The sequence below is a fragment of the Sceloporus occidentalis genome, unplaced genomic scaffold, assembly GCF_023333645.1.
Source record: "Sceloporus occidentalis isolate IW3139 unplaced genomic scaffold, rSceOcc1.0.p SCAF_129, whole genome shotgun sequence".
NCBI classification, from domain to species: Eukaryota; Metazoa; Chordata; class Lepidosauria; order Squamata; family Phrynosomatidae; genus Sceloporus; species Sceloporus occidentalis.
The window spans coordinates 1,999,829-2,144,007 of record NW_028317109.1 but is presented as its reverse complement, the minus strand read 5'-3'; positions in this window follow the sequence as shown (position 1 = coordinate 2,144,007).

The following is a 144,179-nucleotide window of genomic DNA, read 5'->3' as shown; positions in this document are numbered from 1 at the left end:
GTCTTAGAAAATATCATACATTTGCTACCCATGTACTTTTCACTTTCGCTATAATTATGCATTCCTGAGCAATGGGTTCCTGACAACAAAAGCCTAATTCGTCTAACCTTAAACATCACGTATGTCAAGCCGCATGTCTAATCTCTGCTTGTATGTCATGCGTTAATGATAACTTCGGCTAATCTCAAACCCTGCACTTCTTCTACATGTCAGCTTAATATGGGCTTGTAAATCAAAGTGCGACCCATGCACAATGTCGCAACTTAAATGGAATTGGCCATTGAAATTATTTGTGTGTGCGTGTGTGTGTATGTACAGTACATGTTCTGCATGTTTAAATAAAATTGCGTCGTGTTTCAAGAAACAAAGCCACGTTTTGATATCAGATGGTTGAAACGGACTTCTGCCCACTACTGAAGTTGTCTTTGCTTCTTTAGGAGGTATCTGCTAATATGTTTATGCATAGGGTAGTATTTTGGTACCTTTCAGCCAACTATTGCACCAGTGCCACTGCGGAATTCAATGCTGACCCCAGAATAGATATCCAGCTACCCAAACTAAATGGCCTCATCCACTGAACCATTGCCAGATGGGAAAATAACCACATCGAAGCATCGTACAAATTTACCCTACACAATGAATCATACAGTGCTTCTGAAGAATATTGCCATGAGTGCCCCTTTGAGATCACCCTTGAAGGCTACTATGCCGAAACGTTGGGGTTCTCATGCGAATAATCCGCTCCTCTGCCACCATGTTTTTGTGGCTGAGCGTACTTGAAAGTGCTTCTTTATGTTTTTTATACTATGCCAATATACACCGATCAGCCATAACATTATGACCACTGACAGGTGAAGTGAATAAGAAGGATAATCTTGTTATTAGGGCACCTGTCAGTGTGGGGGATATATCTCTTTTGGCAGGGCCGGCCCGACAATGGAGCCGAGTGGGGCAGCCGCTCCAGGCGGCACTTTTGAAGGGGCGGCACTTCGCCGCCCCAAGCCCTTTTTTTTTTCTTTCTTTCTAAAGCGAAAGAGAGAGAAAGGGCCCCCTCTCTCTCTCCTCTGCGGCGAGTCTTCCTGTTCAGTCTCGGTGCCGGCTTGTAATGCGGAAGATTTCCGGCGCTCAGCATTACAAGCCGGCACCGAGACTGAACAGGGAGATTAGCCGCAGGACTGCTGAAAGGTAAGTACAAGGTGGGGGGAGGAAGGGTAGATAATATGGGGGGGGGCAGGGCCGGACTGGCCCACCGGGATACCGGGAAATTTCCCGGTGGGCCGGAAGGTCCGTGGGCTGGGCGGCCGGCAGACTTACCATGAAGACAGCCGCTGAGCGGCTGCAAATGGCAATGAACGCCTCCCTCGGTGCCAGGGGCGGGCTGGGCAGGGGGGCAATTGCCCCCCAGGCTTCCCGAAATCTAATCAAAGCGGCCGCTGGGTGCTGATGCGGCCGGCCGGCATCAGCACCCAGCAGCCGTGCGCGATGGCCGTCTAGTGATGGGAGCAGTGTGAGGGGTGAAAGCTCCGCCCCCTCGCACTGACCTTTCACCCCTCACGCTGCTCCCATCACTATGCGGCCATCAGACTGCTGGGAATGTAATCTGAACGGCCGATGCGTGCTGATGCCACCGGCCGGCTCTGCTTTAATACTTTTTTTTACTTTATATGGCAAGCCGATCCAGCTTACCATATAAATAAAAAAAAAAGTGTTAAAGTAGCTCTGGCCGGCGGCATCAGCACGCACCAGCCGTTTAGATTACATTCCCAGCAGTCTGATGGCTGCATAGTGATGGGAGCAGCGTGAGGTGGAAGCTCCGCCCCCTCGCACTCAGACTGCTGCAGCACCGGATGTCAGGTCAGTGGCATCCTGTCAGCATAGAGGAGAACAGTGTGCAGCTACCAGGAAGTCAAGAGAAGTAGAAGGTGAGTAAAATAATGTATTTTTTGTACTGTATAATGTTTTTTGTATTTGTTAAAAACAAAAAAAATCGGCATGTGTGTGTATGTAAGTGTGTCCCCCTATATGCCACTCTGCCTCCAGAAATGCCTTATACCCCCCTATATGCCACTCTGTCCCATGATATGCCTTTTAACCCCCTATATGCCAGAGTTGCATATAGGGGTATAAGGCATTTCTGGATGCAGAGTGACATATAGGGGGTCAAAAGGCATATCTGGAGGCAGAGTGGCATAAAGGGGGTTAAAAGGTATATCATGGGGCAGAGGAGCATATAGGAGGGTATAAAGCATATCGGGGAGGCAGAGTGGCATATAGGGGGCATAAGGCTTTTCTGGAGGCAGAGTGCCCCATGATATGCCTTTTAACCCCCTTCATGCCACTCTGCCTCCAGAAATGCCTTATACCCCCTATATGCCACTCTGTCCCATGATATGCCTTTTAACCCCCTATATGGCAGAGTGGCATATAGGGGGTTAGAAGGCATATCATGGGACAGAGTGGCATATAGGAGGGTTGAGGCATATCAGGGAGGCAGAGTGGCATATAGGGGGGTATAAGGCTTTTCTGGAGGCAGAGTGCCCCATGATATGCCTTTTAACCCCCTTTATGCCACTCTGCCTCCAGAAATGCCTTATACCCCCCTATATGCCACTCTGTCCCATGATATGCCTTTTAACCCCCTATATGCCAGAGTGGCATATAGGGGTATAAGGCATTTTTGGATGCAGAGTGACATATAGGGGGTCAACGGCATATCTGGAGGCAGAGTGGCATAAAGGGAGTTAAAAGGGATGTCATGGGGTAGAGGGGCATATAGGAGGGTATAAAGCATATTGGGGAGGCAGAGTGGCATATAGGGGGCATAAGGCTTTTCTGTAGGCAGAGTGCCCCATGATATGCCTTTTAACCCCCTATATGGCAGAGTGGCATATAGGGGGTTAGAAGGCATATCATGGGACAGAGTGGCATATAGGGGGTATAAGGCATTTCTGGAGGCAGAGTGGCATATAGGGGGTTAGAAGGCATATCAGGGGGGCAGAGTGGCATATAGGGGTATAAGGCATTTCTGGATGCAGAGTGAGGGTATAAAGAGAGGGTATAAAGCATATCAGGGAGGCAGAGTGGCATATAGTGGGGCATAAGGCTTTTCTGGAGGCAGAGTGCCCCATGATATGCCTTTTAACCCCCTATATGGCAGAGTGGCATATAGGGGGTTAGAAGGCATATCATGGGACAGAGTGGCATATAGGGGGTATAAGGCATTTCTGGAGGCAGAGTGGCATATAGGGGGTTAGAAGGCATATCAGGGGGGCAGAGTGGCAAGCCTGGGGGCAGAGGTGCATAACTCGGGGGTAGGTTGTCAAATGAAAGGAAATAAAAACCAAACATGTCTCAATCATAGCTTTTATTAAATATGGAAAAAATAGTCTACATGAATTAATAAAGAAATAAAAGTTTCTTACCAGAATATCATGAAGAATAATGTGATCAGTGCTTTGTTCCACTAAATAAAATGGAACTCTTTCATCTAAAAATGTTCGCAGTAGTAAATGTTTTGATCCTATTATGTGTAATGTATTTAATTTATTAGGGCCTTTTAACACTTTTGCTTTCTGGCATTTTAATACAAATAATGAGATAAAAAGAATGGCACATAGTGTGACTCGGGTGTGAATAAATGGTGCGTGTGGGTATAAGAGCTTCACCGTGAGATAAACTATATGGGGCTGGTCTCCAAATTTTTCCAGGGCTGCTTTTCAGTCCCAGTCCGGCCCTGGGGGGGGGGTTAGATAATGGGGGGGGCGGCAGGGACGGAGGGAGAGGAAGGGTAAAAAAGGGGGGGGCGGCATTTTAAAATTCGCCCCAGGCGGCATTTTGCCTTGGGCTGGCCCTGTCTTTTGGCTTACAATTTGTGTATTTGTGCTTTTTTTGCATGCACCTCTTACACATTGATTATTCTTTGTGTGTTACCGGTTGGAGCGTTTGCACATATTTCAGTAAATTTGCAACATTTATTCTGTGTCCCCTCTTTCATATTTTTTACATATATAAAATGTACTTCAGAGTCTGGCAACGGCTCAGTAAGGAGTTAACTGAATCTTTTCTGAAATAAGGTTTACAGATCAATTCTGCACGAGTGTTCTACCTGTTTGGCAAAAAATCCCCCAATGACATGAATCATTTCTTTCATCGATAAAGACTTCCGCTCTCCAATTGTACTTTCCAAACTTTAAGGCGCTTAACACTTTGTAAAGGTTGGTTAGTCTACAAAAGACTATCACAGTTTACAGCAGGTACTAACTATAATTTACAATAATGTGGTTTTTTCTATGCACTAGACTGGTAATAATAACTCGAAAAACTTACTTCTAGCCCTTACTTATTTGATTTTTTTTTTTTCCTTCCATAAATGTCTTTCTGATTATTATCTAGCTGAGGCATGGTCCTTTCAAACTTTTATTTTCCTTTTCAATCCCAATACATTTCTCCACTTTAGGTCTCTTTTATACCTTTAGTGAAATTCAACTTTACAAAAATATAGAAAAAGGTAGCCCATGGGCTAAAGTTTACAAACGGGCTCATCGCTTCTAAAAATCCTTTACGGTAAAGATACAATGTCTGCTAGCATTTTTTTTGGGGAGGTGTTGATTCATTAACACTCGTTGGCATCCGCTGGTGGTAGAGATGTCACCGCCCGCGTACACTTTGTCAAACTCAATACGAGCTGAGTGAAAAGTGACCATTCGAATAGGAAGTACAGAAAAATCATGGAAAATGCAAAAAAAAATTTTTTTTATTTCAGATGAAAAAAAAAAGAACATTCCTTATCTGTCTGAAAACAGATCAGTAACAAGTAAATAAAAAAAATAATAATTTAATATTAAATATATAAAATACTTCAGTACTAAAGCGGAATAAAACAATTCAAGTGTTTGTTGAATCTGTAACTTTTTTGAAATGATTTATATTTGTGGTACCTAAACATGCCCGTGTGTTATATAATCCAGCACGGCTCTCTGTTTCCATAGCAACATTTGAGGGATGACAGCGTGATCATACTTGCAGGAAATCCCTATTACGTTTGCCACTGAAGATGTGATAGAATACGTAGTTCTGATCCTGCAGAAATCATCTCTTTTTTCCCCATATTTCACATTTTTCTCTCTATACGATCATCATCAGTAAAAATAAAAAAAAATCTGAAATATTGGAAGTACGTTAATAATAAATATCTACTGCCCTCGATTATTTCGAGGACAGCTTGTCTAATGCCTACGAGACACCCTGGGACAGGAAGCTCTCGCCGCTAACAATCCAGACAGGAAGTGCCCATGGAACAAACCACTTGAGGAGGGGGTGGTTTCCATTTCCTGTTTTATCTAACTTTCCCTGCGTTTTCCCTGCCTTGAATTTCCCGGTCCCCGTACCTACCTAGTGTCCCGATTTTGGGCACCGGCTCTCTGTTTCACGTAGCTGTGGGCCTTTGTGGCCACTGTTGATCATCTGATATCTACCTGACCCGGCTAAGGAGCAATACAATCAATTACAAAGCGGTGATGGTGACATTTGCCCTTTAACCCTATATATGCACTTTAACGCATGTAATAGTCAACAGGTCCCTTTAAATTTGAGTTGTGTTCCCCTTGCTTCATGCCATACTTACAGGGCCGGCGCCACCTATAGGAAAAGTAGTCGCCCGCCTAGGGCGCCTACCTGGAGGGGGCACCGCGGTCATTCATTAGAAGCGTGGCCGTGGTCACTATGGGGAGGAGTGGGGTATAAATGGGCGTGGAAAAAGGGGAAGGCTGGTGGGGGTGGAGCCAGGGGGCGGCAAAATTATGTTTTGCCTAGGGTGGCAAAAATCCTTGCACTAGCCCTGCATACTTACCACCAGTCGGAACCAGCGAAGGCTTCGCAAGTGTATGGGGGGGGGTCTAACACTGGACTTCAAGCAGCCAATCAGTGGCACAAAACTTCGGAGCACAGAGGAGGAGCTATTCTGCAGCTTTGTAGCTGCAGCTTCTACTGGCTTATCATTTAAAAAAAAAATGCAGTTCCCTTTAAGACTGGAAACTGCTCTGAAACTTCACGAAAACAATTCTGGAAGCGCTTTGAGAAGAAAAAAAAATGAATAGCACAAATAAACCAGTTTGTTATATCCGCATTATGTTACTTTTAGCAGATTATCTGTTAAGCACAGCAGTGCAATAATCGTTTACTTTATGTCTTTTGTTTGTGATGTTTTCGGTGTAAAAGACGACTGGATTAAAAAAAGTAAAAAAAAACACAAAAAAAAATAGATTCTTCCTGGGAAGAAAAGCAATATATGTTAATTTAAATACATGCACAACATTTTCACAATCATCTTATCTTGTTCTGCATAAATGTATCATGATTGAGTATTCTTATTTCCAGTACAGTATGCGTAACCTGAAAAGTACTCGACTAATTAATATTTTTTTGGACATATTTTACATGCAGAGTTATGTAAGACAAAACAGAAAGAGAGACTGATGGTTCAAAAAAATGAATTTCGAACAGATGATAAGGAAGAGGAAGAAATTATATTTTAATTTGCACCCAATCGTGAATGAATGGTTTCATCAGACGCTGCTTCGGAAATCCTGATGGTAGGTGAGCTCTGTACATATATATATATATATATATGTATATATATATATACCGTATTTGCTCGATTATAAGGCGAGGTTTTTTCCAGAGCAAATGCTCTGAAAAATACCCCTTGTCTTATAATCAGGGTCATCTTATAATCAGACCTCAAATAGTTCTAATTATGAGACTAAGATCCAGATCCCCCGCAGCGATGCAGGGGACCTGGATCCTCCTGTGTTATGCTCCCCCCAATTTACCGGTGCTTCTGAGTCCCCGGTGCTTAGTCCGGGCAGCGTGTAGAGCTCTACGCGATTCGCGTACACAACTTCCGCTTGAGCGCGTTGAGCTCTATACGCTGCCCGGACTAAGCACCGGCGACTCAGAAGCACCGGTAAGTTTGGAGGAGGGAGGGAGTGTTAAACGGGGGGCATAAGGCATTTCTGGAGGCAGGGTGCTCTGTGAAATGCCTTTTAACCCCTTTAATGCAACTCTGCCTCCAGAAATGCCTTTTAACCCTCTATACGCCACTCTGCCTCCTGAAATGCCTTTTACCTCCCTATATGCCACTCTGCCCCATAATATGCCTTTTAACCCCCTAAATGCCAGAGTGGCATATAGGGAGGTAAAAGGCATTTCAGGCAATTCTGGAGGCAGAGTGGCACATAGGGGGTCAAAAGGCATATCATGGAGCACAGTGGCATATAGAGGGTTAAAAGGCATATCATGGGGCACAGTGACATATATGGGGTATAAGGCATTTCTGGGGCAGAGTGGCAAGCCTGGGGGCAGATGTGCATAACTGGGGGGGCAGGTTGAAAAAAAAGGAAATAAAAACAAAATATTTTTCTCAATCATAGCTTTTATTAACAAACAATTGTTCACATAGTTTACATGAACTAACATTTACTGGTAAAACCTTTTTCCTATAGGGTCGTCTTATATTCCGGCTTTTTCTTTTTTTCATAAATTAATATTCAGATTTTGGGGGGTCGTCTTATAATCGAGCAAATATGGCACGCAGGGGACTCCCACGTAAGGAAAAAAATACAATCTTTATGACATTGCCATAATGATCTTGATAAAGAGTGTCGGTTAGAGCCACAAACGTCGATGTCATAAAGATTGGATTTTTGGATTTATATATATAAATTTATACACATTTATACACGTAACACTTTCCTGGTTGGACGAGTTGCCCTTACCACCAATCTCCAGGGTTTAAACCCGAATCTCAGGGTTTTTGCCCCAATCTCTGGGTGAACGGACAAAATCTTAGGGTCATATAGTCTGGAGCTGACTCCTTGCTATTCTATACAGCCAGGATCATATCCCAGTTGGTGCTATTGCTTCTGGTATTTTATGGTTGATATCCCTGCTTGAATGCAGGTTATTCAATTAAGTATATCTTTCCATGAGGACCGATATTGTGATTTCAGAAATGGGTGGGCCAAGCAAAGCAGAGCCCACCCATTGGTCAAACTGCAGATTTAAGAGTTCTCGGAGGAAATTATTTGCACACAAACTGCAGCACCGTTAAGATAAAGTAGAGTGAGTCAGTGTGACCACATGGGCAGGTATTCCATAAAATATACGTATGTTCAATTACGGGATAAGTATGGGGGGCAACATCACAGGTTTGCCCATTAGCCCCATTAAAATTAAAGTTCCCCTCCCCCGCACACATGTTTTTAATTGCTGCCGTAAGAGAATTGTGATAATAGCTGGAAACCATCTCTAGCGCTAGCGGCTCATGTATGATCCCCCACTATGTAAACCTTTATATACTTAGTTATGCTGTGGACGTATATATTCTGCACCGGGTCGCAGTGTGGCTTGTATTTAACCCCTTGAGGACAACGGGCCGTCCCTAAATCCATTGAAAACAATGCATTTTGAGCCCTTACATCTACGGGCTTTGTCATTAAGGGGTTAATTTGTACCAATAAGTGGTTTACAACATGTGGCTCGGGCCGGCCGTACGATTCTAGCAGACTAGACGGGCCAAACCGTTCTTCTTCAAATACAACGTTTCTATGATTCCAATGGAACCCCCGCTATGCGATCATGGGAAATTGAGGGAAAATGTATAATAAAATATAAAATAAAATACAACTCATAATATCATGCAGGATTCAATTATGTGACAATTAAGTGTTATATTTTCTCTTTATGGAGAAAACTTCCAACAATACAGTGTTGGACTTGCCTTCACATCCGCGAGGTCCCACAACGCACTGCTGGATCCGGCCCCCGACTGGCGAGAAGGCTTATATGATAGAGGGATCTCACGTAGTTCTGACGGATCCAGTTCTGACCCAGCCGGTCCTTGACTTTGATTTGGTTCCGACGTCCTGGTTGCTATGGTTCCTCCGCTTCTCAGGTTTCTATTATTCTACATACCCGTTACGTGTACATTTTTCAGTCATATTGAAATTATTGTATTTTCCTTTTTCTTTACTTTTTTTTCCTATTTTTTTTATGGAATCCAAAATAAAATTTGCGCATCAAGAACAGATAGATTTTTATCTGTTTTAATGACTTAATAATAGTGAATTTAAATGTTTTGTTACAAATCATACTTGATTTGTCAGAAACAAGACTTTCATTTAATAATCATCAAGATCCTTGACTTGAACCATTTTCCATTCTATTCGCCGAACTGAATTTTAAGTACACACGACGGAAACATGATACCATCTTCTAGTAAGCATGTGAAAATGTTTGCTTTACAGGAAAAAAATGTAATAAACACAAAATAAGAACACGTTTCTCAGCCATAAATATTTATATGAAAGAAACGGCTTAAGCCGGACTTCCTACAGACAAAGGCTTGAGGGCAGAAAGCGAGTAAAAGGATGAGTGCGTAGTTGAGAGGCTTCAGCTCAGTGGGAATATCTTGACCTTATAATAATATGAGTTTTGTAAAAGGAAATACATTTATAGATGCATAAAATGAAATTCGACGGAGTGAGACTGAAAAGATGTAAACACATACCATGTTATATCTTGCTTTGTTCAGCCAAGGCTGATATAGGTGGAAATGATTGTATTCCATCATCACCTGTAACGCCCAAGGACTTTGTATGGTGGTCGCCACGAGATATAGAAACATAGAAGTTGACAGCAGATAAGAAACACCCGGCCCCCGTCTAGCCTGCCTGTTGTAGAGACTCAGACCTTAATCAGTCGTTGGTCTCGTCTTAGATTCAGGAGCCGTATGTCTATCCCATCCATGTTTAATACCCTCACTGCATTAGCCTCACCTTTTCTGATGGGAAGCTGCTCAAGTTATCTGTCACCCTCTAGAAACAGCAGTCACTTTTGTGTAACATTTAACATTATCTATTTCTTCAGATGGAATCTTCATTCTTCATTCATTTTTCCTTGCAACATGTTCCTTAACTTTGCTGTCTAGCCACTATCTGACTTTCAGAAGTTCCTACGCAGCCATTACTAGTGATACTTCTTCAGGACCACAAGAGGTCTTTTCATGGAATCCCTTCTTGGAGGAGATGCAGCTAATCTTGGTCCGAACTTACAGCGGCTGAGTTTGGTGGCAAGTTGCTACAAATGCGGAAAGTCAATAGGAGTTCAATTCATCGGAATGTTATCATTGGAACAGTAACTTTACTGTTATACCTACTGAATTCTACCTAAACCCACCCACATTTCTTTTAACTCAACAGTCAGAAAATAACATTGAGTTTGACAAAATGACTCCTACGGTGCCCTGAGCACTAAATTGACTTTGTTGACATTTTGTATTAACAGTATACCACCTCCCTGTAACTAACGTTCTCTAACACCTTATGCTCACACACACATGCTAACACTGCATAGTAGCACACATCTTAACACAACACACAGACACTCTCACACTAACACACATGCTAACACCATATACTCACAAATACTAACACCATATACTCACACACACTAACACCATATTCTCACACACAAACATCCCAACCCCATATATTAACATATACACTCACGCTAACACCACAGACTAACACACCAAACAGTAATACATTCACTCACGCGTACTCATTCTTACACCATACATTTACAAACACACTTTTAGAAAATGAATATTTAGCTTATTTTTATACTTCTGGACAGAAGAAAATAGTGAGTTTCACAATCTTAATATTTTCTGTGCTTTCACTCCTGGTCGTTTGATTCTCTGTATATTTTCTATTTAGCTAAAAAGCAGAGAGCATTGTAGGATCATTCACTATGTTTCTGTTTTGCAAGCACTTTAATTTGCATAACATATTGTTATGTTTTGGGGTTTTTTTTTTTATATTTCCGGCAATTTGTTAGGAGCTGATTTACAGGAGCAAATTACATGCTAGCAGCAAGCTCCATAAAATGCGATGACTTGTCTCAAACAGGAATGAAGAATCACACTCTAAAGACCCAAGTGAATGCTAATTAGATTCATTAGCAAATGAAATCTGTTTTCTTATTTAGCCCTTGCAAAATTATATGGATTTCGGGGCAGGGCAGATACAATGTAACCTTCTTGTTGTCATACAAACATGTTTCACTTAAGCAATTAATTGAGGTCATAGTAATGAGAATATCAGAATCTACCATCATACAACTTTGCACAAATAAAAAAAAAAATTAAAGAGGAAGAAACATAGAATTTGATAGCAGATAACAACTCTTAAACCTTAATCAGTCGTTGGTCTCATCATAATTAAGGAGCCGTATGCCTATCCCATGCATGTTTAAATATCCTCACTGTATTAATCTCTACCTCATCTGATGGGAAGCTGTTCTGTTTATCTACTACCCACCCATCTCAAGACATTAATTCAATGTTCCTTTCCTCCTTCTTCAATTTCCTCCTTCTCCCTCTGTTTCTCCTTTTCTGATGGACGGATCAAACCCAGGAAGGGAATTATCATAGACAGGAACCAAGAAATTTCAATATACTATATTTAGGCTTACAGTACATATCCATACCTCCTAACTGTCCTGCTTGTCATGGGGCAGTCTCAATTTCATAGTCCAGTTGTTGAACTGGCTAGTAGATACCAAAAAAAACAACAAAGCTGAACTTGCCTGTTAAAGGTCCTTCATCAAAATGTTATCGTATTAACAGTTAATAAAATTGTTACATGTTTGGCTAGGCTCAACATTTCTTATTTTAAATTAAAGACGCAGTCACTCATTTCTGGGTGGGGGGGTCATTGAAGGAAACCTTATTGCCTCATGGTCCACATCTAAGCAATAACTGAGTTGGGCTTGAAGCCAGGGGGTGGGTTACCCACCATAAACCCCATATTCTTGGTTAGGGTTAACCAACACTCAATGTTCAGCATTTCAGAAGAAAGGTTAGGAAGGCCAGTAAAGGGTAGGGGTTAATACTTCCCTACAGTATTTCCACTAGAAACACTAGGCGGATTATTATTATTTATTGTTTTATATAGCACCATCATATTCTGTAGCGTTGTACAACGGGTAGACATAACATATATATAACATAACGATTTGACTTACAGACACAACAGGTGAGGAGGGTTCTGCTCAAAGGAGCTTACAATCTAGAGGAATAGGAGACCTTGGGGAAGGCTTACATTTTTCATAAGAATAATAAAAAAATCACCATGTTCGTATCTTGACCAAATCATTGTAAACTTCCTGTTATTTTTAATAGTTTCCCCCTTATTAAAATCCCCTCACAGCTAGTATTCATACAGACAGGGTAGCTTATGATCAAAAACATAAAGTGGCCTTGATTGGTCTTTGGCTTCTTAAATCCACGAAAACCTACTTAAAGTTGATTATACTTTTTTTGAAGAGGGGATAATAGATCTTAAGAAGGTTCTTTCAACAATATGTGGTCAAGTCAATCATAACTCAAAAAGATCAACCTTACCCAAGCAATTACAAAGTTTGCAAAGACAGCGTCTTCTGTTCTAATCTCAAGAATATGAAGAAGACCTCGTATGTCAAGCATCTCTTTTATTCTACGTTTCCATCCATGGACACAAACATAGGACTTTGGGCTGGTATAGTAGGTGACTTAACATTTAAGAAGACCCAGCCTTGTTAAGACAAGAAAACATACTTAGGAATACTCACCAACCATAAAATCTTACAGAAGAGCAGAACTTGACTGCTTCCTGATATACTTGGCATTATGAGGAGCCATCTCAGATCTTCTTCTAGGAGGTGGACCCTTTCTAATGAATAATAATACAAGAAAGATTCCTGCAAACTATAAGGTTAATGAATACAGTTTGTTGGCATCTTCTGCATATTAGTGACACATCAATGTCACTAATTATTGTAGCTTCTTATATTGTTTAACACACATATTCCAGAATTTTCAGTGACCAAAGACGACCTCTTTTGTTTTAGGGGTTGGGGGTAGAGGTCTGTCTGGAGGGGGGGGGGGGTTCCGAGGCATTTCTGTAACTTTGTAACCTATTGATAGTTATTTGTGTAACTGAGTCGGGCATTTAGAAGAAGAATAATGTATTCTATTTACATGGTTTAATTTATAATGCCATTTCCTGCTGTTCCTAGATACATTATTAATAAGAAACATGGATATAGCAGTAGTAGACTTCGAAGTAGACTTGATATTTTATACAGCAATATGTAATGTTTAAGATAAGCTCCTGGGACCTCACAGGTCTCTTTTTCATACATAATGAGGAATATACACATTATGGGGGCTTTTAGGGCTGTAGAACCATGCGATACCCTCATACCCAGCAAACATTCTGACCTCCTAGAAAGAGGGGCATCAGGGGGGGGGAGAGGGGCACCAGGGGAGGAAAGAGGGACATCAGGGGAGGAAAGAGGGGCGCAAGGGGAGGAAAGAGGGGCACAAGGGGAGGAAAGGGGAGATCAAGTGAGGAAAAGGAGGGCATCAAGGATTTTGATTCATAAAGTGGGACTGTCTCTTATTGAGGTAAAAATGCCCATTAGTGGTGTTTTGGACCAGATGTGATCTCCAAAGTTTTGTCACCCAATGTCTACCTAAATACCCAAAAGGTTTACTTTGTTTACTCTGATTTAATGGAGCCATAAAAAGATTTTCCAGGCAACATATATGAGCCGATAACATTGCAGTAAGCACTCTGGGAGAGTTATGTATGTATATTTATTATCATCCGCACATTTGTAATTTGGCTGCCGGTGAAGACTCGTCTAACCAAGTACCCTGCTGGCATTTCCCACTGTTTTCATATATTCATTGCCTACTTTTAAGATACCTGAAAAAATGACTCCAAATTCCCTTTAAACCCTCGTTCCTCTGCATTTTTCTTTTCTAAACGATACCACATACGGCAGTATATGGCACTAAAAATGTCTGGATTGACTTTCTGAGGCTGTTTAGAAATATCTTCATATCTAAAAAAAAAAAATAAAATAAAAAAAAAATAATAATAAATTTTTTTTTCGAAGAAAGTTGTTTTCACGGTTCACAGCATTTCCTGGAAAAACCATAAAAATGCTAATTGATATTTCATTCACACAGTGACATCATCATTTATTAGATCCGCAGATAATTATTTCACCGGCAAAAAAAAAAAAGGATGTCGGGGCTTTCAATGTTATTTGTTAGCTGTGCGTAGTTTATTTATTTATTTATTTTTGTTCGTTACAAATTCGCTCAAATCCTTTTTTCTAATAAAAGAGGTTAGTGTTTTCTTTGCCCTGACATTTCCACATATATCTTATTACAATCCTCAGATACTGAACCGCCGAGACGGTAAATTGTTATTCTCGCTTCCGAAATAAAATACTGTAGTCACAATCTCTAAAACTGAATTTAAATTATTGATTTCGTTTTTCTTTATCTTAATGTATCAAATCCATTAGTATTCATAAAATCCTAGATTATAATGATATTTACAGGTTTTTTTAGAGCCAGGCTTCTGTTAGTGGAAATTCTTTACTGTCAATACTGTCTATAGTTTATAATCTCTCATTAATAATAATTTTGTAATGTAATGTATTTTTCAGACAGATAAGAACCATTTGACCCATTTCTTTGGTCCATTTTCTTTGTTCTACAAGCATAGGAGGGCCAGCAGCTTTGGACCCAGGGGGGCAAGCAAAGCCTAGTAGCCCCCGGCCCTTTATCCTTCTCCCTATACACACTCACAAACTCTGTCTCACTCACATTCTCTCTTATGTGACCCCCCACTGTGCGCCTGCCATGCTGGCCCTGTTTGATGAATTTGGACAGACACAATGGGCAATTGCCCCCTGTTCCTTGGGTCAGACCACCCCTGGCATCAAACCTTACTTAGTTATTGACTTTGTCTTATGTTCAGAGGAGCCTTACGCAAGCTATCAGTTTATAATCTCCAAAACACTCTAATTGAGCTGATAAGTAATAACTTGCTAAAGACCTCTATCCAGGAAACTGGAATAAGCATTGGAGAAAGCGTGGCAGGGTGCTGGGGTGTATGGCTGGTGGCATGAATAGCAGGAAGAGGGAGAAGGTTCTGCCACTTTACAGATCTCTGGTCAGACCTCACCTAGAGTATTGGGGACAGTTCTGGAGACCCAAAAGGATATTGACACATAGGCGAAAGACTAACGGAGATCAATATGTCCGGCTTTTGGGAGAGAAAAGAGAGATGGGATGGAAACATTTAAACACATAAAGGAAGGTAACAAAGGACCGGGACGATTATTTCAAAGAAGGAGCACAAGAGGCCATTCTGAAACTAGAGCGCGAGAGGTTTAGTGGAATGTAAGGAAGATTTACTGGTAGATAAATGGAACGGCTTAATAATCAATAAATTTGAATACAGGATAAATGAGCAAACTACTCATAAAGAAGCATTTGGATAAATTAGCAGAATAAACCAGGACTTCTGTCCTTCTGATAATAAGTTTATAATTAATGTGGTCCCGGATACGACTTTTATCTATTCCGATTAGACGGCAACATTTGGCTTCTTAATACAAAACCGAGTTATGTTTCGAGCAACTTAATTAGCTTCAGAAACATAAGAAGTTGTTGTTTCCGTGGGAGGGGAACTAGTTTCGGGTTTTGAAAAATCATTACTAGTTTGCTAATGGATTCATAATTACCAACGAGAGACATTAAATGGGACATTTGAGGGTCAGTGTTCACTTTACTGCAGTATTGGCATAAAAGGGGTTTATGCATAAAAAGTGATTCTCGTACAACTTTTTGAAAAGGTTTTTATCACCATAGCAACCATTAGGATTCTTTAGTTCCTTGCAGCCTTTTAATGTTTGCTATGGTAATAAGACCACTTTTTCAATTTTGTTCCATCAGTCTTTGTACCAAGTCTGCCTGTTTTTTAAGACTCAAACCTTAATCAGTCGTTGGTCTCGTCTTAGATTCAGGAGCCGTATGTCTATCCCGCGCATGTTTAATACCCTCACTGCAGTGGCGGATCTACCGGGGTCGCAGGGGTCGCGACTGCGACCGGGCCCCGGCGGCAGGGGGGCCCAAGCCAAGGGGCCGCCCGAAATCTTTTTTAAGTTTTTTTTTTTTTTTAAATAAGGCAGGGGCGTCCAACATGCGGCCCGCGGGCCAAATGCGGCCCGCGAGACCTCGAGGTGCGGCCCGCGTAAGATCGGCAGCCAGGGCCACTTACTTGTGGGAGGGTCTTCTGGACAGCACAGAGGAAGCGGAGTTCACGTGACATCCTACTTCCTCTGTGCTTTAGCAGAGAAGGCAGAGGGAGGCCGCGCCCCCTGCTGAAGTCTGTGAGCGGCATCGAAGGGAGATGCAGTGCAGGTAAGGGGGTGGGGAGGGTGTTTGAATGAGTGTGTGTGATTGAGGGAATGAATCTGTGAATTAATGATTATATGAATAAATGAGTGTGTGTGTGTGTGTGTGTGTGTGTGATAGCATGGATGTGTAAGTGCTGGAACCTAGGCATGATGGGACTGTGATTGCTGTTAGCAATCACACTCCTATCATGCCAAGTCAGCCAGTACATGCTGAAACCTGGCCAGCTGCCCCCCTTGTGTAGTGATGCTGCCAGCAGTATGGGGTCTGCACTTACAGCCACCCTGTACCAGCATGTACTGGCTGACTTGGCATGATAGGAGTGTGATTGCTAACAGCAATCACAGTCCCATAATGCCTAGGTTCCAGCATTTACTGGATGGATGTGTAAGTGCTGGAACCTAGGCATGATGGGACTGTGATTGCTGTTAGCAATCACACTCCTATCATGCCAAGTCAGCCAGTACATGCTGAAACCTAGCTAGCTGCCCCCCTTGTGTAGTGATACTGCCAGCAGTATGGGGTCTGCACATCACTTACAGCCACCCTGTACCAGCATGTACTGGCTGACTTGGCATGATAGGAGTGTGATTGCTAACAGCAATCACAGCGAGCACAGTCCCATCATGCCTAGATACCAGCATTTACTGGTTGCCTGGGTATGATAGGAGTGTGATTGCTGTTAGCAATCACACTCCTATCATGCCAAGTCATATTGCTAATTTTGTCCAATTGTGTGTTACCTACTTTTATTAAACATGTGAGTTTTTATTATTATTTTTAAAGGTGGGGGTCATTTTCAGTTTTGGCTAAGTGAACCCTGACTGTTTTGGTCCAGAATTTTCATTTTAGTTCATCCCTAGAATAAATCTAGGGAATCCTGAATTTGTAGTCGCAAAACTTTCAAGGCCCAGAAATCAGTGAGAGGTTTTGTGTCATTTTACTTTATTTTAATCTGCATATTTTATTAAAGGCCATATTTTTTGTCACAGTGAAAAATGAGTGCGGCCCGCGCACGTATACAATTCTGATGAAGTGGCCCACTGCAGAAAAAACTTGGACACCCCTGGATTATGCCCTTTGTACATGCGCCCCTTTTTCTTTGATTTTTTTACAGATATGATTCAATATGTAAATTGAATTTGTTGAATTAGTTGAAAAAATCATGTTTTTTGGGGGGGGTGAGGGGGTGGGGGGGCCCTTAACAGATTCTCGCACCCGGGCCCTGAGGCGTCTAGTTACGCCCCTGCCTCACTGTGTTACCCTCTACCACTTCTGCTGGGAGGCTGTTCTGCTTATCTACCAATCTCTCAGCGATTCAATGTATTCTTAATGCAATTCCTACACTTTGTCTTGACACTTTTTGTTCTTTTTACTGAAATCTTCTAAGAAGACATTATATCATTTCACCTTCTACAAATTGCAGCATTTGGGTGCCAGAGTCCACCTGGGTGGGAAAGTGTCTGGGAAGCCAAGAACGAGCAGTTGTGGGAGAATGATATAGATGTTCCGTTTCTGTCCATACTTGAAATTAAGGATGTGTAAATATGGGATGTATTTTGCTGCATGTTTATTAAGAGCTTGTACTATTTTTTATTGTGATGGCGACAAGTGTAGGGGGGCAACTTTCACAGTCCACTTGGAACATGCTATTAGGCACTTTAGATTGTTTAAACATACATGGGATAGACATACGGCTCCTGACGAGACCGACGACTGATTAAGGTTTGAGTCTTTACAGCAGGAGAAACGGGCAACTAGACGGGGGCCGAATGGGGCCGGCAGATTCTAGGTTTCTAGGCCAACTCATTTTTCAGTTTCAACTATACTCAAAATGCCAATAATTCTAAAAGAATGTATCTCAACCCATTCAGCCATAACTGTAGCCTATATACTTTACTATATACCGTATTGGCTCGAATATAGGCCGCACTTTTCCCCCCCACTTTAAGTCTTTAAAGTGGGGGTGCGGCCTATATTCGGGGTCTAGCGCCCGACGCCCGGGACATGCAGTCCCGGGCAGGCAGCAGGGTTAGCATACAGATCCCCCGCAGCGGTGCAGGGGACCTGCATCCTACTCTCCGATACGCTCAGACAGCCTCCCCTGCCAGCACTTCCCACGGGGGGAGTGCCGGTACGGGAGGTTGTCTAAGCGCATCGTGCAGACGTTCACCGGCTGTAGCGATGCCCGTGTAAACAGCCCCCGCTGCTGGCACATCTGCACGATGTGCTTTAACAATCTCCCTTGCCGGGAATTCCCACGGTGGGAGTCCCGGCACGGGAGATTGTTAAAGCACATCGTGCAGACGTGCCAGCAGCGAGAGGTTGTTAACGCTTGCATCGCCGCAGCCGGTGAACATCTGCGCGATGTACGCTAACAATCTTCCTTGCCGGCACTTCCCACGGCGGAAGTGCCAGCACCGGAATTTAAATACGCGTACTGCATGGCTGTCCCCCGCCGGCCCTGCAAGACCCCGGGGAGTGTGCACCGGTAAGTCTAGGGGGGGGGCCTCTTGGGGGCAGAGTGGCAGCATATCTCAGGGGGGATAGAGTGGCAGCATATCTCGGGGGGGCACATCTCGGGGGCAGAGTGCATATCTCAGGGGGGGATAGAGTGGCAACATATCTCGGGGGGGCAGAGTGGCAGCATATCTGGGGAGGGCAGAGTGGCAGCATATCTTAGGGTGGGATAGAGTGGCAGCATATCTCGGGGGGGCACATCTCGGGGGCAGAGTGCATATCTCAGGGGGGGATAGAGTGGCAACATATCTCGGGGGGCAGAGTGGCAGCATATCTGGGGAGGGCAGAGTGGCAGCATATCTTAGGGGGGGATAGAGTGGCAGCATATCTCGGGGGGGCACATCTCGGGGGCAGAGTGCATATCTCAGGGGGGGATAGAGTGGCAACATATCTCGGGGGGGCAGAGTGGCAGCATATCTGGGGAGGGCAGAGTGGCAGCATATCTTAGGGTGGGATAGAGTGGCAGCATATCTCGGGGGGGCACATCTCGGGGGCAGAGTGCATATCTCAGGGGGGGATAGAGTGGCAACATATCTCGGGGGGGCAGAGTGGCAGCATATCTGGGGAGGGCAGAGTGGCAGCATATCTTAGGGGGGGATAGAGTGGCAGCATATCTCGGGGGGGCACATCTCGGGGGCAGAGTGCATATCTCAGGGGGGGATAGAGTGGCAACATATCTCGCGGGGCAGAGTGGCAGCATATCTGTGTGTTTTGGGGTTTTTTTTACTAAAAAAAAAATTTCTTTGAAAAAGCACCTAACTTTTAGGGTGCGGCCTATATCCGAGCCAATACGGTATATACTTTATACTGAGCAACATCATATAACCTTTCAGGAGGAGGCTATCAGTGCCGTTAAAACATGTGGTTTCAATACAACTTTGTACTTTTTTTTTATTAAAACAAAATTGGTGAGTATGTATTTAGATTCCACTATCCCCAGTGAAAAAATATTTAATAAATTCACTTAATAAAGTGATAGAAAGAGAATTCTAGTCTATCCTTACTAAACTTTAATTTCTGATATTTATTGGCTAAACATTTCTTGAGATTGAAGTAATAACCAAACATTGTGTGATAATAACGTCAGCACACTTAGAAAACTCTTCAGGTTTGACCTGGAGTCTCCGTGGTTAAGTCCTGCTTCCCAGAGTCTCCGAGTCAACTCCCCCTTTCTCTGGTCAGTGGGAGCGACGTTTAGCCATACCCACTCCCTGCCCACTTTCCCTCTTACATAATACTATCTGGGACTAGCCCCGCCCATATGCATGGCTAATTGGCTATGCCCATTCCTATCCCACCAGCTAGCCTCACCCCCTTATAAAGCCACTCCCCTAGAAAAAACAAAAGCTGCGGAAGCCTGACCTGGGAAGATCGCAGGCATGGACATCAGAGACTATCAATGTTACAGTTACAACGTTACCATTTCATACCAATACGATGCGATCGGTTTAAAGCTGCTAGGAATTATCCTACATACTCATAATCAATGTGGAAGAAAGAGATTGAGAGATCAATACTCCAGTATAAGTATGACCTCATGTTGTTTAAAATTCTAAACAATTCACACCGCCAGAAACTATCATTAGAATGTCGATCGACCAATTATTCCTTTTATGTTCAAAATCTCTTTTTTTTCCCTTTTTATTTGAGACAATGAGACAGCCCCAAACATTATCGGCACCATGACGATGTGTACCAAGGTGTTATTTTGTTAAGGTTTAACAACGCCGGCTATTAAGATCCAAGTATAAAAAAAAAGTAGGAAGTCTTTAAAATGTTAAACTCCTTTCCAATTCTCTACAGATTGACTTTTTTGGAAGTTAAAAGGTTTATAAAATATTAACAACAGGAACAGAAAACAAGAAGAAGAACGGACATTTTCAAATGTTCAACTTCTAAAAAATACTAATGAGTGAACAAAATAAACCTGTTTAACCAAAATGCTAATCTATATATATTGATACATTCTTAGTGATGTCATAGATGATTATAGACAATGTGTACTTACTACAGAACCAGAAACCAAGTTTTACCAGGGGCAGGCTGGCCCGGGGGGCAGGGAGACAACTTCATCCAAGGCTGGTCCAAAGTTCTTCTAAAAGGGCCACTACAACTTGGACCACCCATACTCGTGGAGGCCATGTAACTATGTTATGTGACCTCATGGTAAAAGTGCATGCGAGTGACATAAGGTAAGGGAGGAAGGAAATAAGAGAGTGAGCGGGTAAGGGAGTAAGTGATTGAATGTGTATGTGTGTGTGTGAGTGTATGTTAGCATGAGCATGTCAGTGTGTGTGTTAGCGTTAGTGTGTAAGTGTGCAAATATGCTTCTCAGTGCATATGTTAGTTACTGGGGGCCGATGGGGTCATTTGACTTTTACCTGACCCCTTAGCCAGAAGGTGCCAGACCTTCCTTGAACTCAACATACAGAAGAGATATTAATCGAACTGCCAAGACAGTCTGAAACCTTAGAGGAAATTTTATTCACGTCTTGCTCCCCCACATGATGGGGCGACAAGATTACATACAGCACAACGGTAAATAAGTCATTTTATATGACGGTTTATGCCAGTGGAAAGGAAAATAAGGCAAGTGTCAGAGTGACAGATACCCTGTAACAGCGACGAGGAATACTCCATTTATCATTCAAACCAATGGCAAAAAAATAAAATAATAATAATTCCAAACTGAAATTCCTCTGGTATTTTTATATACCCATATTTTTTTATTTCCCATACTGAGTAGAAAAATTAGAAATTGTCGTAAAGCCGTCACGTGAAATCTTATCAACGAAATGTGCAGAAGGAGTATCTCACCCAACTAGAACAATTTTACATTTGGAAAATTAGACATTAAGTCTTAACATAGGCTAACCCATAATTGCTTCCGACTGCCAGAAAATTAGGATTATTCTGTTATATATATATTTTTTTCTACGTTGTCTTTATTTTGGCTTCACGTTGGAGTCAATTCTGGAAGCTTTTCATCTTCATTTCAAAAATTCACGTCCAAAATAAAATATATAAAAAAAACACATTAGCCAGAAATATCGGAATTCTAATAATTAAAATTCAGTTTTTTGTTTTTTTTTTACATATTCTAGATTGCCTTCATGACAACTTTAGGATACATGTTGCTTAAGTATAATATGTTTGTAAAAAGCCAACATAAGGGCTTTTCAGTCCACCCCATCGCATGCCACAAGAAAGCATAAATATATTTATCAAACTCATCCCGTTGCAAGAAAAAGATGGTGGTAAAGGGGGTATGAGTAGACTCCATGCTACCCAAAGTGCTTATTTACATGACTTATAGAATTTGAGGTGTAATAAGTGAAGGCCATGGGTAGCGTAATGCCCCTTAAGAGGCTTATTACTAAGACCCTACACCAAACCTTGTTTAATAAGTGGTCAAAAGTGGGGTTTTTTCAAATAAAACTATTTTTATATATATCGTATAAAATGGGGCTAGGTTTGTGTTGATTTGCCAATCACTTCATCGTCTCCCCATACCCTTCAGAATCAAATTTACCTCCCTCTTTGTTCCTCCCCTGACCTTCGCCTTTCTTCTACCGTCATTACCGCTTGTAAGTGAATACATACATGAACCCATGTCTCCTTTTTCTTCTGTCACTCTCGGAACGCTCTCTTTATATACAGAATTCTTTTTCTCTCTTTCCCAACTAGTATCTACTGCAACAAATAAAATAAGTGAGCGTCAATCACATAATCCTCTAATAACATGTATAGCTTTTATTAATCCGTCACAAACTGTATGAGCTGCGAGCTTTTCATTGTTTTTTTATACGCCGCTTGGTCAGAAATGGTCAGTCCTGCCTGGAGCTCACCTGTTTTCTGACAATTCATAGCGGCAAATGTAAAGCCCTTTGATTTTTACAGCCAGTTTTTCTCGTTGCGCTCTCGGGTCTCAATAATTCTCCCTTTATAATGATTATTTTTTTCATTATTTGTTTTTATCATTATTTTTATTGATTTATATTGTGCGATCATGTTCCACAATGCTGTTATACACTGGCGTAACTACAGGGATCGAAGCAGCTGCGACGGGGCACGACCCCGGCGACTCTTTGTTCCTGTCTCCCTATACCGGTTCAAAATAGTAAGCGAGGACGCATGGTCTGTATGCATATGTGTTTGTATTTATGTATGTATGTATGTGAGCATGCATGTGTAATTGTGTGTGAGCATGAATGTGTACGTGTGTGTGAGCATGATGAGTACTTGCGTGTGTGTGTGTGTGTGTGTGTATGAGCATGGATGTGTACTTGTCTGTGTGTAAGCATAGATGTGTACTTGTGTGTGTCTGTGTGAGCATGGATGTGTACTTGTGTGTGTATGTGTGAGCATGGATGTGTACATGTGTGTGTAAGACTGGATGAGTAATTGTGAGTATGAGTAAGTGTGTGTAATTTGTGTAAGTGTGTTTACAAATGTTGTATGTTTGAAGGGGGGGCAAGGGGCAAAGAAGGCACAGACAAGTTGTTTGGGGGGCAATGATGGCACAGACCAGCTGTTGAAGTTCGAGGGCCTTGGGGCAATTTTGGCACCAGGGCTCCATGGTTTCTATTTACGCTCCTGCTGTTATACATATAATAAAAAAAAGAATACTTTTGTAATTGAAATGTAGACCAAAGAATAAAAAATAAAATTAAATGAAAACCTTTTAGGCTTACATAATATGATTCACGATAGAGTGTTTTTTAAACTTCAGAAATCCTTTAAAAAGAGCTGAGTGATTTACACAGTGTTTTCCCAGATGCTCTTTTCACTCTGCCTGGCGTAATGGCAAGGTCAATACATTTATATTAGCATATTTATATGCCTAAATGGGATCATACATATTAATACGGAGAAACACGCTTTATTTCCCGGATATGGTTTAGAGGACACTGTAGAATTCTCGTACTGTGAAGCAGAAACTGGCTTTAAAAGGGGAAAGGTCTAAATGTTTTGGGACAATCACATCTACCTAAATAAATGTTATTTTTATTCTTGAAATGGTCAAGAACCAAGCTTCAAAGGACCATCATTAGTCAGTCTTCATTCAATACGTCTCTACAGTTCATACACACCTTCCATTGGGAAGAACGGTGCGAGTTATTGGAACTTTTCTATATATTTGTTGGGGAAGGGGGAGAGCTGCGTGATAACGAAAGTCCCTTCAGCCCTTGCGGTGCATGGGACCCCTAGGTCTTACTGGCTCCAAGGCTACTTAGTGCCCTTTAAAACTGGCTTCAATCTCCTACTAATGATGTCTGTGTTATATTTTTACTACTGATCATACCTATGATGTTTGTTAACCTACCATTGGCCAATATTTGGGTTTATTTTCCCCATAATCCATAAATCCAAAAAAGGGTACATATATGAATAGGCGCCCCTGAATATATCTTGCATGGGAGGGATGGGATTTTGTGTTAAGGCCCCTGGGAATCAGCGTAGCTAAATGGACAGGGAGCATGTATGTGTGTGGGTGAGTGCATGCTTGGGGCATGGGTGTTTTTGATTGGGGTATGTAAATTGAGGGGCGGGAGACCCTAGGGGATAAAAGGTGCCCTCTGGGTGACCCCGGTCACTGTCACTTTTTATTTGAGACGGCTAACAGTTTTACCTGCTTGAGCTTTGGTTTCCTACGGCCTGGAGCATGGATGTTGATGCTATTCTCGCTGCTCTCAGGGCTGGTGCGGACAAGGACGGTGGCAGGGCGCTTCGTGAGCAATTTGCTCACCTGTTGCCTCAGGCTGCGGTGCCTGAGCAGCCTTCTGGGTCTGGTGGGGCCGCGGAGGTTTCGGTTAGCAGGCGCGCCTCGGTTCGCCGGCGCGCCCGCCCTCCTGCTCGGTTGAGCCCCGCGGCGAATGCGGGGGCTCGTTACCGGAGCAGGAGCCCTGCCAGCGGTTCCGGGTCCTTCTGGGGCCCAAGGGCAATTTTGCTCACCTCTCCTTTCCCTGCAGGCTGGTGCTGGAGTTCTGCCGGAGGTTCCTTCCCGGCTGTCTGGACCTGCGCGACAAGATGCTGCTAGCAACATGGCTGCGTGTACGGCACCGCAGGAGGTCTGCCGGTCGCTTGGTGGTGAGTTGACTTCTCAGCTTTCTGGTCTATCTGGGTCTGTTGTGGGGGGTCGCCCGGGCGCTAGCGTGGGGGATTTTTTGTCGGGTCTTCGGGGTTTTCTGGACGCGTGGGAGCGTGGAGGTAGCTCCGGGTCGGGTGGGTCTGGCTTAGATGGGCAGGTTAGGTCTGTCTGGGAGCAGTCTGGGAGTGTTGTAGGGTCTGCTGGTCAGGTTCCCATCCCAGCGCCGTCTGTGGCGTGTCCTGGTGGGGCTGCGGTTGCGGTTTCGTCGGGTTCGGAGGTTGCGGGGTTGGTGTCTCCGTCGGCCGGCGGGGCAACTGCTGAGTCTGCCCCTGCGGCCGTAATTGATGCGGCGCTGGGGGTGCCAGATGTTGCCCGTGGGGCTGCGTATATGTGTTGGTCAGGCCCTTTGGGTCTGCACTTAAAGCAGGAGACGAAAGAAAGGATCTGGAAAGGCGAGTTTCTGGAGATTTTCTCTCTCCTGCCGCTGGAGGAGGTACCTCCTCCTGAGAAAGAGGGGAAGGATAAGGAAAAGGAGAAGGAGAAATATCGGTACAGGCGGATTCCAAAAACCTTCGGTAATTGGATTCGCGCCTTTTCCATCCTGGCCAGTGTGATAGGCGAAAAGTGCCCTGAAAAATGTACGGCACTTTTTGCGTATCAGGATCTCATCTGGAACGCTTGCAGGACGTATGGGGGTTTGGGCTGGTGGAGGTATGATGAGCAGTTCCGCCAGCGTTTGGCGGTTCGGCCGTCTATCGGTTGGGACCAGATGGATATTGGTCTGTGGCTGGCCATTATGACTCGGCCTGCCACTCATCAAGGGGGGTTTTCGTCGTTTCTCGGGGGGGCCGGGGGGGGTCGGGTAACGCTCCCTCCCCGGCCGGTCAGCGGCGGCCAGGTTGCTGCTATCAGTACAATGATGGGCAGTGTAAGTGGGGTTCGTCATGCCGTTTCAAGCACGAGTGCTCCGGTTGTGGCGGAGCCCACCCCTATTCCCGCAGTTTCAAGCGGGCAAAAGGGGTTGAGCGTCCCGATATGGGATCGAAGGGCGAGGACGCCGGTGGACGTCGGCGTGATGCGCCCGTGGCTAAACAGGTATAGGGACCGTCGGGCCGCTGAGTTGCTCTTCCGGGGGTTCACTGAGGGCTTTTGGATTCCCTTCGCGGATGCCCCAGGAACGATGGTTTTTCGTAATTTGAGGTCCGTTGCCGAGTTTCCTGATGTTGTGCGGGACAAGTTGCGGAAGGAGGTAGTGTTGGGGCGCATGGCGGGTCCTTTCGCCGTGCAGCCTTTCCCGAATCTGAGGGTGTCGCCTCTTGGGGTGGTTCCCAAAAAGGAGCCTGGTAAATTCCGTTTAATACATCACTTGTCGTACCCGCGGGGTTGTTCGGTTAATGATGGGATCTCGGCTGAGTTGGTTAAAGTTGTTTATGCTTCTTTTGATAAGGCTGTTGATATGGTGCAGGCGGCAGGGCGGGGCGCCCTGTTGGCGAAGACGGATATTGAGGCGGCGTTTCGCCTCCTTCCGGTTCACCCGGCCTGTCATCATTTGCTAGGTTGTCGGTTTGATGAGCGTTTTTATGTGGATATGTGTCTTCCCATGGGTTGTTCCATATCATGTTCCTATTTTGAGTGTTTTAGTACGTTCTTGGAATGGGTTGTGCAGGACGTGGCGGGGTTGACATCAGTTTTGCATTACCTGGACGATTTTTTGTGTATCGGTCCTGGGCATTCTGGTGATTGCCTTCACCTGCTGCGCACCGTACAGGTGGTTATGCAGCGGTTTGGTGTTCCGCTGGCGGCTGACAAGACTGAGGGTCCGTCTACCTGCCTCAGTTTTTTGGGGATCGAGATCGATTCCTTGGCGATGGAGTGCCGTTTACCGGCTGACAAGCTTGCCGATCTGAAGGGCTTGGTGGCGCGGGCATGCGTAAGATTCAGTTGTGTCAGCTTCAATCGCTATTGGGAAAATTGAATTTCGCTTGTCGCATTTTGCCGATGGGTCGAGTGTTTAGCCGACGGCTAGCTGGGGCGACTGCGGGGGTTGTCCGGCCTCGCCATTTTATTCGGCTCACGCGTCCGCTGCGAGACGATCTGGCTGTTTGGGGGTCCTTTTTGGACGCGTATAACGGTCGATCCTATTGGCGGGCGCCTGAAGTCTCCAATGCGCAGCTTCACCTGTATACGGATGCAGCGGGCTCGGCTGGTTTTGGGGCCATCCTAGGTTCTCGTTGGTGCGCGGAGCGTTGGCCTGCCTCCTGGGTGGCAGCTGGGCTCACTAGGAACCTGGCGTTCTTGGAGCTTTTTCCCATCCTTGTGTCGGTGGTGGTCTGGGGGGAGGTACTTAAAGATCGTCGGGTCTTGTTCCACTGTGACAATCTGGGGGTCGTGCAGGCTATCAACTCCTTGACGGCTTCTTCTCCCCCTGTGGTTCGCCTCTTGCGTCGGCTGGTATTGCAGTGTTTGGGTCTGAATATGACCTGTAAAGCGGTGCATATTCCGGGTGTACAGAACGTGACGTCTGATGCTCTTTCTCGCTTTCAGTGGGCGGAGTTTCGAGCCACGGCGCCGTATGCAGACGAGGAAGGGGTTCCGTGTCCGGTGGAGCTTTGGTCCCTTGGGTTGGACGCGTGACGCAGTGGATCCGCAGTTCGGTTTCCAAGGCCACTTGGGGGAGGTATGGTAAGGTGTGGGACGAGTGGGCAGTGTTTGAGGAAGCCTGTGGTGGTTTTCCTTCTCATGCTGCTCGGGTTCGGGGTTTGCTCTCCCTCCTGTGTCAGTGGGATGTGGCTGGGGTTTCCCCGTCGGCGGCGTCCGCTCGCTTATCGGGACTGAGTTTCCTCTGCAAGTTGATGGGAATGGCGGATTTTACGAAGGATTTCCTGGTTCGTCAGGCGCTTAAGGGTTGAAGGAGGGGATCTATGTCCCGGGATGCGAGGAGGCCGGTGTCGGCTGAGTTGCTGGTCCGTTTGTGCTCCGCTCTGGAGGCGGTTTGCCTTTCGGAATTTGAGGTGCTGTTGTTTCGGGCCGCGTTTGGTTTGGCATTTTTCGGGGCCCTGCTTTTGGGGGAACTGGTCAGTCCTAGTAGGCGTGCTCCTGGTGGTATTTGGTTTGAGGACGTGGAGTTTGGGTCCTCGGGCCTGCGTTTCTGCATTCGGCGGTCCAAGACTGATGTTTTGGGCAGGGGGGCTTGGGTTCAATTGGGTGCTATTGCTGGCTCCCCGATTTGCCCGGTGGCGGCAGTTCGGGGCTTTGTGTCAGTCCGCCCGGTGTCTGGGGGCCCGCTTCTGGTCCATCAGGATGGGTCTTACCTGTCCCGTTTTCAGTTCATAGGAGTTTTTCGCAAGGCGTTGGTTGCGCTGGGGCTCCCGGCTGGTTCTTTTGGGGGGCATTCTTTTAGGATTGGGGCTGCTACGGAGGCTACCCGGGTGGGGTTTTCTGAGGCCTCGGTTCAGAGAATTGGGCGTTGGCGCTCGGGTCGTTTTCGGTCCTATGTCCGGCTGGACATGTCTGCTTAACGTTTCTGTTTTTTCGTCCAGGTTTGGTTCTTCCGCAAGTCTGGCTCGTTGGGCATTCATACATCTTCTGGGCCAGGAAGCGGGCTGCGGTCCGCCCGGGCGGGGAACAGTTGGGGTACTCCCCCTTGAGTATGGAGGTTCGCTGGTTTGGTCGGAGGGGTATGCGGTGGATGCAGCTTCTTCCGGAGTTGGTCCGATTGTCCAGACTTCTGGGGTCGCCTTCTGTTTTAGTTGTTCACCTGGGGGGTAATGATTTGGGGGTGGTCCCGGTTAGGGCTCTGGGGGATATGATTCTGCGGGATTTGGCTACGGTCCGTATCCTCTTTCCGGAGGTGCAATTGGTCTGGTCGGAGGTGGTGGCGAGGAATTATTGGCGCTATGCGTCTAGCCAGCGGGCGCTGGAACGGTCTCGGGTTAAACTGAACCGTTGGGTGTCAAGGTTCGTGTCAGGTGATGGGGGTGTGGCGGTTCGGCACAGGTCTTTTGAGCGGGATGCTGCTAATCTCTTTCGGTCTGATGGCGTCCACCTTAATGATATTGGTCTGGACATCTTTAATCTGACGCTGCAGGATGCGATAGGTCAGGCCATGGCTTCGGTTGGTGGGGGTCCCCGCTGATTTAAGGGGTTAAACAGCGGGGTTTGTGGCGGTTTATGTGTCCTTGCCGGTCTGGTTTGTTAAATTTTGGAGTTGGATGATGGTGTGAAGGAAGGCTCAATCCTCCCCTAACCTCTGGTGTATTGGACGTGCCCACCGAGCCGATGGACGGCTGGTGGTTAGCATTGGTTTTGGGACAGCGGAAGGTAGCTGTCAGTGTTATTTGGACGAGGGGGGAGGCGAGCATCTGTGTTGGAGTGTACAGTGGTGAGCGGCCGGCAAGGACGGGGTTAATAGTTTCCTGTGTTGGTAATGGAGGAAGATATGTTAATCATGTATATTTGTATATTTGTATTTAAATTTATTTGTGGATTCTTTTACAAAGTTATCTTTATGGGTATATTGTGTTTAGGCCAACACAGTGTGGTTTATGGTTATTGTTAAATAAAATGTGCTGTGGCCTGATTTACCCAAATAATGTCTCTGTCGTTACTTGGTGGGTTTGGTGGCGGTTGGTTGGCGGTGCACGGTACACACTACCTACATACATGCCACTGGGATTTCAGGAAAGTCGACCATTTCCACTGCCTGTTGACCCTTCACAATACATCACTGTTTAGTAACACAATCTGATTTCAACAAATTATTTACCATTGAGAACCTCCGCAATAGATCCAGAAAGTGAATGATTGGATGTGTTACATGCATCGGTACCATGAGGACTATAACACATGACATATGTTGTTAGCTCCTGTTATCAACAGGCTAAACCCCATTAATTAACAACTCTGTTAAAACACATTAGTAACCTTTCTGCGTTTTATTTATAGCTTTCTAGAATAACTCTTTCAAAAGACTGCTTCTTCGGATCTGTGATTAATTAACCTTTATGTCATCCTCGCTTTTTTTTTCTGCAATAAAACAATTAATCATCTCTGTACACAAGGGTGCGGAGATGATACAGTGTTTGCGAAACACAGTCCTTAAGCCGGCACTCGAGGCAGATACAGCCGGTATATTTAGACAAAAAATAAAGTGCGATGATGTCTCAATGGTCATACTTATCGACCCATCTTTGTTAGCATGAAGGTATTATAAACTATAAAGGGTTCTAGCATTAACCTTCCTAATTCCCCAGTAGTTTAGAAAAGGGCATTTTGAAGGACTCCCGTGTTTCTGTGTAAAATGGACCAAAAGTCTATGTACATAAGTCTTAGTAGCACTATAGCCTCTCACTACACCTGGGACTGATCTCCTTTTCTGTAGCTTTCTGCCAGATGGTCATCAATTCCATTAACGGACTATCAATGGTTGGCTCTTTCATCCATTGAGTTGACATCGACACAATGACCATAGCTTGGCGCGAGTCGAGCTATGGCCGAGCTAAACCCCAGTTTGGCTGAGGCAGATAGACCAACCAACATCACAGTGTCTCATAGGACAACCGCAAGGATCGAAAGATGGAATTAGCTTCAACTGCGGCTCACACTTCCACCTCCTAAATGAGCTTGGTCGGTGGCTTCAAAGGACCTAGAAGTAGATGCAGTTAATTAGAGGACCATTTAAGCATCAGCAGTTATCACAGAACTCTCCATCACTTGGGGACACCTGTAGGCTGTATTCCCAATTATATACCTCCAGCAGGTGATAGTGGACATCAATTGCAGTGCAAGATCAGACTACCTTGCTTGAACTTGTGTTTTAAGCACCCTGAAACTGATTAAGAACACAGAGCTACAACAGTGAGCAAACCAGAGTACCCTAGATCCCAGTTTCCCCCTTCCTCCTGCCTGTCTGTGTAAGTTGGTGTGATTTTCTGGTAAAACTACTTTGCATATGATCTGCATATTGTGTTTTACATATGGTGTGATGCATGCCGGTCATAGCTCACCTTCAGCCTGTTGAACAGCTCTTGGAGGCTGGTGGTGATTGTTTTCCTCAATAAGGTTAGTTCCTGGTTTTACCTCATTATGAGTCCTGGCTTGTTTTGGGGGCTAAGTCTTAGTGTTGGCCTTGTCAGGGCAGCAAATCACTGTATTGCTATGCTTCTGTATACTACAGTGCTGCTAAGGTTCTTAATGCCATATCTCTTGCTGTCCTTGACGTTAGTCCTGCCTGATGGTTGAAGTTTTGTGTTCCTGGTGGCCATGAGGAGAAGCAGGGATTGTCTGACCGGTGTACCCAGTTGGGGTACTTGTTGTTCCTGTCACAACAGTCCACACTTTTTATACAAAGGCTTTGTAAGAGCAAAGCTACCTTCTTATGTAGGGTTATACTTTATGATTTATGATTCCCACCGGCCACTTGCTATCTCAGCTATATTAAGGCCAAACCTGGCAAAAGGGATGGTGAAGTGCTTTATAACCATTAGAAACCTTGGGAAAGAGGACTTTTTAAGAGGGTAGCAAGAGGGTTGGGTTGAGGACCATTTTATGTTAAATGTTGGGAAATATTTAGGAAGAGGGGACTCTTTGGAATTAAAATGATGGATTGTTATAGGACCCTAGGTTGGGGCCAACAGTTTCTAATAGCTGCTATGTACATGGCTTTCAATCTCTGTTTTCGTTATTGATAAAAAAAATATTATAGACCCTTGCATATCGTTAAACATTAAGGAGAGGTCAACCGAATGCCGGTTACTGGTATACAGGTGTGAAGCTTTCAGAGCACGAAAGACAAGGTGCATGGAAATGCATTATGATAATTGTCTTGAACACTTCTACACCATTTAGAAAAATACTAACAAAATAAGAGGCAGTCTTTATGCTCTGTTGATCAATTGAAATGTATTTTATGTGACAGGTACATTTTAAACATGCCACTGTCTCAGGGGCAGACTGGTAGGAGGCTGTTGTCGTACAATGAACTGATTGACTTGACAACGGAGCCCAAAACCTGTATGTAATAATCTTAACTCTGTGCTTTAAACAGTAGGGAGATGGAACACTGATTGGGCGTTATTCATGCTGCAAGTCACCCCAACATTCTTACAGTAACTTATGAAAAACAACCGTTCCTACAGAACAATTGATTTAATATTTCATGCTAAAACATTCCATCCATTGGAGATACCCCTTTCAGTACTGATGTTTTAGAGGGATAGGTCAAGGTGGGCTTCCAAACTCGGCACAGGGCAAGCCTCATGACGTTGGCCTGATTTCAAGTCGACCAATTAAAAAAATAATAATAAAAAAAAAATAAAAAAAAATATAATAATATAATATGTTTTAAAATACAACATTTTTATGAGTCTCCATTACCACCATTATTGGTTATTCCAATCCAGCTCTGATGTTCTTCCAGGATAAACTTGCCAGGATTGACCCTTCATGATGTAACACCAGCGTACAATGGGTTTTGCCGCCGGCAATTAACTATTATAGCGTCGTAGTCGCCTCAAGATAGAGTTTATCTCTTGTGGGTTTTTCCAGAAATATAAGACCTTAACCCCTTAAGGACAATGGGCGGTCCCAAAACCAATTGAAAACAATGCATTTTGAGCCCGTACATATATGGGCTTTGTCATTAAGGGGTTAAAGAGAGAGAACGAGAATAGGCTCTCTAACTGGGACCAACCATTAGAAACCTTTTCTCGGTGGAAAAAAAAGCTAGAATACGGAAAATGAATGCTTATTTTTAAGTTTATTCTAATAACGGAGGTTTTAACTCTGGAAATTAGTATGTTATTATAATTAAAACATTATGTTCGCATTAAACTCTGAAAGTTAATTATACACTGCATTGATTTGAAATATATTTTCTTATATCCATCTGTGACAAAGTAGCTAATGTTCCGTCTCCTAATACAGAAATAAGGTAAAAAAATACCACGAATTAGGAATCTTTCCGTTTATTTTAACGGTAAACAATAAAGCTTAAAGCCCATACGTAATATAAAACAGATCGGCCGTGCGCATGGAGAGCAAAGTCGGTACAGACTAATTTTTTTCATCTGGCGCGTTCGTTATTGGACAATTAATTTTGTTTCTGGTCCTTTGGTTTGGATAAAATTTGGAGGGTTTTTTTTCATTTCAAAAAGAAATTTGGTGCAATATTTCCGAATTCTTTTAATTATTAATTTACTTCGCTCTTCCTCTCCTTAACTCAATCACTTGGAACCGTTCCCATATGTTCTTGGGTGTCATCCGACTGCCAATGAACGCTTGTTACGTTTTATTGGAGTCATACCAACCAGAATGAACGTTACGATTAGCGTATCACTGATGTCCGCATGACCCCTTGATGTTTCTTACTGGATTATTGAGTGTTGAGCAGAATAAGTAGGAAGTCTTCAGGTTTGTTCCGGCTTCCCCGGGTCTCTGGTACAGTTTCTTCTTCCTCTAGACAGGGGAGCTCGGTTTGGTCATTCCATCTTCCATAAAGTACGTGACGTATGATCCAAACCTTTAAACAGGAGGAAAACCCCCAGTATACAGTAATGTCTATTGGTATTGACAAAAAAACCTGGTTTTATCTCCTTTTTTTCCAATAAACTCCCTTTATCTGCAGACCTGGAGCCGCCGTTGCTGTCAGTCATGAGATATTTTGGGTGACTTTCCCGGCTCAAACACCACACTGAGCTGATGCTTTATGGCGATGCTGATGAAGTCCGTTCCTCCATAGACTTTCATTAGTCAGAGAGTCCTGTTGGGTGATTAAGACTGAGCCATTCTATTGTTTCCCACAGGCAGTATGATAAGGAGTCGGGGGGGTTTAGTAGATCGGGGATCAGATAACAGAGCGAGAACTCATACAAACGGCTGATATGCAGCTGAGGGAAAATATTATATTATGGGGGCAAAAACCACAACCGGGGCAAGAAAGAAAGCTTATTTTATCTCATAGGAATAAAAAATTGGTAGGGACTCCCTTTTAATGTAAAAATCACTGACATGATGACTCCTTAATCATTCTCAATGATTGCAGGTATTAGTAAGGCACGAGGTAAACACAACGATAACGAGAAGCTATTTGCAGATTGGGCTGCAGGAAAATGAATGCGCTTCTTGTCCATCCATCCGTTATTCCAACGCTCATTATTTTACATTCATTCATTCAGACGTTTGTGTTTCAGACGCACCACCCGGGGGACACTGATATTTTTCTATAAACACGCTTCGGAAGGTATGGGGCATAAATAAACATTTTATTTTATTTTGTACACGAGAGGAAAGTCAGCGGGTAAAAGCTTTTAACTCAAAACAATGACCAATAAAGTGCATTTCGGCGACTCTGCGGGAATGGAACTAAAAATCAGAATAAAGCGCAGTCATTTTGACTTCGCAGTCGGTGCGTTTTTGGCGAGATGATAACATCGGCCCGAGCTGAGATCAATCGCAACACAAAGACACACGCAGAGCTCCCAGCAAGGGGATCCCACCGGGGCTTCCGCAATCATTACGGACTCGTACCTCCGTCTGACGTGCCTTCCAGGGCTCCCTGCGCTTGTAGAGGACAGAAAAATCGCTGACGGAACGATAGTGGGGTTATTTACAAAAAGTAATCAGTTACAAAATTGGTCTTATTGCACCGCAGCAACCATTCTGAGTCGGAACTTTACAGAGAGGGTGGTAGATAAGTGGAGTCGCTTCCCAGCAGAAGTGGTAGAAGCTAATACACTAATCTAAACATGCATGCGATAAGCATATGGATGCGGAATCTAAAAGACCAACGACTGATTACAGTTTGAGTCTTTATAGATCGGCCCCATTCGGCCCCCCTCTAGCCACTCTTTTCTCCTGCTGTAAAGACTCAAACCTTAATCAGCCGTTGGTCTCGTCTTAGATTCAGGAGCCGTATGTCGATCCCATGCATGTTTAATACCCTCACGGTATTACTCTCTACCACTTCTGCTGGGAGGCTGTTCCACTTATCCACCATCCTCTCAGTACAGTAAAACTTTCTAACATTATGGCCTCTGGCCTCCTTTTGGAGAAACGGCACGCTAGTACTAAATATAAATGGGCATGCGCAGAAGTCCCAGCAACATGGTCGTGTCTGAAGCCAGGAGACAGCATTCTATCTCCGAAAAAAATATCACATTCCCTTTAAATCAATGCAAAATAATATTAACCCTTCCTACCCCCTCTTATCGTATCAGTATAAATGTATAGCTCATGGGTATTTTTTTAATAACTTACCTTAATTGGAAGAAAAAAAAAAAGTCTCATTTCCCTTCCATGACAAATACGATATGACAAGAGTTTACGGCTCGCGCAAGACTTTGATTAAACACGTTAGACACCGGCAAGTCACAAAGCAACAATTCCGATCTTATCCCTTCCGACATCAGAGAGAAGATTAAAATACTGATTGAATGAGAAAAAGCGCATCGAGAGCCGAGATCTCTACGCAAGAGCCAGGCACACACGGGAGACAGCCTGCTGGAAAGGAAAAGTTTACTGCTGTCTGTCTCTTTAGCTAGAAATTATATCCCAGGCTCAATAAAACGAGAAGAATCGTGGGTATTGAATTATTTTACATGATAATTCTGTTTTGTGGATATTTAGAAAGAAGTCTCCAGCGGCCCGATCATTAACAGAAACGTACAAAGAACGAGAGGTCGTCCTCTGAGACGGGAAGAGCGGAGATTTCATCCACAGCAAAGGAAGGGATTTGTTACGGTGAGGGCAGTAAAGGTATGGAATCCACCGCCGAGAGAGAGGAGGTTCTATCAGATACACCGGATGCCTCCAAAAGGGGTAAAAGCAGAACATACAGGGGTACAAATGACAGAATATTAATATTTTAGAGCTTCTCGATCCGAGGAGGAATCTGATCGCCTTTTGGGGTCAAGAAGGAATGTTTGGGGGCCAAATCAAAAAAATTGCTTAATTGGGGGGTTTTGCCATCTTTTGATCGGTAGACTGGGGGACATCTCTTTGTCTGTTGCCCCCGGGGATAAATAATTCTTAGAAAGGTACAAGTTAAGAATTTAGCTTCATATCGGAACCTTATAGGTTCATAACTCAGGGCCGTATGGGTTTAATCAAAAACAGAATTAAAGAGTTAAAGCCAAGAAAAGATGGACTCTTCAGCGACAGTTGATACTTTTTTTATTGCCCCATCATAGAAAAAGGTGAAATTCATGGGAAGAAGAGGCCGCTGAGATCTCAAAGCTTATGAGACATTTTTTTTTCTATCTTGACCCAATAAAATGTGTTGACTCCAACTAAAGACATTAAAGTCCTACTAACGCTTGGGTTAATATTAATATTTTTATTTACTATTGTATTAGAAAGGGCGTTTCATGCAAATTTACCTTTATTTCCCATGATTCCGATCTGCGAAGATTCCAGTGCGCCTAAACAGGAAGTTGTAAGCTTAAACAGGAAGTCATTTTAGCGGACTGCGCATGAGCCTCTACTAGGTCTCTATAAATATACATGATAGATATCGGACATTGAATGAGTCCAATATGGCTTACTATGATAGATTCGGCAAGAAATGAAATTATAGAAATGTATTAAAAGATGAAAAGGTGAAGAAAAAAAAAAAAAAGCGGAAAAAAAATCAGAGGATGGAATATATAGTCTTAAAGAAAATAAAAGAAAAGCGATATTTGTCGAGGGAGCGATGAGCGGATTGTGAGCTTTGTTAAATAAAAACACAGGCATAAGGATATAAAGTGTTCTTCCCAGAAGTGTTCGCTTGGGAGAGAGGGGAGCGAGAAGCACTCAATGTGACAGTACTTCACTGTCAATGACACCGAGAGACACCTAATAAACCATAAACAGTGATATTTGTGTACAGACGCCGACGGAGGACCTGCTGTTCGAGAAGATAAACATGTCATCCCCATTCTAGATTTAGTATTGCCTCACGTATTTTAAAACAGATGCAAACCGCGCTGCGGAATCTCATCCGACAGATTTGAGAAGCTCTCCCATCGTCAGGCGGCCTCCTTTCCTGACTGCCCCTTCCGAGTAATCAGGCACGGACTGGCCATCTGGCACGCTGGGCCAACTGCAGCAGATCGGGTGCTATAGTGTGTCTCCCGCCCCACCCCCACCCGGCTGGATATATGCCGTTCCTTACACTACACAAACATAATAACATAACACGCGACCAGCCATATCCAGCCGTCAGTCACGCTTATGTCGTTGAATGGCCGACGGCTTTAAAGGACCAGGGCTGCCCGGTCATCCTTTTCTTTGCTCAGGAGTACGATTCCATACTAGCTGCCCGTAGTCACAAAAAATGCTACCAAGCCCATTAAATCAAATCTACAGTGAGAAATGTAATGGTTTGGGCCATCAATAATTCTGACCGCTGATATTCTAATTAGGAAAGACCGAAGAAACCTTTGATGTAAAATTAACATAACTTCTCCTTCGGGTGGAAATTTGAATATTCTTAGTGGCCAAAGTGATGAAATGTTAGCCGGTTGCTTTTAAGGTTTCTAATCTATTCATTAAAGCAAAACAGAGAAATATTAATTCAAATTCATATCCATTAATAATAATAGTTTAAAGAATACTGGTGGATTTGGTAACATCTGAAGCGTATTCTATGTCTTCTCGTCTTAGGGTTCCATTCGGTAGATGGCCAGGAGCTAAGACTGCCGAACGCCAATAAATAATGATTAGATCACGTAAAATCTGGGTGAATTCTCACCTAGGTTTAGGGCATCAGCCCCTAGGCCTCTTTAACAAGGTCTGATCGCCTGTTGGCCAATTGGCCTCCCTAAGTCCGCAGTTCTTGAAACCCATACCATAGAGAGGTCTGTGAAGACCCCATAGCGTCTATAACACATGACCACCAGAAGATAGGATAGGGGGGGCGCTAGGGCAACGACCCCCATAAATACAATACTGTAAAGTATTGCCCCTTTTGTAACTTTTTAGGAAATGTTTTTAATCTACATCTTTTTCTTCACTTTTAAATTCAGCTGGTAACTTGGAGGGGGGGTGTCAAATTTATATTTGTGAAATATTTTTTTTTTTAGGTAAACTGAATTTTATAATTTGGCATGTTAATTGGCCTTTTTATATGTAATGTAAGGAAGTTTTACTTTACTGAGAGGGTGGTAGATAAGTGGAACGGCCTCCCAGCAGAAGTGGTAGAGGGTAATACAGTGAGGGGATTTAAACACACAATGGGATAGACATACGGCTTCTGACTCTAAGACGAGACCAACAACTGATTATGGTTGGGGTCTTTACAGCTGGGAAAAAAATGGTCAGAAGTGTCAAATTATAAATAAAAAATATTCACAAAAAATGCTTAAATCTGCCAGTTTATTCTCATTTCCTTGCAAGCTGTGCACCAATTTTATAATCATTTTCAGTAATACCTTTTTTTAGTATTTCCTCGTGTCCTGACAGCATATACATGTTATTAAAAATGTATAAGCAAATAAAAATTTGTAAAGAAAATGAAATAAATATATATATATATTATGATTAGAAATAATAAATATATATTTTATGATAAGAAATAATAATTATATATTTTATGATAAAAAATAATAATTATATTTTATGATGAAAAGGATTTTAAGATGTAGAAAAGTCGCACAACAGTTAATAGAAATAAATTTTACATATTCGTAAGAACAAAGCTATACCCAGGGGCATCCATCAGTCACATCAGGTGACATGTGAAACATTAATACACCGAGTGACAAGTAAAATGTGATGTTTGTTTCCTGCCATGCTGGAAAAATCAGCTCTATTATGTATCTGACTCAACGCTGACACCCGTGACAGTTCATAATTTTTTTTGTATTCTTCTAATTTATATAAATTCTTTTTTTTTTATTCCAAATTTTGAAGAGACCCTTCAGCCCTTCCACTGCAAAGAGATATTTATAAAAAAATACGTGGATTTTCATAATAAAGCAAGAATTTGGACCATAGCCAGCGAATACCAAAAAAAACTACAGAAAACACCTATCTAAGGCATAAATATTGGGGGTTTCGTCACACAATACGGCCATATATTGTTTAGTACCCCAAGTTTGGCGAGTCCAATCTAATTTTTCATGGCTATATTACTTACCAAGCCACTCGATTTTCAGGCACAGTCCCACTTAGCTGTACGCCGTCCCACTATTGCGGCCGGTGGGGATCATACGCTGGTTGGTGGGGTTTCCTGTGACTATCCCAGGGAGCGGCAGCGCAGACCACCATTGCAGCTGAACACCATGACCTGGCTCTTCAGGTAAGGTGGGCAGGTAGCCAACTCTCCCCTCCACCCAGAGAGCAGTGCAACATGATTAGAGGTCCTCATGGGGATTTTTAGACTGAAGGGTTTATCTGGTTTCCTCTGATGATGTCATAATGACATCATGGGTGCTTTTTTTAATTTGGAGATAGAGAACCTTGTCTTGTGTTTACTTTAATCTCTGCTGCCCATCTTCCCAAATCAGCATATCTTAAAACGTCCCAGGGTAGGCCTTGTCCATGCGCATACACTTATACATACACATTCATGCTGACACACACAAATACATACATGCTCAAATGCAAACACTTACACACTGTAACGTACATACACTCATCAATGCATACACCCTCGCATTTAACCATCTTAGATTCAGGAGCCCTATCCCATGCATATTTAAATTATCTTAACCTCTACCATTTCTTCAGGGAGCCTATTCCACTTATCTACCACTCACCTACCACACTCTTATAATGATGCCCACGGGGGGGCCAGCATGGGCTATAGTGGGCCTTGACTGTTGTGTGGAGGAGGGGTAGGCTTTTTGGCGGGAATTTCGGGGGTGGAGTTGGGGGTAGATTATATAAGTGGCTGCTTTCCCGGGCTCAGGAACCATTTTTTGTGGTTAGCTTACCTGGTTGCGTGTCCCACCCTCCCTCCCTTTTTGTTTTTGTTTGAAGGTTTGTGTCGTTTGTCACAGTCTGTGGGGCGGCAGCTTGCCAGGTATCCAGGGGGTTAATGTGGTGGTAAGTGAATGGTTGGTAACATCTGGTGGGAGGTTCTTGGCTGTCAGTGCTGGAACCTCAGGTCAGGGTGGGGGCATCTCGGTATGTCCCTTCCTTAAGTGGCATTTGGTTCTGGTACCTGGATTACTTGGCAAGCTTGGGTGTTTTATTGTATATATTTACATGTTGGTGTTTGAGTCATTGTCCTTGTTAACTCACCGATGTTTATTGTTTCAGGTTTTGGCGTGACAATGACTCTAATAAATAAAATTGGCTGTGGCCTTTTCTCATCCATATTTATGGTGTGCGGTGTCATTATTGGGGGGTTTTTAATGGGGAGTTAAGCCTAGCCCGGAGAATCGAAGCTACAACAGTCAAGTTATATATATTCCCACTTTTTACTTCCTGTGGCAATTTTTCTTTGGCGTCCAATGAAAAAGCATCCCCAATACTTTAAACGCCCCTAGCAGGGGTGTGAAGCTCAATTGGGCAAAAGCCCGGTCTAAATCTACCAACACCTTTCACGAGGCGACACATTTGTGCATCGAGCACCAAATAAAATAATCCCATTCACCGCATTGTTTAGTGAGTAAAATGCATTTTTATTCTCCCAGAATTCACACAACCCACAGGCAGACATTCAAACGCCTCACATCACTCACACAACCCACAACATCCACAGATGTTCTCCTCGGCACCCACCGGGGATCCGGCCCACGCTGAGTCCTGCACTTGTGCTAGTGCCTTCCCAAACTAGCAGTACCTCACTGATGTCGACCCTCGGGGCCAAAACTTGTGCTAACCTTGACCTGAAACAAAGAGCTCTGAAGTTAGTGAAGCTCTCCCTCGAGGGCTCCGGTAGCCCTCGCGGGAGAGCTTCACCAACTTCAGAGCTCTTTGAAAAGTGTATTTAATTTTATTTTAAACCAATTTCCTGGGTTTTTCGCATGCGTTTTGCCTAAGAAACTCCGCAGCAGAATTAGTGTTTGAAAGCAGGTCGACACCATATTCTTCTATCACCTACCTTTTAATCCTCAGATAACTCCGGACATTATTGAGATACCCGCATTTGGGAAGAACCACCAAGAACTTTTTTTGATGGACTCTTCAGTAAAGATCGTAAATAGTAAAAATAATATACAATAAAAAGAACAAAAAGCTGCAAATATTTTTTTTGGTTGTTGAATGACAGATAATGTAAATAAACTCAAGTTTAGAGAAATTTTACTGAAGCTCTATAAGTCTTTGGCCAGTTTTTATTCCGACGACGGATGTTAAGGTTCCTTCCGCGTTCCTGGGCTCTTCAGGAGGAAAATATGAAGTCCACGCTCCGTACTTATTTTACTAAAAAGCCCGGAAAGCTAAGGAAATAAACGGAGCATCTATCAGTTGTGACTGGAATGGTCTTTCAAACAACGTGTTCCTTTTTTTACTACTGTAATATAATCTAATGTAGTGTTATTATAAAAGGTTGTAGACATGACCAGAGCTTTCGGAAGCAGTAAAATTTGCTTGTTTTTACCGTCGGAGCTAATGCCTTTTCTTTTCTTTTTTTATGTAGGCTTCTACAGCTTTATGTCAGGAGATACATCGGACCGTTACCGTGTCACTGTAGTTGCCTTTGGCAATTTGTTGACGCTACGATTTGCAGAGGGTTATAAGTATTTTATATGGTTGCTTCTTCCTTTGTAACTCAGAGGACCACTTCTGGGAAGGCTTTCCATTTGATTTTGGGGAGTTTCTGTGGGAATATTTGCCCATTGATCCAGTAGAGTATTTGTGAGGTCAGGCACTGATGTTGGAGGAGATGCCCAGCTCGCAATCTCCGTTTCAGTTCATCCCAAAGGTGTTGGATTGGGTTGAGGTCAGGGCTCTGTGCGGCCGGCCAAGTTCTTCCACCCCAAACTCATCCAACCATGGCTTTATGGGCCTTGCGTTGTGCACCGGGGAAAACCCTGAAAACCAGCCCTAGTGTCACGTCCTACCCAGGCTGCGGAGCCGCAATTTACGCTCTTGCTTCAGTTTCCCTGTTTTGCTTCGATCCACTCCTGGATTTCCTTTTGCTCTCTTCTGATCTTCCATTCCTTGCTTCTGCTTCAGCTCTTTGCTTCAGCTCTGTTTCCTTTATAAGGTTTGCCCCCCCGCGTGTTCTGTTTGTCTCAGTCTGCAGTCTAAGCTATGTCTCAGTGCTATGTGTTTGGGTTACATGGTTTGTTTCGTACCTCTGTCAGCAGGGCTTAGCGTTAGGACCCACCGTCATTGGAGTACTTTGACGTAGTGGTGGGCTAAGCATACTATGGCCATAAGATGTGACGGAATCTCCAATTGTTATCACATAGTTCTAGGCTAGTTCCTGTATTCATGTTTGTTTGTCTCTTATGTACCTTTGCCCTCCTTCCCTGAATCATCTGAGGATTCTGGTTCCTCTCTCCTCTCCCCATGTCCTAGTCAATATGGCCTATCCTTGCTTAAAGGAGAAGTGTCCGAGGATCCTGGCTCCTCACTCCTTCCCCGGTGTTCCTTGCCTTGTTCCCTGTCCTTTGTTGTGCCCTGTATCATGTATATCTTGTCTAGTATGTTTATTCCTTGTCTGGTTCACTGTAGTGCCCTGTAACATGTGTGTCTTGTCTGGTTATGTTTCGTGCCTGGTCTCCCTGTCCCTTGCTTGTTATGTTTCTGCTATATCCTTTGCTTAGCTTCCATACTCCCAGCCTGCAGCATCCTGCACGTGATTCTAGTGATATGCTTCATGCCTGCTCCAGGGTGCCTGCAGGATTTGACTTTGTTCTGGACTTCATCCGCTGCTATATCAGGGCGCTGGTGTTTGGCTGCACAACCCTAGGTGCTCAACACCTGCAACCCTGCAACCAGGCCCTGTCCAACTCCACTACTGCACTGTGACTCCTGCACACAATCTTTGGGCGCGCTGGGTCCTTTCATTTATCCGTATGGACCCGGTTTCGTGACACCTAGGCGGTTATCCCTCCTCCAAAAAACTTTTCAGTAGGTGCTATGCATTCCGGTAGGTAGCGCTCTTCTGGCCCCAACCAAACCTAAATTCGGCCATCAGACTTCCAGACTCTAAGAGTGTCCGTGGCCTACTGCTGAAACACCTAAACTCAAAAAATAACCTAAACTCAACAATATATCTTTTGGTCATATTGTCAGGAGCCGCTGGGATTTGACCCAGCAACTCTGCATATGGAAGGTAATGCACCTAATCTTTATGCCTCCCCATGGACATTAGATGCCTACCTACCTCTGACACACCTATTAGTCATACCTGCAATCAAGGACATGCTCCAAGCTTCCTTGCTTGAGCATTGTAGACCCTGGCCTTGATTGCTGATCCTCTGGATTACTGTATCACAGCTGATTCTATGGTTTTGACCCCTGGCATGGACTCCAACAACGACCCTTCTTTGCCTTTTTGTATCACGTTGATTCGGACTATCGGGACACAGACCTTTTGGAATGGACTTTGATTTCCTTTTTAGACAATCCTTCGGAAACCATACTATTGTCTTCTTGTTTTCTGACCTGTAGTGCTGGACATAACTGATGACCTGCAATGATAAACTCTCAACACCCTACTCATTTTTTTAAAAAACTTTTAATATTTAATATAATATTTTTTATAACTAAATATTAAGTAAGTAATATATACTTAACACTTCTAAGTTGTTAATATGAAATACCTAAAAGGCTGTGAAATTTACAACATGGCAACATGGAGAGGCATCTCGTGTTGCCACCATCCCATTTGGTCTACGATAAAGCTGGCAGAGGCGACCTCTATGGATACCTATAGAAAACCACCTAACACTACTAAGCACACAACACCTTCACAACTATACCACCAACTAATAAAAATACCCCTTAAATACTCCTTAAAGTCCGTAGAAATAGACCAGACATATTATAGAATTTAAAAGAAATGGATACAATGTATCAGATCATAAATTCCTCCTTCCGTCCTTTTTTTAAACAAAATGGGCAGAAGCTTTAGTGATCGAGCTTCTTGACTTTCCTTTGAAGAAACACAAAGAGGGATCTGTTTGAAAGACGAAACCTGATGGGTTTTACGCGTTTTTAACCTTATTATTAATGAAACGTAATAATCACATTAACAAATCAATGGTAATTGGCTCGTAACCTCTTTCTTTACAAAGTTTAAGATTTGTATGACGTTATTATGCTGAATTTGGAAAAATACTTTGCTCCAAATGAGGACGGCGTAATTAAATAAACCCCTGCATTAGATAACGAGAAGGATGTTACAGCTGCTTAATAAAATGAAATGAAATTATCAGTTCCTTTGCTAGATTTTATTGTATAAATTCTCATTGTATAGTACTGCAGAATATGACCAATAAAACAATTAATAATAATAATAATAATTTTTACAAGGGTAGCCAGTTTTACTTTTTTGCACAGAAATCAACAAAAAAACATGCTTCTGTACAGCGCTATGGAATTTGATGGTGTGGATAAAATAAATAATAATAATAATAACTATATTATTATGTATTATTATTTTTATGTATTTAATAATTTTCTATTTTAAATAAAATATGCTACATATCCTGTAAAGTACCATATTTGCTCAAATATAAGACAAGTTTTTTTCAGAGCAAATGCACTCAAAAATACCCCTCGTCTTATATTCCAGATCGTCTTCTAATCAGACCTCAAATAGAGGTCTGACTGCAAGACTAAGATCCAGATCCCCCGCAGTGCTGCAGGGGACCCGGATCCTCCTCTCTGGCAATCAGTGGACGTCTGTGCAATGAGCGTAAACAACCTCTGCTGCTGCCTGGCACTTCCTCTGGGGCTTCTATGACAGAGCACCGGCATCACATGACCTTCCGGTGCTCAGTCATAGAAGCCCTGGTGTGACATGACCTTCCTTTGCTCAGTCATAGAAGCCCCGGTGTGACATGACCTTCCTTTGCTCAGTCATAGAAGCCCCGGTGCGACATGACCTTCCGGTGCTCAGTCATAGAAGCCCCGGTGTGACATGACCTTCCGGTGCTCAGTCATAGAAGCCACAGCAGAAGTGCCGGGCAGAAGCGGAGGTTGTCCACGCGCATGGAGCAGACGTCCACCTGCTACCCCCACTAGACACCAGGGAGTCTGGAGCACGGGGAACACTGGGACACCAGGGATGCGTTGGTAAGTCTGGGGGAGCAGAGTGGCAAATAGGGGGATATAAGGCAAATCTGCGGGGCAGAGTGGCATATCAGGGGGTATACGGCATATCTGGGGGGCAGAGTGGCAAGCCTGGGGTCAGATGTGCACAACTGGGGGGCAGGTTTGGCAAACAAAACCAAAATTAAAAAAAATGCATTTTCTCAGTCATAGTTTTTAATAAATATGAAAAACTAGTTTACATGTGAATCCTATAGGGTCGTCTTATATTCAAGCTTTTTCTTTTTTAAATAAATATTCAAATTGGGGGGGGGGTCATCTTATAATCGAGCAACTACGTTATATTAGGTAATATAACTAATTCTTTAAAAAAATAGATTTTTATAATGCTTTATATACACTGTGTTTGTTGAAACCCTGCGAAAAGTTAATAACCTAACGTATATAAACAATTAGAAATTCCGTGAGACGCTGGCGATATCAGAAAGAATTTCCATTAAAATGTTATCCATATCAGAATCACCGGCTGCAGCAGATCACCTTGCTCTTATCACGCCGTTACAAATCACCCGTGCGGATGTATCTATATAATCTCGCGGCAAAGTGCTACAATGTAACAATTCACTAATCTTCCATTAACTTCCATGGCAATGCGTTACGTGAGACTTCAACGCGCGCACGATGCCTTATCTCGCCTTCTATAATATACAATAAATAGATCATTTCACAGTTTTGTGTAGCCTAACCTTTCATGTTTTACGAATGGAAATACATTACTGTGTAATGCAACCACTATAATTGGCCAAATTGAATTGTTTCACCCAATGAAAACAAAAACAATATTTTTTTTTTATTTTTTTTTTTATATATATTAGACAGGAACATTTTCTGCCGTAGCGGGGAAAAAAAATATTACGTGCTGTTTTGTGCAGAAGAACATTACATGCATATGTTTAAGGGAAAATGTGAAAAATCTCTATATTTTTTTAAAAAAAAAGCCTTTAATCCGTGTATTGCATGAAGAATCCAAGGAGACATCAGAAGGATAAAGAAAAAAAATAGGTGTCAGCAGCCCTTAAAGGTATACTGAAGATCCCCCGAAGCCCCATCAACAAATAACGCATACCAAATCAAATTCAATGACTTTCTGTTAGTAGAAGCTGCAGCTGCAGAGCTGCAGCACAACGTCCAATCCATGGTCACATTTTCCACTTAACTTAATGAGCTGGGTAAAAAAAACTTCCTCCCTCTCTGACTTTGCGTCCGACCTGGCAACTGCTGTCTAGCTTTACTATTATATTTCGAAAGATGCATAGTGTATATATTTTTTTTTTATTTTTTTTTCTATTATATGTTGATCATTTTTATACCATTTTATTACACGCTTGCTTTTTTTTATTAATTCCCTTTTTTTCTCAGGGTTTTCTATGTTTTTTCCCCCCGTAGTAGTAAATAGAGAGTACACGTATCACACGGGAATATGATGGCGCTGTATAAATCAATTAATAATAATAACATTGATTGTCATTTTTACAGACAATACAATAAATAATGATATAATTAAAATGATGGCTAATTAAAGAACTGATTCTAAATCTTACCTGGACAAACACATAAAAAATGTAAGATAAAAACATTCTGCTTAGAACCCGCCGGCAGATTGGCCCCATCCGGCCCCGTCTAGTCTGCCCGTTCCTCCTACTGTAAAGACTCAAACCTTAATCGGTCGTTGGTCTCGTCTTAGATTCAGGAGCCGTATGTCTGTCCCATGCATGTTTAATCCCCTCACTGTATTAGCCTCTACCACCTCTGCTGGGAGGCTGTTCTACTTATTCACCTCTCTGTCAATAAAGTAAAACTTCAGCACATGAAAATCATCGAAATGACTCAAGAGCTGATGTCTCCGCAGCATTTCTTTTTATATCTATACTAATGGTTTGTTAAGACTATGAAAAGCTTCGAAGCCGTGGGAGGGAGTCGCTTACTGACATAATAATCAGACCGGGGGTCACGACAGGACTTGTCTCCGCTGGATGCTTTCGCGTAGACGGTATTTTGCGATGATTACGTCGGGTTAATTACTTTTCCACGTGCATTTTGCTTACGAAAGGAAATCCACCGAACCTAAGGAAGCCGTGGCGTGATTGATAACCCTGCAGGTAATGGGTTTTTGCGAGTCAGTGGGGGCTTTTGTGGCACCGTTGGGGTCCGCGTGTGACAATACTATTTGTCACTGTACGGCGCTTGCGGAGGAATGTGCCACCGCGGGCGATGCAGCAGTGCATGCGTGATTATGCATCTGCTCCGCTAATGCCAAGGGCTGCGACGGAATGGAAACAAATGAAGATCCCGTCCCCGCAGTAACCGCAGCGCGCCCGACGTGAGAGGAGTCTAAATAAATATTGGATGTGCGTTTTCCAAGTAGACAAGCAGGTGCGCAGATTAAACGCTTCTGTGCCTTTCAATTTTTTTTATTTTTATTTTTTTTTTTAAAACCTAGCTCACCTCCTACCGTCCTAAGCTTCTTCCGCAAAAAGGCTGATTTTAATCAATACCTCACTTGTTGTTATCAACCATGGCTCTCTATTTTTATTAAATTCCGCATTTTTTGGATATAATTGTTTTCCCTTAAAGGGGCGCTCCAGCCATCATACGCACTTTAATGCACACGATAGCTACGTGGCCCCTTTAAATTTTGTTTGTTTGTTCAGTGCTCCCTTTCATTTCTATGAGAGCACTTTACCGCCGCTGATTGGCTGCTTTAAGCAACCAATCAGTGGCAGGAATAGTCGTCTCATGGAGGAGGAGGGCAGCTGCTGCAGCAGGGCTGCATCTTCTAGGTCAGGTAAGAGCTTTCATTATATTGTTTTTCACTTTGGAAGAATGCAAATTAAAGTTCTCACAGAGTGCATTCATCTATAGAGGGGCTGTCAGGGACATTAAACTGTCTCTTTAATAATTTAAAGGACCATACAGAAGTTTAGGAAGAGAAGGCATCTTTCTTCTAAAAGTAAAAAAATAAATAAAAACACCTTTTGGAATTTAGACATTCTATGGCCGTGGGCTTCTGTTAAACCATCTTTTGCTTTATGTAAAGGATCCAGAACAAATGGGGTCCTACCCAAATTTCATCTTTAATGTGTCTATAAACCTGGAAAAAATGAATAAAAATAAATAAATTAATAAATAATATTATAAAAAATAATACTATATATATATATATATATATATATATATTGTGTGTGTATGTATATATATATATATATATATATATATATATATATACGGATGGTACCAGCTTAGTCATACTGGATCATTATGCAGGTTGTTTTACGCACTTTAATGTTTTGGGTTTTTTCCTCAGGTTTTTTCCAAAGAATTCTCTCCATTGTAAAGATGTAACACTTTTTTTTTGTTGTTTGTTTGTGTGTTTGCCGCTAGCCGTGATTACAATTTACAGGGAAATGTCGCACAGACCTGACAACATCTGGATTTCCTTTTGCTAAAACAGCCCGATATAAGAACTGGAAAAGTGTTTTCTGAAACCAAAGGTGAGAATTTAAGTCTTTAATAAAAAAAACCCATTTTTCGGTATGCGGTATTCCTGTTACATCAAATAGACACCTGCAGGATTTTACATGCGAAGAGTAACAATAATAATATTTTAATATATTTAATATAAATATATATCTGAAGGACTATGCTATACAATAAGATGGTAGGGACAGAAAATACTGGAGTTTATTTGTTAAATTAAAATTGTCGCCGGCACTTTAAGGCCAGTGGCCGACAAATGACGTACATGAGGCCTACTGCTGGATACACGCGGCTGCGTGCAAATCCATAGCTCGAAGCCTTGTGTATCCAGCCAACAGCCGCACATTAAAGTACCGGATCTGCCCCTCGAGCGGTCTGTAAAGGTGGGTAACCTCCGCCACCTGGCACCGTCATGGCAGGCATTTGCCCGCTTCACTCGATAGCCTGTCTGGGCCTGGCTAGCGCATGTTTTAACACAGAGTTGACCAATCAAGTGGTTTCGCAGCCCAGCTACCATTTGTGTCTACGGTTCTACATGCTTCTGTCTAGGGGTATGTATGAAGTCATTTTTGCCCTATCATCATTTTATATGTTTTATAAAAATATATGTTTTATTTTTATAAAATATATGTTTTATAAAAATATAAAAATATGCTGTATGGCTAGAAAATAGAAAATAGAAAATAGAAACGATAAAAGAGAGAAAATAGTTGTAATAAGGTCATTTTTTTTATATAACAATAATTTATCCAAGTTTTTTTTTTTAGTTTTTTTTTACAAAATTGATTATTTTTGGATTAATTTCTGAAAAAAATATTTGAAAAACAAGTGGCATGCCTGTGAAAGGATTCAAAAAATAGCGAAAACATAAATTGAAGCGTGATGTGCAATCGTGGCAGATGCCGCCTTTTTGTTCGTTTTGAAGTTTTTCTTGTCTGGCTCCAAGGAACACGAGAAGCTTCTTATAAGGATGCAATACTTCACTCTTTTCATGAGAAAATACGGCGTGTTCTGAGCGTTAATGATGAAACAGGTAAACCATGAAAAAAAAAAACGCCATGATGAAAGTCTTCTTGGCTCTCTGCCGTAAACAAAAATTGTGAGTTAGACAATGGTCAGACTTGAATGTTCTAAAAGCAGAATTTGTCAAATTTAATTTTAAGATTTAAAAAAACAATAAAATAATACTGAAATTGTTAATATTAAGATTTGTGTCAATTTTTTTATGTAATGAAAAAGATTATATTGGCTCTTGTAAGTGTTAATGTTACAAAAAAAATAAAAAAAATAATGAGAGGTACAATATTTGTTTTTGTGTTAATTAGATGGTAAACGTGATCATAACAAAGGTGTAATGGGGGAGGGGAACTTTAAGTGTTGATTGTTTCAAAATGATGATTAATGGAATGGAAGGTTGTTGAGCTTGAGACCTGATTCTATAATTATTAATAATAATTAATTAATAATAATGATAATAATAATGTTAACAATAATAATAATATATATATATTTTTTAATATAATTTTTATTTTTATTATTATTGAGACATTTCTGTCAGCACACCTAAAGGGTCCCAAGCATGATGTTAATGGTACCAGGGGTGAGAGTAGCATTAATGGTACCAGCGGTATTTGTATAAGTCTCTGTGTCTACTGATAGGATTAGAGTCTCACAAATAAACAGGGTGATTAAGTCTCCAGCGTTAATGGGGTTAATGTCTCGGTTCATTACACATAAAGATGGCGATAATCCCAGCAAGAATGTCCATCAGACAGCCTCTTACCCCCTCCTATGGTTAGACACAGCTCTCTACCAGCCATAGCCTTATTGCCCCTGCTCTTGACTCAACCATGGAGACCGAGAGAAGATGGAGGCCCAGGAAACTGGCCAAGGTCTCCTCCAAAGGTCTTTCACTTATGTGGCTCTACATCTTACTGTTTGAATGTCGGTCTAGATATTTTAGAATCTTCTATCATTTCCACTACAATGTAACCTTGGTTATAATAACTTTATGCCTCATAACCAGAAAGCATTCATGTGTCCTTCTTCCTAGAAGGTCTAGGGTCTTCTGTTTGAAGGTTTGCGTGTTATATTGGTAATTTTATAGCTTTATCATGATTTGTCCTCGGATATCCCTGCGAATATCTGTGTCTTAGTTTCCATTAGACTTGTGCATTCGTCTTCGGGCGAACATGAAAACGAACACGAAGAGTGCGTTTTCGTGTTCGTTCCGAAGACATGAAGAAGAGAAGACAATGCAGGTAAAACGTAGGCGAAGACGAAGACTCACACACGAAGAATCTTCGCCTTCGTCTACCATTCTCCCCGGTCCCTTCCCCATCTAGCCTACCTTATCTTCACAGCATCGCGGGAGTTGACTGAAGTGGAAATCCGCAGGTTCGTCGTCAGGGGTTACAGGGAAGTGTGAGTGAGCCTATTGGTCACCTGCAGGGTCTTCCTCTGGCATCAACCAATTGGTTGATGCCAGAGGAAGACCCTGCAGGTGACCAATAGGGCTCACTCGCACGGCCTTTTTAACTCCTGATTTCCGCTCCCGTTAACCCCTGCGATGCTGCGTTGGATAACGGGAGCAGAAATCCGTAGGGTAAAGGGCTGTGCAAGCGACCAATGCTGCCCTCTGTTGGTTTTACATTAAGTAGCATTGTTCCATATGCTTGAAAGAAATCCAAAGTTATTATGCTACTTAATGTAAAACCAACAGAGGGCAGCATTCTGTCCGAACATATATTAGCCATCTGTGGCAGTGAGCTCATTTGCATTTATTCAAATAAAATATATTCCCATGATGCTTTCGTCTAACAGTTTAATACAAAAAAAACCCAAAATAAATAGAAAAAAAGAGTTTGCAAGTTCGACAGAATTAATGTCTGCGAGTGCGGACATTTAACTGTTGCAGCGGGGAGACCAGCGGATCATGGGGATATATTTTATTTAAATAATTAATAAATGAAAATGAACACACCGCCACATATGGCTAATATATCTTTGGACAGAATGCTGCCCTCTGTTGGTTTTACACTGAGTAGCATAATATTCTGCCCGAGAATATATTAGCTATATATATGGTAGTGAGCTCATTGGTCCCCAGCAGGAGGCCCCCTGCTGGCGACCAATAGAGTTGCTGATATGCACATTTAAACTACTGGCGCCAGAGCTGCTGCGGTACGCGTTAACCCCGTATTAACCCCTTAACCGGAAAAAACGAAGAAAAAACCAATATTCGCCCGAAGAGAAGACAAGAACGGGCGAATATTCGCGGAATACGAAGATTTTTTTTTTGACGAAGACGAGCACGAAGACGAAGAGCCCCCTGGTGCCCAAGTCTAGTTTCCATATTGTTTTGGGTAATCTCAGCTGGACTTTGTGTACGAATAGATTTTTCCAGGAGGAAATTACACTTAGATTTATAAATTGTCCGCAAACTCTAAAACAATATTAGCTAAACTCGTTCCTTATACTCGAGGGTCTAAATAAAGGTAATTTACGTACGCAGAAGAACGAAATTATTACACGGCACTAATTATTCTCCTGTTGAGATCAGAGGAGTGTATTTATTATTGTAATTTAACTGCAGTCTTAACACACAAGGATCCGGGAAACTAAGGTTCGCGTTTCTTATAGGTCTAATTGGACGGTTATTATTAATTATTCATTTGATGGCTTCAAAAATATATAGAAATGTGTTTTTCAGGGAGGACAAATGAGGGTTACAGACTAAATGAAACTGAACTATATATTTATACGTGTTAGGTAATGTAAATCAAAATTATTTTTATAAATCTGCATAATTTAGCCACTCTTAGTTTTATTATCTGGATGAGTCAGAGCCAAGCCAAACGAGAGCCAACAAAAACTCTCCATGTTGGATCCTCTGGTGTTTTAGGACCTTCATAGGAGAAACAATATGGCCTGAAAAGTAAGAATTGGCTCATGTGTTGCTTTGTATCCAAGAACCCTTGAGCTATGCTACACCTGACTAACCCTCTTCTAGATGTCTGTAATACACCAAAAAGCATTTTTTTCCAAAAAAATTATTTGGTAGGCTTTTCCAGGGGAACACAGCCTGTTTTTGTCTGGAAACCCAGAGCTTGACCGTGCCTCTTACGCCTTATTTTTCTTACCATTTCACCTTCTTTGGCAGACTGGCGAGAAAGATAAAAGGGAACCAAACAGGATAATAGAGTCATGTACTCGATGGTCAGATGTGAAAAAGTAGGGAGCATTAAGATGCTTTGGGCTCTGGAGCAATTATACGGAAAGGGCTCCTTCTCTGGAATTCCTCTCTCTTTCGGACTTCTTTCCGTCTCTTCTACTGTTTCGTCCCTCTTTGGCCCTTTCTCTTTTTTGCACCTCACTTGATGACATCTTTTCCTCACCTTTTTATATCATCTTTCCCTTTTTTCTTATCTCGTCTGTCTGCTTTTTTCACCTTCTATTCTGCCCACCCACACATACATATGCACACATACACACACATATACATATGCGCACACACACATATACACATACATATATACACACATATATACATACACACATACACATGCATACATACACACATACATTAATACACACATACATAAACACGCACACACACATACTTACCCACATCAATCATCCTCCCTCATGGACATTCCATACCGAGAAGTGATGCCATTTTTTGGCACACTGTGTCATTGATGGAGGATGATTGACACATATTGGGGGACCCAATTTGATCGCCGCTTTGTCGGACTGGCGAGCTCCACCATAAATCTGTCCCTGAGGGTACTTCTGCAAGCCTTTAGACCCACATTGACATCTCTTATTACCAGATTCTCACTGTCTTACCAGTTACCACGTTGCCTTTTAATTGGTCCTCATCGTACACAAAAAACAGGAGTCCGCGCTCATGAAAATAGGAATACTTCAAATAATTGGCATTAAAATTGTACATTTGTGACGTAAATATTAATTAGGGGGAGAAAAACATATTTAGAAGATAATTTGACTTTGCTATATCACAGGAACAAAAAGTATTTGGTTTAATTAAACAGGTGCAGGTTAAATAAATTTTTATAGAAAGCAGGAGGCTACAAAATTCTATAATTTATTTAGAGTGTGAAAATCTGTAAAGCAAACAATAATATGATCCGAAAAATTTTTTTTTACTAACATTTAATTCGGCATCAATTGGTGGCATTCCTTGGATTCATGGTGGTCACATAATGTCACCTAACCCCATTGTACGTACGATTCCTAGGACATTTTTGTTATTTTTTTTATATTTTTTAGATTTAGAAAAATAAAATCCAATAAAAAAATGTGCATTTTTTAATTTATTTTTTAAAAATAATAATAATTAAAAAAGTATTTTTTCATATTGAAAATCCCTGGTTTAAAAATTAAGGGTACCACCAAATAAAATATCTTCGCTCCTAACTTTAATAACAGAAAATAATGTTACTTTTATAAAATAATTTATTTAAAAATTTTAGAGGATTTAGTGGGCATTTGCGGGGGAAAAGCCTCAATCAGGTCAATTTAAATAACTTCCTGATAGATGCCCAAATGGTTCCAATCCTACTGATATTCATATTTATTGTAGAACGGTTATTAAAATCATTAGCCGAGCTGAGCGTGCACATTTCCCCTATAAGACTTTGAGCTTTACTGTTTTACTTTTTGTTCGGGCCACGCTGAGGGATTTTCGCCTCCCCAAGTCGCTGAATCTATTTGTGGATTGTTTGCTACTTAAAATTCCACGGAGGATATTTGGAACGCGGAGTTCTGCAGAGCCGGTACCTCCCAGTCTGTAGTGCTGTTTAAGAGCTTATCAGAAATATACTGCTTACCGTCCTTGTGGGGAGAACAAGCGTTTATAGCTTTTACCATTTTATATATATATATATATATGTGTGTTCAGTTTCATTCTAGAATACACTTAAAGGAGAACTACCACCATTGTTTTATGATATATATAATAAAAATAATAATAATAATAATAATATCAGGCTTGAAATAAGTTTTCAGAGATATTGAGCAGTTTTCTTTTTTAAAACAGTCCTAATTTATACACACTCTGACACTAACACACACTCTGACACTAACACACACTCTGACACTAACACACACTCTGACACTAACACACACTCTGACACTAACACACACTTAGATATTTTTGCTAACATCCACTCCCTCTCACGTACACTTACACATTCATGCTCACACATATTTATACTTACACATGGAGGCTAACACAAAACACATACATTCATGCTCACACACCCTTACACATAGACATTCATACTCACACACTCTTACACATACACATTCATACTCACACACTCTTACAAATACAGACTCACACACAGGTATACATACACATTCATGATAACACATACCTTTATACATACACTCTCAATCTAACATACATACATAGTCAAACCCCCCCCCCCTTTACCGCAGCATTCTCTCTGGCTGCTCACACACCATGCGTGTAACCTCATATTTACTGCAGGGTCACATAACAACATGTTACGTGACCCCACTGCATTCCCTCCTCCCCTGGGCCAGCTCGTCCCTAATTTCAACTTCATATAAACTGATATTATATAAGCATAGGTGTCACGATTAATAGGATAGTGGGTCTCATTGTATATTTCAGCAGATGCAATTTCTGTTTATATGTGTAAAAGAAAAAAATACCAATATTGCAAGTATCCGGGACACCTTTCAATTAAGGCATGATGTAACTTTGAATGGGTAGGAGCCCGTGTAAAATGAGGTCACTTGAGACCTGCGACATAAACCCATAAATAAATATAAGAAAATGTTAAATGTTCTAGGTCATTTAATGTATTTTGTTTAAATTAAATAACTATGTTGCCCAGTTACAAATGTCTAATGAAATTTTAAATGAACATCTTCCGATGTGAAAACACGATAGTATTTATATACTCGATGCGGGATCCTTACCGTCATTCTAATTCTTATTTAGTCTTTTTTTAAAGTGTTATAATTGCTTGTTTTGTCTTTGCAAACTCAGCAGTGCTAATAAATCCTCCGGAGAAGAAAAAAAATTGCAGAAAAGCCACCATCAAGGGAAATATAATATTCCATTTTAAAAAATTTGTTTATCGTGGTGTGCAGAATGAAACAGAATTCCAAATAAATGGCCTATATTGCAAAAACAAACAGGCAAGTATAGAAATGCATATTTTCAGATCAATATCTAGGGTACATTAGACCATTCCGGGTCACTGCTCAATTACATTATAGTTACATAACTTACTATTAAAGGAATATTCTTCACTTAAAAAGGCTAATTTTAAACAAAGTAACTTTCTGGATTCAGGGTCATGTCAGACCGGAAAAAGAAAATAATATAAAAAATAAATACTTGTATTACATGAGGTTCAAGGTTGAGATTACAAACCCATTTTGATGTTAGTACATAATATATATAGTGCAAGGCAGATACGCAAGGGTTAAATTCCATACATATACTACATGCACCAAAAATTTCCACAAGAAAGCCAACCTTTTTTGTGCCTCTGGTGCCCCCGTTTTTAAGGCTACAACTTCTATCACCCTCATCGTCAGTCTGGCTGGTCGTCGACCGAAGCTCATCAGTCTATTTTTATCCATGTAAAATTAAATAAAAAAATGAAACTTTTTTATGTGTCTGTGTTTTTTTTTTTCAAATTAAGCGGGTAGTAGAAGCATTGCTAAACACTCATCCACAGACACCAGACACGCCAGAAGGCTTGTTTTTCCATCAGAAATCTCATGGTGCTGCCACAACCACAAGGGATTCTGGGTAGGCGTATGCAAATAAGGCCAACAATAACCACCTTTTGCCTCTATATCCACTTTATACATGGATCCCTTGAAAGTAATTGCCCGCTGTATAGGACAGACTTTAAACAACTCGGGTAAGAGGTGCAATAGCCAGATCACCGCTCATAGAGAGCTGTTTGTTTTTTTTTTGGAAGATCTTCTCGTGCTGTGCTTCTGTGTTTGCATGCGCCTACCCAGAATCCCTTGTGGTTGTGGCAGCACCATGAGATTTCTGAGGGAACAACAAGCCTTCTGGCTTGTCTGGTGTCTGTAGATGAGTGTTTAATAATACTTCTACTACCCCCTTAAATTTAAGTGGAAGGGTTTCCATCACCTTTACCCACCACAACTTATGTAATGGTATTTCTTGGCTACCCCAAGCCTCAAGTATTAAGCCAGTAATCACAACCTAATGTTGATGAGTCCTGTTAAGAACTAAGTTGTCAATGAGTGGTGATGAGTGTTTAATAATAGTTAAGGGTTTATTAATGCTTCTACTACTCCTTTAATTTTAAGTAGAAGGGATCTCTCTCACCTTTACCCACCATAAACTTTGTTATTGGTATTTTTTTAAGTTAGGGATGTCTAACTGACCCTTGCATCAGTGCAGTCTCAAGGTCCCATCTGATTTTGATCAACTGCTGTTTGATGCCCCACACCCCCCAACACAGGTGTCCCGTTCTGTATATACGAGGGTCAGAGGTTTAGATGTAGATTAACTGAACATCCTCCCAGCAGAAGCGGTAGAGGCTAATACAGAGAGGGGTTTTAAACAAGCATGGGATAGACATACGGCTCCTGAATCTAAGACGAGACCAACGACTGATTAAGGTTTGAGTCTTTACAGCAGGAGAAACGGGGACTAGACGGGGGGCCAAATGGGTTGATTTGCCGACAGATGCTATGGTTCTGTGTAAAATAGAGAAATATTTAGCAATGAATAAAAATTGACTTTTGAATGAACCCGGAGACCCCTTGAAGTGTCAGTCTTACCTGTCACTAATGCCCCCTGGCCTTGGTAATACAGCCGCTCTTAGCCCAATCAATGTAGTTGAGGGTTGCGCTCAGCTCTAAAAGCAGTAGATCTCTCTCTCATCAGCCCTCTGTCTCTCTCACACATTTCTCTCTCTCTATTAGTTTCTCTCATTGAACAGAAACCTGCGAGTAGGAAAGATTCGAGGAAGGAAAGCTAGCCTAAGCAAGTTTGCTTATTAAGTTAAGTTTCACCGGGAACCATATCATCGGGCCAGTCTATGGTTAATTAGGGACTACGTCGCCCAGCGTAGACTACAAAATGAAAGTGAATGAATGAAGAGGCGTAAATCAAATTCAAACGTTAATTATCTATTGTTAAGTTGAAATAGAACTAGAATATTACTCTCCGGCACGTCCGGCTCGTGGTACCACGTAACAACAGTATCCACACTGAACATTGTAGCAGCCCCGGGGATTTTTTTCACCACGCTCTGTTTTTATGACAAGTTGAACTTTTCAATAAATACCCAACTTGACTTACATCATCTGTCACATATGGCAAGGTCAGAAATGCATCAAGAATTCTGGATTTTTAAAACAACCATCATGCTTTTTATTTGTCAATTCCCCATAGAACACTATTACTTCATATGCATACACGAGAAGTCTTGGAGTTTGACCTGGAGTCTCTAGGTGAAGCCCTGCTTCATGGAGTCTCCGAGTCAGGTTCTTCTTTCTCTGTGCAGGGTGTTTGGCAGCACCCAATCCCCCCATTTCTTTCTTTGCACTAGTTTCCCACTTAATTTTCTCTCCTATCCTCTTTGAATTGTTTTCACTCTTTCACTGTTTTCTTTTCTCTCGCCTCTCTTTTTTCTTTGCCCACTCTTTTGTTTTTTCCCACCCTAAGTCCTTTGCTTTCTCTCTTCTCTCCTTTCCTTATTTTCTTTCTTTTCTCCATTGTCTATCCTTATTTTCTCTCTCTCTTTATTCTCTCTTCTCTTCTTCCTCTCTTATCTCCCCTAACTCTCGTCTCTCTCTCTCTCCTCTCATTTCACCCCACCCCTAGCTCTAGCTATGCACATATGTGTAGTATCAGGCCATAGGTCAAGAACATAAACCGATATTTGTTAAAAGCCAACCTTATGGGGGTGAGGACCACCTGTACAAATGCGATTGTAAGTTAGTCTGAGAGCCCTCCTGACCTTATGTTGCGGTAATTCCAAATGGCGCTGTATAGATCGATAATTAACATTAGATAAAATTAGATACATTTTCCATAATGTTGTGACTGCGTGCAAGCTTTGTCATGAATACCATTATTAAAATCGCACCATCGGGGGCATTTTCTCCACACTGTATCTCTTTATTTAGACCAAGACATCTGCATTGGACAATATGTTCAATCTGGTCCTGCTCAGAAACGCTTCAACTAAAAATATTCAAGGACACTCATCTATATTAATGGTAATAACTGGAACAGTTGCTATAAAATAAGCATTTCAAAATCAATGAACCTGACAAAATGTCATAATGTCCATTCTTGTGTTCCCAAGGCTCAAGTTCACATGAATAGAATTCATTTAGAAGAACCCTCAAGAACATCTCTGGCTCTGATGTCAAATGGTCAGTTAATAATACAAGGTCTAGAACAGTGGATGGGCCTTATATCTGTACATATGCAGAATTTAAACGTATTGTATATACGGTATATATATGTATATTTTAACGTGTAGAGTTTTTAACTAAACAGTCAAATGTGGTAAAACAAAAAGATCAGCGAAAAGAAGAAAAAGCCACAACCCCCCCCCCCCTGAAAATAAAATAAATCCAACTTTTCCCGATGGCAGTAGATCGAAAAATGGCCACTGGTTCCGCATAAACATACATTTATATTCCTGTGCACCATCGGCCCCTGGTGTTTGGAAGCTGCATTGCATCCTCCATTGACTTGAATGGGCACCATTTGGAAGCAGTTTAGTGAATAAAACCCAATTGTGTTTCAACAACCAAAACTCATAGAATTTTTAATAAATGCAACGATGCCTCATCTCACCAACCTACCTTAGCAAGTAATTCCCTTAATTTGTACCAAAATTCATGAAGTGAATAAACATTTTTTACTACAGTAATTAACAAGGATAGGACTTCCCTGCTTTCAGAAGCTCACAATTTATGTTTAGTGCTACAAGAAGTATAAAATCTTGTGCGAGTGGCCTTATAGATACATTTTGGGGTTAAACATCTTTGCAGAAAGGGCACTATTATGCAAGCGGTTTTGTTTGTGTATTCAGATGTTACGTGACCTTTCTTTATTCACTTCTTAAACTTCTCGTTCTATGGTCTTGCTTCTTTATTTCACTAGTGGTCATCAGAAGACTGATGTGTTCCCTATAGAGATATAATATAGAGAAACTAATATGTCCCAGAAAAAAAGGGTTAACAAGGTTAAGAGCTGAAATTACCAGCAGTTTCTACAGAAAACATTTTTTTATTTAAAAAAAGTTATAAATGATAAAATATGACATGAATATTGTCCTACAGCACGGAGGTGGATGCCCCGGCCATGGGCTCAGCAGACGCCCTCATCGAGTCACGCATAAGCTGATACAATAATTTCAATGGTGGGTTTTGTTTACCATTTTGTTTACAAATAATCCTTAAAGATAAAGATAAAGGTAGTCAATTTCCATGTTTGAGAGGTTCCCCGTGTGGGTGTGGCCAGGGGTGTGGCCATGGGTGTGGTTTTAGATGAAGCCAGTTCAAATGTCTGGGTTGAAATCAAGAAATGAGAGGAGGCAGGAATGAGTTTTAGGGGAGATAAGAGAGGAAGACGAGGAGAGAGAATAAAGAGAGAGAGGGAAAAAAAGGAAGAAAATAAGGAAAGGAGAGAAGGGAGAAAGCAAAGGACATAGGAAGAAAAAACTATGTAGAAAAGAAAGGCAACAAAAAAGAAAAACAGAGAAAGAGATGGGTGAAAGGAAATTGAAAGAGAATAGGGGAGAAAAAGAAGTGAAAAAGTAGAGCAAAAAAGAAACCAGGAAAGAACAAAGGGGGCAAAAGGATGAGCAAAAGGAGAGAATGAATAATAAAAAGAGAAAATGAGTCCCTTTAGCTGGCCAATAGTAATGACAAATACCTATTACACCTTATAATAAGAAGCAAAATCTGTCCCTGGCTTTAGTGCTCCAGACAGAATATGCACTGATCCAGGGCTCACCTCTTTATTTTGGCTTTCAAAACGGTAACCTGACTGTTAGGTGATGGCAGCCACATTACATATGATAGCTTCGCAACTGGTAATTATTACCGACATCCAGGTCCTACATCTGCAACCCTTGCTAGATGGGATGAACAATTTTATATTTTCCAAACATTACTTTTTTTTTCGAGGGGGGGGTCTTGGGTAGATTTATTTAAAAAAAAAACAGTGTGTCCTCTTTTAACCCCTAAAGGACAATGGGCGGGCCCAAAAACCATTGAAAACAATGCATTTTGTCATTAAGGGGTTAATATAATATTCATGCCTATATAAACAATTATTATGGTTCGCATCTTAATATCCCCATGTGACCCCGATACGCGTTGAAAGCTGTGGAAAAAAAACATCAAACAACCCAAAGCCTTCTTTTTTTTTTTTAACCAATAAATCCCTGACTGCCGCCTCTTTGTCGGTTAACGAGACATCCAATTCACTGGATTTCACTGTTTTTTTGTTTTTTTCTTCTTCTTTCCATGGATTATTTTCAGGAAATACAATATCAGACCAAACACATGAAAGAGAATTATTGATGTGCGATCAGACAATTGAAGTTCTGATGAAAACTCGTATTGCCGTTTGATCGCTATACGAAACCCCATCTCGAGAAAAAAAAAGGTTCAAAATTAATTAACTGGCTGTAAATCTTATACCGGCGTAAATAAATGTACAGAACCAGCCACATATAGTCCCCCCCGTTTCTCCTGATGTAAAGACTCAAACCTTAATCAGTCGCTGGTCTCGTCTTAGATTCAGGAGCTGTATGTCTATCTCTTACTAAATTCCCTTTACTGTAATAGCTTCTACCGCCTCTGCTGGGAGGCCGTTCTGCTTATCTACTTCCCATCTCTCTCTCTGTATATATAAAATTTTCTTTTTTGAAACAGTCAGCTAAGTGATTTGTTTTTCTATTTTCCCCCCATAATTGCCTGTGTGCTTTGAAACTCAAGTGTATTGAGTCCGGGGCTCCCGTCGTCCCTCCTCCCTCGCCCTAAATCCCAGATGAAGTGACATGCTGGCCTCTAACAAATGTTGAGTGTTGATCTGAGGATTTGGCATGTCATCCAGTGTCTGCACAAGCTTAGGTTTCTATTATTACACGATGGATTAAATGGGGGGGGACGTGGTTTGCGTCGGTCTTATGGAGACAATCTGCTTTAACACAACCCACCCACTCCTTATCCCCCCCCCCTTACTTTTTTGGTTTTCCTAAATTGGGATAAATAGGGGGGGGGGGTCTTGATTTTAATTATCAAGACGAAAGCGAAACCCCCCATGCTGCCTGGCTGGATGTATATATATATATTTTTTTTTTTCATTGCACTCCTTTTTTCCAAGCGGTGGAGGATATTGCCATCTAGAGCAGTAGGAGCATTCAGCGCAGACTGCAGCTTTCTGCCTCTCTCGTGCCTGCCTGTGCGTGCATGTCTATGTGTGCGTGTGCGTGTGTGTGTGTGTGTTTTCTCTTATCCATTCGAGGCTCTTTGGCATCAACTCGAAGTCGTCTTTTGTCCAAAATGCGTGTGATTTTGGGGGGAATTGTATCACAAGAGCGTCATCTCTGTAACATAAAGGCTTTCGGTCTTTGGAAATCCGCTCTGTGAAAAGAAATTATCCAGGACAGCAGAGAATTTGTGGATGATCTTTTATATTTTTTTTTTGGTCTGTTTGGGATATACTGTCTTGTCCAAGGAGACTCTTGGATTCTGTGAGCTCCTTAGCTCTCTAGCTTCAATTTTCTTACCTGGAGACTAGGGCTGGATTCTTTCTCCTTTTTTTTTTTTTTTTTTCCCCACGATCGCAGAAGATACTGTATCTTGGTTTAGAATGTCTGGGATTCTTTTGCACAAACGAGGATAATTGTTACTTCTCGGAGGTAAGAGAAATAATCTATTCCTTTCTTCTTAAATGCGGTACTCTGGGCTTCTAAAGGCAATGGAAAAGAATGCATAAGTTTGAATTACTGGTGTATATGCACATGGGGGGGGGTTATTTAAACTTTATTATCCTTAATCTGCCTATTTTCCTAAATTATTGGCTGTAAAGGGTCTGGTTATCTTCCAGAAATCTCACTGTTTAAATCGAAACCCTTCTATGGGGAGACCTTAAATAGTCCTTTGATGGTCCTTTGATGGTCCTTTGATGGTGAACTTTGCTGGACAGCTCCTTCCATGGGGGGGGTATTTAAACATTACCCTAGGGGGTAAAGAAGAGATACTGAAAACTGGCAGAATAAATAGAAAGAGATCTATGGCGTGTGTTTGGGAAAGTAGGGGGGTCTCTCAGGGGTAGTTGGGATACCAGGCACTGATTTGAGGTCCTGCTGTTAAGGACCATGTCATTTCTAGAGGATGGACTTATATCTCTACAGTGAATGTGCATTATAAATAATGGATGTGTGATATGTATAGTATGTAAGCACTTGTACACAAACAGATTCTCCCGTTACTACATATGCACATAGCGTTTAACTCTTTGCATTCCTTTAGTCCCATGTTGCATACATGGCTACATATCCCGATGCAGAATATATTGCGATGGGGAATGCATTGCAGTTGGTACAGAGGATGCATCCTGCAGGATTTAGGCTGCTAGTTCAGTATTAATCAGCTTAACCCTTTTGTATCGGTGTGTGTGACCACGTCTGCAAAGGGTTAATAAGTTAAAAAAAAAACATTTTTTATATATATATATACGGTATTTGCAAATCTTTAGCTTGGAGCCTGGAGCAGCTTCTTTCAGTTTAATGGAGAAAATAATAAAGCAATTATTGGGCCAGAGAGAAGGGGCTTCAGCAGTTCGGAATCCGGTTAGTTGGGTGTTTATATAACAATATTATAATTTTTTACTGCACAAAATAAAACAATAAAATAAATCAAATAATAACATTGTATCTGGTACCTGCAATCCAAAATAAAAGGGGGGGGGGGGCAAGTTAACTCTAGCCAGTAGGGGGCAACCACTCCCATCAACGTCAGCCAAATGCCTGTAAGTGATGGGAGTTTTAGTCCATGTTTTTTAAACTACTGCAAGGAAAGCTTTTCATGAAATAATAATAATAATAATAATAATAATAATAATAATCAATATTAAATGCAGGTGATTGTCTAAGCAGGTCTAGTTAAATAGATCTATATGTCCTGTAATGCATGATGGTTATTAAGCGATTAAGCTATAATTTCTCATTTCTGTGATGATTTCTAATGAATTAGTTTTTTTTCCCCCTTAGTTTCTGCTCCCAGAGTCCATGTACATGTTAGACAGGGTAATGCATATAGAAGGGATAGCACCTGCCATTTAGAAACTGGGATACTCCAAAGACACCCATTCCCTTATGGTATATTATATATGTGTAGCCATATCCTTAAAGCCCAATGCCCCATATATAACCATTTCAGTGCCAGGTGGGGATTTTGCGTTATTTCTAGTATATATATATATATATATATATATATATATATATATATATATATATATAAACCTTCTATAATATTTAACAGATGCCCTCTGGATAATGATTTAACCCTTTGCATTGGGTGGGTGTAGCACAAAACTGTGCAACATGTTGCATTCCATGCTTGTACTCTAAAGGGTTAACATTTCCTGATTCTCATTAGGAATCCTGTGTTCCATGCATACTGCTGGGTGTGAAGGCTCAGACATGCAGCAGTCGTTCTACTTGTGTTTATGGACAAAGTTCCAATATGTTTAGCATGTTTTTTGTATGTTTAGCGGTAGTTACATGCACCAGCTGGCACTGCTTCTTTTGTGATACCTTTTCCGTGTTTTTCTTAACATTTTTCCATGGCTGACCATTATAATTTGTTAAAGCACTTAAATTAATGAAATATTTGAAAAATGTAATGTTTGTCCTTTTATTATGATCGCTATAAGACAATTGTTATTTTATATATATATATATTTATATATATATGTTTATATATATATAAATATATATATTTCCACAGAAAGATGTATCTTAAATAATTTGTAAGCATTGTTTTTGTTTAGATGCAAGGTTTTCCATTTAAATATATATATATATATTTATTTATTTATTATTTTTTTTAAAATTTTATTTTATTGCAGGCTGCTTAAGAAAATAGAATTATTTTTAAAAAAAAAATCATAATGTTATATTATTATAACAAAAAAATCTTTTTATCTGTTAACCACTTGCTGGAATGTGTCTGACGACTGTATAAATTTGGCAAGCGTGGCGGACGGCATAAACAAATATATTCATTTCTTGTACAGGATTTGTGTAAGTTGTATAGGGCAGGGGATTACGCTTGATGTGACATTGTGCGTTAAAATATTTCAATTCCCAGAGCTGTCTCCTGGGCAAATAATATACATAGAGATTCGAATTACAGCAGAGCCTCGGATATGGACGCGTCTCATTATAATGTCTTCGATGTACACCTCTTGGCTTCTTTACGTTAACTCCCTCTGGTGATACCAGAGTCACAAGTTAATGCTATTGTTGGAGGCTACCGGAGGCATGTATTCTGGTGAAAATAATAATAATAATAATGTGCATTTTTACAAAATGACTTGCTTCATAACCAAAAATCTTTGATGCGAGAAAAAAATCCCCCAAAAAACTGCATTTAATTCTTGAATCATCCACATTTTGACTATTTTTTGTAATATTTTTGTAATTCTATTTTGTTCGTTTAAACTGGGGGTTAAACATTATACACATCATTAATTTTGCCAATTCTGCAGCTTTTAATATGCTTTGCCTTAGGAAAGTCTTCTGTCTATATGAGCCATATATATATATATATATATGTTCTTCTTATTCCAGTAACAATAATCTTCATCCATTTAAGAATTCCTATTCTTTAAAGGAATAATCAACTTGTTTTTTGCTCTATTCTAAGAATTTTCACCAACCTCCATCCTCCTCGTAGAGTATTTATATGTGAAACACTCTGCGAGGAGTCTATGCCCTACCCCCTTCACCGTGATAGCTCATTGGCTGGTCTATAAAGCTAGTGTGCTGTCGGACGGGTGCTGCCAAGGTTCAATCCTGGATTGGGGAGAATGCAGTAGGGGGGGGGGCAAATGAAAGCCTTCTCCTAGGTACAGTACAGTAGAACCAGTTGAAGGTCCTTCCAGGAGTTGGGTAGCAGATACCAGACCCACCTCTGATGTAGCACAGGAAATAAAATTGGGCCAACTAAAAGAAGATTATAGGACCTCACAAGTCCAGAAGAAGAAGGAAAGACCTCTGAGGTCCTAAAGGCTTAAGTGACTCTACATCTTTTCCTGTGTTGGCCCCATAACGGGATCACCCTTGACTAGAGACTCCATCTTACTTATAAGACCTCTCCTGTATCTAATCATACCGTTCCTTCAATCAGAAGCTCAGTAAACCTTAAAACTTTAAATGTCTTCTAAAACTCTATTTATTCTAAGACATCCCGTCTCAAGCATCCCTCATTATCTTTTTGACACCGTAAGGCCTTTTGACCGGCAACAACTTTTCCTGCCGCATCAGCGTGTTAAGTTTTTGTTGTTATATTCAGCGCACCTCTACACAGCGATACGTCTCCAGTACAGGCTGTACTCTTGGAACGGTCGGTTGGATGTTTTAGATCGTTATTAATATTTACCCTAATGTTCTAGCAACCGAATAACTATTCCGTGCGACCTTCAGCATTTCCGCAGTAATGGAATAACGACGAAACCGTCCGTTTTATTTACCGAGTTTGATGGTCAAATCTCTTGAAATTCAGAAGCTTCATATATATATATATATATATATATATAAATTTGAGAATAGAGTTGCAAGTCGCCTTTTATTTTGTTATTTCATGGTAAAATTCGGAAAAAAAAGTGGAATAAACATCGGGGTTACTCATTAAACAACGAGCATATCATTAATTTAGGATGAAATAGCTTAACTCTTATAGAAGACTTCTCAACGACTGCCCTAGTCCTGAAGGAATCCCATAAACTGGAAAGTTAACTCACACCTTGCTCCGCTTCGGGTTTACTAGCCCAATTCCTGCTATAGGGGGTCTCCCACCATACCCTCTTATCCCTCGGTTAGTCTATACTTATCATAGTATCTATTTTACACGGTGCTTACACAGTTGTGTGGCTCATTCTATCGCAAACGTTTGGCTCTTTTACCCACTTTCTACTATATCGTAAGCTATTCGAGCTGGGCCCTTTATATTGATGAAACGTGATATATAATTCATACATAATGCAGTTCTACCTATGTATACCTATGTTTAATGCAGGGCCAACTCAACTCTTGCTCGCTGTCATTAGCTGAGACTTTGTTCAACTTTTACAAACTCCTGTTAAAGAGTAGAGATGGTCAGCGACTAAAAACAGCCCCTTTGCTGAAGTGGAATATCTAACCTTTCTGCTGTCATTAGGAGACAGTCAACTGTTGGAAACCAAATGTGGATTATTGATCGACTATTACTAATACTTAACTCAACTGGTCTCCTGTAGCATCAGGTGGATGGACCAATCAGAGTTGACGTTTGACTCAACCCTACTTGAAAAATAGGTCATTAGAACACGAGGTTCAGTCTTGGAACGTATCAAGTTCTCCTGGCGTGTAGGCCTATCAAAAGTTTTAAAAATGGTTGATTTGTAGACATTGTGGTGTCTTCAATAAGCATTAATAAAGCATCCCAGAAAAAGGCACAGAAATAACCTATCTAACCCTCAACCCTTCATTCCTTTGACCCTCTATCACAATGTTTTATAATATTTTTCCTATACTAGAGGTGTTTTAAAAAAAGGGACGGGGACATGTTCTAATCATGTCAGTTGTCATAGTATGATGTCATATTACAGTACTTTCCATCATTAGACATTGCAGGTCACAGGAGGACTGTGGGGTCTAACCACTAAAGGTCAACTTCTTATAGCAGTTGAGTTGAGTTTTGATGGCAACGTTTCATGACTTGGCCGAAACGGTCTAAATCGCAAATTTATCTCAACTTGGCTGCCGAGTCGCAAAATGTTTGAAAAGTGGAAAAGCTAACTCAGGTCGACTTATCTGACCTCGTAGCCCGGGGAAGGTTTTAATGGAAAGTTTGGCAACTGGCAAATTAATTTGGAGTCATTTGGGTTGACACGCGGCTCAGACATTGCTCAGGACCATGGGAGCCGAGTTAACCTTAAAAATAATTGGTTCCAGCTAAGCTATAAACTCTCAAACTCGGCCAAGTACATTAAAAAGGAATCTAAATAGGAAAAAAAGTGCGGACACTGGGCAATAGTAAATGGTCCAAATTTCAAGCTAGGTAAAAATGGTAGCCCACCATGAAACGTGCTGAAAACTCTTGTATGGTGGAAACATTGGGGAGGAATAATTATGCAGCTGCTAGGATGATATATGCATCAGATGGGCTTGTAATACATGTATATTGCATTTTTTTTGCCATGTAAACACCATTACTTGACGATTTATGGTTCTGGGTGGCAGATCTGCATTAAACACACCAAGTGTGAAGCACTTACCTGCAGTAATTCCAGAATAACGGACTATATATTCTTTGTTAGACGGGCTCCATTTATCTAGAGGCTAGAAGTACCAGTCCAAAACTCGTTAAATGTCCCAACGTGATGAGATGGAGACCACTCCAGTGATTTAAGTAGCTCGAATCTTTAACGATAACAAGTAGTTTGAAGTATTTTACTCATTAATTGATCATATTAGAGAGATATGAGATTTTTTTCTGTAATTTGTAATCCAAGATGTTGAGAAATGCCAGTAATGATTTTATGTTCTAGGGACTTTTTACATAAAAATGTGTTTTTCAAAATCTCTTACATTCCAGATAAAACTGACTTTGGAAGGAAAATAAAACACTTTTTATTAGATCTAGAAGAAATTGCTAGAATTGGCCACTCGTCTTCTAGCTCGGCGACATCTCATAACTTAAATACCTTGTTGACGTAAAACACATATTTTTTTTTGTGGCTTCACAACAGAGTTGATCTGCAGTTGAGCGTTTACCCAATCTCAAAAGAGGAAAAATGAAATCTTAATCTACTTCTTGCCTTTAAGATATAAAGTGGTCATACTCCTACCTGGGAAGCTCCTGGGTTTCTCCGGAGACTCTGGGAGAAGAGCCGCTTCTCTGGGTCACCATTGGAAAACTCCAGGTCGCGGGAGAGGCCTTCTGACAAGCCCCATTCCTGGTCAATTTCCACGGTTAAACAGCCGTGTGCCGCGCAACATCAGCAGGAATGCCCACCTTCGGGACCTCCCGTGGGACCTCCCGTGGGGTCAGCATCCGGGTAGTGGGAGCCAAGTTCCCAGTTACGGTCATAATATTGAGGTGTCAGACAGACGGTTCCTTGGACAGAGCCACATTATACATAAAGCATCCTAGGAGGCCACCTGAGGCCACACAACGGCTCCAAGTAATGAGGTTACGTGGGCCCTTTGGGATGCAGCCATAGACTAGGTGGAGAGGTGTAATCTTCTCAAACCATCCCGCCTTGCACAATGCCTTCTTCTGACCCCATGGGTCTTTATCGTTTCTGTGCGCTACCAGACCCGAAGCGTTGGTGTACGACGATGGTGACAGATATCAATTCTTCACAATCTAAGTTCTCCTATCCTTCCGTTTACAGCAATCAAAAATGATGCATGTCCATAACATGTGAAATGTATGAGTGAAAAAAAAAATGGCCGACGTGGCAATCTACCCTTGAGTCACAGGGATTTTTCCCCAGTCTCAGGGTCTCGGGTGAAGATCCTCAGTGTCATACAGTCCGGAGCTACCTTCATGCTTTGAATGATATCTAACTGCTTGAACGTTGGTGACTTTAATCAAAAAAACGACAAATCATGGTTTTCAAGAGGACCAATAATTGATAAACCCTATCGTTGTTACCACTAGCAACTACAATAGAATCTTCGTGATGAGCTACTATCATTATTATTATTTATTGTTTTATATAGTGCTATCATATTCATATGGTATTATCTAAACAGTTTTTTGGGGTCAGAGCACTTAGCAAGTCTCCGAGGTGGTGCTGTTACCCTAATATATATAGATTATTATATATATATAATATATAATAATATATATATAATATATAGTATATATATATATATATATATATATTAATATAATATATTATATTATATATTATCTATAAAACAATAAATAATAAATAATAATAATATAATAATATATATATAATTACTAATGTTTTCTAAAGTTCCATTAATGGAAGATTGGTTCATTGTCATTATATTTCTTATTTTTTTCATGTCTTTGAAGTACAAGCTAAGGTGGCAGTAGGTCACCTGAATGTCACCTCCACGCCGCGGACGCCGTTTTTTTTTCTGGTGGTTTAAAAAAAAAAAATTGGAAAAGAGCCGTTGTTGTAAGTTTTCCAAACATTACATTTTCACCAAGATGGCAATAAAAAGGCCTCGATTTTTCTGCGTAAAACCCTTTAGACATTTTACATCGTGGTTACCGGAGATTAAAATAGATCTCCTGCAGAGAAAGCCTCGGCTATATTTCTCCTGTGAGTTCTTGGACTCACGAACGCGGTATTACTTTGTAAACACCATTAAATGAATGATGCTGAGGGGTATAACGCCACTGATCAGATTATTATTGCCTTTTTTTTTTATATATATCATAATGCCTTAAATTGGAATGGCTACGCGAACACCTTTTTGGTATAATTATATATTTTTTATTTCAAAACTACATATATTTTTGGTCCTGTTTAATTTTAAGTAATTTATATTTCAGTTTTGAAGTTTACAGCAAGGAAGCTGGGATCCGTGGCATAAGGTGGCATAACGAGCATTATCTAATCAATTGCCCATCCCAAAGACCTCTCCCTTCTTCTCAGCCAATCATTACAAAGGCTGTCTGAACCAATCAACGGGAATCAGCAACTTTGCGGTAGAGGAGAGATAACTTAATGCGCACGTCCAGCGATGTCTGTGGAACTACCCCCCGCAACACCAAGGGGTGGGCTCTGGGTAGCTTTAGGCAGAAAGCTCCTGGGTATACCACCCGGCAAATGCCTGGTGGGCCGGTGTCTTGTAAATCTGAGAACGGAAGTGTCTAAATATTTTAACTCCCAGAATTTAAATATTTCAATCATTTGTTATGACATTAAAACATGTTTGGTCCATGAAACCACTTTTGATGTATTTTAGAGCTTGGATGAAACTTCATATAAATGAACATATTTTATGACCTAACCCATTAAAGGGACGCTTTAATACATAGGATAGCTGAGTGGTCCCTTGAAAGTTTAATGTGGTCCTCATTGCAAGTGCATGGAGGGATTGCTCAAAAATCTTACTTTACTGAAAGAGTGGTAGGTAAGTGGAACAGCCTCCCAGCAGAAGTGGTGGAGGGTAATACAGTGAGGGGATTTAAACATGCATGGGGTAGGCATACGGCTCCTGAATCTAAGACGAGACCAACGACTGATGAAGGTTTGAGTCTTTACAGCAGGAGAAACGGGCGACTAGACGGGGGCCGACCTGTAGTCAATGTGTAGGTTATTAAAAACAGATATTGCCATACTGGTCCCGGAGAAGAAAGAGTTCATCCCAATGAATTGCTCATGGCAGACATCTTTAATAATATATCGCTCACAAAAATCTATATTATTATTTACATTTATGCATTTTTTTTACTTGAAAAGAAGTATTGGCTTCTATTGTTGAATTCCATGCTCCTTAGATTCATTCGGTCCCGGTGGCAATAAACTGACAATTAATTTATATTTCCTCCTTTGCTGAATAATCCATTCTCTATTCTCAAACCAGCCCCCACTCTTTATTTTTCCGGATTATTTATGGACCTGCGTTACCATTAAAACCCTGCCGGGGACCCGTCAAATAAAATTAGAGTAAGTCAAGTAATGGTAAGAAAAGTGACCCATGAAGTCCTATTTACTCCTTACAAGAGGTAAAGGTCACTCTTCGATTCCAGAGCTCTGTGAAGGCGTTCTAGAGCTTTTCCCCATCGTATTGGGACACTGTGTTTCTTTAATTGCCCCTGAAATATAACACGGGAGGGTAAGAAAAATCACAGAAATAATTTATATATAATATATATTATATATATAATATATAATATATATTATATATATTATATATAATATATAACTTAGAATATTATTTAATTGACTGTATTTCTAAGAAAAAATTAGTAAATATTTTCAGTGTACACAGAGTCATTTCCATGCCTTGGAACTCTCTGGGTTTGGCCTGGAGGCTCAGAGGGAAGCGCAGCTTCTCCGGGTCTCCTGGTCACCGGGGAGAATCTCCGGGTCGCTGGTGGGGCGTTGAGTCTCTCTCCACTCCCTGCCCAGTAGATTGCCCACTGACCTCAGCAGGACCACCCACTGACACAAGAGAGACCACCCACTGACATCAGTAGACCAGCCCACCTGTATCCCAAATAGAGAGGGCTCCAGGTAGCTTAATCCCAAAAAAACTGGGTGACAGAAAGGAGTCCATATAGCCCAACAAACTGGTTGTTCTACCCAGAGCCGGACTGGAGAGGAAAAGGGTCTCTGTCACTTTAAGGCCAGCAGCCTCTAAATGTTATATTTGCGCCAACTGGATTTGCGCGGCCACATGCTATGTTTTTATACTCCAGTCCGGGCCGATGGACAATCGAGGGCCGGTTCGAGGCCTCGTTCTACCAGATTTTTAGCTGGTTTATAGCGGAGATTTTATAGAACGCCCTCAAGACTAGGCAACAGAACCAACTGTCCAGCTAAAAGAATAACAGGTAATGAAATCCGAAGAGCTGAAAGCGATGAAAGAAAATTCTATATGAAGCTAGCAGAGGAAATGGGGAAGTGTATGAAATCTGACTGCAAATATTATCCATGATTTATTAATCCACTAACAAGGAGCCTGACCGTCTGCACTGAAATGACAAAACATATAACCTTGTAGCTACCCTTCCCCATCCATTCCACCTCCAACAATAAATAACGTCAGACACATTTCCCGATAGATTTATTTATATTTTATTTGGAAACACACAGAATTATAAAGAGGATATGTCAAAGCGAAGGTCAAAAACCTTCATTTAAAAAAAAAGAAAAAAAACAAAAATAATGTAACTTGTAAAATTCAATCATCTTCCTTTTTTCCAGTTTTCAATACCAAAAATACCAAATATAAACTCGATTAAGTAATTTCTGTCCGTGGAGTTATACATTCAACATACAGCAGGGGGCAGCACTAAAGGTGGGGGTTGACTACGTGTAACAATTATACTAAGCCCGGAAAAAATGGAGGATATGGCGACACAAATTACCACAAAAATGAATATAAAAAGGAAAAAAAATAATTATAAATCAATTATTATTTAAATAATTATTAATTATTATTTTTAGCCAATGAAGTATATATTTATGACATAAAAAAATCCAGTTTTTAACTAGTGTTTAAACTAGAATTTATGAGGTTTTATTAGTTACCAGGTTCCTTGCTAAAAATTCCTTTCTAATTTTATCAAATTTGTTAAATTCCCTAAAAGTAATTAATTTCTTTCCGTGGATTTATACATTCCATATACTGCAGGGGGCAGCACTAAAGTGGATGGTTAGTAACATGTAGCAATTATACCTATCCCGGAAAAAATGGAGGCTATTGCAACACTAAAAAAAAATATATAAAAAAGGGAAAACATACATAATTATAAATAAATTATTATTTAAATTATTATTAATTATTATTTTTATCTAATAAAAAAATACATTTATAACATTAAAAAAATCTGGTATTTTTACTAGTGTTTCAACTAGAATTTAAGTTTTTTTATAAAAAATTTGTTGCCAGGCTCATTGCTACCAATTCTTTTCTAATTTTATCAAATTTGTTGAATTCCCTAAAAGCATTTTTCTACGGATTTTTAAAAAGTAAAAAAAAAAAAAGGGTATATAACTGAAAAATTTACTGAAATCAATACTAGTGCTTTCCGCGCAGGTACACAGGGGACAGCAGGCTAAGCATATCATGGGCAAGGAAGATAGCTGGGGGAGGGCAGAGGGGCAAAGACATTTGGGGGCATTCTGCACATCGCAAGGGAGACGCCACCTAAATTTAAAGGGACCTTCCAATTAACATACGCATTAAGGTTTATATGATTTAACGTTTTACAGGCTCAGTTACAAAATCACGGAATTTTCATGAAAAACATATGCAATTAGAGAAAATAAATGAATTTAATATAAACTTTTTGGATTGTGATGACAGCTTTTATTTTATTTATTCTCCGGAATACGGAATAAAATATCTGCTGTCTAAGCACGTGCAAACTTCTTTTGTGTCCTGGAAACTTTATTGCCCAAAAGTGTGTTATATTTAGAAAGGAAACATAGATATTGGGGCGAAATCACAGGAAAAAAGAAATAACGGAATTTTCAAGGTTATGTTTCTCATTCCGGAGAGAATTTTCCCAAAGGGTGACCAGATTCAATCAAAACTGAAACTATGTATCTCGGCGGCACTGTGGCAGAAAAATATTACAGCGAAGCTATAAAAATATAGTTATTAAGTGCGTGCAGCGGGGTTTTCAGATGGTAGTAGAAGCGCATTCAGCTTTTTATCAGATAAAGGGTGAAAATTGACAAGCGCATGATAAATCAGTCTATATCCGCCGCTTCAAAATATAGTCACTTATCCAATTCCCTTAAAAATAATAGAATATAATTTGCATAATATGGGGGGGGGGAAATCTGGCGGCGGCGCTAAATATCTGTGTGTATGAGAAGAACAAATCCAGGAATATTTACTAGCTATACACTTTGCATATGTCCCAGGATTCCAAATTGCCATATAAGGCTATTTTTGTTTTAGGAGGTGTGGTTTCAAGTATGGGCGGAGCTATACAGAGGCTTTTTATTTGACTTTGTGACCTATTTATAGTTACGTGTCTAGGTTGTAAGGTACCCTCCTCACCTGTTGTTACTGTACATCATCTTGTTATGTTATATATACTAATTGGTATGTCCTGTCTACAGCGCTATGGAATCTGATGGCGCTATATAAAACAATAAATTATAATAATAATGTAGATGTAATGGTAGATAAGTGTAACAGCCTTCCAGCACAAGTGGTAGAGGATAATACAGTGAGGGTATTAAACATGCATGGGATAGACATACGGCTCCTAAATCTAAGACGAGACCAACGACTGATTAAGGTTCGAGTCTTTACAGCAGGAAATGTTCTTTTTTTGTTACTGAAACTTTTTTTGCTTGATTTGTTTGAGTTCTGATTTAGTGTTCTGATCAATAACATTTCTACTGTGTTTATTGCATATTTTGCCTATTCCTGCTTTCCGCACTACCAAAATATGGTGGTCTTAATGAATTGCAAAGAGGGCAGGAGATAACTGGAATGACCTCCTAGCAGAAGTGGTAGATGTTAATACATTAAGGGAATTTAACCCTTTAAAGACCAGACTCTTTTTTTTAAAACCCCTTAACGACAAAGCCCGTACGGGCTTGCAGTGCAAGGCAATAACGACAAAGCGGCTTTGCAGCATCCACAGAAGCCTCGCAAGTGAGGCTGACCGTGGATCCGGGGAGGAAAGCCCTCCCCACAAAAAAATGGCCGCCGCCGCACCGATCATCAAAGATCGCGACGGCGCCTGGCTAAACTTTGCACAGTGCCATATTTAAGAGGCAAACTGCTTTTCAATATGGCGTAATATGGAGATCACTCTCGCTCTGGAGAGTGATCGCTCAGGAGAGTGATCACACAGCGCCTTGGTTGGGTTTTTCTGGCATTTCAGCAACACTGACTCGGGTCTTTCCAGCAGAAGGGTGCAGCCATATTTAAAAGGCATACATCCTTCCAATATGGCGAATGAGATCACTACGGAGAGGGGGAGGCGCACATCCATATTTTTACCAATTTTCTGTGCCAGAAATAATAATAATAATAGCATATCAGACCTACCCAAATTGTTTTAAGTGAAATTAGCTCCAAAATACCCCACACAATTATATTTTCAGTTTAATTATGACTACGAGTAAGAGTGAACCATTTTCCTATACCATTTAACTTAAAACCAGCAACTTCTGTTAGTTATCGAGCAACTCTGCTGAGTCAGTTATCGAGGACACTACCTCTGGGACCGTGACAAATAAGATGGAACGAATCCTGAATAACATCTGACTTGTGGATTCAGATAGACGCCGTAGAACTAATCCCTTTCACCGGTGCTTCTAGAACAGTATTTAAATCTCTGGCCGAGATGCCGGACGACATGACTGATTACTTCTTAACGTGCATTAAGTGTTATTTAGCAGAAGGCAGAGTTAGTCTGGACTTCAGCAAACCCCAAGTCAACCGCCCAATGCAGTCAATTCCCAATGGACCGATGTCTACTGAATTATCACCATGCGTGGAAACTAGGGGGACCCCATCGGCCATGTTTTCCAGGACATATATAATTTATACATGTCGCTGACCAGCCTAGACAAAGGGCTGCCCTGTGGCATGTGGGATGTATAGACTTATGGAAAGGAACCAATTCGTTATACATACACTGGCCAGCAAGCCAAGATACCAGCCATGATGCCAGCCACCAAGACAGGGCACAGCGACATCAAATCCCCAACCCTGCCATTACTAGAGAATATAAGTGGATCCCAGCAGCAGAAATACCTTAATGGGTTAAAAAAATGGAGTCACTTTAATGTTGAAGGGCAGCCAATTAGTTTAGGTGTTTTGGATATATTTAGTATTCTGGTAGTCTGAAGTTCTCTACCTTCTCCTGCTCCATGCTTACAAAGACTGCCTGGACCAATGAGCAACAATCAGCAACAGCAGATAATTAATGGGGAGGAATAATGGGGAGGTCTACATCAAGTCTCCCTCCCCTCTGTCAGTAAGAGGTAGTGTTGGTTTGCTTGATGGAGCTATCAGTATCATAAGTGTATTACAGAATGAAATCTAGTCGTCCCGGTCCCTATTCCTGTATCTCACACCCTCGCTCTGTTCAAAACACAAAGTTTGAATTATAGATGAAGCACAAACACAAAATCCATGCAATATTCAGTGACTTACCAAATTGTTTTCAAATGACTTATTTATTAGTTTTGATACATTGCACATTCAAAATTCATATCAGAACCATTTAACTCCCTTAATTGACCCATTTATCCCTCCTTTTTAAAGCCTCAAATTTCTCTTCTTTGTACATTTTATTCAACATTTCTTTCTTTGCCTTTTACATCTCGTTATTATTTAATTCAAGCAAAGCAACAAAGGGTTAATTAAAAAAATGCCAAAAGGCAACAGAGTATAGAATCTAGATCCTGTATATAGGGTGCAAATTGTGTTAAATAATTCACTTTATTTTTTTTTTTTCATTTTTATGGCATTTAATCATTATTCAGGATTTAAAAAAAAATAAAAATGATTTAATTATAAAGGGAACATAAAAACAAAAATAAAGAGAAATTAGTGAATTGGCATTCGTTTATGAGATCTTCTTTTGTCTAGGAGGCATTTATAAGGATCCCAGATGCATAGAACGATGATCGACGCAGGTCCCAGCAATCACAAACTCCACAGATTTGGCTTTTTGTTAAAAAGAAAAATTTTGAAGCCTGACCTTGCATATCTGATATTTTACCCACTCTGTATCTGTTTTCTAGAACTCTTTACCCCATTCTTTCCCACTTATTCTAACTTAGAAGCTAACAATCTATCCTAAAACCCCCAACTAGCCAGATCTTCTGGCCACGGACTCCTCCACATCAACCTCTCTGCAATCGAGTCACCCTCACTCAAGCAGCCTCTCTGCTTCTGTCGCATTCTCCCTCCTCCACTTACTAGATTGTAAGCTCCCAAGATCATGTCCCTCTTCGCCTTCTGTACCAGTATGTCTTAATGTGTGTCAATCTCGTCAAATTGTATATTGAGGAGAGACGGAAAAATTCCGGAGCGGTTGGGCAGGAGCTCCACCGGGGCAGCAGATCCATTACCGTATAACCCACTGGGCGACGCTCTATAGGACCGACGGCGAGACTGGCACATCGAATGCAAGGAAAACATATGCCAAATCATTGAATAAAGATAAAGCTAAAACTCTGCTTCTTGCCAGAGTCCTACAAACTGATCCTAAATTCTTTATTATTATTTTTGTAGGAATATGCATTATACGGGTCACTGAATCTTATTCATTTATTGTAACCTAGATGAATATTAAACAGATTTTATATTTTTTTATGCACATTAAATTAAATCTGCTATTAAATTCATCATTAAAATAAATAAAAAAATAATCACATTTTTGTAGCATGAAATAAATGATTAAATACTCGGTGATCAATCCCGAAAGACTCTTCCATCCCCAAAACCAGTAGTTCCGATCTGTACACGGCTATTCAGCCAGGGCTAATTTTAACACAAAAGGACACGGGTACGTTTTAATTTGTCTACGGCTCTGCCGTCTAAGCTAATGCGCCGATTAAAGTGTAGTCGAGTCTGCGTAACGAGGTTTCAGGGACGACATCTGGCACACCTTCGTGGACTTGAATATTCACCTGAAGGATCTGCCAGCCAACCTGTAGCGTGAGATGGAATAAAAGTAGAATTTATTTTTCCATATGAATGAAAAAAAAAATCTTAATATCAGGAAATATTAAAATGAGTATAAAATTGTTTTTATTGTCTTAATAATTCTATTTTTTAAAGACATATCATGGATATTATTGTTCATACCCAGTATTAAAGTATGTACTATTTATTCTTTTCTAAAAAAAAAAAAAAAAAAGTATACTCAAAATTTAGAAGAGAAATGTAATCTGTAAGGTACATAGCTGGGGAATTTCAAGCTCTCTTCTGAAGGAGTGGCTTCATAAGGGGCGGGGTTAGATAACACAAGGGGTGGGGTTATACATTGACAGGGGCAGGGCTAGCCCTAAATATGTTTAAATGGGCTGAGAGTAGGAGGGGAATTGGGCAGGGAGCAGGCCTGGCTAAATGCCTCTACTCTGCCCAGAGAAAGAAGAAAGTGACCCGGAGGTCCAGGGAATCATCACTTTCCCACCTGAGACTCCCAGTCAAACTCGGAGAGTTCCCAGGTTTGCTAACGTTATAAATCTCACCTGTCCCCATCTATGTATTCAATGGCCAGGGATTTCACTCCACTTTCTGCTTTAACCCTTTACTCTTTTCTTGTCCCATAGTGAATAACATGTTTACTCAAGAATCTTCTACCAGTATAAGAAAATGCTCTAGAGCTTGGTTTCTCCCTTCCTCTACTGGCCTGTGGATCTCGCTCATCTGGACAATACCCCAACTTTTAGATCCAACTACCAGTTTGTTAACACTCTCTAATAATAATATACTATTCTGAAGTCAGACAAGCTTTATTAATAGCACCGTGTTCCAGTTTTCACCTCGCTAACTAATCTAAATCCTACCTAAGGAACCTTATATACTACCTTCACTCCATCGTCCTACCTTTTTCCATTGTCCTAACTTTAATATATTAAAGGGCAGATTATTTTATAAAACACATCTTTTTAGTTAGTTTTAATTAGTGTAATTTGTGTTGTCTAAATATTTTGTCTGTGGAGGGGGGGGCAAGGGGCAAAAAAGGCACAGACCAGGTATGTGCGGGCAAAGTTGAGGGTCACGGGAGGGAATTTTCGTCCCAGGGCCCTGTGGTTTCTAGTTAGGCCCCTGAGTATAGATGAGTATGTAGGGAAATTAAGCCTTTAAGTTTTCTGGTAATTCGGGACTCGAAGATACGATTGTTTTCCACCAGAGGATACCAATTTTACTCTATTAAAGAAATGTATTTTTAAATTAGATTAAATTATTAATTTGAATCGTGACATAGTTTTTTTTTTACCTTGACATTAAGCTTTCCAGGGAATGTGTTTTAAGGTTCATTAGATGGTTCTCAAGATATTTACTTGAGTATGATCTGTGTACCTAAGGGGTTACTCCTGATTACATAATTATGCATGTTAATTTATGTGCACAATCAGCAGAAATAGTTCCTGGCTCATGTAAATTTAATTTGCAAAAGAAATGAAATAATTACAAACCATATGTTTAACATTTGTTTGGTTATTTTCTTTAGACAATTATAAAGTGGTAACACTTTATTTAACACTATAACGTGTTTCTAATGTCAGAAAATAACAAAATACACAATTCTGTATAAATCCTTTATTTGGCTTATCTGTAGAGTTATGCTATTTTGTGACGGCTCAAAAGAGAGTGACACTATTGTTCACACTACATAAATAGAATGACATAGTCTTATACCCCCAGAGTGATTTATTGACATGGACTTAGATACCGTTTGGAACCCATTCAAGCTTTTGGGATTTATTCACCAAAAAAAGGTCTTTCCATGAGTTGTTGATATTTTATGTCATAATTTCCATCCCAGCAACATATTTTGATGGCAACAGTCTCTCTGATGCAAAACTTGGGGGTGATCAGACACCCTGATGCGCCACCAGTTGATAGGTTGGTTACAATGGAGATCTTGGATCTCCCCAATTGGACCATTTACAATACAGAGGACTGTGATGATGTCATGTGCTGGCTCTCTCCAGTGAGGACGTTGACCGTAACTTGGAGTGCTGCCCTGGGTCAGGCTTAGGTCATACTGCAGGGTAAATACATCACTGATGTAACTATACATAATGCGGGGCCAGCTGAGCCCTATTTGCTGTTGTTTATTCAGGGTAACGTCAGTAGTAATTGAATGCAATTGTGTTGTAGATCCACCTCCAAGGTCCCACTTTAAGACATTTAAACCACTTTGTATCCATCGTGCCAATAATCTCCATTGCTAAAAGCATTGAACATGGATCCCAACATCTATTATCCCCGTAATGGGTATCCGCCGAAGATCACTCAATATCTCAACCTTTTTATAATACATCTACTGGAATATGTGTCAAACATTCTGAAATAAATATAAAAAAAAAACAGGTTGTGTCATCTTTTCATTAAATGAAATATATAAACAGAGTGTGAAAATAATATTGTCGTGACAATAAGACCATAAAAGATGAGTTATACTATAAGCCAAGAACATGCGGTCTACAATGAGAAGAACCATCTGGCCACACTTGTATATGTGCTAGTGGAAGAGAAATTACTTATTTTCAGCCAATACTTTAGATTTTATTTATTGATAACAAGTGGTCATCTGTACATGGCATCTGGTTATTACATACAATCCACTAGGAAAGGAATATGAAGTAGAAACTGATCTCTAATGCTTAAGATTGGAAGTCTTGCGATGGCCAGGAGGTCCTGGTCATTTTAAGGCATGCTACTTTTTTGTGTTGGCTCGGCACGTGGCTGGGCAAATCCAACGGCTGGCTGCTTTCTCCAACACCACATCTGCCCCAGATGTGGCAGGTTGGGTGAGAATGTGAAGACCTTGTCTCACTGGGCATTTACCCGGTGTGCCAGGTGGCCACCAGTGAAAGTGCTCTTCATCTATCGTTAGCACGGAATCTTCTTTCCTTATGTAGCGTTACCATTGGATCTCAGCTGCTTCTATTATTCTTACAAATAATAAAAAAGGTCTTTCCATGAGTTGTTGATATTTTATGTCATAATTTCCATTCCAGCAACATATTTTGATTGCAACAGTCTCTCTGATGCAAAACTTGGGGGTGATCAGACACCCTGATGCGCCACCAGTTGATAGGTTGGTTACAATGGAGATCTTGGATCTCCCCAATTGGACCATTTACAATACAGAGGACTGTGATGATGTCATGTGCTGGCTCTCTCCAGTGAGGACGTTGACCGTAACTTGGAGTGCTGCCCTGGGTCAGGCTTAGGTCATACTGCAGGGTAAATACATCACTGATGTAACTATACATAATGCGGGGCCAGCTGAGCCCTATTTGCTGTTGTTTATGCAGGGTAACGTCAGTAGTAATTGAATGCAATTGTGTTGTAGATCCACCTCCAAGGTCCCATTTTAAGACATTTAAACCACTTTGTATCCATCATGCCAATAATCTCCATTGCTAAAAGCATTGAACATGGATCCCAACATTTATTATCCCCGTAATGGGTATCCGCCGAAGATCACTCAATATCTCAACCTTTTTATAATACATCTACTGGAATAGTTAGCACGGAATCTTCTTTCCTTATGTAGCATTACCATTGGATCTCAGCTGCTTCTATTATTCTCACAAATGACTTGTAACATATTTACCGTCAGTGTCATATGATGAATGGTACATTAGCAACAGCTCCTAAGATCTTTCTAACTCATTCTAGCAAGGATAAATATAAATCCTTAATTACTGTTTAAGAGTCTTATCTTGAGATATGGAAAATTACTCATTAAGCTTATTACCTGTCTTATGAGTTTAAGATATAGACAAGAAAACACAGACAAGAGTAATTGTTATTTTCCTCAGTGTATAATATGTCTACATATTGCACAGCCTAACGCAGGGGTATATTATCATGGGAGGCCTGATCAAAAACAGCGGTTTAATATAACAATAATCCCGGGAAACATGGGCACAAAAGAGTTCTCTGGTTGTGAGAGATTACAGAGATTTTATTGAAATCTTTTCCTTGACTGTTTTGACCATTTCCTTGAAATTTTAACCATCTCTTGCTTGTGTGTCTCCAAAGTGTCCCTTTTTCTGATGGATAGTGCTGATTCTTGCCTTCTGTCCCTCGAACAACCCCACTGTCCTTCTTTTGAGGGCAATGGCGACTGTTGTGGAGATGCTCTGATCCCTCTAGGACTGGCTTGGACAGGTGTAAAATGAATGGGTGGTTCTTCGGGTTAGGTCGATGGGTGGAGAAGAAGCCAACGAAGGCTGATTCTGTATGCATAGTGAAGACAGGAAGTTGAAAGTCTATCTCTGTCTGGCTACCAGCTCTAGGCAGCCATCTTGTCTGGCTATATGGTAGGATTGACTGCTCACTATAATGAGCTCCTGTTTCCAAATAGGTAATGTGCCAAAAGATGGCATCTCCTTGCCTTATGCAAAATAGTCATGTTTGATGTAAAGTCTACTACTTATAACTATAAAAGTTCGCAAGTAGATAAAACATGAACATCTTCCTGTCAATTGTGCCGTGTTTTGAGTTCCTAATGTAGTACTGCGAGTGTTTATGTCTCCGGCAGATTGTTATATTTGATCGGGTGGCATTAAAAACCCTTTATGTCCAATGAGCCCTGTCGCAAATGCCTGTTCACATCTGTCTTCAATTCCATTGACGTCCTTTTATCAGGCAGCATGCAATCTGAAATCATAGTGTTCCTGTCGTGCTTTCTTCCCCGGCAAGCTTATAGAACGATGCATATGTCTTTTGACTACATTACCCGTGTTTCCAGGCATGACGCGCTATGTCAATGAAAGCTTCCATCACTGCATGGAGTGACGTATGTCCCTAACTCTTCATTTATATCAATGTGACCATATCGTTATATACGGTATGTTTGATCACAAAATAATTATGCCTGTAGCCGGGTGACTATCGTGAAATATTAATGCTTTTCAACCTAGCAGTAATTTGGGATGGAAATGTAAAAATCCCAGTGATGGGTAAGGATGATGACCAGATGCCCATAAAGCTGCCTTTCTCATTCGAAGGAAGATATAATATATTTGTATATATATATAATTTATTTATATATTTATTTATTATTTATTTATATATATATTTATTATATATATATATATATATTAATTATTTATTTTATATATATATATATATATATATATATATAAATAATAAGTAAATAAATAATATATATATATATATAATAAATATATATATAAATAAATAATAAATAAATAAATATATAGGAGACAGCCAGTATTTGGAATGAAGAACACAGGACGAAAAACCTTTATCTACTATGCCAATATTTAATTTAAACCAAATAATTCTTGCTATGAGAAATTACTGAAGACAACTGTATGGAAATCTCGTGATTGAGAAGATGATAAAAATTTTAAAATAAAAATAAATAATAATTATATATTTTAAGTGTGTCATATGTGTGGGTTAGCACCTTTTGCTGAGCCATTTTCCAATCAATCTTTGAAGGGTTGCCTCCTGGGATATGGTGAGGGTTGGGGCCAGGCTTGAGTTTTTTTAATTGACAACAACAAAATGTTTTTGCACTTTGCTTATTAGAAAGAAAGGAGACAAAAAAAAAAGAAATGAAAGATGAGTGAGAGGAGACAAAAAAAGAAGAAAGAGGAGATAAAAAAAGAGGACAGTAGGGAGTAAGAAGGAGGAGATGGAGGAGAGACAAGAAAGATAAGATGAAGCAAAAAAGAGAAAAAGGAAGAGAGGGGTGGGATGAGAGAAAAGAAGAAAGTGGAGAGAAAAAAAATAGTGAAAATTGAGAGGAGATAAGAATGAGACTGAGATGGGCAAATAAATGCAATTATTGTGTGCAATTAGGTAGATAATACCTAATTTTAGGTAAATTAGGCATAATTTTTTTGAGATTTTCACAAAAAAAAAGTATTGAGAGAATGCGGAAAATATTTGGGTTGGAAACCTTTCCATCAATGACTCGGGTTTCTGCATCTTATCAGTAATGCTGAACAGTAAAGAAATGAAAGACATTAGGTACCTCGTAGAATGCTGAAAACACTTTACTTTCCCTTATTTGTGAATTTTGGATTATTGGAAATAAGCTAATGACAATGGAAAAGCTGGGGCATATTTAGGATTGTAGCAGAGGAGACATTTTTCTTTTTTTTATAAAAAATGTAAGACGAGTAGTTTAAAGTGTAACTTTACAGCAATCCTTTAATAAAAAGAAATAATTAAGCAAAGAAGAGAAAACTATATCGTGAAACATAAATAAGAATGAATTATAGCTAAGGGATAGATCTTGGATGGTTTAGTCTCAGATGCGATCCTCTTTTATGTTGACCTTTATATTGGGACAAAAACTTGGAATTATCTTCAAAGTACACGATTCTTTTTGGTGGCACGCTTTTTGGAAATGTGGCACGTTAAATGATTATGATCATATTTAATTAACAGAACTCGTCATAAGAGAACTATTTCCTTTAATACATTTTTTCGATTTTTTTTTTTAACTGTCTATAACATCGTGTCTGCGGTACAGCCAAAATTAACCTTTAAAACATAAAATGTTAAGTGAAAGCCATTTTAATGAGGCTTCCGCAAGAGTCGCTGGTAATAGGAAATATAATTTCAGGAGAAATAATTATATAATTATAATACGAAGATGTTTGTGAAAGCTGTTCTGTTTTAGAACCATCCAGAGTAATCCTATTAGCTTCTTTAAGTTGCGAAATAACAAGCTACGTCCACAGACGCCAATGAATAACGAAGATTGAGATTTCATCTGGCCGTGACGGACTAGGGAAAACTAAAATATACTATAAATTTATACATTTATATTAACTGAATATGGTAACCAAAACTTGGAACGTGTTTCTAAAAATCTCCAGATCTAGAGCTTAAACGCTTTAAAAAGTAAATTACGTGGATATCGTTTGAATCTGGAACTAGAAAAGTGGATCTTGATTTAAAATTTGCTTAAATACCTAAAAATGTATAGAACGATACATTATGTATTTAAAAATATATATAATCTTGCCTGTTCAAGCCAACATTTTCCTGATATTCAGCCCCTACTATGATCAAAAATGGATAATGTCTGTCACCTTTGCTATTTAGTATTATTTATATAGTATTATTATAATTGTTTGGTGATACTTTGTTTCACCTTTTGAGTGTTGGCAAAGCGGTTCTACATGGCCAACCTCATAGGTGGTGGCACCCACATTGCACCCTAAAAAACCTGATCACTATCAATGAATTGTCTACGTGCGATGGGGCTCACCATTGATCACCCATCTGATCATCAGCGTTCCTCAGGGTCCCACAGTGGGTCAGCAGTGGTTTTGCAAAGACTCAAGCTTGGCGATGAAAGCCATAGGGTAGCTGCAGAAGGGGGAGCGGTGTCGTTGACATGTCTCTGGTTCTGCTCCTAAATTTTGGTCTTGGGGATTGATGTCTCTTGACTTTTGGAGCATTTGTTGACCTGTCTCTGGCTGTTGCTTTGGGTACAACACACTCAACTTCTTTTGTTGAGCCTTGGCATGTCTCTTGTCTTCAGTTTCTCCCTTGGCTGATATACATTCACTTTCTGGGTCCTGACCTTTGGTGTATTCGACCTTGGACTGCTGTTTCGTTATGGACCTGGTCCCAATTGATGTGGTCCCATGCATTTGGAAGTCACATTCCTGCCTCTAAGCTCTACCCCCATAGCCTTACAATCTCCCCGTTGTTTATATTGCTCTGATATATTTTCTGATTAGACGTTTCTAGCTGTATCCATAAAACTTACTTTACCGACGTAACAAGATTTAAATCACAACCCATGCAAAACATAAAACATATCTTTCTGGCAAAAGGTTCTCTGGGTAATTTGAAATCTTATCCAATTTCCACTTCTATTTTTGTTCCACTAAAACCGTATTCTATGATATGAAGATTAATAATTGTAAGAACTAAATTGATTAACATTTCTTGCAGATAAAACGTGATGCCGAAATGACTACACATTGAGTCGGAGATAATGAGTTCAATTTTCTTTTTATTTGTTCATATGATTGAGTTGGAGATAATGATGTCTGTTCTTGTTTTAGCTAATAGCTCTTTAAGTAACCTAACATAATAGCATCTAGTGATCCTTAAAAAAAAGTATGATTAGTTTGTCCATGAAAGGTAGAGTGGTTATAGAATGACAAGTGGGGCAATTGTGTGCCAGGGTAGAAAATAGCATTTAAAATATTTTACATTTTTTTATTTTTTGAAAACCTCGATGGAAAAAATATACATAAAATGTAATATTTTAAATATTCTTTTTTCTTTTATGGAAACATAAATATTTTTTTTTATTATTATAATTTTTTTAATTAAAAACTACAAAGCGACATGAAAGAACGTAACCATAAATTCCATGTAAATTAATGAGAGCTTAACAGACAGGGTTAGAACGGCCTCTAGGCATTCTTGATTTCACCAGGAATTGTGAGATCGCAGCGTTCCTCCAAGAACTTCAGTAGTAGTCGGTCCGGCTGGTCGTTCCCGAGCCAGGTGATACCTTTAGTTAGAGAAAATTTGCATACTTCAATTACATACGGAAAGGTTTTGGTCAGGACTGGTGCAGCCTGAGCTGGTTAACAGGAGACAACTCGCTCCCATGCTAGCTCTAGCCTCAGGTCCCTCACACCTACAGATCCAGGGAGACAGAAAAATAAAGCTGGCTGGGCCTTAGGAGGTAGGGTGGACCACCCGCTAGCCATATATTGCAAAAAAAGAGGGAGTTGGGGCAAGTGGTGTTGATGGGACAAGGGGGTGATGATGGCTTGAGCACCATATTCTAACACTGGCCAGACCCTGAACTGGAAATGCCCCACCGGTAATGCCTTGACGCGCCATGGCACGCTGGTCCAGCATCACGTTCGATGCTGAGCACTACTATTAGTAAGTTGTCTGCCAAGTGTGCTGTCTAGCAAGGGAAAAATAGTAGCAAGTAAATGGTGAAGCGGGTAAAACATCCAGTGCAGCGCAAAATACAGATAATAATATCTAATATTAAGAGATAATAAGGGTGCACAAAATGAGATAACATGCATAAACTACTTCGTTAGGTGATATCATTCAGGACGCCATTATTCATAATATACATTGTATATGGAAAATCTTTTGACTATGGTTTGAAGACTTTGAAATTGAATACAATATGTTTGAGCGACCGTAGTTCTTCACGGTAATATTATTAACGCCTGGGTTCTCTCCGGCTTTGTGCTGAGGCTGACAGTTCTCACCTTAATGTTCTTGTGGGAAAAATGCCCTCATCTGGTGGAAATAGACATTCTCTGTTCTGATTCACCTGTTCCGCAAAACAGTCTGTCTCCCTCGTGACCTTTCCCGTTCTGCACACAAATCCACATTTAGCCGCAATGTAATAATTCAGCCATCAGCTACAGGAAGGATGCGCAATATTCCGGTGTTCCGGTATCTAGCTGGGAATCGCTGTGTTCTGTGCAATCAAATCTTCAATTGTGTGGAGACATCAAATATTCATCCATATAGCTTCTTCAACAATGATGATTTTTAGGGAAATAGACACAATTGATAATAAATATAAAGCGGTGTCGCTGCTGTCTCCTTAAAGCTGATGTGACATCTTCGCAGAGAAGAGCTCTCTCTTAATGACAAGCACCTTATCTAGTCTATAATCAACATACAAAAATGCTTAATAGCCTATCCTACAAGTGCATCCCTGCTAAGGAGCATCTCAAGTATCCATCTAGGCACAAGTGAACAAGGAGGTCCACGTCTTGACTCACGTAAGATATGGCCAAATCGCAAAATTGCATACAAAAAATGGAGACCAACCCACACCTAGAGGTCCTGAAGGGATACCAAACTGCACCCACTGACCAAAAGATACGTTTGAGGCTGTTTGCCTCGCATTTCGGTTCTGGACTGCCCTTGTGGTTAAGATTAAACTAATATGTCCATGGAGATTTATCTTCTGTAATCGCACAAGCTAAAACCTGAGATGCTGAAGTGGAGACACACCAGATGGTGGGCTATTAAGGTTCTGGCTACTCTCGATTGAGATGTTCCCCAACTTTTTTAATATAGAATGTCACCCTTCGGGGTCTCTTGGAAGTCCAGATGAGTCCAGATGTGGACCTCCTTGCTCACTTGTGCCTTGAAGGCTACCATCTACAAGCCAAGGAAATTTGCCTTGAATGTTGGTTTCTGGATTGGTCTAATATATTCATGAGATGCTAATGAGCAGGGATGCGCCGTAGGCCAGGCCATTTTCCAGTAAGTTGTTCTAGAAAGTTTTATACAATGTTTAGAATTGATTCATATGCATACCTGGGAACTCTCCTGGTTTCGCACCGAGACTCCCGAGCGAGACGCTGCTTCTCCAGGTCACCAAAGGGAATCTCCGGAACCGGGGAGCGGCATTGCAGTACACCCCACCCCCCGCTCACTCACCCTACAACAATGGCTTCTTCCTGCCCTGCACTCAACTTTAGCGGGACCACCCAGCTGCAACCCGCAAGAGGAGGGCTCTGGGTATGTTCATATGTTACAGCACATTCTAGCCCGAATCTCTACTTCTTTAGGATAACATAAGTTTGTTATTTGTCTGAAATTGTATAAAAAATGTATACTGTACATCCTACTCAAATGTACTTTTTTTTGGTGTAATTCAATTTTTTTTTTTAATTCACAACCTCTAAATTACTAACTAACCAAAACTGGAAAACTTCAGCAAAAACTGCCTCACTAAGAAAAAATGCATAAAAAGCAAATTTAATCCTACAGATGTTTATTATAGAAATATGTCATTGCCAAAGGCTTTTAATTAAAAATAAGTACCCATTGTGAGAAGGAATTATGGTGCACTAGATAAATGTGCTTGCGTTTTATGAACATTTACCTCTTTATAGCCAATTTGTTTCTGTCGAGTGATTTTTTTGTTTATTTTATGTCTTTTTCCTAAAATCTGTGAGATGAAAAAGAAGAAGAAAAATGTTTCTTTTTGAGGAACTACAGTAAAGGGAAAATTCCATCATTTGTATTGTAGATTTATGTATATTCAGTGAAGTTTGCATTTATAATTTTAGAAAGAAAATTATGGAAAACCTCTCTTGGCATTTTTAATTATAGATTTCCAAAGTCCAGCAGAATTTTATTATATTTTTAAATAAAAACCTAAAGTATAATGTATATAATATATAATAATATCATTTGATTTTCCCCTTCCCATTCTACAATGTGGTAATTTTCACCTGTAAAGGTGAAAATTAGAAACTATATTATTAGAAACGAAACATGTGTACCATTAACCGTTCATCGACGATCACGTATGTGGTTGTCAAAGTGGACCCTGCAACCCAATCATGGATCTCATACGTGGTTACCATACGTGGGGAACGTCTGGGCTCAGGCTACCTGGGGGGCCTGCCCCTGCGGGACGCAGCCAGGACGTTCCCGCTGACGTTGGGGGTGTTCCCGCCGATGTCAGTAGGCATTGTGGGAAACACCCACAGTTTAAAGGGGAAATGGGCAGGAAGTGGGGCCTGTCAAGACCCCGCTCCCGCGACCCGGAGAATTCAGGTGTTGGCCCGGAGAGTTCTCAGGTATGGGTCAAACCCAGAGAGTTCCCAGGTATGGGTCAAACCCAGAGAGTTCCCTGGTACAGTGGTTACGCTGTCACAATCACAGAAATAATAGCTGCTTTCTGTAGAATAGCGGGACTTCCGATTCATTCTGAAGACGCTCGCCAGCCATGTCTCGCATTTACATCTCTGGAGAGAAGGTAATGTTGCATATCAGCATATCTAGGAACATCCATACTCCGGCTTAGGGGTGCAGGTGGGCGGGTCTACTCATGTCAGTGGGCGGTACCGCTGGAGTCGAGTGGGGGGCTAAGAAGTGGGCGGGGTCTCCAGCAACCCAGAGATTCTCAGCAGTGACCCGGAGAAGCGGCGCTTCTCACAGAATCTCCGGGCTGAAGCCAGAGAGTTCTCAGATATGTATACCTGTCACAGAAAAACCCCCAAAAACCCAAAAAGCTAAAAGTAACAACGTCCCTCTGAGCCGGCAGCCTGTATCGCCACTCGCTAATGTGATAACACATCGTAGGAAAAAGTAAAAGAGACAGCATGCTACAAGCGATGGAGAGTTTAGTTGGCTATGACATCATAGGGGCCCCCACCTCTCCCTCAAATTAAAAACTCTGCAAGAATCATAATGAGGGTGATGGGAGTTGTAGCTCTCCGAAGCGGGTACATCAGAGGTGCAAGTAGGTCTTATTAACTATTCTTACTTTTAACCAAATATCTATAAAAAATAAACACTAATTAGCAAACAAAAAGTAAACGCTGTAGTTACTTTTGAGAAAGATATTTGTTTCCGCTGAAAGATCTGGCGCCCCCCCCCTTTAATAATTTTGTTAATAATTAGTCATTAAACTGGCGTATTTAAGCTAAGACTTATATAAAATAAATAGATTGGAACGAGATAAATACTAATCGTTAGTAATTACGTTTTTAAAAGCTTCCCTTGTGTTAAGCACAACTAGCATAAAAACTGGGGCAGGATCGGAGGATTTGCACATTTCTGTTCAATTAGGACACCGATTTTTGCTGATGGTGGCGGTTTTTGAATGTTGCCATTTACAGATCCTTGATCCAAGACGTGCTTTAATATTATTTCTTCATTCATGTTATTTTTAGCTATAATTCTGCTGTTTAATTACGTGGAAAGAAAGGTTTTAATGGGTTTATACATTCTAAGATCTGTATCAAATGAGAATAGCGCTAAAGTGTCAAATCTCACTGGATAATTGCTGAACATTCCGACCCCATGTAATAAAAAAAAAACAACCTCTGTATTCCGTATACCAAATGTTAAATATTTAACCCCAAATTCAAATGCATTATACATTTTGAGCTGTGCAATGAACAAATGCACAAGGGTGGGAAACAACAATATTTAACACGGTATACATTCCAAAATAACCATGATCTATTATGATTATATTATGGAACACTGCAAGTGAGGGAAAAGGACACTAAATCATCCAGTGCCAAGCCAGAGGTCTGAAACGGGAAGCCAAACCACACACACCACCTTTGGCCACACAGATCACACACCACGCAGATCACACATCACACTTGCATACACACCACACTCAGCCACACAGATTACACACCACACAGATCGCACTTCCGCACACACACCATACTCGGCCACACAGATCACACACCACGCAGATCACACTTTTACACACACCATACTCGGCCACACAGATCACACACCACACAGATCACAATTTTACACACACCATACTTGGCCACACAGATCACACACCACGCAGATCACACTTCCATACAAACCACACTCTGCCACACAGATCACACACCACACAGATCACACTTTTACACACACCATACTCGGCCACACAGATCACACACCACACAGATCACACTTTTACACACACCATACTCGGCCACACAGATCACACACCACACAGATCACACTTTTACACATACCATACTCGGCCACACAGATCACACACCACACAGCTCACACATCACACTTTCATACACACCACACTCAGCCACACAGATCACACATCACACACACCACACTCGGCCACACAGATCACACACCACACAGATCACACATCACACTTGGTCACACACCACACTTGGTCACACACCACACAGATCACTCTTCCACATACACCACACTTGGTCACAAAGATCACAAACCACAACCAATCACACAGATCAGACTTCCACACAGTTTAAGATCTTCACTACAACAAGTCAAACCTGGAGAAAAAAGTGCTGATAGAGCCACAATGCCGCTGTTTGTCCAGATAACAGGCTCACTTTTTGAAGGTGCTGTTCCATCGAAACATTTTTCCTCAGTATTAAATTATGATGTCATACTCTTTTACGCGTGTTAAATAAACGTATTCCTGCTTTTCTGACTTTACAGAAGGGGCTTGAAGGTCTATTAGTATAAAAGGGACAGGGAGTGCTCAGTGATCAGTGATCAGATGCTGCGATGTAATACACAGAGGAGGAACTTTGGAACAATATCCGGACTCTGTTGCTAAACAGCACTAGTATCTCAATAAACATTTTAATGTAGTTTTTTAAGTGACAGGACGAATTAAGACGAAAAATAGAATGGCGGATAGGTTTCTTTTACCTATCTGTACATGATGCAACACTTATCCAGCGTTATTTCATGAGGCACCCTAGGTGTAACAGCACCTTTACCATAACCCATGACACCGATCTCTTTTGGCTTTAAAAACCATATACTTTTCTACAATGTGTCTTAAAACGAACAGGAAACATTAAAATATAATGAAAGTATTTAGAAAAGGTCAAAAATGACTTTATAAAGCCGAGAGTGTTTGGTTTAGAATGGGGCATATGCTCGTGGATGAGGATATGGAAATGACCCTCGAGGAAGAGCAGCAATTAAATTTCATTTACCTGCTGTTAAAGCAATTTAAAATGCATAGTTAGACTTTATAGGATAATACGGCTTTCCTGAATAAAAGCGGAGTGATAAAGCCACTTTATAGATGATGATGCAGAGGACACCATGGTAACTGCTTCGTAATGATGTAAGTAAAATTAATATAGCAGCCGTTTCAATGCAAATAGTTACATTAGCTTAGAAGCTCGTTGCCGGTAGGTGAACCGTATCTTCTCGGCCATATAAAGTCCTAGCGTTTTACCGCGTGGGATTTTTATGTCTATATATTAATACTAATTAAAAAAATAATGAAATGACTGGCCATAGTAGTGCATAGACAGGTTATTATGTTTCAAAGGGGTGTATGAAGGCATACGTAGGGTTAACGTAGATCTTGGGAACATATTTTCTATAAACCCCTGAGAAAAACCACAGCACCTAATACCCCCGTTCTTTACAAAGTAAAATTACTATTTATTGTTTTACCTAGCGGCTTCATATTCCGTAGCGCTGTACAATGGGTAGACTGGACAGTTTCTATCCCCACACACATGCACATGAAACCCACGCCACTGCCACCACTAAAAATGGCACTTTGGGTAAATAATTGTTTAGTGGGGTATCCAACCCACAGATTTTAGCAATTTGAATGCCAGATGGGCATTACATCCAATCCATCTGATATTTTGGGACAATTATAATTGGCAGAAGAGACATTTTGTTACAACTGCTTGTATTAGATAAACCAGGGGTCTCTGTGTAAGGACAGATGCCCGTTAAGGACACTGTGTGGGGCTTCTAGATTCAGGAATCTCTGGTTGTCATCTACAGGCTAGTCCAGGAGCACACATTAGACTGAGGTGGGGTCTGACAGATTACAGGAGACCGAGGTGGGGTCTGACAGATTACAGGAGACCGAGGTGGGGTCTGGTAGATAGCAGGAGACTGAGGTGGGGTCTGGTAGATAGCAAGAGACTGAAATGGGGTCTGGTAGATAGCAGGAGACTGAGGTGGGGTCTGGTAGATAGCAGGAGACTGAGATGGGGTCTGGTAGATAGCAGGAGACTGAAATGGGGTCTGGTAGATAGCAGGAGACTGAGGTGGGGTCTGACAGATTTCAGGAGACTGAGGTGGAGTCTGGCAGATGGCAGAAGACCAAGACAGGGTCCTGCAGACAGCAGGAGACTGAAAGGGTTTCTGCCAGATGGTAATAAACTGAGACAAGGACAGCAGGAACCAGGGAGAACATCTGAGATATAATCTGGGTCAGGCTAGCTGAGGTCATGCGCATAAAGCAGAGCATGCAAAGGTACGGCATAATCCAAGTCCAGGTTAAGGTTGGGCACCAGATCAACGGGTGACAGAATCAGGGTACCATAACACACCGTTAATTTGGGTCCATTCAGTGTGCGACTGGTTTACAATTTGTGTGTAGAAAGCAGCCGCCTTAGTATGACATTCATCCCGTTCGTTGCTACGTACCTGCCCTATTAAAAAATACAACCAACATTAACTATACATTATACAGGGCAATCTCAACCCACATCATGGATGTGCAGACAAATCCGCAGCAACTGTGTGATGCCATCATGAAAGTAAGACATGAAGAATGAAGGCAAAAGGGGGTCCAACCCGGTACTAGCAACGTGTATATATATATTAAAAGGCTAGTTGTGATTTACAGGGGCTTGTAGGATTATATAAAATACGAATATATTCTAATTAATTCACTATTTATTAAACTCTTCTCCCTGTCATCGGAGGACAAGCATTTATTTAGCTTCCCAAACGACAGGCACATTATAGAATGCAGATTTCCATTTTTAAATGTGTTTCTATAGCAAATACTACACAAAAAATGCGAAACTGGTCACGGCTGTGAGCTCCACAGAACCTGCACATCTGTTAGTGAGGTCTTTCCATGTGGATAAAGAAAAACAGAACATAACAATAATGCTGACCTAAAAAGAAAAAATGACAACATGAATTTTTTGCTGATCGTGGATATCGGTAACATCTGCTTATATCCCGGGAAGACAACTGCACAGGCGAATTCGGCAATCTTCTTGATTTTTAAATACCTGTTTATAATCCTCAAAACCATTTAAAAATGTTTTAAAAAGCCCACAAACCTAAATGTATGCATTTTTTTAAATTTAAGTTATTTATTACATCCAAAACTTATCAGACAAAATGAAGAAAGCTTTTTCCATTTGAAAAGAAAATTTGTCACTCACCCTTATTCATGCTCTCTCTCTCTCATATGCTCTCTCATGCTCATTCACACACTCTCGCACACTCATGCTCTCAATGTCTCCTTACCTTCCTTGCTGACCACTTTTGTATCCCTGATACGGGGGAAAAGAAGCAGATGAAAAAGAAAGAAGAACAAGAAGAGGGAAGAGAAGAACCTGAGCTGTGGAACAGGAGACAGGGACACGGAAGCAGTCGATAGAGAAGTTAGGGAGACATTTAGAGAGAGAGCATAAGAGAGTGCGAGAGCATTGGGGGCCCCTTCCTCATTATCGGACATTCGTACCAATTTATATAAATCTGAATGCATAAGTCCAGTAGCTGCGTATGTTGCCTGGGCAAAAAAGGAGCCTGGACTCTCTAATTTGTCATGTGCATTTGTCCGGGTGAGTGCTGCTCCTCCGGTTCTGTGGGTTAAGACCTAAATCCTCAGGGTCACGGTAGCGGGGTCTTGGCACGCCCTGCTCCCCGCCCCTTTTTCCATTAAATGGGGGTGTTTCCCGCTGCCATCAACGGGAACGCCCCCAACGTCAGCGGGACGTCAGTGGGCAGACCTGGCCGCCTCCCGCAAGGAAAGGCTGAGCCCAGAAGTTCCCAGGTATGGTCATGTGCCACCTCATTGGCTTCTGTGGCCTGCTGTGTGGGTTCTTGGCTTTACCCTGGTGGTGGTCCATTGTCAAGAATTTGGTGGCACGATTGTGAGCATTGTGCGGTGCAGTGGAAACATCAGAGGGACAGAGTAGTAGGCCCTGTCTTCAGGTTTGTAGCGAGCCCCAAGGTCTCTGCTGGTGGCCCTGTCTACATCACTCACACTCAACCACATAAGGTCGCTTTTTGATAAACTCATGGCTACGTGGGCGCCCTTATCTGCATAGGTCTAAGACACATCTTTTGAGCACAGGAAGGAATTTACATAATGCTGATTTTTATAAGGTGAGTGGGGAGTTATTACAAGGGGAAAGTGCTAACGAAATATAATTTAACTTTAGTCTTAGGAGGGTTTTAAGGGACAATGTCAGGAACTAATAGAAATCGGGGTCAAAAGTCTCAATTGAGGGACTGCCAGCTGAAAACGAACTTTTGGTCACCCTGCTTTATCGTCAAACAACTGAAATATACATATTATTTAATATTGTTAAAATACATTAATTTAGAACACTAGAAGTTCACTTTCCACAATTAAATATTGTTATCAAATAGTACAATGAATTCAATACTTGAAGAAATATATTCAACGGAAGACCAAATTTGTTAAAATGTTTTTTTTTTTATTATTTCTTTTTTTTTGGTTCGGGTTGAAAAGCTTCCATTCTGGGTATAATTCTTACAGCTGTACGTTGACCCGCTGCTCTGTTTCATAAATTGTTCTGTAGCAGTGAATTATATTTTATGATCTCACGGTCCAATTAAACAGATTTTAAGCTTTTGGTAAGACTCGGAGGTACAAGGAACATGGTCTGTTTTGTTTTTTTTGTTTTCCATTACAAATGACAATTGTCATGACATTGTAACCCAAAGTACCGGCTACAGCAATTCTTCAAATCCTTGAACTCCCAGAGGAGATTCAGAAACCCACTCTTTCTTGACGTTCTCCTCGTTGATGAACACATAGTTTGAACTTATGTCTTGTTTTATTGATACAGAAACAAAAGCATCTGGCATATCCAGCCACTAAAATTCTATTGTCGAGAACATAAAAATGTCTCGGTTTAATAAAACAACCACGGCTAACGGCACAATGTCTAGAAGTCAGAGCGGGACAGGAGGACGTTGGTCTCGAGGAGCTATCATCTGATATATGGAAGGTGGTGGTGTTTCTGGAGGGGAGGAAGGTTCTAAAATAGGAAGTATTTAGGGTTAAAATTGAATGATAGGATAATATCCGCTTGATGACATCACAGCATGCAATGAAGTATTGTAAATGTCATAAGGGAGGTGGCGTAACTGAATGGGAAAAAAAGCTTTTTCTCTTGTTGTGTTTTAATAACCCGTTGGGTTTCCCAGCTCCCCATGGATGCCCACTTATTATTCTCCTCTTATTCTTTTTTTTAGCTCTGAATTTTTAAAATTGAACATCTAACCCGCTTTACTCAACTCTGTCATATTCTGGGATCCAAACCCAAAAGAAACAGTTATCTTGTCATATCAGATTTTTGTGTAAATATTCTTGTTACAAAAATAGAACGACAATGGAAAATCATGGAAATTTTTAAAAAACTATTTGGTCACTGAAAATGTCACTCGTTTTTTGGTGAGAGGCAGTTGTGCCCTTTGGCCCCACAAATAATTATATAAAATTGAGAACATTTTATGAGTGTTAATTTTTCTTGGTAATATGATTTTTTTTCCATTTTGGGGTAAAAGCGCAAAAACCCCCATAATTAAATATATATTTTTAAGGAAGGATTATGCTTATTCTGGATCCAGTTTCCAATGGATGGCTGCCAGCGCAAAGTCAGCAGATGTTTGAAATTAAAGGTTCTGTTCCACCTACTCTGCTGAATTCAACACTTTTATAATTGCCTATTATTCTCGAATGCACCAATCCTTTCCGGAAATACTCCTTTTATCATGTCACATTTTGCCTCATTTATAATTTTTCAAGGATTGTTTAATTGTCATTTGACAGAAACGTAGGAACTGATAGGATGTTGCCATGGAAACGGGAAAAAAGTTCCCTGTAAATTTTTTTTTCTATGTGATTAAGCCCTCAGAGTATAGAATAAGAAGACAGATCTGCTAAAGTGGAATTCCGTGGCATCTCATCATAAATGACATCACACTATAGACATCATTTAACTTTTGGGATTAACTGCACACCTGCAAGTGCCGATAAGACATTATTGTGGAATTCTGGCTTTTATATCAGAAATAAAAACACAAAAATAGTTTAATGTATGTATATATGTATGTTCTGCAGTACTGGTTGTGTAAACCAAGTTCCTGCCAAGCTCATCCAATATAACTCAGGTCTAGGGAAGACTAAGCGGCCCTGGAGCTTTAAGGCTAGCGGACGTTAAGGTTTACGGATATTCGTGTCCGCCTATTATCTGTAAAATCAGATATTCAAGTCTGGAAAAACTATCCATTGAAAATTTTGAGGTGTTCTGGGCTATTTCGTCTGGCATTTCGGGAGTTACGTAGAAACTTTCCAAGGTTTTGGTTGGTATCGAGCCTTCAGGGTGTTCCTGTGGAATAATTAACCCGGTCAATTAGACGTCAATTAGATGCCCAATAACTCATTTTCTCCAGTTTCTGAAAGCATCAAAGCTACGTTCAATTTTAATTAAAAAAAGAATACATTTGATGAACTTCAGAAAGAAGTGAGATAAAGTAGAAAACCGTACCCTTGAGTTATCTGTCGGTGTCCATCAAGCAAAGTTTAAATTAGTTGTATCCACAAATCTCCCATCAATTGAAATGGACAGAGAAACAGTTTTTGCTTTAGGTGGACAAACCGGAGACCATGAGATGGTCCTGCCACTTTAAGGCCAGCGGCTGCCTAATGATGTAAGTGCGTCTGACGGCTGGATATGTGCGGCTGCACGTTACGTCTTGATGCTTGAATTGGCCCTCTGCCCTGACAGCTACCCATAATCCCCCAATCTGCCACTCGAGAGGCAGGTCGAATGACTATGGGTGGCTGTCCGAGCCGATGGCCAATCCGGGCTTACAAATTATTATGTAGAACATTAGAACACCGTGATACATTCCTACCCTGCAGATATTTTGTGGCTGTAACTAAGTTTGATGATTCCCTGAGTTATTTGCCTTTTTTCCATGTTACACAACTCAATTCTTTTGGGGGCATGTTGACGTTTAAATGTAAATTCTCATTTTATCTAACGCTTAATATTTATAATAAAATAAATCAATATTGTAATAAAATGATTATAATCCTTATACAGATTTTTTTTTTTTTAATGAGTGAATGTCCTGCCAATATTAAAAATAAATACATTTTGGTCACATAGCAGCTTCGGAATATTAAAGCATTTGGAATCTGTCGAATTCTGATGTTTGTGTCTTCTCCTTCATGAAAAAATACAACCTTCGACTAAAATGTTTGCTCTAAATTTTCAAAAACTCCCTTCTTTAATGGAATGTTAAATTGACTGAAATGGCGTTTATTCCAAGACAAGAAATTGGTGAAAATGTCTTAAAAAAAGAGCTTATGACCAAAAACATAAATTCCACTGATTTTCCAATGTTAATATTTTAACAACCTCTGCATAAGAAAAATGTTGTTAAAAAAAAAAAAAGTACAACAAAAATGATTTTATTTTCAAAGCAAAAATTAACCCCTTAAGGACAATGGGCGGTCCCAAAACCCATTGAAAACAATACATTTTGAGCCCGTACATGTACGGGCTTTGCCATTAAGGGGTTAAATGCACGTAAGAAGAGTTTGCCTTAAAATAATTGCTATGATAAATGTGTTTCACAGGAATAGTCCGTCACCATGACTCTCACTCCTCCGGGTTTTGTGTTCCATGGAGAGGAGCCATCGAAGACAGAGCCGCTTGGTAGAACAGACGTCCTCAGAGATGTACTAATACGTTCCACAATAATAGGATTCCAGTGGTGACTTTTTCAAATTACCAATTGGCAATTTTACTATTTTGTCACGTGAAGACAATTACTTTTACACTTGAAACAGTGTTAATTGTTAATAGGAATTCTGTAAAAAAAAAAAAGAACAACACAATATACAGTACTGTGCAAAAGTGTTAGGCAGGTGTGAAAAACGCTGTAAAGAAAGAATGCCAGAAATAGACGTGTTAATAGTTTTTTTTTTATTATTTAACAAAATGCAAAGTGAGTGAACGGAAGAAAAATCTAAATCAAATGAATATTTGGTGTGACCGTCGTCTGTCTTCTAAACAGCATCAGTTCTTTTAGGTTCACTTGGAACTCAGCAGGTAGGATGTTCCAAACATCTTGGAGAACTAACCACGGCCCTTCTTTGGATTTAGGCGCCTCGGTTGCTTCTCTCTCTTCGTGTAATCCCAGACAGACTGGATGATGTTGAGATCAGGGCTCTGTGGGGGCCATACCATCACTTCCAGGACTCCTTGTTCTTCTATACGCTGAAGATAGTCCTTAATGGCTTTGGCTGTATGTTTGGGGTCACTGCCTTACCGCAGAATTAATTTTGGGGTCAGTCAGATGGCTCCCTGATGGTTTTGCATGATGGATAACTATCTATCTACTTCTCAGCATTGTGGAGACCACAAAGAACCTCCACCATGCTTCACTGTTGCCTCCAAACATTTATTCTTGTTCCTCTCCCCAACCATTCGGCCAACAAACTGCTTTCTGCTACATTGAAATATTTCACATTTTGACTCATCAGTCCAGAGCACCTGCTGCCATTTTTCTTCCCCCTCAGTTCCTGTGTTTTCTTGAATAGTTCAGTCGCGGTGGCCTCATCCCAAGAGGATGTCATCATAATTGGACAGATAAGAGTTATACTGGGTTATAAAGACATTCATTCATTCATCCCTGGTCTTCATGCTTTCCTGAAATTACTCATCTGGTAATCATTATCCTCCACCATATCTCGCTCTCTAAAAGGTATGATTATCACATATTACATCTGATCCACCCTGAACCTCTAATCTCCTGCTTTAACTCCCTGAAATTCACCCATGCTGTGCCCTTTCTCTGGAATTACTTACCCCTTTCCGTCAGACTCTCTCCCTCGTACACAAATTTCAAAAGTTCTCCGAAAAACCATCTTTTTCAAGAAGCATACAACCTTTCCTCATAACACTTTCAGCCGTCATCCTAATCAAGTCATCGGTGTGACCAACAACCTCTACAGATCATCCTGGCTCGACCAACTCCTCATCCAAGCCGTCCTCTCCTACTGTTTCCCCCCTCACCCACCAACCAGATTGTAAGCTCACAAGAACAGGGCCCTCTTCTCCTTTTGTACCATCTGTTCTATTGTGTGCAATTTTAAATAATTTTTCTGACCCTGTTGTAACAGCGCTCCCGAATCTGGTGGCGCTAAATAAGTAAATGTAATAGAGATAGGCAAATGGCACTGGAGCCTAAGACTAGACCAGGGACCTTTTAAGGTTTGAGTCTTTACAGGGAAAGAAAAACAGACTGACTAGGTGAGTCTTCTAAAATAAAAGCGTGCTACCTTATATACGCAGAAGCATTTTATTCCAAAATTTTATCTAAAAATGCATCCGCAAAGCTTCTTTTTAATCAAAGGTGGAGCCATTAAGTGCCTACTGTCCATGGAAACCAGTAAATCATTGATACCAAGTAATTTATTCTGTGCCGAAACCAAGAAGCAGCTATGAAAAAAAAACATGTACTTTTTTTTAATACTACATGCAACATCTCCTACGATCAAACGATGATAATCTTTGATAATGGAATCTGCTGATGGCGTTGTAATCGTTATGGCATCAATAAAAAATGAATGTCATCAGCCACGGAGAATACAGACCTGAATTGTTCAACCAGGCGTAGGGTTTCTAATTGTTGGCAGAGGCCTAATAAAGTCAAATACTAACGAGACATCTCTTCCTTGATTAATATTCTTCGTCGTAGCTCATCTGCGGGGGAACGAGACAGTCTTGTAGAAAGAAATGAAAAGTTTCGGCGTTCAGATACATTACCCGTGGAATATGTTTTTTAGAAACCCATTGTTATCTTTCATTCTCATTCTTTAGAAACATTGGGTTTTTTTAAAAAAAAGCTATCATTTCAGAAAAGAAAGAAGAAAAAAAAGATTGGTATACTTAGCGGCTTACTCAGTGTCAGTAAAACAAACCCGTTTGAAATCTTTTTTCTAGAAAAACAAGAAAATGTAAAAAAAAGTCTTCTCAACCTGTATTTTTTACTTACTCTGTTTGTTTTAGAAATGTAAATATGTTTTCTACTTACATGCCCCCACCCCCAAACAACGGATTAAAAATAAGCGGAAAGAGAAAAAAAAGAGAAAATATTAATAATGTAATGATGCCCACGGGGGGGCCAGCATGGGCTATAGTGGGCCTTGACTGTTGTGCGGAGGAGGGGTAGGCTTTTTGGCGGGAATTTCGGGGGTGGAGTTGGGGGTAGATTATATAAGTGGCTGCTTTCCCGGGCTCAGGAACCATTTTTTGTGGTTAGCTTACCTGGTTGCGTGTCCCACCCTCCCTCCCTTTTTGTTTTGTTTGAAGGTTTGTGTCGTTTGTCACAGTCTGTGGGGCGGCAGCTTGCCAGGTATCCAGGGGGTTAATGTGGTGGTAAGTGAATGGTTGGTAACATCTGGTGGGAGGTTCTTGGCTGTCAGTGCTGGAACCTCAGGTCAGGGTGGGGGCATATCGGTATGTCCCTTCCTTAAGTGGCATTTGGTTATGGTACCTGGATTGCTTGGCAAGCTTGGGTGTTTATTGTATATATTTACATGTTGGTGTTTGAGTCGTTGTCCTTGTTAACGCACCGATGTTTATTGTTTCAGGTTTTGGCGTGACAATGACTCTAATAAATAAAATTGGCTGTGGCCTTTTCTCATCCATATTTATGGTGTGCGGTGTCATTATTGGGGGGGGTTTAATGGGGAGTTAAGCCTAGCCCGGAAAATCGAAGCTACAACAGTCAAAACACAGAAAAAGGAAAGTGAATAAAATTATACTCTTTACTGTATAGTAATATCAATACTTTAATTGGATGTCTATTTATTAATTTATTTATTTTTACTTAAGGGTTACTCTATGGGCTATATTAAGCGCTGTCTCTCTTTTGATCATAAAATTAAATAAACAATAAAAAAAAATAATAAAAGTAATACATTTTTGTAATGATATCGTAAAAAAAAAGATGGACACATTGAGCGTCGTTGACTGACCAGTCTCTATCTTAATGGGTTTGTAATGAAGGCAAAGAACGCCCAGTTTGCAATTCAATGACCCGTCTATAATCAAACTCAGTGTGGTAGGTAGAATTTAGACGACGACCAATAAGAACGCTACTATGGAAGCTAAAGGAAACCTCCGACGTTAAAGGGACAGTTTACTGTCCCTGACAGCCCCACTATAGAAGAATACTCTTAACATTCTCTGTGAGTAACCATAACCCTTTGTCAGTTCTTTAATATGCATTCTTCCAAAATAAAAAATAAATAAAGAACTTACTGAGGTAGAAGCTGCAGCTTCCATGCTTCGTCACTGATCGACTGCTTGGAGAAACCAATCAATGGCAAGAAAGAGCTCCAATTGAAATCAATGTATATAGTTTAATTTAACAATAAGTGATCAAAATTATACCAACAATAATAGTGATAATTATTAATACATCAATAACTGTCTGAATTTAATATATTTTAAAATATAAAATTTGTAAGGGTTAATTTCAGAACCCTTTTTGCTGTCAGAATATTTTTTTAACTTTCCATCCTCATAGTCTCGTAATTTTGTCTGTCACAAAAATATACTTTTAAATAAACTAATCACATAACTTTTTATTGCACAGGTACAAACTATATAAGCTTAACTTTTGTATTTCCAGCACTAAGCACCACTACCTGCATTGTGGATTTTTAATATTGAATTAAGCAATGTCTCTTTTGCCCTAATGACCTTTTTTTATTATTTATTTTGATGACTTTTTTTTTCCAATTATTTATCATTTTTAAATTTATATTTTATCTAAAATTATATAGATATAATTTACGGATTTTTAAACAATTATACCATACACGTTATCTTTAAAAAATATTTTTTCTTCTTTTTTTGTTATTATTATTATAATTATTATCATTATTTAAAATGTAAAACATAAATGCTAAATATATAATCTGCATATATTTTACTACTAATCATATCTGTCTGCAAAACAGTTGGAAAATATAATGATAATGTGTTGGACTTTCATTTCGTATCAAGGTGCTCTGGACACACTTTTACAGTGAGTTTAGCTTAGTTGAACTTAATTGTTCAATTACTTTGATTTGAGCTGAGTAGGCAATCGGTAACAAGGAAATTGATTCACTTAATTGTGTACACAAGGATGAAAAAAGGATGCCCTTGGAGTAGAATTGTGGAATACTAAGTATGCACAATGTAGTGTTCATTATTTATTTTATTTTTTTCTAGAAACTAGTAGTGTCATTGAGTCTAGTGATCGGTGGCCAAGAAAATGAAGAACTACAAATAATTTCCAGACGAGTAAACTTTTTTTTTTTTTCAAATTGTCATAAAATCGAGCCTTGAATAATTAAGAATCTCCGGGGCATATTCTATAATAAAACAAAAAAAGGTACACGTTGGTCAATGTTTTCATATTGCACGGAGCTCCATGTGTCACAAACAAAACATGTTCCAAAATGCAGCCTCTTTGATGTTACTAATTTAAAATGTAGAATTTTTCAGTACATAACGACGTTATATTTTTTTGAATAGAGTATTCTGATCTCAGGGAACAAAGAAAAGTGAAAGGGGTCGCAATCATGAGTAAAGTGGCCATTTAAAGTGTTTGCTGGTGGCCTTTATAGAAAGTAATATCAATTATAATTACAGTTAGTTACATAATGACATAATGGGTGGTTATAATTATGGAAGCCATAATTTGAAGCCTGTAGAAAACTTCAGGTTTAGACATTCTAATGATGGAGTCTTCAAAGTTGAAACCTTTTCTCTGGCCAACATATACAAAAAGTGAAGACTCAAGAAGACCCAAGAGGTCTCTTCTTCTATCTCGAAAAGAGGTCTATGAGGTCCCATAAAGCTTATGTGACTCTACATAGTTTTTGTACGTTGACCCATGAAAAGGTTGGGTCTATATCAGCTTTCCTTATCAAAACCCTAATTAAAGATACATCACTCATCAGTAGGTAGGACTGCCTTAATGACTTGATATAATTGGGGCAAGCCATGCCCGGGTATGATCGTGACACAGTCTCACCCTCTGCTGGCTCCCATATGGAGCGGGAGAAGAGATCTGGGTCAACCATAGTGGACTGGTTGATATTCTTTATTATAGGTTAAATTTGGGTAGGACCAGGTCTAAATAGCCCAAAATGGCACCCCAGGCAAATATGATATTTCATTTGACATATATGTGCTTATGGGTGTAATTAGAGTTTATTTATTTATAATATGTTTTCTGTGTAATTTTAGGTTTAATATATCGTTATATTTAACTCAGAATTTCTAGAAAATCTGAACAGTGATAAAAAAAAACATATTTAGTTTTTTTCACGTACAATATGATATAAATGATTTTAAGCCCTTTTTTTTTACATTTGGTAATGCTAATCTCTCCAGGATTTGTCATCTGTAATAATTACAAAGTACCGTGGAGAGCTACATTTAGCCACTTTAGTGTTAGTCATCTCAACCTGCTATATTTGATTACAGCTGTTTAGCGTTATCAAGAGATGGGGTTTAATTACAGAGCGGCTTGTGAATTGATTCTTTAAATCCCGAGTGTTAAGGGCGTGGTGTATTCCTCCGGCACTCAAAGGTATTAATTATAGAGGAGAATAAACGAGAGTAACAAAAGGCTGCATTTTCCGAACATTTCCATCAAACTCTGTTGGGGGTAAGAAGACAGACAGAAGTTATACGGCGGCTATGACCGCTATTTCCGTCCGACCCGTCAACGCCATGTGTGCTATGCGTTTACGAACATTATGTCATAACTGTTACATCACGATTACGATAAAAAAGACCCATTCATTTCCCCCTTTTAAAGTATTCCTACTTGTTACCCTCTGCGTGGGATGTTTTGTTCAATAACTGATATTCCAAAAATGCTTTTATTGAGATTGGGTTTATTTACTAAAATATGAGAATATGTTCCCTCTTATTAAAGAGAAATGTTTAATTATGTTAAATTGTGTTTGAGGGGGGAGTCGTGTCTTATGTCTACTATATAAAAGGGGAATCGATGAGCATTTTGATAACTGGGCACAGAAATATTCCCTTAAATAAAAAATATTTCATTTAATGGGCACTTTATATTATTATTATTTTTATTATTATTTTTATTACTATTACTGTTATCTTTATTATTATTATTATTACTATTATTAACATTATTACTATTACTATTATCTCTATTATTATTATCATTATTATTACTATTACTGTTATCTTTATTATTATTATTATTACTATTATTAACATTATTACTATTACTATTATCTCTATTATTATAATCATTATTATTACTATTACTATTATCTTTATTATTACTATTATCTCTATTATTATCGTTATTATTACTATTATCTTTATTATTATTATTATTTGTATTGTCCTTGTTAATTTTTTAACAGTGTCACCCCAGGGCCTCGCTGGGTCTTCGTCTGCTCCTAGGCCGTCATAAAAATTACTACATTCCTAAATGCTTTCTTGAAATAACTCTTTAATCATGTAAATTTCTATCTCTGTTTTTGCCAGGAACACTTAATGATCAAGTGACACAAAAGCAGCCCCTGGTTGTTGCCTTAGAAACTGAAAAGGCCTCTTAAATGCTTCTCTATTGTTTTTTTTGTGATTAAAGGAACAAAAATATGCTAAGGCGAACTTACATATAATAGAAGACGCTGATGTTTTGACGCAACAAACCTTTAAGTGAGGAAAAAAATTGTGCAGATCCTGAGAACCCGGAAGATACTGTGGAACTTCCATAAAAAATATTTTCCCCAATGCTCTATACAGTAATAACCCCAGCGCTGTATACAGTAATATAACCCCCAGCACTGTATACAGTAATATAACCCCCCATCGCTGTATACAGTTATATAACCCCCAGCACTGTATACAGTAATATACCCCCCCAGCACTGTATACAGTAATATAACCCCCCATCGCTGTATACAGTTATATAACCCCCAGCACTGTATACAGTAATATAACCCCCAGCGCTGTATACAGTAATATACCCCCAGCGCTGTATACAGTAATATAACCCCCAGCACTGTATACAGTAATATAACCCCAGAGCTGTTTACAGTAATAACCCCCAGCGCTGTATACAGTAATATAACCCCCAGAGCTGTTTACAGTAATAACCCCCAGCGCTGTATACTGTAATATAACCCCCCAGCGCTGTATTCAGTAATAACCCCAGCACTGTATACAGTAATATAACCCCCAGCGCTATATTCAGTAATATAACCCCAGTGCTGTATACAGTAATATAACCCCCCAGCGCTGTATACAGTAATATAACCCCCAGCACTGTATACAGTAATATACCCCCCAGCACTGTATACAGTAATATAACCCCCAGCGCTATATACAGTAATATAACCCCCCAGCGCTATATACAGTAATATAACCCCCAGCGCTATATACAGTAATATAACCCCCAGTGCTGTATACAGTAATACCTCTTTATGTGACAGATCTGATAAGGTTTATTCACTCTACATACTTAGGAGAGCAAAACAGCATCTTCAATGCGCATCTAAAAACTTTCACAGTTTTACAAACAGTTGAATAGGAGAAATGCCCACGGCGGGGGGAGGGGGGGACGAATTGCTCCTTTGATGCTATATTATGAATTTTACTTGTATTTCCAAATACAGCCACTAGGGTATCTAGAGTAACATGGACTTAGTTTTTACTAACTGACTGTATCCTTTCTGTGCTTTTTATGCATTCCCCATTCAGTGTTTAAATCAGACTAAACAGCCAACGAGGGTTATTGCTGTCGGTCACATGTGTTTTGGGTGGCTTTACTACTGGGCTATCTGGTTGGAATTGACCCTCGGGCTGAATGTTAGCAGCTCACCCCTGGTGCAAATCGGTGTACAATAAACTTGCTAAACACAACATTTCACGGGAAAACAGATGAATGATTACATATTTTGATATTAAATATCAAATACAGTGATGTCTCCTGGCCTAGGCCAACTAGCTAGGGTGTCTGGTCCAGGAGGCCAGCGGTCCCCTTGGTATAAAACCAAGGGGCAGATCGTTCTCTTGGGTAATCAATCCCCCCTGGTGTCCCACAGCACAATGGGCCAGTTGCAACGAAGGTCTCTCCAACTAGCCTATTATGCTATGGATGCTCAGCTCATGACTTCATTAAAAGGCACTACGCACCTTTAAGAGATTGCGCACCGGGATATGACATCATATATGACATCATATGATATCACTGCTCCTTTTAAGAGACGCTGATCACAGAGGGGAGGCGACTGGTCTAGGCATACGCCGGCCCCAAAAGTAAATACGCCACTGATCAAAATATATAATACATAACTAATATATCAAATATAATATTATATATAATAAAATATGACATCATTTTTTGGTAATTGTTTGACAGCTCATGGGTTTTTTTTTCCAGTCTATTTCATTTTTTTTTTTGCTTCTGGTCTTTCAAACCCAGCTTTTGGATCATGCTGTCTCCAAAATATTTTTTTATGTCCAATGGTTTGGTACAGGTCTCATTTTTTTTTCTTCTTTATGTTTCAGTGACTTTGTAAATGCTTGATGAAGAGTTAAAAGTTTCCCCGATGAAAAATGTAAAACTTTTTCTCTGTGCAAAACTCTTGGAAAAGTCATTGCGATTAAGGGATAAGGCCGCCCACTGCCTGGAGGAATTCGTTGAACTCTTCGATATACCGCTGCTCTTTACCAGCACGGATCCTGATTAAAGGGAGATAGGATTTCCAAAGGACTCCTATATTGCTGCTGTCGAGCTTAAACAAGCGCCTTGAAGAAGAATGATTGTAAAAAGCAGGTAAGTCACAGGACAAAACAAATCGTTCTGCCAATTATTATAGACGACGGGTGAAAATGCGTTAAAAACAGACTTATATATTTGGGAATGGAGATTGTCGGGCCATATTTATCAAAGACAAAATTGCCGACGTCTGTGCAAAGTTCTACACTTGAAGCCATCAGCAGAAACATTCTATAGATACAAAAAAAGAGTATTTTGTCATAACTAGTAGGTCAGCCAATAGCCTTTTGGGGTGCTCAGGCTCCCTGAAGCTCTGCTGCTCAATAGGCTGGTTAAAAGGGAGATCACTGGTCTCCCCACCTGGCCCATTGACACAACGGAGGACCATGCCGAGTCGGCACAGGCTCCATTGCTTGCTTCCGCTCTGCGCTGCGTGTCTTTTTAAGGCGGAGTCCTGGTATATGACATCATATCGTGGCGCACGACATCATGGATTTTTGGCTCCCAGGGGACAACAATGAGATAAATGTGACACTGACTCATCCTGGATGCCCAGATGGCATTGAGCGCTTCTCCATGTGGTCTCTCGCGTTCTGATAGCAGCGTAGAGCATGTAAAGCTTCCCGTTTACAGTAGACGCAACCTACGAATACCCGCAACAATGTGTCTTCGGTGAAACCCTTTTTTTTAAAAAAAATCTGATTTATGTTACTTGTGCTCCTGACTATCTATTAGCATTTTAAGAGACCCAAGTATTATTAATATTATTCTTTATTTATTTAGCGCTAATCTATTCCGCAGGGCTATACAATCTAGATATGGGGTTATCAAATACATAACAAAAATACATTTATAAACTCAGATTCAACTCATGTCACTTTCATACAATGTTTCAGGCAAGAACGGTGGGCTTCTGAGGACCCCCGACTCATGATCTTACAATTAGAAGTATAAGTTAAATGAATAACCCCATTGGTAAATTATTAGTAATAATTGCTGATTGATGCCATTCAGTAGTCACTAAACATTCTAGCTTCAGCTCTCTAAGGAGACAAGAAACCACAAAATATTTATTTTGGAACGAAAATTCCGTACCAGATTACATCGCATGTTTCCAACGTTCTAAAACCACTACATCCTTAAACACAATTATTACATATCGATTGATATATAATGTCATATTCCGCAGTGACATAAAGTCTTCTGCTTTTATACTAAAAAAATGCATATTTCATGTAAAATTATCTGTTTTTTCAGTATATTTTGTTAATTATTACAAGTCTGGTGGATGGGGGGGGGCTTTATTATGTAATAACTATAACAGCTTGTGTAAGATGTACCAGATGGGATGTGAACCGGCAGTGCTCTATTGCAAAGAAAACAGCCAACGCCAAAGCTGTATTGGAAAAATTGAGAAGGACTGTATTTTAATTGAAGTGGTTTATCCATAAAGTCTGGGTATTCTACGGTATTCATTTAACTCTTTAAATGCTGAGCAATGGATTTCGACATGCAACCGGCTAGAGATGGTGGACAGGATTCCATGCCAGGTCTAAATCTATCACAAGTAATTGAAATGCAATCCCCTCCTAGACTGCAGAAGAGAAAATGGTGATATATTTTATCCGGGGGGGGGGGTCCTTCTGTCCACTGGGGGCAAGTAAAGCCAGGTGATCCTCCGACCCCTTCTTTACTGTGTATGTACGCACTCACACTCACTGAGACCTTCTCTCTCCTTCACTTCACTTTACTAGGACCATGCCTTGAGCCCTGCAGCTGTATGAAAATGGGGGTCACGTAAAGTTACGTTACGTGACCCCTATTAATAGCACTGAAGTTGAGCCAACGCATGATTAAATTAAATTAACCCTCACCATTAATTTAACCCTTAACACCCCATCAACCATGACTGCCCCTAAAATTAATCCTTAACACCCCATCAACCATGACTGCCCCTAAAATTAACCCTTAACACCCCATCAACCATGACTGCCCCTAAAATTAACCGTTAACACCCCATTAAGTATAACTGCCCCTAAAATTAACCCTAAACACCCCATCAACCATAACTGCCCCTAAATTAACCCTAAACACCCCATCAACCATAACTGCCCCTAAATTAACCCTAAAAACCCCATCAACCATAAATGCCCCTAAATTAACACTAAAGACCCCATCAACCATACCAATTTATTAGGTAATTTATCTGGAGTACATGCAATTAATTTAGGGGGAGTTATGGTTAATGCAGTATTTAGGGTACATTTCAGGGGCCGTTATGGTTAATGGGGTCTTTAGGGTTAATTTCAGGGCCATTATGGTTGATGGGGTCTTTACGGTTAATTTCAGGGGCAGTTATGGTTGATGGGGTGTTTAGGGTTAATTTAGGGGCAGTTATGGTTGATGGGGGTTTTAGGGTTAATTTAGGGGCAGTTATGGTTGATGGGGTATAAGGGTTAATTTTATGCTGATGACTGAGGGTTAATTTAATTAATTTAATAAAGTTAACTGAAGGTGCAGTTATAGGTAAAGGGGGGCGAACTCAGGGGAATCTAAATCCTGGGGGCAGTGAACATTATTAATGTATTTATTTATAAAAGTATGGTATCAGTAATATTCTCTGTAAGATTTGGATCCCTGTAAGATCCGAATCATTTGAATCATTTGAATCTTCGGATCATTTGAATCTTCGGATCATTCGAGTCTTCGGATCATTCGAGTCTTCGGATCATTCGAATCTTTGAACGACTCTCTGACTCTATGAGTCATCGTTCCTCTGTGAATTAATGAGCTGTAACCTGACCCTAGAGTCTGTGTCTGAGTGCTCTGCAATCAGGTTACAGCTGCATGATTCACAGACTGAACTGGCACTGCTACAAATGAATCGTTCAGTCTACTGAACCGATTCATCCGGATCACTAAAAAGAATCGGATCAAATGAACGATTCGTTCATGATCCGGACATCACTAGTGTTGATTGCTTTTCAGCCTTTTGGCTAATGTCAAGTGAGTACCTGTGAGAGAGGGAAAGCATTAAACCGTAGTCCTTGGTCCTGGCCTGGGTGCTGTGCACCGGGTGTTAGTGTAGCTCTGAGCGCACTGCACCTCTTCATGTGTCACATGCTGGTACATTGGACCCTTACATGCAGTTTTATTTTTGTGTGTACTGGCCCCAAGGCTAGGGCTTTCTTTGGGGGTGTTTTTGTATATAGTTTTCTAAACATGATTGCACGTGTGTTTTTTACTTTATGGTATATTTTTGTATTTAAGTTTATTGATACAAACTGTGATGGACTGGACGACACTGAAAAGCCACGGTGGAGCCGGGTCCCCTAAAGGTCTGGCTTTTCTGGTGAGGGGGGGAGTCAGGTAGCTCTTTTGAGCAGCCCCCCCTCCTCCAAACGAAGATTTCAGTGGCCCCAACCCTTGCGGGGAAGGGGCCAAGATCTGGCCCTCCTGCAGGCCTTATTGCTGAGGAGGGAAGGAAGGGGTCACATTTCCTTCGGGAGTGCGACCCCAGAAGAAAACAAAGAAGGGGACCTGGTGTCCACTGTGGCCTTATGGCACATGGTACTGGCACTTTTTTCTGTTTTTCTTCACAGCCAAGCACGAACCTCTGGGCTTAAAAAAATAAAAACAGCTGTCCATGAGCGGCTACTGCACCTCTTACCCGAGTTTTGTCTAAATGCTGTCCTGTGCAGCGGGCAATTACTTTCAAGGGATCCATGTATAAAGCGGATATAGAGGCAAAAGGTGATAATTGTTGACCTTATTTGCATGCGCCTACCCAGAATCCTTTGTAGTTGTGGCAGCACCATGAGATTTCTGAGGGAAAAACAAGCCTTCTGGCTTGTCTGGTGTCTGTAGATGAGTGTTTAATAATACTTCTACTACCCCATTAATTTTAGTGGAAGGGTTTTCCATCACCTTTACCCACCATAACTTATATAACGGTATTTCTTTGTATGTGTTTTAGCGAGAGATCAACTTACTGAAATTTACGTACTGCAATGATTTTTTTTGTATAAATGCAACAATTGAAAAAAAGGATTTTTTATCGCTATTAGAAAGTGCATTCCAAGTATTTGTCTTTTATCTCTTAGCGGCTTTTAGCATTGCGGCAGTCTCGAGTGATCCCGGAAATTTCCACAGCATGAGAATTAGTAATGAAGTATCGTTCGTTGTAAATTCTCTGCTTCCTGAGAATCATGTTTTTGCTCTGAACAATATTTTCCCGAAATGTCCGGTTTTGTGTTTTTTTTCTGCCGTTTTTAAAATTTAATATGTCATCCAGGATAAGACAATGTTCACCGTAAACCTGTATCACACAGAGAGAGACACACAGAGGTTTGCAGCGATGAACTGGACCCGATTTATTACAAAAAATATTGTCCATTCTAGAACTCCTGGAATATAAATAATAGACAAATACTTGTGATATTTTTGTGCTGCAACTTCTCCAAATTGTGGAGCTTTTGCAATACCCAAGGAGGAGGTTTATTTACTAAACGCGAGGTAGGGATGTACAACATTTGATGCAAAAATGGGAAATATATAGAGATCTTCCATTCAAATGTTTTGTTTTGAAGAACATTTAATCTTTACGCATATAAAAATGTACAAAATTGCAAAATATTCTTTTTACGGAAAACTAACAAAATTTCGATTTCCCAGGAATTTATATGCACATAAGGATCACATTTACAGTATAGATTCAGAAATTCAAGTAAATTGAATGATGGACATTTTTATAATAACATTTAAAGGGTTTTTTCCCTAGTTTGGTCCCATTTTTGGTCCCAGATCCCTATGTCCCTCTTTGGGCCCCAAACCCCTGATGCCCGTCTTTCCTCCCCTGTTGCCCCTCTCCTCCCCTGATGCCCCTCTTTTCCAGGAGGTCAGAGTGTTTGTTGGGTATGAGGGTTACACAGGGTTCTACAGCCCTAAAAGCAGGAAACGGCCCACAATTACATATCAAAGTTTTTTTTGCCTCTTGGCCACATCTCTAACCAGATCTCCTAAAACAAAGATGTCCCTCATTACTCATTTGCATATCTGGAAACCTGTCAGATTAATTTGCATACAAGGCACCGTCTTCTTCTTCAGTCTCTGGGGAGGGGAACACTTTTGGTCACACCCATTCCCTGCCCAGTTTCTACCCATTTCCCGCCCACTCCCTGCCCACTTCCTACCCTATAACTGAGGCTAGCGCAGCCACCACGTGCGTTAACCTTCCCCTTTATCACCTCTACATTTTCAGGAGGGGGGTAGGTCTGGACAGCCAACCCTGAGAACGTCCCAAGTCATTTGCATACCTGGGAACTTTCTAAATGAGCGGACCCTGAGACTATTAAAATATTAACCCTTTAACAGCCCATCATGAAGCTTCTATGTAGTGACTCCCCAGATGTGTTACCCAAACGGCTCTGATACTGGTCCTCACGGAAACCTTAATTTGCCGTTATTTAAAGATACACTTCATTGAGTCACCTGCGTTCAAGCAGGGATATCAACCATAACATACTGGGAGCAAAAGCACCAATTGGGAGTCTTATATAGGATCCAAGCGGTGGGGGGGGGTTGGAAGGAGTCAGCTCCAGACTGCGTGGCCCCTGAGAATCTGCCCCTTCACCCTGAGATTGGGGTAAAACCCGGGCATGGTCATTGGAGATGTTGGCGATTGACGGAGCTCTACATTAACAATATTCATGCAGGTCTTTCCACTTCCCGACACACACACTCGCAATAAATATTCCAGGCATTTTTCCATATGGTAATATAGAAATTACCCATTTAAAAGCCGTTCGGTGCTATATATACTGTACTTAGCATAACATTAACGTTCATATTTCCACATCGATCACATTCTGACACTAAGTCACTGTTTAAGATTGATCGCGCAGGTTCATTTTAGGTAAATGAAAGTAAAGGGAATTACCTCTTAGTTAAGCTAAATCTTTTTCAAAATTCAAAGGCACAAGGAGGTTATAATTTAACTAAAGCCTTGTGCGATCTCTAGACCTTAATTTCATTTGTAGGTTTATTTCACTCGTACAGGAAATTACTTCACTTTCGTTTGATGTATAAATCAAGAGGGAGAATTTGCTATGAACATGCAGTTTTGTTTTGGTCGTCCGTAAATGGATTTATTAAGAGGTAGAAAAGGGAAATGGTAGAATTTTGTGTGTATGGGAGATTATACCTTCATACTGATATATTCTATTATTCCAGGTCATTTATATCAAAGCCTCTCAAAGGGTCATATAAGAATTCTTAAAAAAGGGAATGTGTTCTGTTAGAGCAGTAAAGATGCGGAATTCGCGATACTCATAGAGTCATAACAAATGTAATGGACACCTCTAAAATAGGACACAATTTCATTATTAAATGTTCAGTCTACTAAAAGTTTTCTTTTATCTATATTGCAGATTATAGTAATAAGTGGTATCAGGATATTGCCTTGGCAATAATAATAAAAATAATAATAATTATTATTAATAATAATATAATTATAGTAAATATAATTACAATAAATATAATCATAGTAAATATAATTACAATAACAATTATAACAAAAATAATATATAATATAAAATATAATTATGATAATAATTATTGATATTATTATTATTATTATTATTATTATTGATATTATTATTATTAGTTTAGCTTTTCCATTTTAAATACTTAACCTCCTGTTTTTACTGAAGACTCCCAAAACATTTTCAGTAAAAATTAGAGCTTTAGGTTCTTTAGCCCCATAATCCTCCCTTATTAATCATCGATTTAATAGCCCTTACCCACACAATTAAACTTCTGAAAAGAATTGGGTCCTCCCCATAAAAAGTTCAGGAAACGTGATTTAATGAACCACTGTGTAATAAATAAATACATAAATAATTAGATGATTTTGATACAAAATGATGGTTAAGTGGTTGAAACAGTTAAGATATTGACATTACTTCAAGCGAACATGAAATTGAGATTGAACGAGAGCGTCTCCTTGAAAGTTGTTTATTGATAGACGAGGTTTACACAAAGGGTTAATGAAGCCTGTGTTCCATTCATCTTGTTTCCTGCGTTATAAAAACTAGAAATGATTATAATGATGACAATTATAGAATCAGAACAACTGAAGCAGAAAAATGCTGATCCCATTCCCCCCATACCTAATGATTAATGTTCCCATTTATATTCCGTCAAAAGTCTTCAATCAAAGGATGCAAATACAGCAATAATTCTGCAGTTTCTGTGTCCTTATTGTTATATACCATAAATAAAAACGCATACTGATCTTTAAGTATCATTACCATCATTTCTCTCACATTCGTAAAGAACTATTGAAATCTTTTATTGTTGTCATTTGATTTCTTATTTGAGTTCATTGTTAAACCTCTTGTGTGTGTAGCATAATCTAATTATAAGTATAATAAATATAACATGTTTTATAATGTGTTTTAAGTCTATTATGGAACCTTTGGGTATTTTTATTTATTAGAATTCTGATCTCTCCCGGCAGGTGTTGGGGTAATGCATTCACGGGTTGTAAATAACTTCACTGGCTCCCCTTACCAATTCAAACTTCTGACCTACAGACCCCTTAACAACTCCGCGCCCCCCATATCTCTACCGTCCTATCCAAATACCCCCCTAGCCGCCATCTTCATTCCTCCCATGACCTGCGTCTCTCTCTTCTACCGTCATTACCTCTTCTCACTTCTGCATTCAAGATGTCACCTGTGCTGCACGTCTTCTCTGGAATTCCCTTCCTCGTCCCATAAGCCCCCCCATGTACGCAACTTTCAAAAGCTCTTTGAAAACCCATCTCCTTTGCTCCTAACACTCTCAGCCAGACTCATCCCCATCCAAGCTGTCCTCTCTTATGGTTTCACTTCCCCATCAACCTCCAACTAGATTGTAAGCTCCTAGGAGCCAGGCCCTCATCTCCTTTTGTACCAGCTTGTTATTGTGTGATTTTAAAATATTTTATTGATAAATGTCATGTCATATTTATCATTAGAAGCTGGTCTCAGGACTGAACCCAGGTACAACCTATCATATAATATAATATATCAGAAATATATAACGACATAAAATACTTTCCTTGAATGAAAAAGGACTCCATTTCTCCCAATAAGTACCACTGAAAAAAAAATATCAGATGGTTTAAGTGGAGTTTCATACATGGAGACTTAGAAGTCCAATTAGATAAGGTCTTCTCAAGTTCCTCTCCCAATTGACCCAGGTCAATCCATTTTTGGGACGCAAACCCCCTCTTTGCTCCCGCGATGCCCTTCTTCCCTAAAAGCCCCAATAATTTGAATAACATTATAAATATAACATACATTATTACCCAAATAGTCTATTTGGCCATTTAAAACATTTAAACTCTCAAAGAGGTTGATAATAATATTTTTTTGTACATTCATATGATGTACCATGCTGTCACTATAGGGTTAAAAGCCCAGTAATTTTATTAAGGAAAGGTACATCATAAATCTGGGCCTTATCTTATCTCTGCTCTTGCTCTCATTTAACCCCAAAATAAAGACAATGGCTGGGTTCTAAATCTGATAGGATTTTCATTTTAGGGCATAATATGGCTATTAAAAACAAGAAGAATGGCGGATAAAAACATATAAAAAATAAATAAATAATCAGACAATGGATGGTCTTTCATTATCTTGTGAGGTTGTTCATTTAGTCTACCAAGTCCAACATCATCTCCGTTGTAGGGTTAGGTAGAGCCCGGTGCTAATCTACATTTCATATCCATTTTAGATCCAAGAAATGCCTTTTTGATATTAACTACTTGTGTTAACTCCATAATTAAACTATAATAAATAATAATAATAAATTACAGGGTCTCCTTCACAGCATTTTAACACAAGTACATTAAAATGAACAAAATAAGTAACATTAGCACACCTAGGTCCTACTGGTATTGGAAGAGAAGAGGACCCTGCTCTTGCAGACATATGTCTGGACATATAATTTAGAGACACACGTGTGGTAGAGATTCTAAACCCCCTCCCCACCACTTTTTGGGTCAATTACCAACGACCTGGTTATAGAATGTCTGTCAAAATCAGTTAACGAAGCCACTTAAATAAAACTGCAGGCTTAATGCATGTAACTAAGACTTCCTCAGGTGGTTAAAATACTCCCAAGGGAATTTTAATGGCCCTTTGTGTTCATGTAGAAGGGTAGACTTGATTAGTATCGCATTAAACAAGCTGGCTATGCAGAAGACACCAGGCGGCCATCACTCTTGGGTCAAGTAGAGTCAGCGGGCTGCTTATTGCATTGCTTGCATTTCCTTCAGAGTTATGGAGATAAAATACTGAAAAACCTGCTTGAAGTGACTTTCTCTCTCTCTCTTTTGCCAAGTTGCCGCGGCCAAAGGCTGGCTTCATGGTGAATCTTAAGACAATTTAATTAAATCTTTTATTATTACTTTATTTTTTATTTGATTTTTCAATACATTTTTATTGCAAAGATTTAACGAACTATTTGCTAACTCTATTTTTCTGCTGAATTACCTTAAATTAAATGTAATTAGAATTAAGTCTTTGTTGGTAAGATCCACATTAGAGGAACTTTAAGCGGATCCAACAGTTTTTTTTTTTTAATTCTATGATCTTATATGGGTAGAGGTATCTTAACTCTCCGTTTTTAGGATGATTTCCCCCCATTTGCTTTTCTTTCCACCACCGTTTGATTGTCTTTGATTGGTTCAGGCAGTCTTTGGTGGGTGGTAAGGATAGAATTTTAGGACAGGGAATGGATGAGATAATGCTGGCTCTGCCACAGGCTGCCAGAGACCTCAGCTTTTAATGAGGGACACGTCTAAACTAAATATCTCCAGAAGAAATGTACTTACGGGGAGAGGAACTTAGGAGTAATTATTTATCATGGAGTGCAGGTGAGGAGAAATGTTAGGGCAGGTCACCGTAGTCTAACGTTTTATGCCACTAAGATGGTGAAAGATGAGTGGAAAAGCCTCATAGCAGAAGAGGGTAATACAGTGAGGGTATTAAACATGCATGGGATAGACATACGGCTCCTGAATCTAAGACGAGACCAACGACTGATTAAGGTTTGAGTCTTTACAGCAGGAGAAATGGGCGACTAGACGGGGGCCGAAGTGGTCTTACAATAGAGTTGATGGGATGGAATGTTCTTATGTGACCATAAATTCCATGTTAATGTTTCTAATATTGACAGACACAAAAGGGAGAGTTGTTGACTATCGTTTCGATATTGAGGACATCATCCACTTGCCACGAATAGATAGGTGAGAAGATTGAGAGACGGGCAGATATAAAGAGAGGCAGATGGATCTTTGTATGAATTTATTGTGTTGGCGGAAAATAAAATTGTTGTCTTCTGTTGAGGGCCACCTTAAATTCTATTGAATTCTTCATCCCTGAACATATAGCGAAGAGCTATCAGCATTGAATGCTCAGTCTCTTAACTAAGTATGGAAAAAAAAAAAAAAAAACAAGAAAAGGATGGCATCTTTGTTACTATGTAATTTCTTTTCTTCTCCAGCTCCTTTTGTAATCTGCTCATTGAGAGCCCACTGTGAATTACTCGGCTTGTGAATTGAAATCTCATTTAACATTGTTTCAGTTATGCCTCAGTAAGAATCGATCATTCTGCACGCTCTTTGTTTTTTTTTGTTTTCTGCTTGTGATGTCATCAGACAAAAGGGCAATCATCAAGTCGACTATTGTAGCGTGGTGTCATCAGCAGAGGCATTCGATGGTTTGCTTGCTCGATCAATTTCTATTGAAATACAAGAAGCTTTCACAATAAAGTGACATTGGCTGAAACTTATTTGCATGACAAAATTAAGGTTTTGGGGGAAAGTAGCATAAAACAATATTTTCTGTACAGTGCTGGGGGTTTAAGAAAAAATGAAAAAAATAATTTTTATGATGGTTTTTACATTTTTTTATGATGTTTTCATAGGAGACATGCAATATTTTTGTCATAAATGGGGGTACTGGGTCAGGTGGTAGTCCCTACACAGGGACAGGTTCTAGTTCGAGGCAGGTAGATTCAGGGGAATCCGACGGCTCTCTTTTTGAGCGCCATCTACAGGCAAGGCAAGGAGCACACGGGAGACAGGTGGCAGACAGCTGAAGACTGTGGCAGGACATGGGGAGCCAGGAGTCCCATCATGGTGGTGACCTGGGATGGTTCAAATCATGTGGTTGATGACAGTTGGTTCAGTTTTTGGTGGGGTTGTAATTATTATTAACACTTATTGTTTTATATAGCGCCATCAAATTCTATAGCACGGTACAGCAGGTGGACAGGACAAGTAGAATATAACATAACAGTAAGACTTACAGAAGGATTTTCAGCTCCTGACCTTTCAAATTCAGATGAAGTTCAGAGGGATTTTTTCCCCCAAACTAAACTTAGTGAAATATTTTCCCCCTTTGGGCTCCTATTTCAACAAAATTCACTTCTAACAGGGGCATCTTAAGACAGCACCTTCTATATATTATCCACTTTGTTGGGTAATATATGGGGCAGGCTCCAAGTGATTAAGTTAAGGAGAGGAAGAACGAGGCGAGTAAGAATTTGAATGGATAATGACTATTCAGAAACATCTTGTTCATTTGTGTTTGTTTCTTTGGGGTCCCAGCTCATTTTCAGAGATTCTTGCCCAAATTAGGCAAAATTCGTTAAAAATGTTCATATAAATCTGAATGCTTAAGTCTAATTAAAACTATATCTCTATACATATAAAAGCTTTATCACAGTGGGACTTCAGAGTGCAGAGTGCAGAGTGCAGAGTGCAGAGTGCAGAGTGCAGAGTGCAGAGTGCAGAGTGCAGAGTGCAGAGTGCAGAGTGCAGAGTGCAGAGTGCATGCAAGATTTGTGACTATGGGAGTGGGAGCTAAATAGTGTTATGTGGGGGGGGGGGTTGTTGTATAGTGTTGTGGGGAATAGTGTTCTGTATACGGTTGGGTAAGAGGCTGCTGGATGGTGTTGTGTGCAGTGGAGAGAAAGAAATTTGCATTGTTTGAGACTGGATGCAATGGCCGAGTGACAGGAGACAGAGGGTTGTAGTTAATCCATCTTGTTGGAAGAAAGGAAATCAATTCCTTCCCAGAATGTTGACTTGCTGAAAAAAAAGAATATTTAATCTTGTTCGCTGACAGTCCTGATGTTACTTGATTTAATTATCGCTTTATAGAAAGTATCATTAAATGACCTTATTATAATAAGTAGATAAGTGGAATGACCTCCCAGCAGAAGTGGTAGAGGCTAATACAGTGAGGGCTAGCAGGTTCTAGGTTTCTATATAAAATTTGAATTTTAATTTGATTTAATTCCTATTTCTTCAATTATCTTCTATAAACTACACATACAGAAAGAATTCCTACTCAATTTCAAGAACACCCGGAATGTTACACATCTAGTGTGATTTCGCACGCAATTTATTTTTCTTCATGCGTTTTATTGTAGGTGAAAATACGTTTTCCTGACGGGGGAGGGGGACGTATATATATATATATATAAAGCCGTATGAGTTAATGCGCGGCGATATCATTAAACCTATTCTACGGTCAATTTCAGGAAGTAATATTTACAACCAATAACTCTACTGAGCAGCCTGTCCGACTACATGTCACCTTCTCTATTAGAGGCACGAGAAGCATGAAAATAAACCAATGTGTCAGAATTATTGATTGGAAAATTGCTGAGTTCGGAACAAATAAAATACGAAACGCTGTTTTTCCCCTTTTAATAAACTGAATGCGACGTTGGAATAATATCCGTAGGAAATACCTGATCGCTACAATTTCTCGTACGAGTTTAAACGATGCCCAGAACTAGAACGTCCCTTACCCGTCTGCTACCATCTGGTTTCCATTTACCCCATTTACCAATCTGCTAACAGCAATCACAGTCCCATCATGCCTAGTTTCCAGAATTTACTGGTTGCCTGGGTATGAAAAGAGTGTGTTTGCTGTTAGCAATCACACTCCTATCATGCCAAGTCATATTTTTGATTTTTTTTTCCCCAATTGTGGTGTGTTACTTTTAATAAAAGCGTGGTTACACACTAAAATTGGACAAAAATTACTGGTACAATGCCCAGCCAACCAGTACATGCTGGAATCTGGGTATGCCTGAGATTGCTGTTAACAATCATAATATATAATTTTTTTTGTACAATTTTGTTGTGTAACTTACTTTTATTAAAAGTGTGTGGGGGGTCACTTTCAGTTTTGGCTAAGTGAACCCTGAATTTTCGGTTTTGGTCCAGAATTTTCATTTTAGTGCATCCCTAAAATAAATAGAACTATTTTATTTTTACTTATCCAGAATCCTGAATTTGTAGTCACAGAAATCCCAGAAATCAGTGAGAGGAAGAGTAAAGGTTTTGTGTCATTTACTTTATTTTAATCTGCATATTTTATTAAAGGCCATATTTTCTCACAGTGAAAAATGAGTGCGGCCCGCGCACGCATACAATTCTGATGAAGTGGCCCACTGCAGAAAAAACTTGGACACCCCTGGATTAAGGTTTGAGTCTTTACAGCAGGAATAACGGGCAGACTAGACGGGGGAAAATTCTATATTTCTATGTAATAACAAAGTTTTGAAAATGTTATTTACTTTGAAGAATCTGTTTCAGGAAAGTGATTCATTCACATGTAGATTTCCTGTCGTTATTTAGGTGGCAGAGAGTTATGACGTAATTGTACGGCGCTCCTTTATTACTTCGACGTGTAATTTGAGCATATTGTTTTGATATTTTGATGTGAAAAGGAAACAATGTACATCCCACCTAGTAATAACACGACATGTAATAAAGAGAATACTTAACGTGGATTATATCACATGGGGGCGATGCAGCAACGTCTTTAGGAAGCTTTTCTTTGTTCGCAGATAATAATTAAATGCGCGTATTTGAACCCGATCCTCACATCCTACGCAGGTCCCAGAGTTTTAACGATCATTTTAACCCTAAATTATACTTTTTTGTGTGAATCACATTTTATTCCACATGAATCTGCGAAGTAACTTAAATATACCCAAATATACATTGTTATAGGACATTTTACTTTAATGTTTATTTATTCATATTTTTTTATACCAGTTTCCTAAATTATGAAGGTGTCCTTGGGGTACAAAATCTGAATTTCTTTAATGTCAGATATATTTTATACATTTCTTTTTTATAGCAGGGTTTTCACTTAACAGAGAGTTTGCGGGAGAATTACGCATTTCATTTTCCTAACTTATCTCTGCATTAAGAAAGACCAGCCCTGGCGAGGTTGTCCTGCCGGAACGGCTGCTCAGCCCTGTACAATGTATACTTAAATCAGTGAGCGAACCCTGTACAATGTATAGTTAATTCAGTGAGAGAAAAGTAAGTGCCAACATCTCCCCACATCCAACAGCATATTCTGACCTAGGCTGACTATACCCAGGCCTAGAGTGGCAAGTTCAGGGGGGCTCTTGGACGATCATGCCCCTCGGTGTCATGCTGCTCAATGGGCCAGTTACAAGGTGGATCTCTTCCACCGGCAGAGCCTCCATGCACTTAAGTCAAGGAGAGCTGGGATATGACATCATATCCCTATTATCTGCAGCGAAGGCAACAGGTGCGGAGGGGGTGGCTGAGGGTGCTGGTAAATACATCACTGTCCTCTTCTTTTTAATTTGTTTATAAATGATCTCCCAAGCTGCATTGAGAGCCATGTCACAGTTTTTGCTGATGACACAAAATTAGGCCGGGTAATTCAGCCTGATCTAGATGTTTCTTCTTTGCAGGAGGATTTAGACAGAGTTGGGGGCTCGGCGTGCAGGTGGCAGATGAGGTTCAACATAGAGAAATGCAAAGTTACGCATTATGGTAAAATAATAACAATGCAACCTATTCTTTAATTGGAATATCCTTGGGGGAAACTACCAATGAGAAGGATTTAGGATTAACGGTTGACAACAGACTTGGCAGCCGTGTCCAATGCCAGCAAGCAGCTGCGAGGGCCAATAAGGTTTTGGGATGCATAAAATGAGGTATTGATTCACGGGAGGAGGATATTATCCGCCTCTTTACAGGTCATTGGTAAGACCTCACCTTGAATACGCGGTACAATTCTGGGCACCGGTCCTTAAAAAGGACATTATGGCATTAGAAAAAGTGCAAAGGAGGGCTACGGAATTAATAAGGGGATTGGGAGATACTAGTTATGGAGAGAGACTAAAAAAGTGAAAATTATATACACTTGAAAAATGGCGTCACAGAGGGGATATGATAACATTAAATAAATATATGCGGGGCCGATATACATTATATAAATATACACGGGGCCGATATACATTATATAAATATATGCGGGCCGATATAAAGAGCTCTTCAGTGAACTGTTCGTTAACAGAAATATACAAAGAACAAGAGGTCACCCTCTGAAGAGCACAGGTTTCATAGACGACAAAGGAAGGGATTCTTTACAGTGAGAAATCCGATTGCCTTTTGGAGTCAAGAAGGAATCCCCCCCCCATGGCAGAATTCGAGGTAGCTTAATTAGGGTGTTTTTTTTGCCTTCTTTTGGATCAAGAATAGGAAGGTTGGGTAGAAGGATTGAACTTGATGGACTTAGGCCTTTTTTCAACATTATGTACTATGTAACTATGTAATTATACATTATACAAGGTCATATTAGCCCTTCTTCGTGAATCACATTAAATAATCTCCTGGTACTGCCGTCTACTCATTTCCAGTGGTGGCTTTGTAGTTCCTCTGAGACTCCGGTCCCTATCATCCATCTCCAAACTTTAGGAAAGAATTATGGAACTTTAGGATCTCCGGCATTCCAGTTATATATTCCTCCTACACCATGTATAGGGCACTGCCCTCATATTCAATTATTTCTTAGTCCTCAAACTCTCTCCCCCCTCTCTAACTCCTAAAATATGTATTTTCATCTCGTTTCACACATCATTCACATAGCAACCAATTCAAAGAACATCGCTTGGCTTATTCATTGAAAGCTTCTCGTGGGCAGAATTCCTTTAACCCGATTATCGCCTTAATAATAATCCATTCAGAATGCATCCAAAAACCGCAGCCAAACTCCTTCAGATCACTTGCCAAATCATGGTTATTACCGCGCTACTGATATCCCTTCTTTGATCGTATCCCCCATAATCCAATTTATGAATCCTGGCGTCTTATCATACCTTCATTAGCTTTGTGTTGCTTCCAACGTTCACCTCTTAGAGCTTTCGAGACTAAATCTTACTATGACTGGATGGGCTAGAGTCAGTCAGATGCCAGGTCTGATAACTTGGGGTGGGGGGAAGCACCATCTGGAGACAAGATGGAACCAGAACCAGCTAAAATCATGGCCTCCACCTCTGGAAGTGCGTGCTTGTGATGTTCTTCCATAACAACATGGACCTGTATCTGCTGTCATGGACAATCTCCAGTCTCCTTTGGCAGGGTCACATCCTATGGGTTTGTCACACTCATGGGAAACATGCTATGGTGGCCATATTTGATGCATGTGCAGGGCCATTATGAAGTAGACGCAGTTGGTCGTGATGCATGTAGGACGCGTAGATGGCATCCAGTGTACTTGGCGCCATCCTTCCAATATATAGGGCCAACATATAGTGTATTTGTGCCGATTACCAGGAAGATTTCTTATCTACCCAACTGGCCCAAAGATAAGTGGCTCTTCGGTCACTCTTGACCTAGTCATTTTTCCTCCATGATGCCCACATACACTGATGGCCTGATGCATGCTGGGGATAAAAAAAAAAAATACAGGATTCACAAAATTTTCTTTGAACTAAAACACAGTTTTGTCCCTATGATTTTTTCCTTATTTGTTTGGTGGAACATAAATATTAATATAAATGAGGAATTTTATGGATTTGTTTCAAACGCTGCTAGCTTTGGAATTATTTCCAGAATTTCAAACAAATGTCATACAGGATTTGTTGAGCTGTCGTTAATTCCGTTTTGACAACAGTCAGGGAATAAAAAAAAATTCTCAAATGAATCGAATGTTAGAACATCGGAATTTTTATAAAATTTGCATTCGTCCAGATCTTGGATGTACTAATCCGCCTCATAAAAAATGTTCTACCCAAGGGAACGTTGAAATATACATATCCACAAAGTAACATCTTTCATAATGAGGTACGTTCTAAATAAATTCTAACACACTTGTCAATTTGTATTTTTGACATGTTTGACCTCAAAATCCCCATTATCCAAGGGAAAAAAAATCTGATAATATATTTGCTAACAACTAATGAATATGTAAATTGTGAACTATAGCCCGGTGTGTCAACTGTTTTAATTTGGGGATCTTATCAGTATTCGCATGGCATCCGGTATCTATATTCATGAACACGACTTGGGCATTGAAAGGATATATCTTCAGGATGAGAAATGGAGATTTGAATGCGTACCAAACGGGATAGCGAATATTCGGTGTTATCTTTGCGGATTTCTAGACTTTAATTTCTTCCAAGAAGAGACAAAAGCAATAGAAGATTAATCCTGGAAAAAGGGAAATTGGTTTTATACTTGAAAGACATTTCTCCCCCCCCCAAAAAAAATAAATGAGAGACAGAGGTTTATTTTAAGCAGACAACGGGGGCTAAATGAGTTTTATTATATTTTATCACCATAAATATGATACGGTTGTTCTTCTTGAGCTATTGTTCGGATTAAACAGTCAGATCAATCCTAATTTATGTTAACTTTTTACCAAAAAATTTTTTTATTACTAGTATGAGACAAAAAAATAAACTTTTAAATATATTGCACTTTTTTGCTTTTTTTAAAAGGGTTGTAGTTTTTGCTCCATAATATAATGTTTTCATGCAGCTGCATATTATCCATTAGTATGAGTTCTCGCTCTGTTATCTGATCCCCAAACTACTAGACAAACCCCCCGACTCCTTATCATACTGCTTGTGGGAAAAATTAGAATAGCTCAATCTTAATCACCCAGCTGGACACTCTGACTAATAAAAGTCAATGGAGGAACAGACTTCATTAGCATTGTCATAAAGCATCAGCTCAGTGTGGTGCTTGAGCCGGGAAAGTCACCCAAAATATCACATGACTGACAGCAACGGCGGCTCCAGGTCTTCAGACAAACAACACGACCAAATTTAAAGCGCTGGGGGTTGCCACGGTAGCCTCCGCAACTTGAGGGCACCTGGAAGCTGTATTTCCCATCATAGACAGTGGACCCCTGGATTGCAAAACATACTTCCAGCAGGCAACAGTGTACACTAATTGCAGAGCACTACCAGATTCCCTTGCTTGAATCTATGTTTAAGTTACACCATAACTGATTGGGAGTGCAGGATACCACCAGTAAGAGCACCAGAACTTTCTACATGCCAGTTTCCCCTTATCTTCTGCCTGTCTGACCAATATTATTGGTTCTGATGGCATGATTGTGTAAGTTGGTGTGATTTTCTGTTATACATCATTTGCATATGATCTGCATATTGTGTTTTACATATGGTGTAATGCATGCTGGTTGTAACTCACCCCCAACCTTTTGATAGGCTCTTCGAGGCTGGTGGTGATTGTTTCCTCAATAAAGTTAGTTCCTATTGTATCTCAATATGAGTCCTGTCTTGATCCTGGGGAAAGCTTTGGTGCTACCTTTGTCAGGGCAGTAAAGCACTGTATTGCTATGCTTCTGTATATTTCAGTGCTGCTGAGGTTATCAAAGAACTATGTTTTTGGCAGTATCCCTTCTTGTTGGTTAAAGTTTTATGTTCCCGTTGGCCATAGGTAAAAGGAAGGATTATCTGGCTGGTGTACCCAGTTGGGGTACTGGTTGTTCCTGTCACATGGGTGGCAGCAGCGGGGTACTTCCTTTCAAGTAGAGCAGCCAACCCACCACAGGCATTGATCACCCTGCGGGCAGAGAAGGAGTCATGCCAGGATCCTCAGTTTGGATAGCGTCTGCAGGAGGCATGGGCATGACGTGATGGACCTGTATCGGTAGAGGACCAGCTGTTGTAAAGGGATTGTATCCGTTGACATCTCTGGCTGGAGGCTCTTTAATGGGAACAGGACTAGCAGGGTAACTGCCCCCCAACCAGCGAGGACATGTGATGAATGGGTGTCCGAGTTGGACGGGCTGGTCCAAACACAGAGATGATGTGGGGTGACGGATTCAGGGTGTGGCTGGAGGGTAAAGAGCCCACGCAGGGCTATGAATTTGGCGGTCTGGGATTAATATGGGACAGTCTCCAGAAGGATCCTGACTTTGGCAGTGCAGCAAAGTGGCGGATTGAGCACATCTGGGATTTCAGAGAGTTGGACTTCCCCGCTGCACTTGGACTGGGAGATGATCTAGACTTTTTAGTTGTGCAATAATGGGAACAGGAGAAGGCATTAAAAAACTGTTTGACCGTGTTCAACAGTATACCCCAGTGACCATGGATTTCATGGATTTTATTGATTATCCATCCAAGGCTGTTGACCCGGGAGAGGTTGATGGGACTGCAGTCTCCCCTTCTGAATCACAGGGATATTGGGTAGCTAAGCCAGATCTTATACTGGAGCTGTGCGACTGAGCATCACAACCGAACACAGAGACTAGGTACTTATTTAATTTTTTTGTCTGAGGATGTAGTAGAAGCACTATTACACATTCATCTACAGACATCAGACAAATCAGAAATCTCATGATGCTGCCACAACCACAAAGGATTCTGGGTAGGCGCATGCAAATAAGGTAAACAATTATCACCTTTTCCCTCCCATACATGAAACGTTTGAGAATACTTGCCTGCTGTATTTTATTGGTTCTGGTGGCAGGATTGTGTACATTGGTGTGATTTTCAGTTATAACTGATTTGCATATGATCTGCATATTGTGTTTTACATATGGTGTAATGCATGCTGGTCATTACTCACCGCTAGTCTTTTGAAAGGCTCTTAAAAGCTGGTGGTGATTGTTTCTGCAATAACGCTAGTTCCTATTTTACCTTGATATGAATGCTGTCTTGTTATTGGGGTAAGCTTTGGTGGTGCTCTTGCCAGGATTAGAAAGCAGTGTATTGTTTTGCTTCTGTATTCCTGGGTCTTGCTGAGTTTCTTAAAGAGATATGTCTCCTGTTGTTTTTAACATTTGTCCTGTTTGATGGTTTGAGTTTTGTCTTCCTAGTGGCTATGGGGAGAAGGAAGGCTTATCTGGTGGGTGTACTCTTTTGGGGTACAGAGCATTTCTGCCACAGGGGTTATAACTGCTTAAAGTAACCCCGGCAGAAAATATATATTTATTGGTGCAATGTCTATTTCTTTCGAAAGATTCACATTCACGTCGTAGTAATTATTACCTTTATGAAATTGTATCATCTGAGGAAAAGACACGGCCGAAGTCAACGCTTCAAACTATCCGCCTGTCAGTAACGGATGAACAAATATTTAACATTTTCTGCTTTTAAGATGTAGATTTTCTTGCTCTGGCTTCCACCGCAGGGCGTTATTTACATATTTCCCATGATCCTCCAGTGCAGACGGCATTGGAATCCTACCGCGAGCCCAAGCAGGAAGTAGAAACCCACTTCCTGGACTCCACTGGCTTTCTTTTTACCGGAGTATGCAGGAGGCACAAGCGATATAAGCTGTTATCACAAATATCTTATGGAAGGCACCAAACTTACTTCCATACCTGTAAACTTTCTCAATGAGAGACCCTCGAGAGATTAACCCTTTAATATCGGCCCCCATGGAAACCTTGACTTGTCATTATTTAAAGAGACACTTAATGATGTCACCTGTGTTCAAGCAGGGATATCAACTATTATTTATAACATTGTTCAGCTCTACAAAATATGGTGGCGCTATATGAAACAATAAACAATAACAACTACAACAACACACTTTGTTACCCTGAGAATCTGCCGCTTCACCTTCCTATTTGGGCAAAAACCCTTTTATTCAGGGTCAAACCCTGATAGTGCCCAGATATGCTTACAGGGCCATCATCGACGTGAAGCCTGTCCTGGGCCCCAGGTTGCCAAAAAGCCATTTTTTTAACTTTTTTTAAGACAGTTAAAAACATGTCATTTTAATATTCATTAATAGATTGCGAATACGTTGTACATAGGTGTAAGAATTGCGTAAGAACCGTGGCCCTCGCAGCTTTTTCGAATATTTATTTTTAATTAAAACTACCTATCAATGTACAGCGCTGCGGAATATGATTGCGCTATATAAAACAATGAATAATAATAGTTTGTGCTTTTAAATTGTCAATCCGTATAATTAGTTTATAATTCAGGACACTCTTCTTCTAGAGTCTGATTATGAAAGGGTCCTGTTTTATTTTATATTGACAGTTTTAATGGTAATAATTCATTATTTTTAGTTATGTTGTATTTTTGCCTTTTGTGACAGTGCTATTGAATTTTGCTGGTGCTCTAAATGTAATATAATCAATGGGGAGGAATAATAATGCAACTCCTAAGAAACAAAAGAAAGATAAAAAGGCTGCTCCTGTGGTATGCACAAAAGGTTGCTGTATATATACTACCATCTAAAAGTGTGGGGGTCACTCAGCTGTTTTCATGGAAAAGAAGGGCATTTCTGTCTGTAACATAATTACAAAAGGGTTTTCTAACCATCAATTATCCTTTTAAACTTAAACTTGGATCAGCGAACACAACATGCCATTGGAAGACAGGAGTGATGGGAGTGATAAAGGGTCATCGGAACACAGGAGTGATGGGAGTGATAAAGAGCTATTGCAACACAGGAGTGATGGGAGTGATAAAGGGCCATTCGAAGACAGGAGTGATGGGAGTGATAAAGGGCCATTGGAACACAGGAGTGATGGGAGTGATAAAGGGCCATTGGAAGACAGGAGTGATGGGAGTGATAAAGGGCCATTGGAACACAGGAGTGATGGGAGTGATAAAGGACCATTGGAACACAGGAGTGATAGGAGTGATAAAGGGCCATTGGAACCCAGGAGTGATGGGAGTGATAAAGGGCCATTGGAACACAGGAGTGATGGGAGTGATAAAGGGCCGTTGGAACACAGGAGTGATGGGAGTGATAAAGGGCCTCTGTACGCCTATGAAGAGATTCCATTAAAATTTCGCCGTTTCCAGCTACAATAGTAATTTACAACATTAACCCCGTCTGCGCTGGATTTCTGATCCTTTTTATGTTATTTTAATGGAAATGTGCTTTTCTTTCAAAAAAAAACCCAAACGTTTGAATGGGATATATATATATATATATACATACATGCATAGAACTATAATAATTAATAATCTTTATTTTTATTTGTAATAATTTTCCATTCATTTCCACATAAAGCATATGAAGGGAGCGTCGAGTTCTCTGCGTTAGCGAGAACAGATTTCCTCTTTTTTTTTTTTTTTTTTTGCATTTATAACTAATTCTGCCAAAAAAAGTCATCTCGTGGGCATTATTCCGACTATGTAACTAATTATCAGATTATCTTGTGTTGTTTTGACTGTAGTAGCCTCGACTCCCGGGCTAGGCCCCCTGCAAGAACCAACCAACCATCCCCCCAATAAAGACACGACAACCATAGATTTTGGGTGTAAAAAAGGCCACAGCCGAAATTTATTTAAATGCAGGCCATTGCCACGCAGACCTAAAACCAAAAAATAGGTGCGTTAACAGGACAATGACCAACACACAGAACAATAAATAACATAAATTAACATAATTCAACATTAACCATTTAATGTAAACCATCCCAAGCTTACCAGGTTATCCAGGATCCACACAGGGAAGGACATACCGAGATGCCCAAACCCAAACCTGAGGTTCCCAGTTCCACCTACCAGGAAACCTCCCAAAACCAATGCTCTCCCATCAGCATTAACCCCCTAGATACCTGGTAAGCTAACGCACGACCGTGACAACAAACACACACCAGAAGAACACACACACAAAAGGAATAGGGAGGGAGGGTGGGACAAACAGTGAGTGTCAGGTGAGCCAAAATGGAGACTGCTCCATTGGCGCCAAACCCCTAAATAGCCCACCGTTAACCCCTCCCCCCACATTCAAAAAATGCCGTCAGGACCTATCCCTGCTCGGCACACAGTCAACGGCCCACTAAGGCCCATTCTGAGCACGTGGGCTTCAATATCATTTCTCAGGAACAGGAAGTGAAAACTGATCGGTGGATGTAAAAACATTTTAAGGTAAATTGTAACCACGACACGTAGTAGAATAACTAAAATTATTAATTCAAACTACCTGGTTTTTTTTTAAGATAATTTGTTTAAAAGCAAGGAGCTTTTTTTACCTCTTCACTCTTCTCCCTTTCCTTTACTGTCTGTCCAACCAATCAGCAGAACCTAACACTAGAGGGTCAGAGGTCTGAGATGTCATGTAAGGACGTTTTACTTTACTGAGAGGGTAGTAGATAACAGGAACAGTCTCCAAGCAGAAGTGGTAGAGGCTAATACAGCGAGGGGTATTAAACATGCATGGGATAGGCATACGGCTCCTGAATCTAATACGAGACCAACGACTGATTAAGGTTTGAGTCTTTACAGCAGGAGAAACAGGCGACTAGACGGGGGCCGGATGGGGCCGATCTGCCGGCAGGTTCTGTGTTTCTATTTCTCCTTTTTGAGACACAATTGTGGTTTTTTCCTCCCCTTCTTCTGGATCAACAGCCGGGACAGCCATACATGAAACATCATAATTCATCGACCATTTTCAACCTAAATTACTAACCTTATTCTGTAAAAAGAGCCAATACTGGGAAAGATAAAATCGTTCTTGGCAGTTTAAGGACAGCAGACGATAAATTGTCTATGGCTGCAAGCAACACTTTCCCAGCACGTGGCTCCTACCTAAAGGCATCCACTGGCCGGTCCAGCTCTGAAAAAACTAATATTTAATCATATAAAAAAACTAATATTTAATATTTTTTTTATACTTTATCTGCCACTTAAAAAATACCGTTTTTTTGGTTTTAAATCTAGAACAAGTATACTAAAAAAATTTAAAAATAACCGGCTTCTTTGATTTTTAGCATTTTTATGCACCACACTTTTTTTTAATTTTAATAATAACTATCCATTTATGTGATTCAAAATCCAAATTGTATAATATCGCAGGAGAGTAATTTAAATTCACTGGACTAAAAAGAAAAATTGTGTTTTTGGCTCCATGTTGTTGCTCGCTTTGTACAGATTATTACGTTATCCCCCCAAAAAATTTTGATTTTTAAATATTTCAATCATAATACAAACCATAAAACCAGAATTCAGGTTCTTAGAATTTTAGGCGCCTCTTATCTCAGGCCATAAAAATAAAGGTTGTTCTCGTAATATTGTGGTAAAAAATATGGAAAAAAAATACAATAAATAAATTCTGGGGTTGAATTTTTTTTTAGACTCTGTGGAATTTTCTGGAAGCACCAAATTCAAATATCATGTCCAACATAGGGCAGAAATATCTATGTTTAATGGGAAAAATAATGAAAAACTGACTTTGCGAAAGCTTCTTTTATCTCAAAATTACTACAGAATTTTGGATTTAGGAGAAACTGTGAGCATCCGTTGCAGAAACGTTGCGTGTCTTGGCATGATGTTGGGTGAAGGAGACACGTAAGAACAAGAAGGTCATAATCTCAACTAGCGGGTCAGAGGCTTTGGTGTAATGTGGGGAAGTTTTACTCTACTGAGAGGGTGGTAGATAGGCGAAACAGTCTCCCAGCAGAGGTTGCTGAAATCGCGACCAACAGAAACGGCTCTCCTTATCTGTGCAACAAAGTAACTTTTCCTCTGAAGTCAGCAAACATTGTCCGGCGCTCAACATGAGATGCCGGCACCGCGACGGAGTCACGGAGAGTAAGGGGCGCCGAGTGGTTGCTGAGAACATCACGAGCAACCGCTCGGCGCCCCTGCCCGGGACTTAGATTAAAGCATCAGTTTTTTTTTTGTTTTTTTTAAACTTTATTTAACATTAATGATGTTAAATAAAGTTTAAAAAAAAAACAAAAAAAACAACAAAACAATGTTTTAAGTTAAGTCCCAGGCAGGCGCCCCTGCTATCATGGCGCCCTGTGCGCTCGCACAGGTCGCACAGGTCGCACACCCCTAAGGCCGGCCCTGCCTGCCTCCCACATAGATAGCCCCACTCCCACAAAGCTACTCCACGCAAAGAAGAAGAGCTCCGGGGTAGCCAGAGTCTATAGCTCAGGAACGACCCCCTTCCATGGTCTTCGTGGTAAGGCTGTTGGCCATCAAGATGGTGGCTGGGGAGGGTGTTCTTCCATGGGTCAGGCATGGGGCAACTCTTAAGGTTAATACTGTGCCTCGGCACACATGTTCTAGTTAACCTTGCACTTCAAACCTAATACTTTGCGTGGCTTGCATCTGTCGACTTGTAAAGAGTTTATTTCTTCTCTCTCCGTGGGTTGACCAACATCTAAAAATTTTGATGCATCAGGAAAGAAAAGAATGTTGATTGCCCGGAGAAGACATCAGTGATTAAATTCGACTAACCTTTCTTCAAGCCTAGAATAACACTGTGTTCCGATGCAGCTGAGGGACTTTAAAACTGTTGGCGAGAGATCACGTGGAGTCACAGATAGTTACTACCGAAAGGTCATCGAATGATTAATGGACGCTCTTATAGTTCATCTTGTTGAATATATGGGAATGAACTGACTTGGTCTGAGCTCCTGACCCCTATATACATTATTTGTATGTATATATTTTTTAACAATCTGCCGGTGAACTTGGCAGCAAGAAGGTCTTATGACTGTAGTAGCCTCGACTCCCGGGCTAGGCCCCCTGCAAGAACCAACCAACCATCCCCCCAATAAAGACACGACAACCATAGATTTTGGGTGTAAAAAAGGCCACAGCCGAAATTTATTTAAATGCAGGCCATTGCCACACAGACCTAAAACCAAAAATAGGTGCGTTAACAGGACAATGACCAACACACAGAACAATAAATAACATAAATTAACATAATTCAACATTAACCATTTAATGTAAACCATCCCAAGCTTACCAGGTTATCCAGGAACCACACAGGGAAGGACATACCGAGATGCCCAAACCCAAACCTGAGGTTCCCAGTTCCACCTACCAGGAAACCTCCCAAAACCAATGCTCTCCCATCAGCATTAACCCCCTAGATACCTGGTAAGCTAACGCACGACCGTGACAACAAACACACACCAGAAGAACACACACACAAAAGGAATAGGGAGGGAGGGTGGGACAAAGAGTGAGTGTCAGGTGAGCCAAAATGGAGACTGCTCCATTGGCGCCAAACCCCTAAATAGCCCACCGTTAACCCCTCCCCCCACATTCAAAAAATGCCGTCAGGACCTATCCCTGCTCGGCACACAGTCAACGGCCCACTAAGGCCCATTCTGAGCACGTGGGCTTCATTTCATTTGCACTTTGAAGGCAACGATAAATCAACATATCTCCTGAAATATACAACTGCTTTGTCCTGCCTCGACTGGTTTATCGGCCAAAGCAGATGGAGGTAAAAGGCTTCAGCCTCATGGGGGTTTAATGATTCATTCAAACCTAACCCATTATCAGGAAACAAAATGGCTTTTCTTTCTCCATGGAGATGTTGTCAGACCCTAATATTTCAAGGAATCAAAGCTATTGAATGAGTTCAGCATTAATACGTGTAATTTAAAGCTTTCGTTGTGACAATCTATTGTGAACTCACATTGGGTTCCTGCCGGTGAAATAAGTAGAACCGTTTCTTGTTAAGTACATGAACTGAAAGCATGACCTTTGATCGCCAGCGTTCAGACGATTTGTCAAACGTCGCTAAGGAAAATAAGGTTTATTTCCCTTGCTTCATAATGGTAATACATCTAAAGAGGGCATTAAAGGGCAACTGTAGCTGTCAGAGCTTCTAGAGTAAGTGCATTTATTTACTGACGCTAACTATAGATTGTACATGTTGCGTGTCAATCCGTGTAATTGGTTTGGACATTTGGTTTAACCAAATGGAAACTGAGTGCCTACTTAGCGGAAAGGTGGTTAAACCAAACGTCTACACCAATTGTGGTGGGAAAAAATATGAATGAACCTCCTGTTCTGAAGTTCTCTCCCCACTTTTACAAAGGCTGTCTGAACCAATTAACTACAATCAGCAGCTAAAGAGGAGAGATGACCCATGCTGATCCTGAGATGGGGAAGTTAAGATGGCTTCTTCCATGGAACACACATGAGGTGGATTTCCGATGTAATCTCACAGAAAAGTAACTGAAACAGTAATAATGCCTCGGCATGTTCTCCAGTTCCTCGTATCTCCATCACGCGTGAGAATTCCAGAATCTACTCAACCTCACAACCTTACTGCCTTGGTGTCACACCGGACTCTCACCTTCACTACTCACATCCACTTGCCCATCATCTTCACTTGTACAATATCCCAACATTTTTGATCTGGTGCCTTCCTGTGCCAGTCCCTTCATTGGCTTCCATACCTTCCAAAATTACATGAAAAGCAGGGCCTACTGAGCCCTTGACAACACTGCACCCCCTATACCTCTTATCTCCGATGTTATCCTAACTACCCTCTTCTCTCTTTATCCAGGACCTGCGGCTGTTCCTATTCTCTGGAATTCCTTGCCTTGTCCCGTCAGACTCTCCCCTACTTATCCTAATAATTAATGCTCACTAAAAACCCACCTATTCGGAGATGCTTACAATCTATCCTTATGCCTAAAACCATGTTTTTGATGGATTTATATGTAAGGATGGTCTTAAAACCATGGCCTTATTGTCCAAGACTAAATTAGATCAGTTCTGGAGCATAGTAATTATCTGAAGCATTCCATAGAACACAAATACAGATAATTTAGATTTCTCCAATGTTTCTTAAATTTGCCCCAGAATTTATATAGCGTTATCTTAAAAAAACTGGGCAGAATCTTTGCAAAAAATCACATTATCGGTAGGACCAAGCAGAAGTCCATGGAAGTCCTGTGATACCGCTGGCTTAAGACGGAATTCCGCAAGAAGAAGCCAAACTCGCCTTGCTCTTTATAATCATCACCAAAACCATCCATGACATCAGAATCAACATTGTCATGATGACTTATATCATACCACAATCATACTTGTACTTCATTAACCCTTTAAGGGTTGTTTCTTTTAATATCTCGCATCGCTCTCTTAAAACTTTCAATTGAACATTGACCGCCGAGAAAGAACAGAAAAAGGGTTTCTTCTCAAAAAGGAGATCATTTCAGGCTTGACATTAGGGAATATAATTAGATTATAGTTCTGAAAGCAGTGCTTCTCTCCCCTGCCTAGAGGCGGTCATGCGGACCGCAGACTCGGTAATGTTTTGCCAGATGTTATGACTCTGAAATCAAGCTTCCTTCCTTGTATGCCCTTAACTACCGCTACTCTTACTGAGGCATCATAGTCATTATGTACATTTCAGACCCAGCTCCGGAAAACAGTTTTTATAAGAATCATAAACTAAAACAAGATTTAGAAGCGATTCCATTTTGAACAGATTGCCCTAGTAATCGGAATTTAATGCTTGGATATTGCTTTAAGTATTATACCGGTCCTTGTAATAACACGGGGCGGAAATGGCATTCACCGGCATCTGGAGAGTTTAGAACATATCAAGGACCAGGTAAAAGGACAAGATTAGGCTATGTCGATGGTCATTGCGGCAATGGGGAAAAGCTCTGGGAGTGTATGAACAGGCATTTTTCGATGTAGCGCATGCATACACAATATCGCAGCACTGCGGACTCAATAACAAGAACCATGGTTTGGATTTTGGAGTAAAAATATGGAGCATCTTTTGGCCGACAATATAAAACAAAGCTTGATAAGGACCACAACAAAAATGTGAATCACTCGGGGCCTAAACCCTGCACTAGCAGCACATAATTTTATTTATTTATTAATTCATAAATAAATAAAGGGTTTTTTCCAGGAAGAATAGGTTGAGATTTCTCTCGTTGTCACGTTTGTCCTGGGGAGTCACGTCCAGAAAAGGTTTTACATACAGAGTATACAGACTAAATAAAATAAAAAAAATAAAATAAAAATAAAATAAATTAAAAATAGAGAAAAAAAATAAAAATAATAGTAGAAATGAACAGTATAAATAGTAATTTAAAGTTTTTTATATTATATTACCTACTGATGCCATTATTTCTCTGCTTCTGAGCTTGTGGTTTCACTGGAGGTGCGGAGACTGATCCGAAGTGTCTACAGCGCTACAATTACAATGTGAGTGCTCTTCTTAAAAAGAAAAAAAGGCCACTGTTCTCAGAGATTACTACACAATATATTTTTTCAGGTTTTTTTTATAAATATATGAAAATATTGGAGAAAACATTTCACAACAAAAGAAGAATTTCCAAGGTTGTATATTCATTAATATCAGAGATAGCACACAATTTTCTATTTTTTATTATTGGTATTTCTTTTTGTTTTCTGAAAACACACAGATATCAAGTCCCTCATAATAATCTCTAACTTGTGTTTGGAAGGCCGAGCGGCTCTAAATCCTCCAGGCAGAAGACCGTTTGGCCATGCCCATTCCCCACCCACTTCCCTCCTACTCCCTGCCCATTTCCCCTCCCACTAAAGGCTGTCTAGGGCTAACCCTGCCCCATTCATGGCTAGCCCAGCCTCCACACATGACTACCCCCTCCCCTTTATTGAAGCTGCTTCTCCAGAAGAGGAAGAGCTCCGTATTGACCACCCCGAGAAATTCCCAGGTATTTTTACAATGCCTATTTTTATCCAGCATTTTAAAAATCAAGGACAATAAATAAATTCCACTATTTTCTCCATCCATTTTACTATTTATTTAAAGCTTACAAAAGACAATTTAATGCTAAAAATATACGAAATGTGATTTCAAAATCCTTTTGACATGTATATGCTAATGTTCCGTTCCTTTCTAGACTTTAAAAAGGTATTGGAAATGGTATTTTGCTATTTAAAAAAAAAATACGTTCAGGAAATGATATAAAGATTAAGTGCAAAGGGTAATTGCTTTGGAAATGAGTAAATGCGGACTCAAATATCCTGTTCAGGTATTAGAAATTTTAAGAAGGCATTTTGCAAATGCTTTCTCCGGAGCTGCCTGTTTGATCTAAAAAAAATGGTTTTCGTTTAATTCCACGGTTGTGCCTTAAAGCGCTCACATTTTGGGGTCAAATTAAGCAATTTGCCACTATTCATGCAGTTTGTAAGAAAATGTTTGAAGAGTTACTACCCCTCATCCTAGTTCCCAAGTGTTTAGCCATAAGAAGTCACTGACACCTTCAAGGCTTTTATCAAAACTAAATGAATTTACTAGAACCGCTGTTATGTTTTGGATGGAGCATCATTATTTTGGAGGCTTTGGGTTTAAAGGTAAGGAACTGTTTTGTATGGAACTTGAGAAACATCATCTCAATCCATTTCATGTCCTGATGTTCTCTCCCTTCTCGCCCCTCCACCCTTAAAAAAAGCAGCCTAAACCAATCAGCAACAATCAGCAACTTAACAATAGAAGGGAGAGATAACATAACAGGAAGTGATAATCATGTAGATCCTGAAAACAGGAAGTTTAGGCGGCTACTCATGTAGTATACGTACCTGGGAACTTTCTGGTTCCAGCTACCTGGAGCCCCCCCTTGCAGGAAGCCGGTAGGAGGTCCCAATGACATTGGTGGGCGGTTCTGCTGAAGTCAGTGGGCGGTCCCATGTATGTACATGAGACATTGCCTGGAAATGTAATATTTGGGAAATCAGATGGTCTTAATTGTTAATTTTGGGGTAACATCTCATTGCGTTATTAGTATTTTTATAAGTGAGTGTTAGAAGCCCCAAAAGTTATATATTTAGATCTGAAATCGCAGTCAGCATCACTCCTTTTATCCCGCATCAAACGGATCTTTTATTGTAGTCATGGCCGGCTTCGTCAAGCGAGCAGCAGTCTCCAGAGCCAATATCGGGGTGAATCTCATTTGATTTTTGTGAAATGAGTGCAGTCGAAAGTATTTGTTCTGCCTCTCTCTCTCTCGCTTGCTTGAATTAAACATGAGACTGAATGAGACGCAGAGCCGGGACGCCAAACATCACTCTGACTACATCTCTTAGGGAAGCCTGAAGGTCTACAAAGTCTTCACTCACAATTCTTCATCAACCAGTCATAGAGATTGGATTTTAATATCAAAATTTGACAATATGGAGATTCGTTAAAACCACAAAGCTTGTTTTTTTTTCCTACACATTCATAAAAACAAGACAGAGAATCCGCGTCTTACGCATTTCGCCCATATGGGCTTGATCATAGACATATGGGCACATGCCAGCTGCTTCCCCTTGCCTGTACGTCGAGACTGCCAGGATCTCTCCACTGTCCAAAATTACAATTTTATGCAATCAGAATATTTACGGCTTCAGTATATTCTAGTCTCTTCTCTGACCCTCTAGTTCTGACATTTCTCCTCCACCCAACTTCATGTCAAGGCGGACAAAGTTTCTGCAACGGATTCTCAACGGTTCTTCTAACCCCTAAATTCTATACTAATTTTGAAATAAAAGAAGCTTTCGCAAAGTCAGCTTTTCATTATTTTTCCCATTAAACATAGGTCTTTCTGTCCCGTGTTGGACACGATGTTTGAATCTGGTGGTTCCAGAAATTCCATGGAGTCTAAAAAAATTCAGCCCCAGATACCAATTATTTTTTCGTTGCTTCCATTAAGTAACCGCAATATTATGAGAACAACCTTTATTTTTATGGCCTGAGATAAGAGGCGCCTAAAATTCTAAGCATCTGAATCACAGAAGGTCGTTTTAAAGAACTGGTTTTATGGTTTGTATTATGATTGAAATATGTAAAAATCTGAATTACCTTTTTTTTCTTTTTTTGGATAACGTAAAAATCTGTACAAAGCGAGCAACAACACAGAGCCAAAAACACAATTTTTCTTTTTAGTCCAGTGAATTTGAATTACTCTCCTGCGATATTATACAATTTGGATTTTGAATCACATAAATGGATAGTAATTACAATAAAAATAACATAAAAATAAAAAATAAAAAAAAATGTTTGGTGTATAAAAATGATAAAAATCAATGAAGTCCAATATATTTATTAAATATACTCGTACCAATTTTTAAATAAAATAAACATACTGTCTTATTGTAGCAGCCAACAATATATATATATACATACATATATATACATACATATATAAATATATATATATAAATTATTATTTTATATATATATATATTCATTATTAGGTTTTTATCGTTATCTTTTATATGAAATTATTATTAACAATTTTTTATTTCTGTGATTAGTGAAAAAAAAACCTTAGTATATATTTATATAGCAGCTTCAAACGGACCTTATTGATTAAGTAATCAGCCGCAAATAATAATATTTTTTGTTTACTCGTCAAAACCTGACTCTGGGATTGACCTGTAATCATGTTGATGGAGGAATTACATTTAAATTCACAAACAGTGAGGGGTGAAGCTTTAAATGGACCTTTTAATGATTAGCTTAACCAAACAGCAGAAATCAATGGAATACGATACGCAGAACCCACTCAATGCTTACGCGGAGGCAATAAAGTGAAACCATCGGCAAATTGTTATCGGTTTCGGATTATTATTGAGTAATGTATATTATGTGCATTAAACGTCGTTTAAATCATGTAAAAATAATGCATGTGTAATCATTAGAGGAAGTCTTAATCACGGGATAACATGGCTAATGGGTCAAAGCTCTTTGTAGGAGAATCAGGAAGAATGAGATGCCTGTGTCGGGGAACTGGGTCCATACGGACGACTGTAATGACCCAGCGCGCCCGAAGATGGAGTTCAGGAGTTCAGTATGCAGTAGCGGAGTCTCAGGACAGGGCCTGGTGCGGGACGACTGCACTCACCCAGGTGTTGAGCATCTAGGGTTGTGCAGCTGGATACCAGCGCCCTAATATAGCAGCGGATATAAACCAGAACGAAGTTAAATCCTGCAGGCACCCTGGAACAGGCATGAGACATTACACAAGACTCATGTGCAGGATGCTGCAGGCTGGGAGTGTGGAAGCTAAGCAGAGTTTATAGAAGAAACATAACAAGCAAGGGATAGGGAGACCAGGCAAGAAACATAATGAGACAAAATATACATGATACAGGGCACAACAGTGAACAAGACAAGGAATAAACATAACCAGACAAGATATACAGGTTACAGGGCACTACATGGAACAAGACATGAACAAGACAGGACACCCCTCTACCGAGGATACACGACAGGACAGGACAGGACACCCCACAGGTTACATCACAGACTGACACACATAAATACAGAAACTAGCCTAGGCCTGTTTGATAACGATTGGAGATTCCGTCACATCTTATGGCCATAGTATGCTTAGCCCACCACTACGCCAAAGTACGCCAATGACGGTGGGTCCTAACGCTAATCCCTGCTGACAGTGGTATGAAACAAACCATGTAATCCAAACATGTAACCCAAACACGTAATCCAAACAAGTAACCCAAACACATAGCACAGAGACATACCTTAGACTGCAGACTGAGACAAACAGAACACACGGGAGGGGCAAACCTTATAAAGGAAACAGAGCTGACGCAAAGAGCTGAAGCAGAAGCAAGGAATGGGAGAACAGAAGAGAGCAAAAGGAAATCCAGGAATGGATCGAAGCAAAACAGGGAAACTGAAGCAAGAGTGAGATATGCAGCTCCACAGCCTGGGTAGGACGTGACAGCCTATTATTATTATTATTATTATTTGTATGTAAGTAGCATATAACAACACAAATAGATTCTAGAAAAGTCCATTATATTATTATAATCCCTTCTAGGGATAGTCCCTGTTGCGGACACAAATCCCCTTTTTTCCTTCCCGGGTGCCACTCTTTTCTAGGAGCTTGGGATGCTTGTTCAGTGTGTCACCATGCTTGATTCCGGAGCCAAATGCCCATCTAATGCATGGATGCATTAATGCAGTAAGTACCCTTACTGGCAGGCTTTTCCACTTATCTACCATCCTCTCAGTAAAACTTCCTTCTATTCCGTCTCAGCCTCTGATCCTCTAGTGTTAGATTCTGGTGCCTTGTTGTAACTTTTCTCCTCCTTTGAAATAAATTCCCTCCTGTACTTTATTAAACCCCTTGTTTAAATGTAAGATAATTTAAGATGAAAAGCCATTGGAAGACAGGAGTGATGGGAATGATAAAGGGCCGATGGGAGTGATAAAGGGCCATTGGAACACAGGAGTGATAAAGGGCCATTGGAACATGTGTGTGATAAAGGGCCATTGGAACACGGGAGTGATGGGAGTGATAAAGAGCCATTGGAACACGGGAGTGATGGGAGTGATAAAGGGCCATTGGAACACAGGAGTGATGGGAGTGATAAAGGGCCATTGGAACACAGGAGTGATGGGAGTGATAAAGGGCCATTGGAACGCAGGAGTGATGGGAGTGATAAAGGGCCATTGGAACACGGGAGGGATGGGAGTGATAAAGGGCCATTGGAACGCAGGAGTGATGGGAGTGATAAAGGGCCATTGGAACACGGGAGGGATGGGAGTGATAAATGGCCATTGGAACGCAGGAGTGATGGGAGTGATAAAGGGCCATTGGAGCACAGGAGTGATGGGAGTGATAAAGGGCCATTGGAACACAGGAGGATGTCCAACATCTTGTCATATCCTTAGTTGTGGAATTGTAGCTTCTTGTGAATTTCTATAATAAATTCATATTTTCTTAGAAATATGCCAAAGGGAGCGCGAGTTCTCACTTCTTCTTAAAGTTGTAAAAACACTGTCCGAGTTTGTGTTTTATTTATACGGCTGCTTCTCCCAGGAACGCAGTGAGATCTATTATTAAGCAGTGCAGCATGCGCTTAATATCTAATAATATATAACGCAATTCTGCCTGTCGGTGCGGCTGATAAAGCGCGATGACTCTGAAAGCACAGTGAATGCCGCGTTTCAAGCAAGTATATACTTATCCGAAACCGAGCGACTTCGGGCTGAGCAAATCTGACCTTTTAAATGGAAGACGAGCTTTTAGAACAGGTTTATAGAACACAAGCTTTCAAGGAAAAAAAGAGGAATTCTGCTGGAACGTAACGCGCGCTTTCCTTCTGTCCTCTGACCAAAAGCCAAATGGAACATTTTACACCCATTTACATAGAAAAGACATTTCTTACCCAAAAAGCTATTAAAAGACAGGCGTGAAATTCCTGGAAATATAAAAAGAATTAATAATTTCCGTGCTGGCTGTTGGATTCTATAAAGGGTGCTCCTTTTTAATGGTTTTCAAAAAGAAACAGACACATTAATATTTAGTACATTTTTGGGTAACATTTTTGTTCATTCTGCTATTTCAAGAAGGTGGTACATACACTAACATTTAACCCCTTAAGAACAATGGGTGGTCCCTAAACAGTGGCGTCTCCAGGTTTC